The sequence below is a fragment of the Phalacrocorax carbo genome, chromosome 2, assembly GCF_963921805.1.
Source record: "Phalacrocorax carbo chromosome 2, bPhaCar2.1, whole genome shotgun sequence".
In the NCBI taxonomy this organism is placed as follows: domain Eukaryota; kingdom Metazoa; phylum Chordata; class Aves; order Suliformes; family Phalacrocoracidae; genus Phalacrocorax; species Phalacrocorax carbo.
Genome location: NC_087514.1, coordinates 151674216 through 151818394, shown reverse-complemented (window position 1 = coordinate 151818394; position 144179 = coordinate 151674216). Strand labels below are relative to the sequence as shown.

Below are 144179 nucleotides of genomic sequence, written 5' to 3'. Positions count from 1 at the left end.
TGACCCAGACGGGATGGGTATTATTCCAAGAATAGTGCAAGATATTTTTAATTATATTTACTCTATGGATGAGAATCTTGAGTTTCATATTAAGGTAAACTTTTCTTCATTGTTACTTATTTAATCTGTATTGAAACTGGAAGTAGCCTGTGGCTAAATTGATGTTCTGTATCTGTTTCAAATGCTTGTAACTTGCAAAATCTAAATGAGTTATTTCTGAAGTAAGTGACTCTTAAAGAATTACGTTAACACTTTAATCTTGTTTCCATTAAACATTGGTGGTAGCTACCCTGATAACCTATGGCAGTGCTGGTAGCGCTTGAAGCTTTTGATCAAAATAGTTTCTTCTTAAAGGTGTATTTTAGTTCAGCATTAAGGACTTGAGCTAGATGTCGTATTATGTGGGAGGTCATAATATTCGGGCTGGATCCTTCTGTTCACAAAGGAAAGCATTTTTGCTTTCTGATACTGTATCTTTATTCCCCTTCCCATTTCTAGGTGTCATATTTTGAAATATACTTGGATAAAATAAGGGACCTTTTGGATGGTAAGCCTTTTATTTATATTGAACATAGAAATAAATTGTTCTGGACAGAGATATAAAAAAAAAAACCCAAAAAACCAAAACCTTATCATGATACTAAGACAGGTATGCAGTATGCTAATAACCTATAAATGATAAGGGGTACATCAAAATAAGAAAGCATGGAGCTAATCTGTATAATAATACTAAAGCTGCAGTAGTGGTTGTTTCATATATATTAAGTCTTCTATAAAGTGTTGAGAAATAACACCTATGACTCGGGCATGTGTTGTACACAGCTCATTCATTTTGCGAAGAAATCATATACTTTAGCTCTAGAACTTTTTCTCTTCCAGTTTCAAAGACCAATCTTTCTGTTCATGAGGACAAAAATAGAGTTCCCTATGTAAAGGTGAGCATCAATCTGATATGTTTTCATCTTTCACTTCTCTAGTGTACGCCATTTACTTCTGGCTTGTTGGCGTGATGGTTTTTGCCTTTTCTTTTCTTAAAGGGTTGCACAGAGCGTTTTGTATGTAGTCCAGAAGAAGTTATGGATACTATAGATGAAGGAAAATCAAACCGACATGTAGCAGTTACAAGTAAGTATTACCTTTTGTCTCCTTTTAGTGCTTCATGAATTTGCTTCTGGTATGCCTTAAAAAGTAGGGAAGACAAAAATAGTGAGCTAAATAATTCAGGTTTTTGAACGGGTCTGGCATAAGCACTTTCAGGATGTCTTTCAGAAACACGTATTTCAGTTAATTTCTTTCTAGATGTTACTTAGGTTTGGATTGAAAGGACAGAGTAAGTGATCAGTGAGGAGCTCTAAATCATTGGGAAAAAAAGGTGTAGGTCTGTATTAGGAACTGTGCAAAATCCCAGTTTGTGGCATCTGTTTAAATTAACCTACGAATCTATAAGAGGGGCACTGTGGCTTGTCTAGCATTTGGCCATTCTGTTGCATATTCTAAGAAAAGCTGGTCAGAATATATATTCAGACATGCCGCAAATTTTAGCAGCATCCCAGTGTCCATGCCACAGGCCAAAAAGCTCAGGAACTGAGTTGCAAGGAGCCATGTCATAGGGATCCAAATTCCCACAAGAAGCAGGATTAGGAAGTGACAGGGTTTAAAAAATAGAGACAAGGAAAGATGAGGTGCATGTAAAATAATACTTCAGTTCTTAGCAACTGAAGTGACTGTCAGAAATCATTGAGAGCCAGTTCCAGGGTGTGTTTCATAATCTTTCTCTGTCTAGTTCTTTATTCAGGAAAAGAAATAATATACAGTCATTGAGAAAGTAAGAGGTTTTTCTTCTAATTTCTTTGGTTAAGGATTGAAAATTAAAATATTACGTTCCTTAAAAGGAGCAACTCAGTCCTTACTTCCACGTCATTGCTTCTAGGTAGAAAGGTTCTGAAGTGGGGACCAGACTAAGTAATGGAGAAATAGCAGAAATTTGGGTAGAAGGATATTATTCTATGTTGAGCTGCTTCTGTGGCATCAACAAGCTGGTCCTTCTAGGCCTGTGAGGGATTTAGGGTAAAAAGGAAAAAGAAATAGGCAGGCGTTCTCATTCACATTGCAGTCAGCTTTTAAATTTTGTTAATAAATTAAAATCGTTCTTTAAATAAGTCTTGTTTACTCCACATGTTTCACAGCAGAGGGAGCAGTAGGTATTTAAATGAGAAAGGGGAGAAAGGTTATAGCTACCTAGTTCAAATTTTCACAAAAGGATAAAAGGTGATACATTGTAAATCTACAGATAAAAAAGAATACGTTCTGGTATCAGACTATAAAAGTGCTTTCTGTTCTAGTGAAGTTAAATTAAATGTGTGAAATCCATAGTTGACAGGCTAGCAAATCTTATCAGTGAGCTTATGCAGTATTAATAGAAGCCCAAGGGAGACTGGATCTTTGTTACTCAATTAGATGATAGTATTGGTTTTGCTGCCTCTAGTTTTATTGCCATTGAGAGATTATTCTATACTGTTTAGTTAGCTTTAGACTTGTTGCTTCATTGTGGGAAGATAAATATTTTAAGTTTGGTGGTACAAGTATTTTTGACAGTTTGTATATTTTGGATTATAGATATGAATGAACACAGCTCCCGAAGTCATAGTATTTTTCTTATTAATGTAAAACAAGAAAATACTCAAACAGAACAGAAACTAAGTGGAAAACTTTACCTTGTGGACTTGGCAGGTAGTGAAAAGGTAATCACAGATTTTTTTTTCTGCTCTGAAAAACTCTGGTTATTCTTTGCTATCAAAAATTTTACATTAATGAAGTACTGATTGTTCAGTTGTCATCTCTGAAGTATTTTGACTTTGAAATGTAGTTTCTGAATCCTAGTCTGGGTTGGCTATTAGATACTACCTCTTCAAGCTGATAGGCATTTCTGCGGTAAGGGTCTGTAAATACAGAATGGGGTGGGAAAATAGGCTACAGTTCAGTCTCTGTATCTGTGAGAGCAAAAAAGTGTACAGGTGTGTCGGGTGGCCTGGTAGTGGAATAAAAAGAGTTTTATGCATGTGCAATATCTGAATTTTCTTACCTAGCGGTACCAAGTCTCTTAATTTGAAAATCTGATTAACATTGTTTAAAATGACAGATTGCTTTACTGTGTCAGTGGCTTAAAGCAGGGAAGGAAATATGTACCATTTTGCTTATTCTGTATCACTTGTAGACTATAATTGAGCCTTTTAAGAGCTGGATTTATGTTTTTTTCATCTTTTGCTTCTGGGGTAATCCCCATCTTTTTCAGTCCTTTCTTGTTGCTGTTGTCTTTCCTCATGCCATTGTTCTATGGCCTTATTGTTGTCTCTGATCCTGTGTTTATTCTGTAATGTGTTTCTTAGTAGTGGTCATCTTTTCTTTAATGAGAACAGTGTAGCATTAAAGTGAGAATAAAGTTAAAAGAAAAAGGCTAGGTAGCAGAGTTCCTTTCTCTGTAGTTTTGTTCCTTTCACTGTTTACTTCAAATGTTGCTTTCACGCTTCTCCCAGTCTTTTTGAAGTACTTGAGGTTTTTTGATACCTTGCCTTGGGTTGTATTAAACATAGGCAAATAGAATTGCTTAGTTGTAGTCATGATCACAGCTTGGTGAGAAGACTAGTAAAGGGAGGGTTAGAGAACTATAACTCAAATTCAGCCCTTAAGGCAGAACAGCTAAGGTAAATAGAATGGTGTCAGGGTAGAATTTTTCACATTTCTGCTGATATCTACTTAATTTCCTAGAGCACTCATGTTGGTCAGGTTCAGCCTCTAAAATCTGTTCTCACAAATTCTTGCTAATTTAGACTTTGCATTTTCTGGGGGAGTGTAGTAGGCGGAGAGTGGTAGTGTGTGGTTTGTCCTTTGGGTTTTTTTGTTGTAGAGTTTTCTTTGGTTTTGGGTTGTTTTTTCTGTTTGTTTTATTGTAAGGATGACCTGTAGAACTTTGTCTTAATAAGGTCTATATAGTTTGTCTAACTCTTGGTTGCTTGGATATTGTAAATTATTCATAATGCTTATTGCCTTTTACTTTAAGAAATTCAAGTTTTTCAGCAAACTTCAAACAACTTCAAAAGCTGTTTGTTTGATAGAAGCTTTTAACTCTACGTTTATCTTCTATGAAAAGGCATACTTAGGAGGGAAAATGTTCACTTCAGTTTAAAAAATCAGAAACATCTTCAAACACTGAGTTTTAAATTAAAAATTGGTGGTGAATCAGGAAAAGAGCCTAAGAAGGCATTTGCTTATTCTAATCCAACTTGTTTATGAGTACCTCAAAGTCAGGGAGACTGACATAAAAGCGGGAAAACTACTCAAGTTTTATATTAAATGTGGAAGGTGTTTTTCGGAGATGCATTTAGTAATTTACTGCAATATTGTATAGGTTAGTAAAACTGGAGCAGAAGGTGCTGTGCTGGATGAGGCTAAGAACATCAACAAGTCTTTGTCTGCTCTTGGAAACGTCATCTCAGCTTTGGCTGAAAGCAGTGTAAGTGTTCTTTTATTTTTATACTTCAAGGTTAAAGGCTTGCATCTCTGAACACGATATTATGCAGGAATTCTTTACTGATCTCAGTGATACGCATGGAGTCTTTTTAAACTAATTCAGTCGCATTAATGCACTGCAAATGGCCGTTGTTATTGTACTGTATTGACACCAATGATAAAGTTACATTTCATACTGAGGGGCCTAAGTATCATACTGACAGCTTTCTTGTACTCTAGAAGTTACCAAACATAGGAGGACAGTTTTATGCCATCCCATGTGTGTTCAGTCTTATATTTTATTAATTAAGAGTAAAATCTAATATCATTCTAATGAAGTTACACCTAACAAAACCATAGCTCTTATTTCAACAAATGAAATAATGTGTCTGAAAAACAGTGACCGATTCATGTAATCATTTTCTTGGTAGACTTATGTTCCATATCGTGATAGCAAAATGACAAGAATCCTTCAAGATTCACTAGGGGGTAATTGCAGAACCACTATTGTTATTTGCTGTTCTCCATCTTCATACAATGAATCTGAAACTAAATCTACTCTTCTGTTTGGCCAAAGGTGAGTAAATTATTTAATATTTTGCTGTTACTGTACTTGGAAATAAATGCAGAATGAGCAATAAATAAGTTAATCTGTTAAGATTCCTGAACCAAACTAAGCCACATGTACACTAAAGAATTACAGAGAGTAAACATTCTGATAAGTGTTGGGATCTACCTTATCAATATAAAAGTCCCTAAACTGGGCAAGATCCTGAAGACTATATTTCCAGGAAGACAGCGTATAGTTCGATTCAAAATGCAGTTTAATGTATAGTTTTGGAGGATATTTAATATTCCTTTTTTTTTTAAGTGGAAGGAGGGAGGAATGAGTTTTCCCCTATTAAGTTGAATCCTTTATGTGCTGGGAGAGCCTGTCCTCTGCCAACCTTTCTTTGACAATGTGCTGAATTAATTTTCTGGTCAGTTTCCTGTATCATTCCAGTAACGTTTGAGTTAGTACTTCTAAATTCCTGTGTAATTTGTATTTGAATTTATAAGTACCCATTTCAAATTTGGTATTTTGTTAGGCATCTCTTCTTCACTATTCTATTAATGCTTCATCATAATATTCCAGTTCCTGCCTACTAGATTTAATAACTCCAATTACTGGAGCACACTGCAAAAGCTGTCAGCATTTCACTTATTTAATCTGACCTTCCATGTCAGTGTACCTTTTTCATTTCAGTTCAACAAGATAGTTTTCTACTGGTCTTTTCAGAGAAGATTTTTATTATGGAAAGTAGACTAGATGACTTCAGAACTTCTTAAAAACCTGGCAGAATATGGGTAGTTAGTGGATGTGGAATAATGACTACATTCTGCAACACTGGAGTGTTTTTGGTCTCCTTTTAGAATCTTGGAGGTCCTTTCCTCTTAGTATTTCTTGAATGAGCTATTGGGAAGTGTCTTCCAGCCGTACCTCTGCAGTTTCACTGCCTCATGCTCTTGACTTCGTCAGGAGTTAAGAGTGTGCTTCTATCAGCTACCAATAGTTAGTCTAGTATATTAATTAAACCTTTTAGAGGTGTAAAATTTATGCTGAAACCCTCAGCTGTAGTAACTGAAGGCTAAATAAATATCATATAACTTCATGGGAAATCATGTCCCTTTTGGTAGTAATCAAGCACAATAAGATTTTGCAGAAAGATGCTTACAGGAGTCATAATATAGTGGGAAACTTTTCTAGCTACCATTAAACTTATCTTATTTTCGTCTTTGGGGTGGGGGGCAGTGGTATTTGGTTGTAGACTATACAGAAGAATTACTGAGGTAAGTGCGGTACAGCACTAAAGTAAAAATTATACATTAACTTCTTGAAGATACGTTAATGCGTGTAGTTTCATCTCCCAAGCTAATGTGTTCAGATGAGATTTGCCTGACTGAATGTTGACAGTCAATCTGAACTTCATAGCTGGTACACCTTTTTGGTTAATGGAGATTCAGCAACTGGATTTTTTGGTTGAAATGGGTTGTTTCTTAAATACATTTGTTGGCTTACACCCTCAAAGTATTTTGCTCTCCACTCGAGGAATGTTTGCTAGGTGTGGTGAATGCTACCCTTTGTTCAAAGCCGTGCACTGTCCTGACTCAAATTCTTTCAGGTGAAAGTATGCAGCTGAGTTTTTCCAACTCAGCCAGCTTGAGATTTTTTCAGCCTTGCCAAAGTTTATTGTGTTGCTCTGTCCACTAACAGTTGCATCAATCCAACTGAAAGAATAGTAAGTTGGCAGGGAGTAGAAATAAGCTTTTGGAAGAGGTGGGAATTGTTTACACTTTCACCAGTGATTTGTAGACATTTAAGAGCCTTTAATTCTTTTCTGTTGAAAAAAAAAAAGTTTCAGAGCTGTTTGCTCTTTCTATGTAGAGCAAAGACCATTAAGAACACAGTCTGCGTCAATGTGGAACTCACTGCAGAACAATGGAAGAAAAAGTATGAGAAGGAAAAAGAGAAAAATAAGACTCTGCGTAACACCATACAGTGGCTAGAAAATGAACTCAACAGATGGCGGAATGGTGAGAAGCAATTACATTTTTGTTCTGCAAACTTTAGGCAAGATGATAGATACTGAATTAGTATTCAGGATACCAAAAATAAGAGGGAACTCTATGCAAGAGCGCTATGTAGGAATATTAAAGCTAGGATAATAAGCTGACATTGAAACTTCATATTTTTTCACTGTATTGCAATTGGAATGACGTCTAATGATCACATAATGACAAAAATATCTGGGCATATATTGGTATTAGGTTCTTCAACACTTAGTTTACTACAGAACTAGAGTTATGTACATCCTAAAAACTTATTTTGGGGTAGAAAAAAATGATATTAACTGTAAATGCAGAAACTGAATGAAGTTTCATCTGGTTTGGTTTTCTAATTCAAATCAAAATCACAAGATCTTATCTTAGTTCAAAACTCAACCATGTTGATAGGCAAAAACCCCACCCAAACTCCAAAACTGCTGACAGTACAGAATGTGTGCCCATCTTTTCTCTCTGAATAACTGACTTCTGATCTATTAAGTGTCTGGCAAAATGCAAGTTAAATATGAAGCCTTAAATTCAAGAAAGGAGGAACATAGGTTGTACTTAGAGATGTAATCTGGAGTTTGGCAGCTACAGAAAACGATTTTGCAATCTTATAGATAACTGCACCACATCCTGGTGTGATTCTGAGAAAAATAGGCTCACTTAAAAGTTTAGTGGGATGTGATTTTCTGTTTCTTTTTTTTTTTTTTCCCTTAAATCTTTTGTAGAGATGGTATGAGGCTGCACCTGAAATGTTAAGTACTGTTCTTCCAGAATATTGACACAAGATACTGGAGTGTTGGAAAGAGCCCGTACCATCCAAGGACTGCATAAAATGTTTTGTAATGAGATGCTAAGGAATTTAGCTTAGTTTACCAGAGAAGTGCCTTGATTAACGCGTGTGGTGTTTTTCCTGTGCGAAGTTAGTCAAGTGTTCTCATCAGAAAAGGCTTAATGAACATAAAAGGATAAAAGTGTAACTGGACAAATATTTTAAATTAGAAGCAAAGCGATTTAAAAGCAAATATGGCTACCTAGCAAAACAGACTGCCAAGGGAAAAGAAAGGATTTTCTGTCTGTATCTAGAAGATACAGCTTGATGTGAGACTTGGAGCTCATAGCAGAGTAACTGGGTGAAATAAAATGTTCTGTGGTAAGCAGGAGATAATTGAGGTGATGTGGTAATTTTTTTACCATGTAATGATGTGAACTTGATCGCTTATTAACCATGGAGAAGTCCTGCTAGTAGGGAGTATGTAATACTTAAGAAGAATTTTCATGGCTGACTGTACTAAAACTTAGTATATTCTTTCCTTTAAGGGGAGACTGTACCAGTTGATGAACAGTTTGACAAGGAGAAGGCCAACTTAGAAGCTTTTGCAGTGGACAAGGATATTACTGTTATTAATGATAAACCAGCTACTGCAATTGGAGTAACTGGCAATTTCACTGATGCTGAGAGAAGAAAATGTGAGGAAGAAATTGCCAAACTATACAAACAACTGGATGACAAGGTATGCTATTCTTATCTAATGTAAGACCTCTTGGAAATATATCTTGAACTATATTATGTAATATTGAATTTGCTAGTCTTCATTTGTTAATACAGCTTGCTTAAATATCTGCTGGGGGTGCCTGCTCTAGTTCTAAAGCTCTGATTAAGAGAAATGAAAATTGCCTTATCTGGTGCTAGGTGAGCATCCTTTCTTAGTTGCTCTCCCTCCTTTGCCAAAACTACTAAAAAATGTCCTGAAAACCAAAGTACCAGTACCTAGAAAACAAGATAAAAATGAAAGTTAGGAGGGAAAAGTTAGAGGATCTTCAACAGTATTTCTACTTTCTGGGTATAGAACATTCCTAGTTGGTTGCTTAGAATAATAATGTAGTAGAAGAAGGAAAACAATGAGAAAGCAGGAAAATGAGTAATTTGAAGACAGCAGTTTTTTCTTTCCATGACATGCATATCTTAATTGAATGTGATTTTAAATTTAAGCAGTAGTACTACATTTGGAGAGGGGAAAAAAAAATCTTAACTGTTTGTTGGAAGTTAGAACAAGTTGGAGAAGACTTGCAAAAGCATCGGTTTTAGAATTTTGTCGTTGGAGCATGGTGTCTTACACATACATGCTAGGTTAAGAGCCCAGTGAAGTAAAAAGGATTATTCTTTTACTTTGGTTGCCCTCAGCTGTGTAATTGTTAGGCATCTAACTTTTCCATATTCTGTGACATCCACTGTCTCTTAGTTTATTTTTCCTGAGTGGTATTTGTTAGTTTATTGAGCACAGTCGTACTTCAATTGCAGGATGAAGAAATTAATCAGCAGAGCCAATTAGTAGAAAAACTGAAAACACAAATGTTGGACCAGGAAGAGGTGAGTTTTGATCTCGTGTCTTTTTTCTATTTTTATTTCTTTCCTTTAAAGAAATTTAAGACGTTCTGAACCGGTCAGGGTTTATGACCAGGGAACAGAATGGCAGCTTATTACTGTACAATAGTTCTCTTTTATTCCTTATCTAAATGCTCTGCCTGTTCATTCCCCCCACTTACACTGTGCTAAAGCCTAAACTTAAACCAGTTTCCTTGAACCTTAAGTATCCGTGAAGATCGGAGGAATTGAAATATTTTATGCAAAGACATCGGCAGTTGTTTTCTCCATGGAAAGTTAGCAGTTTGTCAAAACTGAAGATACCTTGATTTACTGTAAGAAATCTGTTTTAAGGTTCACTTTTGGTCAGTTGCTGTACAGAGGGAGAAGGGGGAGGAGGGAAACATAATGGCCCATAATGAAAAAGTATCTATCTGTTACTTCAGACTATACTTACTAGAATATTGAAATGGTTTGTATGCATGTGTTGCCTGTGATGTAACTTAACTAAATGGAGAAAATAAGTATTAATAATGAATTTGTTAACCTCATTTAGCCAAGATAGTAGAGAAGATAATTCAGTATAGCACAAAGATTAAAAAAATAATAATCTTTGTGTAGATGGCAAGCAGGAAATGGGGTGAGGACTCAGGAAGTTGGAGCTACTGTTTAATCTTATTTAAATAAATGCCTGTTTAGCAACTGTTCATGTTGTCTAGTTATTCTTCAGCAGCTAACAGTATTAAAATGCTGGAAGTTTAGTCCCTAGCCTGTTGACAATTTCAGACTCATGAGTAGTGTTGAGTGGCCTTTCTGAGAACTTGCAGTATCCCATGTGCATTTCTAGTTGCTGTTTATGCGTCTTGATTTGCAATCACTTCCATTTTGAAAATACTGTAAAAGCTAAAGAACTATGGATATAGATGATAAATTTAATTCTTCAGTATAGTCACTGTACCTGCCCTTGGCATCCTTATAGCATGATGCTAGACACTAAAAATGTAGAGATAAGCTATCATAGCTAAAAGCTGTAATAAGATTTTCTTCATGATTATTTGTTGTTGTAACTTTAAATAAATCTCTATCAATGTTTTAGCTTCTAGCATCGACCAGACGGGACCAAGACAACCTGCAAGCAGAGTTGAATCGCCTTCAGGCTGAAAACGATGCCTCTAAAGAAGAAGTGAAAGAGGTGCTACAAGCCCTTGAAGAATTAGCTGTCAATTATGATCAGAAGTCTCAGGAAGTAGAAGATAAGGCAAAGGAATACGAACTGCTTAGTGATGAACTCAACCAAAAATCGGTATGAAAGTGGGATAAGAAATTACTGACAGTCTTCAACATAACTTTTCTTGCCTTACCTGTATTTCTTGCTTGAAATCATTTAAACATTTTTCACAAGGAGAAAATAGGAGCTTAAGTCTAAAACTTTTAGCTTTAGCAAAGGATGATTTTCTAAAATAAGTAAGCTTCGTGACTATTGACCTTGGTAGCTCTCATCTTTTTAGTATCCACGGCATTTTACTATGTGAAGAGTATTCAGAGAAGTCCTAGATACATGAAGTTAACACTTTCATTACATGCTGATGATCTGACTCAGTTTTGCTTGTCTTTCTGGTGCAGTTGGGATAATTCTCACTTAAGAATCTGCTCCTTCCAATCTTGAAATTGCAGTGAGCATGCTATAGCTTGAAAGGAATGTGTGTTTGCATGCTGTATTCATGGCATGTAAAATATAACGTATCTTGATACCCTCAAAAAAAGGCAGTTGATTTTACTTTCTGAAAGGAGTAGTCCTGAACACTGAGGACATAGTCCAAAAGGTCGTCCTGGTTAAAATACAGATGCAGCATCAGTCCCACAGGATGAATGCCATGTGCTTCCTCACATACCTGTGTGGTTTCTGAATTGACTGACAGTTTTGGTAGCCAATTATTTGGCAGACTTCAATCAGTTTTAGACAGTTAAGATTCTACCCAGTATACTGAGTAGAATTCTAAAATTCTAAGTACCAGAAAGGATCAGCTTGTTTGCTGGTATTGCAGCAGAAAATACGACAGTGCAAGTCTCGTTTTTCTCTGTTCTTGAAGATGAAAACTGAGTGGGTCTGGCTCTTCTAGTGAATGTGGCTTTCAATTTTCAGTTAGTAAGATTTTACTAGATAGAACACTAGCTTTAAACTAGATGTTCACAAAAACATGAAACCTAGTCTTCTTAAACTCCAAGTATTCTGAGCTGAGTAATCTTTATCAATATTTTACATCACTTTAAGGTCAACTGAAAGTTAGCTCATGTCTAGTCTTTCTATTATGAGCAGCATTTAAAATTTGGTGGAATAGGCCAGCTGTATGTGTATGATTCTAAAGTGTTTTGGGGTGGTTTTCTTTGTTTGCTTTGTCTTTAATTAGTTTATAGTTAATCAAGTGATTCTAGATACTATAACTAATATCTACTGAGTGACATGAATAACTCAATCCATGAGAAAGCAGTAACTGCTCTGAAATGTAGTAAAATGAAGACATTTCGGTGTTGTCAAGTCTGTCACAGCTAACCTGTGCAGTAACCATCCTTTGGCATCACTGGCTGTAAAACTTCTGACATTTTTTTTAAAAACTGGAGAACAAAGAACAGACAACGTCTGAGTATGCAAGCTGCTGAGCTGTAACCATTACAACCACAGCAAGTCATACTAGCTGAAAAACTGCTCTAGAGTAAGTGTAGTGCTTGTGAAGTCTTGGAACTGGGTGCCATTTTTTGATTTGCAAATGGGAGAGAGTGAAGAGCTCTGCAGATGAAGATTAAATTATTTTCTTTACAAAAATATGGTGAAAAGTGTTTGACTTGGTGTCCATGTACCTTTTTCCTATAAATGCAATCCTCTACAATATTTAACCATGTATGACTCTGAATGCTGTTTAACAACGTTGGTGTGAATTTTATTGCAGAGTTGTAAGATTATATTTTGTGAGTTGAAGGCCTCTGTCACCAGCACTTAACACTTCTTTCAGAAGAAATACTGTCACTCTAGGACTTCTAAATCTTTACAACATGGTTTATTCACTTAGGTTGATACTAATCTGGTATTAGACATAAAAATGGCACATTTCAATAGGCAGCCACATGTTGCTGTATTTCAATACATCACATGAAACTAACACTAAAAACAAGACTACATTTTGTTTATTAAAGTTTAACTTCTTTTACTGTAGGTCACTCTGGCCAGTATAGATGCAGAGCTTCAGAAACTTAAAGAAATGACCAACCATCAGAAGAAACGAGCGACGGAGATGATGGCCTCCTTACTAAAAGATCTTGCAGAGATAGGAATTGCGGTAGGAAATAATGATGTCAAGGTAAGAATTAGTCAGGGCAATTTTAATGCCATGTATTATGCACATACGTTGTGGATAAGTAGGGTCAATTTTCTTAGTATAATAAAAATAACCATCATAGGAAGCCTCACGTATATTAATAATTTGGGCGTAAGCTTATCCATTGCTTATGCTGTGACTTATCGAGTCCCAAACAGAATTTGACTATGCAAAGACAAGGAAGAGCGGGTATGATTTTATTTTTTTGTCTGAAGTAGTGCTTTCATTTATAGTGTTAAACTGCCATATGGAATGGTCATAATCAACAGCATCATCTTGGAAATCTAATGCTGACCTACAGTGGTAGTCAAGATGTTAATCATTAAAAATGGAATGAGGAAGTGAAATAAAGAATGAATTTAGAAGATCACTGTAGGACAAGCACATAAGCAGTCGTAGAAGTCTATAGTGAACTCTGTTTCCATCTTCAAGTGACTCATTACTGTGGTGCAAACTTCTAAATAATCAATCAGAAGACTTAAAAGTTATGTTTTGGTGTGTTAATGCTCTGCTTATCAGTCAAGGTGGGGGATGTGTTCTGGGCACTAAGTTGCTCCAGCTCATCTTTAATTCAGTTTCATTATCTGAGGTTTCTAAATGTGTCATTCATTCCACACTTTTCAGCAGCCTGAGGGAACTGGCATGATAGATGAAGAATTCACAGTTGCAAGACTGTACATTAGTAAAATGAAGTCAGAAGTAAAGACAATGGTGAAACGTTGCAAACAGTTAGAAGGCACGCAAGCAGAAAGCAATAAGAAAATGGAAGAAAACGAGAAGGAGTTGGCTGCCTGCCAGCTCCGTATATCACAGGTAAATGTTTCTTTACACTATACTCCTTAAGTGTTCTTTTGAATTCATTAATCTGCTGGGGGAAAAAAGGAGCAGCAATTTCTTCTTGACACCTAACAGTGCATTGTGATTGAACAGCCACAAGACTCAGCTTTATCCTCAATACCCTCTTCAGTTTGGATGCTTCTGAGTAATTGTGTGACAGGATGTCAGAATTTCTGCAATATATTTGTAGCCTGATAATGCTTTTGTAGCATTTGTATTAAATACGGGGGTCCGTATGTGCTCCATCATAGGATCCATTACAAATACAAGTCTTAGGGAAGCAGTGGCTAGCGAGCGCTCTGCCTACTAATGCAGCAAGTTGGAAGTGGGAACGGTAGCAGTAGCACAGTAAGATTACAGTAGGATTGCATAGCTTGTTAAATTTACATCTAATGTGAGAAAGGCCATTTTTTATGTGATTGTTAGAAAAGATCGTTAATATGGCTTCTAAAAGCTCTGAAAATTGTGATCTACATAATTTTTTGATATTTTGTTTTACATACAGATCGTCATCTTTTTTTATATTGGGACATGCGTATTTCAGTGCAGTCTTCTAAATACAGTGGGACTCTCTTGCTTCTGATACTATTTAACATTCAAAACATCTCCTAGCCAAAAAACATATTTCATTCCAATCCAGAATAAAGACACTATCTTACAGGCTACATTGAAGATCTACCTGAGTAGTCATATTCTTCTTCGAGTTTAGTTGGCACCATTTTTGTTTTGACATCAGGTTTTGTTTAAAAATAAGTGTAACTGTTTATGCAGACGTAGTTCTGTGATACCTAGTTCCAAAGTAAATGAATCTTTCCATTCTACAAGCATGAAGCCAAGATCAAGTCATTGACTGAATATCTTCAGAATGTGGAACAGAAGAAAAGGCAGCTGGAAGAGTCTGTGGATTCCCTTAATGAAGAACTAGTTCAACTCCGAGCACAGGGTAGGAATTGCTTCCTACACCCCACCCACCACCTACAACATTTTAAGTGTATAGTGATAAATAAGAAATTGTTCTGTTCTATTTAGATTGAAGGGCAGAGCTATAGAATGGCTTTTTGCTACAAGTAGAATTAGTCAATGTGAAAGCATGTTTGCTGTTTGAAAGAACTCCTATGGATAGGATTAAATTACAGATGTTACGGATTTAATACATCTTTTTGGTGAAAGGGGTCTTTTTTCCAAATTTTCAGGTGTTGGGGAGGGAAGGGGGAATTAACAGTCTTCTCTGTGATCACCTAATTATCTGGCTGAAATGTGATCTTTTCCCTACTAGAAAAAGTCCATGAGATGGAGAAAGAGCACTTAAATAAGGTCCAAACTGCAAATGAAGTCAAGGTAAGTTAATTTCATTGTCTTTAAAAAGAACAAAGTGAAGTATGGCAACTTCTTAAAGCATACGATACATATTGTTTTTTCTAATAGCAAGCTGTGGAACAGCAAATTCAGAGTCATCGTGAGACGCATCAGAAACAAATCAGTAGCCTAAGAGATGAAGTTGAGGCAAAGGAGAAGCTTATCACTGAACTTCAAGAGTAAGTAATTGCCATTATTTTATTGGTGCCAAATGTCTCTGGACTGTGTGAGTACAGAAGCACTGTATGGTGGGAAGGAAGTGCCAAGAGTTTCCTCAAGTAGTGATTTTCTAACTTGTATTTCTTTACTGAATGTCATGTCTGAGAGGTTCAGGTGATGTAACATTTACTTTCTGTGTTCAGCCAAAACCAGAAGATGATGCTTGAACAGGAACGTCTTAGAGTTGAGCATGAGAAGTTGAAAGCAACCGATCAGGAAAAAAGTAGAAAACTGCATGAACTTACGTAAGTGATAATCAAGCATAAAGCAAATGCGTGTGTGGGGGACACTTATATTAGGTCACTAGTTTTTAAAATGTGATGAAGTGGCTCTCACTGTATTATATGCTTATTAAAGAGAGGGGCTCCAGAGCCTCCTTGAACTTAACTTTTTAAAAACCTTTGCACTGCCTTAATATTTAAAATTGGAATTAAATGGTGAAAGATATGAGGGCCACAACTTCTTATTTGTTAATACACTATAGGTTGCATTAATTAACTCCTCAAATTTCTCAATTTGTAGCTAAGTATTGCATCCTTTAAGACTGGAAGAGGCTTGTAAGAGTTCCCTTACCTTTTTTTGTTTTTGTTTTGTTCTTGTGTTCCCTTACTCGTTTTTTGGTTCTTGTGTGATTTGTGGTTCTAACTGGCTTACTCTTGAGATTAAACAGCTGCATAGTTCATTGAGTAACTAAATACAGTGTATAAGTGAATTAGACTGAAAAGTTAACGCAAAAATTAGAATTGAAATCTGCTTGCAGGTAAGTATCCAAGGGTCAAGCTGAAAAACAGTTCTCAGCTTCCAAAGCTGTGACCATAAGATCCTGGAAATGTTTCTAGAGTATCAGTAGCGACCTCTTTCTGACATATGTGAATTCGTCTTTACAGAAGTTAAACTACATTAGACTTAAAACTTTTTCAAAAATGCATGCTTTTTGGCTATGTTTAAAAACACGCAGTGGCTTTCAGGTTTTTATAATAGAATTTGAAATAATCAGAGGGTCCTGATTGGTCTGTACTGGTAACCAATAACCAACACTTTTTTCTTTTTAGCCTTATTGTGAAATACAGTTTTAACTGACTTTTATATTAGGTTTAACTTACTAAAATTTAAACAGTACTCTTGTCTTGTGAATCCATCTTATTCCGATTTATTTATATGCCACAATATTACAAAAATTACATTAAAATAGGTTTTCTTGTTTTGTAAGATTTTATGTATGTACTGCGTTATTGCTCCTTATTTCACTTTACAGGCTAAGCTATATATAGCATTGATCCCTTAAAGGTACCTGCTATATTAGAAACTTTCCTCTTCAGAAAACTTGCAAAGAACCATTAAAAATGAATTTGGTATTCTGTGTCCTCCCCCAGCCTTTCTGAATCCAGTTATTTTCAATTTTATCGCATAAATATGCATGGCAAATGACAGGCCAGAAACAATGAAGATAAAATTAATAAAATAAGAATTGCTTAGAGTTGTATAAGATGTCTAGAAGTAGTTTTCCAGTGAGGTCTGGAAAATGGATAGGATGCTGAGATATTCTTTAAAATATTGTATTACCTCAAATGTTTAATCATTTAGCTGTGAACTAGTAGTGGAACTGGCCAAGTGAGAAGCAATTTCAAGAGGAAAAGAAACTTTTTGGCTACTTAATAGGAACACTTCATTTTCAAGCAGTCCCTGGCTTTCCTATTCCAACCTCAAGTCATAAAAAGAAAAGTCCAAGTCCGTTTCCTGTATCATGTCGTCATAGTAGTTGCATTGCCTTATAATTCTGAGAGAAATAATATTAGCAGTGCAGTAAATGCTTTAACATTAAATAGAAAGACACAAGCTCTGTAAAGTGATAATTACTAGGTTATATTCCTGTAAACTGAAGTTGTTGTTTATGATGCTAGCTTTGACAAACGTATTGGGGGTGAGGTGGTAGAAAAAAAACAAAGAAAAAATCCTTAATCTGTCATGTGTACTTGTCACCTCAGCTAGTCAGAGCTAAGAACATTCATAGGATAAGATTTTCCCAAGTATTCATCCTGAACCTGACTGAGAGCCTTTCTTTAGGGACATGGTTTAGTGGTGGACCTAGGTTAACGGTTGGACTTGACGATCTTAAAGGTCTTTCCCATCCTAAACAATTCTATGATTCCATTCTAGAAACTTAAGATCTATGCATCTGAATGTATTTATCTGGATTCCTTCAATATTAAAAGTAGTTCCCTCTTTTCCCGCTGCAACTCCCCCACTACCACCCAACCATATATGGATTGCTGAGTGTGGTGTCACCTTTGGTTACATCCTTAACTGAGGACTTCAAGTGAGAAATATTTTTCATTTGTACCATATAGTGTTTATCACTCTAGTCTCCTAAAACAGTAACACTTCCAATTTTGCTCATATGCTTCAGGATGAGTTTGTTCTCTTTTAGGGTTATGCAGGACAGACGGGAACAAGCGAGGCAAGATTTAAAGGGTTTGGAAGAGACTGTGGTAAGATAGTCAGAATACGTTCCAAAGCAAATGTCAATACTTGCTTCCCCTCCCTTCTTCAGAGTTGGTGTTTTTTCCTAAATTTTCTTTAGTTTTTAATTCCTTGTCCTTAACTGTAGGCAAAAGAGCTTCAGACTCTTCACAATCTCCGGAAGCTGTTTGTTCAAGACCTGGCTACTAGAGTGAAAAAGGTAATGTGGTGCTATAGTGAAACTTGGTGTTTCTGAGAATGCTGCGTAAATCTCAGTTTAGAACTAAACTAGCAATTGATCTTTATGTGGTATAAATTTTCTGGCTTGGTCTTAATATGCAAGTTCAGATTTGTACTCAGCTTCCTCTTTCCCTCCTCATGCCTTTGTTACTGCAGAGTGCCGAGATTGACTCAGATGATACAGGAGGCAGTGCTGCACAAAAACAGAAGATTTCCTTCCTTGAGAATAATCTTGAACAGCTTACCAAGGTTCATAAGCAGGTACAAAGAGGCTTAATTTCAAGTTCTAATTAAAAGCAAACTACTTAAGATGCATTATTATACAAGTGACCGAATGCATATTGGTCATAAAGTAGCTGATCTATAATTAAATACTTCTACATCTTGAGTGTATCTCTTGATATAAAACAATAGACTAAAGTTTTCCTATAAACTAAATGAAGAGCTATTTTAAGTGCATGTGGGTATGTAACATCTGCATTTAAACTGAAGAACATCCAAGTTAGTGTTTAGAGCTAGTATATCAGTCTGGGGGATGCTTGCCTGTCTCTCTTTGACTGGAAAAGAATGTAGACTTTAAGTGCCTATGTTGGGTAGTATTTCTTCCACAGTAACTGATTTTCAAATGGCAATCTTACTGATGGAACTATTAGATTTAATAAAAGCTTAAGCAAAGGTAATATAGTAGCCCTACTGCTTTGCCTGTTCAGGGGCAGGGGGGTGTTTGGTTGGCTCTCCCCATGAAGAGAAATACCAAGAAAATAATCAATTCCGTTTTTGTAGCTGGTACGTGATAATGCAGATCTTCGCTGTGAACTTCCTAAACTGGAGAAGCGACTTAGAGCTACAGCTGAAAGAGTTAAAGCTTTGGAGTCTGCACTGAAGGAAGCCAAAGAGAATGCTTCTCGTGATCGCAAACGGTATCAGCAAGAAGTAGATCGTATAAAGGAAGCTGTAAGATCCAAGAATATGGCCAGGAGAGGACATTCTGCGCAAATTGGTTAGTAAAGAATTCCTTGCCCCATAAAGCTTTGTCTGTCTTCTGATTTACTTTTTTAATCTCTGTGCATGTATGCACCTTTCAACCCCAGTTGGAACTGCATGCGTGAATACGGTGTATTTTCTATCGTGAGTTATATTTTGGTTAATAGACTGTGTGAGTGGTGGTGTATGGTTGGCTGGGGTGGGTGCGCGTTACTTGTTTCTAAATGGGTCTCTTCCTCATAGCTGGATTTTTGTGCATGCCGGGAAAGGCTCACCAACCTAGAATTCTAGCCTGAATGTGTGTTCCATTTCCTAGAACAAAACAGTACACTAAGTTGTGAGCTTTAAGTCTTTGACATGATTGCATAAGAGTTTCTAAGACTAAGTAAGTATTCCAAAGTAAGGAGAGAGATTAAGCCATCACCTTAAACAGCAACAACAAAATTGTCTTGCTGTGTCTCGATCTTGTGCGAGAGGGGCAGACAGAAACCTACAACTAACATTCTAAGATCCTTTATTGCCTTTTTGGTTTTTTTGTTCCAAAACATGCAGTATTCCATAGCCTTCCCTAGGGCAAAAGGATGGAAAAACCAGAAATCACTATAGCTAGTAGTGTTCCTTACTCTGTGGTAGTAGAAACACGGTCATATTCTCTTGGTCCTCCACCTGCCATTATGCTGTAAAGTGCTGAGGGCCAAGAGGGTGTGTGACCTGACTTAACTATGCCTATTTCATTATTGTTGTAGAAGTAGCTGTGTGCTCCAGCCATTTTGTTGTCCTGTGTCAAGACTTCAGTAATCAATACACTTCTCTTAAATGCTAACGCAACTGAGTGTTTCAGTTAAACTTTGCGCATATTCTGTGGGTCTGCAGAGAGTTGTTGCAGAAGTTAAAATTTTTTTTTCTTGGTTGCGTCAAGTGGTGGCTTGAAGACAGGTGCTTTCCTGTCTTGGAGATCACTTAAGACAAGACAATAGAATTCTGTAGCAAACTTAGCACAAGTATAAAGCCCCTTGTGCTTAAATGTCTAGTTGAACTAGGCATGTCTTACGGGAGGTCAGCTTCCTATAAGGCAAAAGTTGACAAGTGCTTCTCTGCAGTTGCAATGTGTAGGTACTTTATATCCACTCTTACCTGCTGAAACTTGAAATGCTTCCATTCAATATTACAGAATTTTGTAAAGTCATACTGTTGTGCGTGTCCTGTTAAGAGCTAGTGCAAAACTGATTGAAAACATAGCTTGTTTATTAAAGCTTGTGAGTTACCTGCCAAAATTACTGGTTTTGAATTCAGAAATAGAGCAAGTTTAACTTTTATATGGTGGTAAGAAGTTGATGTAGCAGTGTTACCTGTGGAGTAATCAGTGCACAGAACCACCTGCAGAGCAGAGTAACTAGTGGCTTATCAATCAAGTAGATGTGGGAAATCCAGCAGGGTATAATGATTCCTTACAGGAACATAACCCTCATGAAAATTTGTCTAGTGATGTGTCTTTGAGTTCTTCTTGCCAAGAAATAGGACTCTTACAAGGAAATACATCAGGTGGGGCAGATAATACATGTGAAGATAATTATCAAAAGCTTTGCTAGCTTGAATTCCAATAGGGATAATAAAAACAAAACCTTACCTATTTTTCAGGGCTTGTTAGAGTTGATACTAATGTGTTATGGTCTCAGAATACCATCTCCTAAACTTGTTTTCTTATTCAAAGTGCATTCAATTTTTATTATTATATTTGGGATACTGTAAAATAAAGCATTAGTACATTTGAATAATCAAAGGTAAAATTGTGGTGTATATATTTGTAAGTCATGTTTCTTCTCATGCAGCTAAACCTATCCGTCCTGGCCAGCATCCAGCAGCTTCTCCAACTCATCCAAGTGCAATTCGTGGTGGAGGTGCGTTCACTCAAAACAGCCAACCAGTTGCACTGCGTGGAGGTGGAGGACGGCAAGACAAAGTGTAAGTTGGTCTTGCGGGATTTTTTTAAATGTGTGATTAAACCACTTCGTACTAGTTTTATTACAGTTCATTCGGTGGCATAAAATCACTTCTTTTTGTTACAGAATTTTATCATTAGAGCAACAGTATACATGTACATCTGACTAATGCTGCAGCTGCTTTTGTTATAAAACTGGTATTTGTTGTAAAATGGTAGTTCTGGAGGTGTTCTGCTGGAGAGCAAAATGTGAAGACAGTCAGTTGGAGATAGTTACCAATCACAGCCAATAGCTACTGTTTGAGAAAGGAGTGGAAACTGCCAATTCCTTTGGCTTGCTAGTACCTTTTAAAATATGGTTTTCTTCAGAAAACATTAGTGATGAAATAAAAAATTACCCTTTTCTTAGGTGTTGTTTATTTTCTGTTCTTACTACAATTGCACACTGCTTCATGTGTAAGTAATTTGGAAGTATTTAACAGAAAAAGTCATGGCTTCATCTGGTAAATTTAAAATGTTAGCCTATTTAAAATACAGTTACAGTAATTACTATGTGCACTTATTTAAAAATGTCTCTAATCTCCTAAGGAATTATACATAGTCTGGTACGTAATATGTATGTTAAGTTGCTCACAGAATCATGTCTCTTGGTAATTAATATCTGCTCTGTAGTTGGTCTGTTGGTTGCCTAACAGTAATGCTTTGCTGCCTTCTCTGTCATCATCTTCACTTTTGAGTATTCATATAAATGTCTTCTAGGTGTTCCCTTAGTTGAGGTTATCTACATATTCAGTTTGAAAGTACTCCTAAAATTACTGTGTGGTGCTTCTCTTTTGAAGGGCTCCAGAGCAGCTGACGTTGACCTTGTTTCCGTTTGTTTCTTTTTATTAGCTGACTGACTTTTCAAAGCTTTCTCTCCAATTTAGAGGAAATCAGACTGTAGTACTACTTAGGGTACCTGGTTGTGTTCAGTAGTGTCTCTTGGTAAATAAGAAGTTGAAGTGATATGTACTTTAACCTTGAATAACACTTACCTTGAATGACCAGGGAGCTGGCAATTAATGGATTCTTGATTATGTTGATATGGTGAAATTAATCTTCATATAGATTGCCTTTGTAATCCAAGCAGCTATCTCAGATGTCCAATGTAGAGACATTTCAAGGTATGATTGACCCCATTTATTTAGCAAGAGTTTGCACATGCTCTGATGTTGCCTAGAATTCAAACTGAAGAGACCCTATTTAGTCTCATACTTCTTCAAGAGTACTTATAATAGTTGATGTAATCAGCAATAACTAACTAAACTTTGAGCTTGTATTTTGCTTTGGAGCAGAGCTTTCACTGGTGGTCCCCAGGGAATTTAAATAGATGTAGCACTTTCACTTCTGGACTGTTTGTAGATAAATCATGAAGGAGTGGAAAAGAGCTAATTATTGGCTAGAACCCCTTTTTAACAAACAAACCAGAAAACTCCCATGTAAATGCTCACAGAATCCCTTAAGCGGTTGTAAGGATTTCATATAATACTTCTAATGTCAGCATGTTGTCTGTTGCTGTAGAACCAAGCAGAGTTTATCACTTAGGCAGGAGAGTGGTTGTAACTTACTCCAACTTTCCTATCTTGTTTTTGGAAGAACCTGTCCCTTATGGAGGTAAAGGAACAAAACTTTCTGGAACTTTATTTTACTATTTAATATTAATTTGTTCTGAGCTTGTGAATACTGAGGTAGCCAGTATCATTTTTCTCTGTAGTAATCTCTGTTACGTGTCTGGTATGGTAGGAACATGACGTACTGTTTTACATTTGGAGACCACCATTTAACAATTATTGTGGAAACATTAAAGAAATACAGATGGTAAATTGTTATTTCCATGTGCAAATCAAACATTGTTAGGATGATTAGTGCCAAATGATCGCTTCATTCCCGTTTCATCTTCCCAAAACAACAAAGCAAAACTTTGCATCAGCTGGTAGGTGGTATCTAGACAGTTCTCACTGGTCTAGAAAAGTAGCAACAGTCATGGGAAATGGAGCTGGGCTATAATTAGTTTGTGTTTGTAATGTTTACTCCATTAAGGCAATCAAGAGCGGATACCCATTCAGTTTATCATGCTGTAAATTTGTTCGTAACAGTCAGCATTGCTTAAATGCTTTGCATTGTGTAATTTCTTATTCTAAAGCAGATGTTTTATTAGCACTTACCTGAGTGGTCTAAGAATTGGGCTCTTAAAGGCTATGTAAATAGTGAATATGGTCGATGTAAATGTAAATAACTTGGCTTTTTTTGGTTTTGAGGTATAAGCACTTAACCCTTTTTTTTCCTCATTTGCAGCTGCTGAAAAGGAGGATTGGATATCGTGTAGAGGGAGTCATTCCATGACAATAATCTCTCCCTTTGGGGACTGTAGGATTATTTTTTGAAAAATGTATAAATTATACCTGGCCTGTACAGCTCTTCCCCCTTCTACAAATTCTGCTAACTGATTCCCAAAAAAAACTAGAGTGCAATTTTGGCGTCTTGAAAAATGACATGTTACTTAAAGTGTAGCTCAGCTCTGCTCATTACACAGTTTGTCTTTCATGTCTTAAATTTAGCCTGCACTGTGCCAAGCTGAATGTACGTTGAAAAAAAATCTTAGTTCAAATTTCCTGGCTTAATTTGTGTACATCTTATTGTCTTAGGGAATGTGCAACAGTGTTCAAGTAGACTTTCATTTTTATCACTTCACATAACACTATGTCCCACTGAATTAGAACAGCACTCTACATTGCAGTTTTCTTCTGGAATGCCACAGAGAGCATTGCAACTAAATTTATTTGTACAGTGTAAGAATACTGAAGTGTGCTTATGACAACTGCCATAAGGCACTGCGATTGCTATGCCACAGAACTCGAGTTCAATATGAACAAGGCTGTTTGTTATCTGATTAAATGCCCGTTTATCGGGTAATTTAGAATTAAATATTGTACAGTAATAAGAGTAAACCTAAGTTTACAGAAAAGACTTTGGCAATGGATTATCCCATCTGTCCTGTTCTTGATTCTACACACAGTACAGTCTGGTGGAGTGAAAACATTCTGCTTCATTCTGATGAGCCTGTCTATCCATTTGTCTGTATCTGTGACAGCTCACTTTTGCTACTTTATAATAGTGAAATGAGCACAATCTAAAATGTAACTTGATATTCCACTACATATGCAGTACTGGAATTTCTGGCTAAATGTTTAACTTTCAATTAAAAAAAAATTCAGCAACTGGCCAATGAATTCAGATACACTAATAAAGGACACACCTTTTTAAAACCAATGTAGCTGGAAATCCCAGAGACATGTTTAAAAAAAAAAAAAGTGCTACCCTGAATTGTATTTGTAATCTGTTTGTAAGTAGGTATAAGAAATGTCCAAAGTAGTAGTCTTGAATATTTTTCTTCTCTTTGCAATAAAGTCCTGTAAAGTGGCTAACAAAATGAAACGGGTTTTTTGGTTTTGTTTTTGAGCTCCAGTACTCCCACTGAGCTGAATCTGGGTTTTAAAATTTTATAGTATAACTTGCTTAACTTATAGGGTTTAGCCACTATAATTTTTAGAACAGCCACCTTCTGGATAGAAATCAGTTACCAGGTCTTTGGGAAAGAAGGACCTTATTATTACTGAAAGAATTCAGTTAGCTTGGTACCACTTTGTGTGCTGGCTTGAATTTTTTGCTGGGTATTCCTCAGTTATTGTGGAAACAGTGGAGACTCTACGACTGTTCAGACAGCAAATCACTTTCAACTTTTATATTATAAATAGGCAAAATATTTATATTAGGATGGTGTATAGTCAGATTTTAGACCTTGAACCACTTTTTTCTACATCTGCAGTAGTCTGAATTTTTAATAGTTTGATGTTTAAAGGTTGAGTGTATCAGTCAAATCTCACTATTTGGAGTTTTCAGCCTTTAAAACTGTTTTGTTCATTGAGGCTGCCAAACACTCCAAACTTGCAGTTGTTTTAGAGCACGATTAAAGGCAGCACACTGAGGAGAGAAAAATAAAACAGCGCTATTTTGAATGAACTTTCTCATAATAGAAACAGCACTGTCTGTTAACTTTCTCAGTGTTAACTACAGGTTTTCAGACCTTCATTTGTTAATATGCAATCATAAAAACAAAAAAACCCCACCCTTTCTTTAAAGTACATTCAAATGAAGCAGGATTTTTTTCTCATGCCTGTGAATGGGGGTTTCATTCCTGTAGGGAATTATCATGGGTTTTGGTGCTGAAAACTGCTATGTTTAAAAGAACATAAATTAAATGGTAACTAGCCTGTAGCTCAGTGTACGTCGCCTTTTTATATTTAAACTTTTTTTAATTTTAAACCTTTTATGAAGTTTACCAAGAGCTGCCTCTTAAAATGTAAAAAAGAAAAAAAAAAAAAAAAAACAAAACACAAACCCCAACCTTTTTGTTTTCTGGTTTGGCTGTCGTAGGTCAGCCAGACAGGACAGTTACTGTTTTTTGTAAATGAAAATACTCAGTCTATATGGGGAATGTTCAACACTGCTGTTTCAACTTGCAGTCTTTGAATGGTTCTTATTTTTATGTTCCTCTAGATCATATTTTTTAAAAGATGGTTTAGGATAGGAACTTGGTGAAATAATATTTATTTCTGGTGAACAACTAAATTATTTACATAATTTAAATGCTGACTCACTGTTGTGTGTAACTCTAAATTTGACATGAGAGGACAAGTCTACCTGTGGAATATGATTTAACTTCCGTACACTTAAGATGCATTAAAACATTTGGTTTGGGGAAGACGCCATATAGTTTTAACTTACCTGCATGCTGTAAATGTATTTGTGTTTAAATAAAGAGAAGAAAAATCTTTGAACTTTGTGCATTTATTCAGTCTCTACACCTGTTTCTTAAATTGTCTCCATATATTTTTTTCACTTGAGAGGTTTCGTGACCAGTAATCTCTGTAAATTGCAATGTCTCTAACCTCTTATTCCAGTGCTTGTTAATACAAGTAAGCTATCCCACACACAAATTAATATTTAAGTCTTAGTCTTCAAAAGACTGTTCATGATGGAAAAAAACCACACTAAAACAAAAAACTTCCAAACCAATCAAAACAACAAAAAAAAACCCCCAACAGTTGATGCACGTGGAAATGTTCAGAAATTTATGACAGCTATGATATATGAGAACTTGAGTCCCTTCAATGTGGGATTACTTTGACCTCTCCTAAAGGCATATACTCTTGTGTAGTTCATAAATATGCCAACTTAATATCCAGTTTTATGGCTTCTCTTGGTTGTGTATGTTTTGTTTGTAAACACCAACTTCTACCCTGTCTTGGATACAATAAGTGACATACTTGAAAGAATTCTCCCTTGGTGTAGGGTGTAGATGTGAGTGTTCTTTCTCTCAAAGGAGAGATTGCCTTTTTCTTTTTGCTCAGAGCAGCTGTGGTGTTTCCAGTGCACTGATCTCTGTTACAGTGTTCAGCTGCTTTTTGAAAACTGACCTGAAAAACAAACCCAACCCCCCTCTCCTTAAGCTATGCCTACATGCAGTTATTTCTTAGCTGTCATCGGGAGTTATTGCTACATCCTGTTCATCAAGGAGTTTTTTTATTATTTTTTTAAATGGTTGCATTCTAGAGTAAGTTGAAGCCAGGTTAGTGACAACTATACTTTCTTCTTTCCTTGAGCAGAAGGAAATTTAAGAACTAGAGGAAATTGCCTTAATTCAGGCCCACTGGTAATCAAGGAACCAGAGACGCACTTGCATTCCACAATTGTTCTTTAAAATGAAACTTTGAAATGAAACAGCATAGAAGCTGATCAAGGGTCTTGGCACATGATGTGCATTTGATTTAGTTCCTGAGCAACTTAAGTCTTTAAAATTAGACTTTAAGATGTCTGCATTTTATCTGTTTTGGGATGCACGAAGCAATGGGATGACTGACTGCAGCGGTTCAGCCTGCAGGTCACAGATTCTGAAAACTACCGATTCATCTGTAGCACCTGATGCCTACTGTATTTTCAGCTTGAGCTGTAACTACTTGTGCTTTATGTACTTCTGGTTAGCCAGTGAAGGAGGGAAGTGAAATGGAGATCTTCTGTTCTGCCAGTCTGACAGAACAAACGGTTGGTTCAGTCCGGACCAAGAGCTCATCAAGCTAAACCTGCCTCCAGAGGTGCCAGATTTATGGGTTGCCCAGAAAACCAGTCAAACATGATGACTCCTTTTAATAGCCTTCTCTAGATGAGAGAAGTCTCACTTCAGGGGCTTTCCTGGGTATGGTGCGAGTTGTCTGTGTGGTGATGCTCAAAGGTATCCTTGTATCTGCATGCTTGGGCAGTGTTTGGAATCCATGGAAACCTGTCTTGGTTTCAGCTGGAAATGAATTCCCATGAGCTACCACTTCCTTCATGAACCTCTCTCTCGTTGTTTGAACTTGGCTTCTGCTGATTTGGTGACCCCCTTGTTCTTGTTTCAGAGGGATTAATCCCTTTCCAACACTCTGTGCCACCTGGACTTCTGTAGACCTCTCTCTCTTTCTCAAGACTCACGTTCCTTTCCTAGTAATCTGTAACAGTTGATTCTGCTTTTTCTAAGTACTATTGAACTGATGTTTTTTATGGAGCAATCTAGTTACGAGGCTGCAATCACCTGGATAATTTTCTCAGACAAAAGATTTAGCTAAATTTATAGAGCTTTCATATATAAATATATATTTAAAAAAGCATAAAGGAGGTTTGCCGGTACAGTGATGTAAAAGATCTCAGGAGGGAGAAATTGCATTTGCAAAACTGCTCAATAATGAGCTAATCTGATACTATAAAATATTTCATAGTGTATCCTATTAATGGAAGATGGCTCAGTCACACCAGTGAAGTGCTCACATTTGAATGGATCTGTGTCTCTACTAGGGGATGACCAACTCAAACCCTTTTAATTGCAGACAAGGGATGCTCAAAAAGGAAAGCTAATCTCCTTTCACTCTGAAGTTTTTATGCACGATGGCATGACCTGAAATTACTTCTCAAATTAAGAAAAAATATTATTACATCTCTGACGAGGAAAAACAGCAGTTACCTGCACTGATAACCCACAAAATGTTAAAGAATTAGTTTGTTCTGATGACTGGCGTGGGGTGGCTTCCCTCTTGAAGGAACCACGAAGTTGTAACATCAGTTTAGTAAGTATCAAAATTCACCACTACATTTAACATGTGCTATGTGCAAAACTGTCTCGGGTCACTTAAGTACATAACATAACCTTGCTAAATGACACAGAACACACATCTGGAAGGTGATTATTGAAGACTGATGGGTACATCAGACTCTTTTCCTGTGGAGTTTTGAGCTGATGAATCTTCTTGAACTCTCTACTGGACTGTTCATCATTTTATCTTTACCCAGTGCTTGCTGAGGGGAATCACAAATGAAGCGGGACTGGGCTGGGAGAGTGATTTGAGCTGCTAACTCCTTTTAGTGTTTCATTACAAAAGTTGAAGGTGCAGAGGGCATCAGTCAGCTAGGTTATCCAGTGTAACAGGGAGGAGAGGAAGAGTCACCTGAAGAAGAAAAATGCAAAAGAAGAAAAATGCATGCAAATGAGACTATTGTAATAGACCATATTTGGCCTATTTACCTTTGAAAAGGAAAATAAGAGGCTAATGACTATAAAGGGGAAATGAAAGGGTGTCATGTAGCATGGTGCGGCATATCTGCACCCCAGATACCTTTGAGGTGTACACTCCGGTAGAATACTCACTATAGGGTCTGTTGTGCTCTATGCAGTGGAGGCATGCTGGTATTGCTGATGGTTTCATCAACTGTCTTCTACACCTAAGGAAGTGTAATGTCCCTCCAGCAAGGACGGCAGCACAACCCACATTCTCCACATTCCTAAACCCACAAAACTGGGTGTGGAAATGGCTTGGAGGTGCCCCCAGGTCTGTGTGTCGGAGAGGTCCTTCCACAGCACATGTTGTGAGCAACGAGTACGTGTGAGCCCCTGTCCTGTTCCGAAAGTCAGCTCAAATTGTCTCCTGCAACCAGAGACGAATACACTTCACAGCTGATACCACCATATAGGAGACACCTGTGAAGTCACTTGCTGTTCCAAGTGGATGCTTGATTTGGCTTCTGTCAGCAGCAGCATCAAAAGTGTCTTAAAAAGTAAATTAGCTCAGCAAGGTGTAAACGTTGTGTTAATCCTGCCTGCTTATCGCCTCCATCAACAGATCTGTTCTGATCAGCCCAGGGGGTGTGATGCTGCTACCACAGGTGTTTTTACATGATCATTCAGCATCCTATTAACAAGTAGGTATTTGCAGACTATTTTGTGCTGGTCTTTTCCTGAGTGGGTGTAAATGATTCTTTAAATTCTTTTACTGCAAGAAATACCCTTCAGCAGAAACCATGACAGATCTTAGTCTGCTGCCCAGGAAAGCTCGTTTCAGCCGCAGCTTTCTGTGAGGCCTTGCTGTTTTTCGTGTCAGCTGCATGCGGCAGCCTGGTGACCCTCTGTGGGCTATAGGTCCTGGCTGCAGTGGGGACTGCAGCAAGGTGACTCCCTTCACGCTGCTGATGGAAGAGGGAAGCTCCTCTGGGAGAGGCTATCTTCTCATATGGGCTCTCAGAGCTGTGCCTTGTCTGGTTTCCACATACTGGTGGATTGTTTTGCAGAGGCAGCGCAGCTCTCTTTGCTCATGAGAGGTTAGATAGGAGTCCTGGTCCTGCCACTGCCAGCCGCAGTGCCCACCACCTTTCGCCTTGAGACTGGAGGTGTTCCCCCTGCCTGCCTTGGGACCCTGGCATGAGTGACTTGTCCATGTGCTGGAGGATGAAAGGAGCTGACTGCTTGTCCTGGAAGGAATTTGTATTCCTGATTTTACAGGTCTCTGTTTTCTCCTCTGTGAGGCCGCGTGCCACGTAGCAGGAGAGGAGCTGAAACATAGTTCCTCAAGTGGAAGAAATGCAGGCCAGGCTGTGGAGTAATAGTTTCGAGTTTGGTGTGTGGCACTTTTTAGGTCTGAAATTCAGCTTATGGTAAAAAAACATAGAGTTCTTCCTCTGTCATTGCTGATGTCTTTCTAGCTGCTCAGGAAAGGACTGTTTTGCCAATGAGCCAAGAAGATGATGCGAAAGTACGAGCCGCGCTCGTCACGTCACTACTTGGAGTAGTAAAACTGCCCAGCTAGGGTTGCAGTTTCAGCTACGCGTAGCCAGATACTAACAACCCAACACTAACCTACCCCTTGCAAACCCCTTCTGTGCGTGCTTTATGAACTCGAGACCTCCCGGATTGTGCGAGAGAAAGGAGGGGGCTGTCCCGGGGGAGCCGGCCCTTGTGCGCTGGGCTCCGCCGGTCCAGGGATCCCGTCGCTGAAGCGGCGGATCACCACCCCCTGCTGCCCGCCTTGCCCCGGGCCGCCTTTCCGCCCTCACCCCGCCGGCCCGCCAGGCCCCGGGCCCCTCGGCACGCTGCGGCGGGGCGGGGCGCCCCGCCAGGGGGCGCCAGGGGCGCGCGGGGCCCGGCGCGCGGCGGGCCCGCCTCCGTCAGCGGCGGTTGGTTTTCACTTCATCACCGCAAAACCCCGCTCGCGTGTGAGAGCCCGGGGCTCTTGTGCGTTGCTGCTTCCCCGCCTGTGCTTCCGTGTCCTCGCCCCACAAAAAGCTGCGTTTTCCCACACGGACTTGCCAGCAGGCGGGCCGCGGCGCCGCCGACTTGTCAGCTCACCAGCTTTCTTCGAGTCGCCAGGTGTTTTTCTTCCTTTAAAGGCGTTTATATTTTGTACAGGACCTTTCCATCCCACACACCCCCTCCCCATCTCTGATTTCAGAGGGGACACTTCACCGGTAACCGAAAAACTGTCTCCGGCCCGCTCAGCGCCGAGTACGCGGCAGCGGGGGCTGCCCCGGGCTGCCGGCCCCGGCCCGCCGCACGCAGCGCCGCGGTTCGCCGTTTCCGCCTGTCGTTGGCTCACGCAGACCCTCGTGTTCCCCAGAAGCCCGACGCCCTTCGCCGCAGGGCTGCTGCTCAGCCGCTTGGCTCCCAGCCCGTCCTGAAGCAGGTTTCCCCGTGAGGGAAAACCCTAGGGGCTTTCCTGAGGTGTGGTGTCGCTGCGGACTCCCCTGATGCATCACCTTTATAAAGTCACTTAAATAAAACCTGCAGAATTTGTACTTGTGCTACGCACTCAACTAGCACAAAGAAATGCACTGGGAGCAGCTCCCGTGTGTGTCCTTCTATATCATGACATGTAAAGCAGAGACTGTAAAACTCTTCCATCCCACAGAGCTGCGTACAGTTGAATCTTGATATTAAACTATTGTGAAAAGCTGCATAATATGATTCTGAATAAGTACCAGAATATTCTCCTAGGCATTTCCCACTTTTATTTAAACAATTTTTTTTTTTTGCAGGAAGGTACTCGGAAATGTCACAAAATTTGGTATCTTTATTTGAACTGCAAAATAACAATATAAAACGCAGAAAGTCAGATGTGTGCAGTGGGTAAATCATTATCAAATCCACTCATAAGTGAAGCTTTGAGACATTTTTGTATTTTTCTCTCATTTACAGCTGACTTGTCTCCATTGATCCACAGACACGAGCAGCACGAGAGAGGCAGGAAGAGTCATTCCTGATGAGAAATTATTGTAGAGGACTGTCAGTTTCCCTTGGCAGCCTGTACAATGGGCTTGCTCTCTCATAAATGCAGATAGCATTAAATTAATGTTTCATTCCCATGGTGACATACAGTGGCATCCAGTTCCAGCACGGGATAACTCAATGACAATATGGCAGCAAACAAGCACCTCGCCTGTTATGGGCTAATCAGAGATGCAGAGTGTTCAAATTGGACTCAAAGCATCTGTGTAGCATGGAGTGAGTTTATTAACCTGGAGACACACTGGTGAAAATGAGCTGGGAACTGGGAAATTAAAGAATGTGCATAAAAAAGAGCCAAAGCACATAAAAATAAGCATTAATACCTGTCAATTTTAACAATAATCTTCCTTCTACTTTTCACCCAGCTCTAAGCAGAACCTGTGCTGGAGCTGTCAGGGGAGAAATGTATCCATGCCTGAGTGCAGGAGAGTAGGTATTCATGGAGATGAAGAAGAGGATCCTTGTTTAGTATGCTTGGCTGATGAAGCTGGTAGAAATCAGGCTGCCGGTCTGGCAGTGGTGGAGTCTGGCTTTGTCATATTCTTTGGTCAGTGTGGCAATCTAGGATAAGGCAAGACTGTAGAGAACCAGACCCAGAGGTGTCTGGAAACCACTGCATGAAGGAGCTCCAACAAACAAGAGCAGAAACCCACAACAGAGAGACTCTAAGGGCCATTGAAGCCAAGAAGGGTGACCCGAGCCCTTCAGCATGCTGCCATGCTGCTGGGAAGGGAGCTGCTGGCTCTGAGGCCTCTGGTTCTCCTCTGCTGCTTTGGTCCCCTCTGCTGGATGCATAGCTGGTGGGCCTTCATTAGGCCCGCCAGTGAATGCATCTTTCTTTTGAATTCTTACTACATATGGGTGGATGCTCTAGAGGGAACAAGATACTGAGATATTGAGACAACTTGCAATGAAGGAGAGATTTTGCAAGGACAGGGAATTCAGCCTTCATTATTACAACTTGCCCCAGGGTTTTGTTCTGCACATCAGCAGTTCTGCAGGAGGGGAAGGATCGGCAGCAGCCTCTTAGAACAGAGGGTTCCCCTTTAGCTTGTGCTCAGCTGCTCGTGCTGCATGTTTCTGAAAGGCTATTTTGCTGCATGTATTCTCAATGAGAGCAATGCTTCAGTTAGTGCTTGGGATAAAATCTTACGGGTGCTAGTTGCTTTTTTCTTTTCATGAGATTAGTTATTTAAAAGCATCTCATTCATGTTCCCTAGAATTATTCTGAAGGTTCTCATCACACTTGTTTTTTTTCACTAATGAAAGCTCTGGGAGCCACATCTGGCATGTTTTATTGATCATAATCTCATGGCTGTAAGCTCATCTCGGTAGCTATAGCAACAGAACTTTTTTTTTCCAAATGTCAACGTAACTCCACAAAAAATGGAGTAAGGGGGAGCAGATCATTTAAATAAGTGAGCAGCTATTAACTCTTTTTTCTGTAACTAATTCTGAATTTTCTAATTTGAAACAGTAAATAATGGAGAGGAACAAAATCTTTTGACAGCTACATCTGCTGTGGAAGCTCATGAAAGAGAATAACATGGATGCACATGGTGTCTCGACAGTCCTTTTTTCTGGGTGTACGTTGCTCCCGTCCTCCGCTGGGCTGCAGGCATTACAGGCAGGCTGAGGGCATGGACCCTAGAGGAGTGGCACACCGAGCATGTCTTCGCAGCCCTCCCTCCACTACCCAGCCAGGCAGGGGTCGCAACCACTGCCCACAGCCACAGGACTTGCTCCAGCTCTCAGGGGCGAGAGGTGCTCCTGAAGTGTGACTAAGGGTTAGAGGTGAAATGATATAGACTGAAATTATAACTTCCTGTAAGTGTACTCTGATGCCTAAAGATCCCCGTGAGGTTGGCACCATCGAGTTGTTCTTATCAGAGATTTTCTCAGGTATGTCACCTCTGAGCCAGGGGACCTGCCGGTAACTTGGCCTGCATTGCTGGATGGCTCTTCCCTCAGCTTCCATCTCCAATGTTTGGCTCTGAGACCATTCAGAGCAGTATTTCTTCATCCTGCCTAATAGCAGCATCCTGCTAGCACTTGAAAACGGTGATGCTGGGACAGTCAAATGAAGCACTGGGTGGATGCTGTTGACTCCCATGCTCTCCCTTAGGGCTTTCCAGCAAGGCAAGCAGAGAACCGCCCTCAGCCTCCAGCCAGAGCAGAAAGTCAGATCCAGCTGTGTCTGCCTGCCTTTTTCAGGTCTGCAAGAAACTACATACTGGTATAAATGGTATTTCTAAAAAATTTCTACAGATTCAACCCTTGACATCATCTTTTCAGCAGCTGAAAAAAATAGCCCTTTGGAAGTGCTGGGGAGCACAGCCCTGAGAAAACTACAGAGGGCGAAGGGCAGGCTCCTTCCCTGGGGACCCCACCACTCCCCAAGTAGGTGCTGGAAACTGTTCCCATCAGCTCCCCAGTTGGGGATTAGTGCAAAACACTCCAATGGCCTTGATGTGTTCCCCCAACTGGCGCTGTGTTCCCCAAGTCCCACTCCTGGTGTGGGAGGTCGTGCTGGGGTGCGCAGCCTCAGGCAGGTCTGAGGTTCTTGGCAGCACCCCACAAAGGACCTATATTTATTACTATTATTGAAATCAAGCTTGCCGCTGGAGGGCAAGTTATCCGGGGGCTCTGCCGCTCTAAGTGTCACCTATTTGACCCCCACTTCTGTGCATTCCTCCTCACCACAGCCCCGCCAGCAATGCAGCACGAGGCTCTCCCTGCAGATGCCCTTTCTACCCAACAAACCCTGTAGATCAGCCTCTTTAAATCCTGCTCAAAAAACAGAGTGGCTTGGGTTTGGGGGTTTTTTTTTCCAACATCTTTCCTGGGTTATGTTAAATATCCATCCATCCCATCAGATGGCTGCAGCCAGGCATGAGTGGCTGGGGCAAAGGCGGATGTCTATGTCCTGGCCACTTCCACCCGATCACAGCCCTTGCATTTTTTCCCCGTGCAGATGGTGCAGCCGCTCATGCGTGTTAATCCCAGCGCCAGGTCACTGAGCGGGAACAAGGCGAGAATTGTTCCTCCGGAGGCCGGGGGAAATCGGGAACGCAAGGCATGGGAGGGGAGAGGAAAGACGTGCCGCATCCCAGACAGTGGCAGGGGGTGAGTTGTGTCTCCATTTCACTCTGGGTAATACCAAGGGCTGGTTGCTGAAAGAGATGCTGGAAGAGATGCCTTGTTGCCGCTGTATAAAAGGGTGAGTTGGCACGGGTTGGCGCTGACTTGGTGAAACATGTTTCCCCTGTGCTGCACCCACAGAGCACCCTGGGGAAGGAGATAACCATCAGGAAAATATGTAGCTACAGTGCTGCCAGGGATTTGACGCAGCAAAATACTTCTGCCGTTATCGGTTTCTGCTGGTTGAAGCGCACCTCCCTGCCAGGGCAGGTCCCTTGCTGCTTTAATGCTTAGAAATTCAGTGAGGCGAGGTGGTGGGTACAACGTCAGCAGAAAGGACCAGTCTGCCTCAGGGTTAAGGATGGGCTTCACGATGCCCTGCTTCAAGTTCAGCTGGTTGAGTGCACCACTGTGAGAAGTTTGCAGTTTTGTATGGTGAGAGCAGAAATAGAAGATTAAAGTACATCCATATGAGTAGACAAAACCAATGTGGCTGGAGAGTTCAAAGAGAAAATGGCTCATGTGTTTGGGGGAAAGTTGAGGGGATTTTTTCAGGGAAGTGGGTGTTGTGTTGGGCTGGAAAGGAATAAAGGTTTATAGAGCTTTTATTTCCTCAACTTCATTTCTTCCCCTGTCCCCACATTTCCCAAATGCTATCCCAGGAAAAGCCTTTCACCTCAAGCAAATACTTTATCATATTAGCATAACCTAGGGCCTCTAACAGAGCGGCAAGAGTTTGCCTGCTGCTGTTACTAGCAATGGGCAGCATCACTGTCAGGATTATGAACAAAAACTCTAGTGTGTTCATGGGGAAGTTTTGGACTCATATAGACCTTCAATATTTTAGAAAAGATTAATGGAGACCACCTTTTATTTTAATTCCTGTTGTCTCTCAACAGCAGTGCAGATTACACATCACTGCACACATCTAAGATGAGCCTGAGACAACTTCGTAACCCAACATTTAGGTGTACTTACAGCAACCTGCCCTAATCCTGAAAGGATCTAGTTCTGTTGCCTCCTGCTTTTCCACACCCAAAGTCACCAAAGTCCCTACTCATCTGCCGCTGCAGAAGTGCATAGCTCCTCAGCCTCCCCACAGCCTGTGCCCTGATGGGTGTCGTGGTGTGGGGGCGCATCTGACAGGCTGTCTCACAGCTGGGGCAGGGGAAGGTACTGAGCCCTCTTACACACAAGTGGGGAGATCTGTGGCCGCAGCCTCCGTGGGCACTAGTGACAAGTAGGTGCCACAGGTCTTGGTGGCAGGGAACGTGCTGCAGGGAACATTTCAGCATTTGGTATTCAATAATTATAGAAGCGAGGATGGGAAAGGGCTATTCCACCTCTGCTGGTGAGTGGTGACCTCTAGACCAGACGCTCACGCTGACCTGACCCAATAAATATTTCTGGACTATGTAAAAAAAGGGAGAGCTTCAGCAGGTGGAGCTGTGAGGGCAGCCAGAGCCTTCAACTGCCCTTGGGTGGCGGAAGGGGCTGGACCAGGTTTTCCCACGTCTTTGCTGACTGTTTTAGCCACTAAACCAGTCAGTGAAAGTAGCAGCAATGAAAACCAAACCCAGCACCTAAATGAACCAAAACAGAAAGTCATGATTCATGTATGGGTCTACAGAGAGGATTCCCTACTCCCACTTCCTATATACTTCAAAGAGCTGAAAAACCTCCCCTGTCTTTTTTAAAAGATGGAATTAGAAAGAATATTTGCAAGGAAGTGTTTAAGCCCTCACGGGGAGCAGGGCTGGGCTTTACCCTCCCCAGCAGCTATTCCAGTGGCTGCCTGGGGCATGCTGTGCTCCCTGCACTGGCTTTTCATCTTGTGGGTAGGCACCTACCTCTTCTGTGTCCACTGTGTAATTGGGCTATTATGAATGCCAGCCGAAAAGTTAAACATTGCAGGGTGCTATTGCAGCCTAAATCATCCTATGCCTGTAGTCTGTGTTTGTAGCTACTTGTGTGTGATGATTGTAGCAGGATTGTTTTCTAGGCTTGGAGCCTGAAAACGCCGGAGAGAGAAGGAGAGCAGGGCAATGCATTTAGCAGAGGAGTTAGGTTTATCTACTGTATATATTACTGATAAGATAATTTGTTTTTGACTCAGTCAGTGTTCATTTAATACAGGTGCATTAACAAATACTCATTAAAGTCAGAGAGAAGCTGACTGCTGTCTAATACACCAAATACCTGAACCAATTCTCAGCACTACCCAATGTATGTGGTACTTATTCAGGTGTGTGTATATATATATGAATACATATGTATGTGCACATAAATGTGTGTGAATTTATGCATGCATATGTATGTTTGGATTTCTTATTCCTCGAGACAGTTCTGCTCTGCTGATCCTTTGACACAGAGACAGCCTTGCAGATGCTCTCTGGTTGAAATGACCTAATTCGGTTTAGGCCATGAACGTGGGGTTAGGCAGGGCCACTCTCTGCGGCACATGCAGGCTCAGCCCATGCAGCCTGAAGTCACCAGCAGCCCCCCCAGGCACTGGGGGGGCTCTGGACGGCGATCTCCCCACTCCAGGGAGCAGAGCAGCCAAGGCTGAGCATCCCTCTGGCCAGCAGGAAGGGAGCAGCTACCCTGCCCCAGCAGGGCATTAGCTGCATAAACCAGCTCGGTGAAGATTGGGCTTGGTGTCAAGTATCAGAAAAGCTCGCATTTTATTTAATACGGCCACTTCCAAGGCAGAGCCTGAGTTGGCAACGGTCCTGCATTGCGGCCCCCCCTGCTGTGAACTTGCTGCCGCTCCGGAGAGCACAGTGAGCGCTCACTAAGACGCACACGGTGCCTTGAAAATGCAGCGTGTCATCCTAACGCTGCGGCTGGTTGTACTGCCATTGCTGGTGGCAGCAAAGCACTGGCTGCTTGTGCCAGGCAGGCCGAGGGACAGCCAGCAATTCAGACACCTCGCTGTACAGCAGTGTCAGTGGCTGCCACCACTTCTGCACCGGGGCAGGGGATGGTGGTAGGAAGCTGCTTGCTGCCACCTCTCTTTCTGCACAAGCATCCTCGGAGCATCAGTGAAGTGGAAGGTGTTGTCCTGTACTCTGATTTGCTTGGAAAATGATATGTCACTAAATATTGACTCACTCTGCAATGAGACTAATACTTTCCGAACAGCTGCAGGTCTCTCCTACCCTCTAAAATATTCTTGGGGGGGAGTGACGTGGAATATGTTCTCCTCTGAAATGTTATTTTCATTTGATATGTGTGCCGAGGCGTGTCCAATACTGTCACTGAGGTTACCCCGGAGTGTCACGTGTTGACACTCTGTACACTTCATTTCTGTAATGACAATTCTTAATGCTAAACATTTCAAACTATCTTTAAAAAGGAAAAGCAGACAAATGAACATTGGGAAAGTCTTGCCTGAGACAGGGGAAAACAGGTCCTAGGGGAAAACTGTTTTTATTGCTTTTAGTTTATGAAACACTTCAGAGGTCAGACTTCTTTTCTGTGTAAAGATCACACATGGGGGTATGGAATGATTTTCTGAAAGTCTCATAATATGTTAGTAGCAGAGGTAGAATATCTGTTATTAACTAGGCATTAAATAATGTTAATAACTAAGTTGCTGATGGATGGGATGGGGTGGTAGGGCTGCGTTCAGACTAAAGCACCTAGCTCTTAATCTGCCTCTTAAACTGCTCTGAAACAGACTCAACATCTTGCCTGTGCCTGTGCGATCCAGCTGTGCTCGCTGAGCTGTGTCCTGTCCCTCCCTATCTGCCCTTGCAAGGGAGGGCAGGCCTTTGCCCACAGGAAAGGGAATTTACAAGAAAAAAAACCAAACCCCAGGAGAGGGCATTGTGCTTTGAAAGGAGCCAGCCTGCTCACTCGCTCCCCAGTGACTCACATCCCTGGTGGCTGTGAGCAGCAGCCACGGCATGAACCTGAACCGGGATGTTGACGGATGCCACGGGCAGCCGTGGGCACGTTGAGAATGAACGGGAGGTTCGGGTCTCGGGTAGCAGGGCTCTGGCACACATCGCTGTTCCTGTCGCGAAACAGGCACCCACCAGCCTCGATACGGGCACTTAGGGACACAGCGTTAGCTTTGGAGGTGCTTTTCGAGTGCTGCTGGCTGTTTGCAACAGCGTCCGGGGCGAGACCTGTGCGAGAGCCGTACCCTTCATTGCCGTACGGTTCGGTAACTGCAGAGGTGCGGGGGGAGGTTTGCGGGAGGAGGCGCTGAGCGGGGAGGAGCCCGCGGCAGCGGGTGCTACGAGGCGCGGTGACGCAGCGAAGCGTGCTGCCGCCCGAGCCGCCCTGCTGCAGGCGTGGGCCGGCGCTGGCCGCCTCGCTCCCTCCTGGAAGGAGTCTCTGCGGCTCTTCCTCTTTAAAAATGATGAAATGAGGTTGTTCGGGGGAGTATTATTTGTACTTGTATTTCACTAGATAAACCTCTGAGCTGGGTGTGATGCCAGGAAAGGTGTGAGGTTAACAAGTCAGGGTGTCAAAAATCCCTTCTTCCTACCTGACAAAAGCATGTCTCACACCATGAAATGGGTATGTACCTCAAGCTGGCCCTCAGCCCTTTGCTGGCACTACTTGCCTAAGATTCCTTGTAATTTTATACTTCTTGAATGACTGGCTTGGATAGATCAAATCTTTGATGTGTTCTTACCAACCCTGTGTGTGCAAACAGGAGGAAGTATAGAAGCACTCATCAGGACAACAGTAATTAGTTGCAACTTCTGAGCTGAAATGCACAATTAATGCTGTGTCACATGCCGAGTACCAGTCATGCAATGAGGGCGTTGTAATCACCATTAGGAATTCCAGAGTTTTAGGGCAAAAATCCTGCTCAGCTTGTACAAATTGTCCTGGGCAGTATTAATCCATTGTGCAGCATCAGGCAAGAGGGACTGATCTCCAAAGAGACAACAGTTCCTCTGTCCTGGAGCACATCTCTGGGTGATAAAGTAACCCTGAGCCCAGGTGGAGCCAGCTCTTTCCCTGCAAAAGAGAGTCAATGAATCCTGGAGGTCCTCCTGCTCACCTTTCCTTGCTTGAAGTCTCCTCCTATGCAACCTCCAATTGCTCCTTCCCTCCTTCATGAGCTTCTCCCATTCCATGGAGAGCGAGGAGCAAATGTGCAATGGGAGGCCCAAGGCTCCAGCCCGCCAACCCATTGAAGAGGAAGAGGACAGTGGTGGCAGTGCCGGAGCAGCACTTCCCTCCACCACAGTCACCACCAGGTTATGTGAGTATTGCACACACCGGCAGTGAGTGTCTCTCCTTGCCGGCACCGGGCATGAAACCTCCTCACTTGTCTTTCACACACAGAGCGTGGAGAGCCCTGCAGGCCCTGTGCTCTGCTGTGCCCGAGGGGCTTGAAGCCTGAGAGCTTCACAAAAATGATGTCTTCTTGCTCTAGGAGTCAAACACAGCCAGGTTTACAAATGCCAGCAGCCCTTACCTGCTGCTTACCTGGTTTGGGGAACAGATCTCAGACTCACCTGTGCCATTGGAGATGTGTGACCAAAACTGATCCGTGCCTGCCTCAGCGCCTGCCACTCAGCAATGCTGGCCACTGAAACCGCCGGGTTATGCAGTTTGTCCGTGGGCATCCTACCTCTATGACCATACATCCAAAATACCTGTCCCCGATCTGAGGCACCTTTGAAATGACTATGCTTGTGAGTCATCTACCAATAATATTTGCCATTGCAGATGACATCCTGAAGGACAGCACTGCCTGGCTGATGCCACTGCATTCGTCCTCTGGTCCTTTCAAAGGTTTCTGGCATCACAGGGACACTGACAGATGTGTATGGTTTGGGAACCCAAGGTGGGATTTCCTGGCGTTTGGGTTTTCTCAGTAATGGTGAATGCTGGGGTGTTTTTGTAGTCACCCCCGAATGCAGTGAAAGGCCAGATCAGCTGCATACTGAACAAGGAGGGGACAAACAAGTGGTGTCCCCACTGAAGCTGAAGTTTAAAATCACTCCGCTTTTAATATGCTAAGGCACTTAATAAAAGAGGAAGCTTGGTGCCGGTGCAGTCGGCGCTGCCGCGTGCCTGTCAGAGGGAGAAGAGGGAGGGGGACAGTGAGGTCCCCAATATCCCCATTAGCATTGCTCCTGCTCTTTCTTTTTGGTTTTCAAGAAAGCAAACTTATTTTTTCACCGAATGCTTGCCGCCTCTGTACCCCAAACTTCTCATGGCCTGTTAACTGTTTTTCCTAAGCATTTGGAACTAAATACTGCTTTCAGACCAGTCCCCACGCCTTGCTGGTACTGCTGGATCCGCTTATTGAGCCTTCTGCCCCCGATGGTCGTCTCAAAATATTTACTGCTCCCACTTTGAATAACAGGAGATTAATTTAATTCTGCATCTTATTCACATAGTAATTGTTATTAAATCTGAATCCTGATGCAGTACTATCAAGCAGCTTCTACCAGCTGCTACAGTGGTAGGGCCTGATCCAAGATTGCTGATTTCTTTCATTTTGTGGAAGTAGTGCAGGACTCAGGAAGAACCAGATATTATTTTCACTGCAGACTTTCCACAGGTCACTAAACCGATGCCTGCAAGTGCCATTATTATTCTGAACAGGGAGGCAGCCCCATCCCAGCGTTATGAACTGGTTTGAGAAAATGACTGATTTTTTTCAGTTCAGCAGCTGAACCAAAATGCTAATAAAAGAAACAGAGATCAGAGTGAGCATTATGTAAAATTTGCAGGTGTCTCTTTTAGGTTAAAAAAGCTTTCTCTGCATAAACCATCACACCTGACCCAGAGCAAAACATTTTCTTTCCTTGCATTTATAAAAACAAAAATTAGGAGAGGCTCCATACACAGATCTATTCCTACACGCCCAGGTTTGCTCCTCACACAGCAGGCGGGAAAGATGGCAAAATAAGGGAAATTTAAGCCCACATCTGCCATTTAGGGTCAGTGGAGACGTCCCTGGCGCGGGCTGGCCCAGAGGGGTTGAGGACAACAATATATTTGAAGGCCAAATGCTTTGGGAGAGGCAGTTGTTCCTCCCGCCCTTCTCCTCCCCCCCAGCAGGTTTCCAGGAAATCATGTGAATAAAAGCCTTTGTAAGGAGAAAGGAGCGAGGGTCACGGAGACAAGCTGGAGAGGACGATGCCAGCCAGCACCACCCTGAAAAGCCCTCCCTCAGAAAGCAGCTGTGCCCCCATTGTGCTGGGTGAATGACAAGGCTCTGCCAGGATGTCACACTGACCCAAAGCAGTGCCGCTGTGTCCAATTGACCAATAAATCATGTCTTGTTCGGGGGTGCTCTCCTGAACAGCTGGCCAACTGCTGCTCGTTGGCTAGGCGCTCCCTAATGGGTAAGGTTTCATCCGGAGTAGAGCTGAATCTCTGATGCCTAGGGATGAGTGCTTTCAGGGGTGCAAACGGGAAGAGCCTGCAACTGAGCGAGACCAAGACCATCCTGCATCATCCCCCCCACCCCGTAGTGGGGAGAATTGTCACCAACAATTAGTCATGTTTTTTGGGGGGATTTTTTTTCCTATAAATAACTATTTGAGTCAAATTTATGAACAGTTTTGGGATGACTGAATTACTTTTGGGGAAGAATTTGCAATTTCCTTCCAGGAAACTGCTGAGATCTACCTGTTAATTACTATTAGCAGCCCTGAGGAACCTTTGGGCAGGTGGAGACCATGTAGAAGAGACAGAAGTGAGACAAAACATTTTCCAAGCAAAGATATAATTAGGGATTAGAGAGACTGATCCTACTACATAGTATAATTAGGAGATTATGGTGTGGCATTGGCCTGGATTAGACTTGACAGAAAAATCTCTATCCTGCTATATAAAACCCTCCAGGTTTTGTAATGGAAACCTGTAACCAAAAGGTTGTCACTGTCTTAAATCCATGTCCTGCAGCAGCCTCGTGCTGCTCAGGCTTGCATGTTGAGGACTGAATGGAAACTTGTGTTGTCTCCTGGGTTAGAGGCAGGGAAACCCCTGGTGGGAGGTGACCACCAGCTCCGTCTGCTGCTTCCCCTTCCCTGCAGGGACACTGGTCCCAGCTGAGGCTCCTCTGGTGTCCCCAGCCCTCCCTGGCTAAGCCTTTCTCTGAGCCCCTCCTGGTTATCAGCAGCATGGGGCAGTGGGCTTAAGGCCCCTGCTCTGGCTTCTGGGCAGGTTCCTGCTGGCATCTCCCCTAGAATTTGGGAAAAAGCCTGAAGGGCACCTGCTACCCACCCCCAGCCCCAGGCATTGCGGGGGAGGACAGAACTGCTCCCTTACGTGGTAAGTGGGGCCAAGGAAGGCACCCTGTGGGAGAGAGGGAAAAACCCACCCATGCACAGCCCCAGTATCACAGAGCTCTGCATCAGCCAAGCCAGCCCCTAAATCAAATGAACACAAATAAAATTGTGAGAATCAGCTACACAGATTACATTCCCTTACCTCCTACCCTAAAGCATTTCTAAAATCAATAACTAAAAAACCAAAAAATTAAATCATCCCTCTAAATGGACCCCCAGTAACACAGGCTTGGTGTGCTCTTGGTACATGAGTTAATTAATTCATGCTATACATCAATAAAACACTCCAGTGAAGCACCCCACAGCTCAAGCAGTAAGAGTGACGCTGCCATTCAACTGCAGTCTTTTTTGTGGTGCCCAGAGCCATAGATTCCCCGCAGAAGCAGGGGAGTGGGGAAGCACGGTGCCCACCCCCAGCTCCGAGCACTTTGCCATGGGCTTCTTTGTCACACAATATGGTTGCAGCAGCAAGGCTGCCCAGTTCCCATGGCATCTTCTCTCCCTGTACCACTTCTTTCTTTTAGCTAGTATTAATTCTTCAGCTCAAAGCCACTTTTTTTCTGTGTTATACCTATTATTTGTTCAAGGCAGTATAGACTGTAAACGTGAACAACTCTGAGTACTTAATTTCCCTCACTATATACTCTCCACCATGCAGGTGGATAGTAACATAATGATCTGCGTCTTATGGTCAATTAGCAAGAACAAATCCATGGATGAAACATACGGGACCAAAGCCCGGTGTGAGAAGGCCCTCCAGCCTCTGCACATCCATTTCCTGTTTCTCTTTCTGATGCTCAAAAATCAATGTATAGTAAAGTTTCAACAGCCTTTGCATGTAAGTGCCAGATAATAAGAGATAACCTTGACCAAATCAAAGGCTTCTTTTACTTTTGGGAGCACTGATTTTAACAAGGTCATTTGTCTTTCTCTTGCTGTGCAATCACAGAATGAAAAATTGCAGAATTTACAGAAAACAGATAGTCATCAGCACATCATCTTGTCAGACCACAGTTTGTCTGGAGACAAATGACTGTCAGATGTCCTCAGCCTGGGAAGCTAATGTGAACACTGCCTGTGGTCTAGTGATTTTGCTAAACTTCCCAGCACTCACACCAAGACAAATATTCACGATACTAAAATGAAGATATTTAAAGATGTGATTTTAATTAAAAATTATTCCAGAGCAGGTGCTTGGAATCTCAGATCCATCCCCTTGTAAGGTATTCTTTGGAATTGTTTTGCAATTTTATCTATAATAGGAACTGAATCTTTGCGACACACCATAGGCTTGTATAATAAATGTAGTCGTCTCCCCTCTCCATTGTATTTTCCTTGGTCAGGCTTATTAACTCCTGAGTACCTTACTTAGCCTTTTGCTATCTGACAAGTCAATTAAAAAGTTATCTGGAGTTGTAAGTAAAGAAGTAAAGGAAGATTTAGAACTATAAAAAGTAATCTGTATACTTCTATAAAAGCACCTATCTGGGGGATTTTAAATGAGCACAATGTACAGTCAGGAAAAAAAAGGTAATAAAAGGTAACACAGCAAATTGGAGCTGTCATTTCATCTCCCATTAAGAGATTAATTAATTTTCCTTTGACAGCGACAGCAGTTGAGCTTCAACATAACGACAGATGATATGAAAGCATAAAAGCTTCTAAAAGAAGTGCATGTGGATAGTCACCTGCCTGGGATCCCACAAAGTACAGTAGATTTTTTTGCCTACATTTGGCCCAGCAGAACTATTAGGTGGTTCATCAGAGGCCACAGAAAGGCTCAGGTGCTCCTGAAATCAGAGCACATCCCAACTTCCAGAATGTTTTTTCGGTTTTGTAAGATGTTGAAGATCTTAGTGTTCATAAAATACCTGCTTGTTTAGGAGAACTTTAAATGTGAGTCTTCTCACTTGTGCTTGGGATTAATTAACCCTGGGAGAAAAAAGTCTTGTATATCTAACAAAATTACCTGAAAAGTCCTGTATTTAATAGAAAGCCTATCAGCTGCGTGACAGCCTAGTTGTATGTAGTAATCCTGTTGCTGCTGCACGGTGGTTGTTTTGGGGTTCACCCAGAGCCCCAGGGGCAACTTGTTTCCCCAACGTCCCCAAAGATGACACCTGCATTGCAGCGGGACCCAGCTCACTGCTCAGCCACCCACTTTAAGGGGCCTGACTTTACTTTCAGGAACAGGGATTAATTTCTCCGGCAGTCCGCCCTGGCTTTCCAGCAGATGGCAATAACCCATAATGGCTGAGCAGGAGGAGTGGGGGCCCTGCGCACCGGTGGGGCAGGAGCCGTCCCAGCAGCCCTGTCAAATCCCAGCGGTGGGGAGAGAGGGGAAAAGCAGGGAAGAGAGAGCAAGCCAATGAATAATAGATTACTAAAACCTAGCCAGCTAGAAAGTATATACACAGGAGGGAGGAAGAGTGCATAATTCATCTATAATTGCTTGGGGCGGGGGGGGGGGGCGATTTTAAATAAAGAAGGGAGACGAGTTCCACATTCCCTGTTTCTTCTTTAAGTTTTCCAGTGGTGGAAGTGCGTTCTTGCTCACCCAGCTGGGCCTTCGGGCTCAAAGGTGACCCTGCTCCATCCTGCCACCTGTCAGGTGATGTGGCTGGTCACACACAGGATGCCAAGGCGTGACTGAAACATGACCTAAAAACGACTGTTGCCTGTAATACTGCAGGCAAAAAGTGGTGAGCACAGGGGATGCACCTTTGAAAGGACAGGGATAAAATCCTGGTACTATCTTGTTGATGGCTAATTCATGGCTTCTGCAAATACCATGGAGGAATTTCTATCTTGTGATTCACAGTTAATCATCTCGCTCACTTTGCAAACCATCACGTTTATATGAGATTACCTTGTGTTTCTCCTGAATAAACAAGGGAACAGGAGAGAACGACACAGGCTGGCTAACCTGGAGTCTATACATGATGTATCCTTGGGAATCGAGCATGTTTGTGTCTAGAAGTGATGATTTTATGTGATAAAATTACACCCTGCATTTGTCAAGATTCAACACCTCAAAATTCTTATTGGTGTTACAGAAAGCAACAAAAATCCAGACCCATGCTGTCAGCTCAGAGGTCTGTTTGTGCCAATATCCCATCTCTGAAAGGCTAAAAAACCACGCTCTTCTGGGGGAATAGCAGATGAGACAACACACCCTGGTTTCCTGTTCATGGGGGGAGGTACAAAAGGCTGGTCCATGCTGTAAAATCTCAGCATTTACAACGGGTTGTTCCATGGCTACCTGTGTAAAGCGCCTTCTGTTTTCTCATCTTGCTACACTCCTGGCCTCGGTGAAAGACTTTGGCAGTAAGTATCATTTTCTGGTTCCAGTGAAAAACTTTCTCAGTTTCCACTTTGTAACATTTCTGTATCACTGAATGTTCCCTTCTTTTTTTCTTTCGGTGAAAGAGTGCAGTTAGAAACTTTTGATCTGCGTTCTTCTTACCGTGATGTTACATTTTTCTTATCATGTTTCAAAAAGTAAATTTTTTCAATCTCTTAAAAAAAGGCATTATAAAGTGAGAAGAACAGGCAATACTGACTCATGAAACATGCAGAAAAATACTAAGCTACTCTTATAAGAGAAGACAAGTCTCCCATTTTTATGCCTCCCTTGCCCTCTTCCAAGAAGCAAATTGAAAGGACTGAGGCAGATACTCATTTTGGGTGGGTATGTGAATAAGGTCTAAATAATAACAGAACTGAAAGAGCAATAGTTGAGGACCTACATCTATTAAAAAATAGTAACCTTTTATTATTTACCCACCAGTGCATCAGCAGACCTATTTTAACTGCTGCTGGCATGACAGCTTCTCAGCCTCCCCAGCAACGACCTGTTTCATCATTATTTTTGCATTATTGCATGTTCAGCACCTAATGAGACACTCTGTTTGCGGCATGCGGGGAGTATGCGGTCCATATTACCAGCTCTGCATTTATTTTACTATTCTGTTGTGACGAAGCTGATGCAGGGAGGTGAGTCCTAATGTATCATTCAGTGCCAGACGGACTGGCACAGAAAACTGCAGTTTGAGAGACCTGCTCAGAAGTAACTGTCTTGTGCTCTATTTTCTGACCTAGAGGCAAGATGCCTACAAATACCATGGGTTTTTTTTGATGACAGCGTGTGGTTATTAATGCACTAAACAATTTCCATTAAACAAGAGTAGGATTGGATGATGTATTTCCCAGTGAATAATAAAATCACAACAAGTACGGTCTCATTCATTCAAAAACTTCATGAATTTGATCTGAATTCATTTGAACGATGCAGCCTAGGGAGAGCAAAGGAAAAGCAATGTCACCGTATTCCCATCACGCAGCTGGGGGAGGGAGCTGCCTCTCTTTGAACATTCACTCTCAGCGTGAAAGATGCAGGTTCACTGTCTGGTTGCAGCGATTTAAGCCCCCTCTACCACCTCTTTCTTAGTCCTTCATCACTAACTGCCATGCCATTAAATATTCTGGGGTGCTTGCAGTCCTGTTGCTGCTGTTCCACTTAGCATTAATAATTAAATCTTCACTGGCAGAGGGACTGAGCTTCAGATATCTGCCATCCTCAAGGAGTGCTCCAGGCTGAGAAGCATTCATGTCCTTTGTTGAAATGACTGCTCATATATTTTCCACACTCCGGAATGGTGCCAGCCAGAGGGACTGAAGGTGTCCCACTTTAGAGAAACCGTCTCTCGGCTAGGATGCTAATCTGGAGGAAATTATAAACATGATTTTAAATCCAGTTTCTGCTTCATTTGAATTAAACTACAAGGTCTTTGTTTTGCCATTAAAACTCTCACATGTAAATTTGTTTTGAGCCACGTCGGGGCCTGTTTTAAATTTTGTTTTCCCTGTACTTTATTGTTGCGGCAGGAAGCCTGAGAAGTCTCCCTCCCTTTTCTTTAATTGCAAATCTAATGATAACAAAACTCTGAGCCAGTGAACACCTTTCACTTGGCTTTGGAGTTTATTCATCCCTAAGGTATAGCTGTTATTTCATAATTAGAAACACCTTCTAGGTATTCTTTTATGAGGAGTATAATAGATACTTACAGCTCTGCTATTACTTCCTTGTGAACCTGCCTTGGTGTTAACAGCTTTTATCTTGGCTCAGCTGTTTGCAAGAGCTCTGGGGCTCCTCCCTTCCAGGACATAGTTTCATCCTGACCGAAACCAGCATCCTACACAGTGTCGCTCTGTTGTTAGGGCAGACAGGTGCTGCACCATATTTCTTCCCGCTCTGCAGGAAGAGATCAGGACCTGAGTTATGTAAAACAGCAGATGGAGCTTACATATTATGTACTGCTAAAGTCATGACCCAGTATGCACAATGCTTCTAGACCTTCTAATTAGGGATTGAGCTAATTAGAACCAGCAAAAATGTTGGACATGTTTTTATTTCATAGGCTTCAAAGGAGATATAAGCTTCTCCCCCTTCAAAAAATGTTTATATTTGCCATCAACATTTTTACTAAAAGGTTTAGTGTTTATTAAATTGAAACCTGATTTTTCAAATGAAGTCTGTGATTACATGAATCAGTGGTTTTGAAAACTAAGGGAGTTTAGGGATTGCCTTAATGACAGTGATATAGGAAGAAGTTTTCACGAACGCTTTAGGGAGTGCCAGCACAGGGAACGGCTGAGGCTGGGGGAAAAGGCATTAGACAACAGCTATGGTGAAGAGGGACAATGCAGTGTCACAGCTAGCATAGTCTTTCTTTTCCTCCTTTCTTTTTGATAGAGCAATCATAAAGTCATGCTATGATCTAGCCCAAACATTTCAGGGCATCCTTCACATCAGCTTGGGGTGTAAATCTACACTGGTCCAGCCAAAATGCTACAAATTTCCATTCCTTCTAATGACACATCAATTTTACTCTTTAAAAACCACATCCAAATAATGAAGATTCAGCCAGTCCCTTCTTATGAGTTTCTCCCATAGTTTGAGAAACTTGAATGACTCATTTCTTGCTAGAAGCAGCTGAGACAACAGAACTAACGGCAGCACTGACAGCATCACCTACAGCGTTACTGCTACGCCAGCCTTACAGCAGTGAAATACCTCGTAAGGGTTTCTTTTCCTTTTTTCAATGTAAAACAATTGGGCAAACAGAAAGAACAAGGAAAACCAACAGAGAAACTTGCAGGAAAGCAAACATAAGACAAAATGAGGACTTGGATTCCTGAAGATAACTCTGTTTGAAGAAGGAGCAACAGGGTTGGAAAGGATTTGGTCCCTGAACTCCAGTGACTCCCTGGGAATGGCAATGATATGCTGAAATTACTAAGAACTCTGAGCCAGCACATAGTTTCCTTCATACCAGCCCACTCAGGGACTTGAAATAACTTTTTTGTCAGAAAAAAAACACCACATGTCATGGAAATGTCATAACCTTCTACCTGACTCCTTCTGCAGCAGCTATTGGCACAGAAGGTTTGTTTTCTCTTTTATGAAGCAGAATTAGAGGAGAGTTGGTGCAGGGGCTATAATGGAACAGAGGAACTGGAGAAGGAAGAATAAAAGGTGGCATCTGTACTAGTGAATTAAACGTGGTCACAGGCACTGGAACTTGATCATCTACTCTGTGAAATTGTTAGAACAGTCCTTCCCATGGTTTCATTCAAAGGTTAGCTTGCCGTCTCCCACGCACATCCTGCGATGAGACCTTTCCCAATAGGTAGTTTAGATGCAAACACCAGGTTTTTAAGAGTAAGAGTGTTTAACAGTATGTCTGTGGGCCCTTCTGGGGCAGTCGACCTCACCGTACGAGAGGTGCTCGGGCCTGTTTAACTCACTGGTACAGGGACAGCCATACAGAATTCAGGGACCTGCGTAGCCTTCTTCCTGTGACATAAGCAATTGGAACAGGCTTCCAGGAGAGGTGTGGGAGTCACCATCCCTGGAGGTGTTCAAAAAATGTGTAGACGTGGCACTTCAGGGCATGGTTTAGGCGGTGTGGGGGTGGTGGATTGGCAGTTGGACTTGATGATCCTAGAGGTCTTTTCCAACTTTAATGACTCTATGATTCTATGATGCTATGATTGTAACCAAGCCATGTCTTTTCTCTAAATGTATCTAACAGCACCTTGAAACAAGTTAGCTTTTTCCTGATTCTAGTGCACTCTCTGAAGCCATTCAAAATCTCCATTCCTCCAATGGCAAAGAGCTTTTAAAACAAACACCAAAGGCCTATCTGCATCCATTTTGCTTAGAGGCAAAAGCTTCTGTTGATGTTTGCCATGGCATATTTACAGAGAAGGATCAAAATCCCTCTTCATGTTTGTTATGTTCAGGTAAATGTGAAATATGGAAATGGTTAGGGACCTCGCAGAAGATGGAGTGCACTGCTCACGTATTTCAAATAGTCTCTTCCATGCTGACTGATGAAAGAAAGTATATTTTGCCCTTGCTACTACTGGCTATTGCAATTCTTATTTGTATTATGGGTAGAAAGGGCCTTCTAATTTCCAACTCACATCTGTTCTCAGCTCAAATAGGAGAGCCACCCTGCATGTACAGTAGTTTGCCCAGCCACATAGACAGGCCTCGACACTACAGCTGTGCCTGTACTAGTAAATAAAACAGGCTAAGGCTGTCCTTTGGCCCCGGTGAACTGGCAGCATCTGTCAGCTAAACTGTTTCACCCTCAAAATGAGAGTGGATACATCCAAAGCACCTGATGGGAACACTCTCTGGTCCATGCTGATTCTCAAACAGCTTGAACATGGAGAGATTCAGTTTGGCCAAAACCATGCGGCAACACCGTGCCAGGGAGTGTGCTAACAATTTAACATGGTGGGTCACCCCATTTGTTTACCAGCACAGCCACAGCCTTAGTCTGTGCTTTGCAAGAATATTTACTGAGTTGAATATCACAATTATCACAATTATCAGACAAAATATTTTTATGCATCACTGGGATCCATAGAGTGAAACCTTTTCCATCAGGATTGCTCTCTAGCTCTGTTCTCGTCAAGACCACCCCATGGTGACCAAGCAACATCTTTAAGAGAAAATATCATCCTTATAGACCAAAAGATTTCAGAGAAAAACTGAAATATAATACATGCATGTCTATTTTTCTGAGGATAGGTAGGATTAAATTCACTACAAGCAGCTGAAAATAAAAATTCTAAGTCACTCAATTTTCTCTCATGAATTTGTCTAATTCTTTTTGAACATGAAAACTTTTGGCATTCACCAATTCCAGTCGCAATGATTTCCACTCTTTAACTACATCAACAGGCTTTAGAGTGCAATTGATCTGATCACGGTGTCTACCTTAAGCTGAGATGAATTATTCTCCAGGCTCCCTTGTCAAAAATACAACTCCATTGAATATCAAGGGAGCTTAGACATCTGCCTTAGATGCAGATACATACTAGCAGACACCCAAAAAACTTGGGCAGAATGAATCTCTGCCCTGACTTTTAGCTATGCCTGTTAAGTGGAGATGAATCCCACCCAGTCTATCAATTTCTGCTCTTCCTCAGAAATAGCATTCAATATAAACTGGATGACCTCACATAACTTCACTTTGACCATCCACTGGGAACTTTGCTGGACCTTGAGAAGCCTCTGCAGTTGCATGGGATTAGCAACGCGCAGCATGAGTTTGAACTTCCAGTTTCAGGGCACCTGGAAGCGAGCACGTTGCTCGCTGAGCCATGCTGGCATGGACATTAGAGCAAAGTCTGAACTTGTGTGATTTGGGGAACCAGAAACTGCCTCCTGTATCTTCTCTAAGCCTGAATTTTGTGCAGTATATTAAAATGAACTTTGATACGAATAAAACATTTACCATACAAGGTTTTATTTCGTTCTTTGGCACAGCTATGTAATAGCTTCTTATTTCATTAGATTCTGCTTATCAGTGGTTCATAAATGCAATTCCTTCCTTTTCATTAGACAAAAATAAGCTACTCAGAAATTAAAGACACTGGTGCAGGACTCTCCTTGATTCTCCAAAGTATAAATGGACATTTACATTGTGTTTTTTGAATATCAATATCTTTCATTATAGGTTTATCCCAGGAAAGGGATCTTGTTATTTAAAGGATTAATTATGCCTGTTGTATGTTTTGCCTGTTAGCTCAAATCACGGCTAGATCAAGACACGACTAGTTGTGCAGAGCTGACTAAGATTTTGCTTAGGCAAAGGTCATAAGTCAAGGTAGCACAAAGAAATGTCCTCCTTCACACACTGCCTGCTTTAGCGATTCTGTCAGAAAATGATTCGGTACCTGTTACTTCTCTGCTGTGACTCATGCTCATCATGGAGGTGATACATTTCAGAATACTATGCTCGAGAAGAGAAAAGCGACAAACAATTTAACTTCACAGGTAAGTGGTGAGCCTGGTCTTGGCAAGAGCAGAGTTAAAGGATCTGTTTGAACCAAACAAATCTCACTTTGTTCTTTGGTAATGCTGACAATGAGGTAGTTGTAATAAATTGTTCTTTACTTGCAAACTGAGATGGCTAATACAAACAAAAGGCACATTTGAATTTTTGTCACAGCTTCCATTGGATGATGTCAGAGAGAGACACAAATACTGAACAGCACAATGACTGTGTGGCCAATGAACAGAACAAAGTAAAAAAGCACGTGTTGGCCACAGCCTGTTCTGGCTAATACGATTTACAAAATTAGTCTGCTGGCAAGATGGGAAAATCTTACAAATTCCTCCCTGATTTTTCACAGTAAAACAAATGATCTCCAAACTGCGGATAAAAGTTCCTTCTTAAGGCAGAGAACATTCCTTTGTAGTGTCATGGTGAAAGAAGTTCTTCCCTGAACTTCTGAGAAATCTGGGTTCCTTTTTCTATATACTTTATTTTCTTTGTTTCCTTTAAAATTGATTTTCCTTATAATGCACAGTTATATAAATAAATACGGCTTATCTGTTAGTTGAGTCAGGAGATGGGGAGTAAGTTGACAAGTTCATGCAAAAAGCCCACACTATCTGCACTTTGTTAGAAAGTGCTTTTGTAGTAGTGAGAAAGAACAGAAAGGAGGAATTGATTGTATGTAGATGTGTAGGTAGTAAAAATATTTTTAGATAGAGGTGAGAGGCTAGAAGCTGTCAAAAAGCAGAGAGTAGGAGCAGAGTAGAGAGGAGATGCTCCAGGTAATGTGCTTTTTGTCAGGCAAGTTGAACCATTTTATAAAAGCCGCTTGTAAGTAGTATTTGAAGTAAAATAAAAATATTTTCTGTTTATATCAGAACTGTTTGCTTAATTAGGTGCATTTCTTTGTCTAAATTCAGAATGGTTTCTCTAGGGCATATCACTACTGAGGTTGTAAGACCAAACACAGAGAAAAAGTCTCTGAAAAAAGGAGTGAAAACCCAAGGAGACAGCAAAATGAGCAAGGTAGATATTTGCAGTATCTGCCTGTAAGGTGTGAGAAAGCTTTTTGTGTTTGCCTTCTTAGTAATTTCCGAAAGAAAGAATCAACATAGTTCATAATGAGATTAGTCTGTTTGGCGAGGGGGGGGTGGCAAACAATGAATAAACAGCACGTCTCTGTTGGTTACGTAACATCAGTCCTGGCATTACGAGCAATGGGACTGCAATGTCCCATCTCAGATATGCTTTTCAAATTAATTAAAACATGACACACATCTAGAATTACTGCAACTGAGGCATAAAATAATGGACAGCTGAACTTGCAGAGGCTTGAAATAGAGGGCTTGGGGGAAAAAAATAGCAAAAAAGTAAAATGGAATTTTGCCCTTCAAAATTAATAGGCTCAGATTCTTATACATGACCCTGGTATTTCAGAACTTTGAATCTAAGGAGAGAAAGCATCCTTCCTGTGTCTAATTCAAACACTGAAAATGGTGTTCCGTTTTTCCATTTCCATGTTTCCAAGACGGGGTTTGCAGAACTATGAAATTTGTTTTCTATGTATTTGTGTTTTATGACAGATTGTGAAGTTTTGGGTCAACTTTTTCTCCAAAATTGTGACATTTATAATGTCACTTTCTTATGTGCACCTCTATACGTCTGCCTGCTTTAACAAAACTTGTGGGAGCTTAATTATACTCGAGACAACTCCCTTTTGGCAAACATAGTTATATTTGGATGAAGATTTTGAAAGACATGGCGAAACAGGACAGACAGACAGACACAGTTCAAACACTGACTTTTCATAAGGAATCGGTTTACGAAGGCGAAGATTGGTGTCTTTGTGTGTGAGTTGTGACATAAAACATTCAGAACGCAATAGATAAATGAGTTGAGTCCTGTAGTTTCTACCACAGCTCACACATGTTATATAAAGCAATAGTAGTTGGCAATTCTTTCAGTCTGAGGTTCATGATGTCACTACATGTACTGGATCTTTCCACCTAACATACACATATAGTCCCATCTGAGGTGCCAGTACGACAGCCGTCCTCCTTCTCCAGGAAAAACAAGTCATGGTGAGTAAAGGTTACGAACTCTCGCTCTTTCTACGCCAGTGAAATGATAGAGGAATCCTTCATAGGCAGAATACGCAAGAGATGCTAAAATTGGAACTTGGGCTGGACAGTTTATTTGTAATGTGGAATCTTTCATGACTTCACTTGGGCAAGGACTCAAAATTACATATCTTCTGGCACCTTCAGCTCTATTATGCACGTTGATATTATGTGGGACCACTGGTTCAACTCTGACTCAAAGGGAAGAGTGTCTCAGACTGAATCACTAATGCCGTATCCTGCAGCACTCTGGTGAAGCCTTGGCAGTAAGGAAAGATAATTACTATGTGGTTACTATGACTGATTTTTGAGATGCTTTTATGTATACCTCAGGCATGTCAGTAGGTAAAATGCAGCCAGCTTGCTCTGAAATGCCCAAATGTCCTAAGTATGTTATTTTCTGACACAAAAATGGGCATACAGATAGAATTCTACTAGGCGAAAACATCCAGCTGAACGCGATACCCTGAAATACTCTGTATCTTTTCCATATATAAATACATAATTTACAAAAGAGTAAGTATGAATAGAAACCTTTCCTTTTACATGTTTCTTTTGCCTTTTTATGATAAATAATGGACATCTATATATAGGATGTTGTTTCCCTTACAATAGAAATACTAGTATCTAGTCTGTTTTTCCACACTCTGTGAATAAGTGTCAAACGAGTAGGTGTGACAGTGGGATCAGCCTTACTCTGCCAACAGAATTTTAATAATGATGTTTTGTGGACAGACGGCCCAAAGACAAACGATCCTTGGTGTCAAGGGGACATTTTCACAAGTATTCTGGCCAAGATACACAGAAGCAAAACCTTAAGGTATTTACAGCGTTTACTACCTGTCTTGCATGTTGTCACATACCACCTGATCCGGGGCATCAAGGAAATATCGATACTGGAAATATCAATCAGTATGAAAATATGTCCACGTGTTCTGTCATACCTATTGATGCTATTTTTATCTTTCTCTCAGATACAGTCTCTGTTTCTCCTCTTTCTCTCTTTCACTCACTTGCACTCCTCAGGTCTCTCCCTGTTGCCTTTCTTTCCCTTCAGCAGACCTGTTCTCCCCACCTTTTGAGGATTTTACTGCCCCTTTCCTTCTTGTTAAAATAATGTATGCTAAAATAATCAAAGAATAAGTTAGGGCCAACACTAGCCTTGATTAGATTAATAGAAAGCAGACAGTTTACACATCTCAGCGCCGTTGTTTCAGGATGTTTGCAGATTCATTCAGATACTGCCATATCAGTTACAGTCAGTTCATGCTTTCAAGGTTATCCCTGCAACCATGAGGACTAGATACCATTTTTTTTTTTAGAGAGAAAGATAAGATTACTTAAAATTAGAAAGTGCTGTGAAGGTCACATAAATGTTCCCAAACTGGATGCTTCACAACTTTTACTAATATAATATGAGATACCGAGCAAATTAACTTGGAAGAGCTGAATAGGACCATTTTTTATGATTTCCATTCTGTCAGACTATTAAAAATTTGTGGTTCCTTCAGCTGCCAACTACTAAACACCCAGGGAGGCCCCGGTCGCAGCGAGGATGGGGTGCAGGCTTGGCTTCCCCCGGGGCAAGGTCCGAGCGCGCCGCTGCGCCGACTGGCAGGACCGGAGCGGACCGGACGGGAGCGGCCGGACCCGGCGCGCCCCGCCCCGCCCCGCCCTCCCCGCCACACCCCCGCCCCCGCCCCGCGCGCCCCGCCCCCGGCACGTGACGAGGGAGCGGTGACGCCGCCGTGCCCTGGAGCTTGGAGCTGGGCGCGGGGCGGGGAGCGGCGGCAACCGGAGCGGGGAGCGGGGCCCGGGACCGGCCGCGCCGCCGAGGCAGGTGAGGGGCCGCGCCTCCCGGCACGGCGGCGGGAGGAGGAGGGCGGGGAGGACTGCGCCGCCGGGGCAGTCGGGCACGGCAGGGTGGCCCTCGGTGGGCGGAGGGCACGGCGGCACTCGGGCCGGGGCCGGATCGCGGCGGCGGCCTCAGCCCCCCGGCGCCGCCCGCCCTGCCTGCCCGCCGGGGCGCGCCGCTCGCGCCAGGCGGCCGGCGGCGGGTCTGGGCGGCGCCGCCCCGCCGTGCCCCCGTTGGCGGAGGTTTCGTTCCCCGAGCGCCGCCGGGAACGCCGAGTTGGCGGCGGGAGGCGGCCCCGCACCTGGGCGCTGCCGGTGGGCCCGCGGTGCCGGCGGCGGCCGGGCCGGGCAGGGCCGCCCGACCCTGCCTGGTGCGGCCGCCGCTCACCTGCCGGGGCCGCGGCCGGCGGGAGACAAGGGGAGACAAAGGGAGGCGGCGGGCAGCGGCGGCCCTTCCCGGGCGCCCCCTGCCCCCGGGGCGCGGCGGTTTGGCGGCCGTGCGCGAACCCGAGCGCGGGGCGGCTGGGCCGGGCGGGGCGAGGCGGTGCGGGCCCCCCGCGCCATTTATAGCCGGGCGCTGGGGTCAGCGGCGTGACAAAAGGCGGCGGCGGGGAGCGAGCGGGCCGGTGGCGGGCTGCGGGGGTGCTGCGGCGCGGCCGGGAGGCTGCCCTGACAGCTGTTTAAAATGCATCGCTTGCTCAGTGCTCTGAGTCAGACAGCTATTAAATGGTTACTTATTATGCCTTTAATTTTTAAGGAAGTGTGAGCTCTGGGAAGCTAGTTCACTTGGGAGTTGCGCTCGGTTACCTGTGTTAGTAATCTCTGTGGAAGCAGTAAAGGATTAAGCTTGTTTTCATAAAGCTTACAAGTTTTCCGTGTTTCGTCTATATTTATTGTTTGCATTTACATCCTTGCATCTATTTTTACACAACTTTGCATACTCTAGATGCACACTTTGTAGATGGTGGTTTTTACAGGCACCGGTTGCCTGCATGACAGTATCAGCTGAGGAGTTAGTTATGCTGGACAAAGGATGGTGCCCCTCTGGAAGATAGGCATGAATAGGGTTCAGTTCTGAGAAGGGTGTTGTGTGACCCGTCTCCTGAGCAGTGGTTATGCAGCATGGCTTGAACCCCTAAGAAAACTGCCCAGGGAGAAGCAGAATCATAGAATCCAGCGAGCTGTAGCCAGGGTATCTCGTCTGGCCTGAACCGATACGAATTTATCCTAATTTAGCCTCACTAATTGAGTTTATTTCTGTATCAGCACCGCGGCAGGGTTCATTTCAGTAGTGGGTGAAGTTTGATGCTGAAAATGGAAAAAGATTACACAAGGCAACTACTGCTGCTTTGCAGGGCACCGTGAACAAGGTCACACGAGGAATTTTAAGGCAACTGGTTAATATCCTTAGTGGCATTTTTAATAACTTATCAGCTGTTTGTATTATAAAATAAGTAACAATTCCTTAGCTATGGTGAGTAAGGTTTTTTACAAAAGGAAAATATAAGAAATAGCAAAAAGTTGTGGTTTTTTTTTTTAGTGTATCTCAAGTCTTAACTACCTGGTTCTAGAAGATCAGAAGAAAATACTCTGTGTCTGGTAATTTCGAGAGAGGTGTGAAACGCCTCTTGTGTACCTCCTGATTTTTTTTTTTTTTTTGGCCTTTAGATCTTGGCCAACGCTGAAGTTCGGGGTGATAGTGTCTAATATGATATCTGATCATATTAATTAGACATTGCATATGATTGTATGTGTATACATGCGTCTCTGTGTTAGGACCATGTTTCTTTCATGACCATTTGCGTGTGCTTCAAGATCAAGTTAGTGAGCATCGTTGTGTGGTTAAGACTGAGCACCGTAGGGAGGTGACCGTGTCACTGTAGGGTTTAAGTTGCCCTAGGAAAGGCCTACCTCTGAGCCAACCTAAAGCTCTCCAAACCCAACATGCCTAAGGGTGGCTGGAGCTGTCACATTGGGGTCTAATTAGGAAGGGTCCTGATTTGAGTGGATGTAGGTGAAATCCAGCTAGAGGCAAATGTTTGCATGCAAAGCCCCTGATGCTATGTTTGCGTCCCCCCCATGGGGAGAGGGTGCAGGGGGGGCGGGGCGAAGCTGACCTCTGCAAACACCAAGGGGTGCCAGCCTTGCTCAGTCTTAGTTGAGTAAGAGGTGGGAGTGGTTCCCATTGGAAGTTGGAGCATGAGAAGATCTACGCATGGGTATCAAGTGAAAGATCCTCTCGTTGCCCGCTTCCTGAGCGTGGCAGGGCGCTGGGCTGCTTCTGGTCTCGCACCCAGGTGGTAAGCAGCCAGGGCTGTGCAGGTCATCACGAATGGCCCCTTGCTTCAGGGCAGCGTGAATGCTCTGTGAAAGGGTGGAGTGTATTTCCACCTGGAGATGTGGCCTACCTTACATTAGTTACTCTGTAGAGTTTGGGTTTTACTTTACCAGAAGAAAAAGTGACCTGAATCTGTTTTTTGGTATTCATGAATAAATTTTCTTTGGATTTTGTTGTCAGTGGGGCCATTCTTTGTCAGTAATCACTTAATCAGGTATTGAGGCATTATTAAAGTATTAAAGCTTACAGATGTCCTCTGTAGAAGTAAATAATTTTTCATGCTTATCATCCTCTAATTAGGGTTCTCCAACCTCCTTTACCAAAATGCGTGCCATCCAGCCTTACAGGTAATGAATGGTAAAGGAAAAGAAAAACTTGTGAGGTTACACGGTCTGATCTGCCGTATGGCTTCAGTTGTTGACTAGTAGCACAATGAAGTCAGTACTTCAAATGCCAATATTGTGCATTCACATCTGGATTATTCTAAGCCCCTTACAGTAGAGGTTTGGCCAAGGCTTCCACGGCTCTTTAACTGAAGTTCTATGAGACAGATACATGGACCCTTGAAAGGACGTTACAATTAGCTGTCCCCTGGGCTGCGCATGGCATACAGGCAGTCTACCCTCCGTGGCACAGCGGCTGCATTTGAAAAATTCAAACAAAATAAAACTTAATGCATTTGGAACTGTGAAATTAAGGCCATGGTAGTTGTTTGCAGACCTACAGGGTTAATGTTGATATTTGTTAGGCTTACTGAGAAAGATTTCCCGCCAATGCCATAGGTATCTCTTGCTTCTCTCTGTTGAGGTGGAGAATTAGAGCCTTGCTTGATCCTGATGATGTGAGCTGTTTATAAAACTGATGTAGTGTTCTGGCCAAAAACAGAACGCAGCCTGTCTCTTTTTGATCCTATGTTCAACATTCCAAATGTTTGCTATTGACTTGATAATTTTGCAGCTTGGATGGAAGAACAAAAAAATTGTGCTGCTTTTTTGGAAAGGCTGCAAAATGAGGCTGCAAAACTGACTTTAGAAGTGGATAGAGCTATTTTTGTAGCTACTGCATTTTATTTAACTTGTATTTCTCAAAATTCTGTTATTCTTTTAAACATAAAATGTGATTAATTGAACCTCTATGTCTTGAAAAAATGTTAAGCGTGCATTCTCAGAAAAGTTATATGGAATTGGTAAAAGAGAAATTAAAAATCCAAGCTTTTAAACACTTGGTAGCCCTGTGGGACAGCATAGCCTTATGTTCTGGTTTTGGTTTCTGTATGGGAGAAGTAAAAACAGTGTGAATGGGTCCTCATCCTACATTTCAGCTTCCAAGGTAGCAGACCTCAGAGGTAGACTGTAGCTCGGAAACACTTGCATTTTTCTGGTATATGACCTTGAAGCTGTGAAAGGGGTTGGTAGCAGCTTTGAAGAAGTGTTGGGAGGAGTAGAGTTTGGTAACAAGGGAAAATAACATTTGTATGGCAGAGGTTCCAAAAACTAGGAAGAGAGTGGGAGTGGCTGCAGTTTGTTGATGTTTACCTTCTGCTACAGTTGCTGAACATCTGCAGTGCTGCACTCAAAAATACCTATTTATGTAGAACAGCAGGTAAGCAAGTTGTTTGGTACAGAGGCTGTAAATAGACTATAATGCTGTGAATTTCAATTTATTGTTTTATGGTAGGGGGAGTAAATACCAGAATCCTAACGTTCTTTTCTACTGCTTTGTGTTCCTACTGTCAGCTTTGTTGAAGGTGGTACCATCACTCTTTCTGCCAAGTCCTCAGCAAAATCGTAACTCTGACCCTGTGATTCCATTTGGAGTGTTGTAACTGATGGTAGCTTTCAAGTTACCTGTAGGAAGTGCTTCCTGGAAGTAAAAGAAGATGGACTGTGGAAGAGAGAAAAAGATAGGCACTTCTGTCTTGGCATCATACTTGAGCTTTTTGGCTGCTTCTTTTTCTACCAAGTTATGTGGGAAATGTATTCTCCACCCCCCCACCCCGAAGGCTCAGACCAAATAGCAGAAATAGTGAAAGAAAAATTGAAGATCTGTTAGGGATTTCTGCTTCAGCTCTCCCAGAAGTCCCTTTTTGTTGTTGTTGTTTCTGTGCCTAGTTCTGCTCAGGGTAGCCGAGTTCACTCTCTGTGTGTGTGCCTGCATGGAATTGCATTAGTTCCACTCTGTGGCAGGGTAAATGCTGCAAATCTCATCACAAAGTCTTAACTTGCAGAGTGGCAACTTTCTGCATAATTTCTCTCATCATGAAACATGCATTTTTAAAAAAGATTAATTTGTTAATCGTCGTAAGAGTAAATGTGGCAGCATTTTACTTTACTTCTCATATGTTCTAGTTGAATGCTAGAGATCTTCCCCTTTACTTACATGCTTTGATTTTCAAGATTAAGGAAACATCTTTCATGTTAATTTGCTATGCTGTGTTCAATGTAAGTTGGCAAGACTGATGCTTATTCCCTGATGAATTGTGACATTGCTACGTGATTAAATAGAGCGAACTTGTAGTTTATGGGTGCGGATACAGTAGTGGTTATCTGGATTATAAGATGCTAAAAGTTCTTTTCAAAATTTTCATGTATTACCCTTCCATTTATTATCCAATTTTGGTTTTGGTTTGTAATCCTGTTTCATTATTGTTGGGGTTTTTGTTTTTAGCCCTTAAACTTTTGGTTAGATCAGTTTTTTTGTGAGGTAGATACCACAAAAAGCTTTCTTAAGAGCAAAGTAAATATGCAGAATTTAAACCACTGAAACCAAAATATCTTGGAAATGCTAAATACTTTTATTTAATACTATCATGGTTATAGATGAAATTCTATGTTGCAGTTTCACTAGCATTTTAAAGAAATAAGTGACCATACCACGTTCTATAGACAACAACTAGATGCAGAGGCAACATGGACTGCAGCCTCAGCCAGTGTGGTTGCATAGCTCCCATGTCATCTTCTCCAGTTAGGTGAAGGTTAGCAGGCTCCGCAGGGTGTGCGGTATGCGTGGGTCAAGGATTGCCAGCTTGTGCTGAACCTGGTGACTGGGCTGTAGCATTGGAGGAAGATTTAAGGGACTTTGTAAGGAATTTCGAGCACTCTGAAGGAACTATTGAACTGAAAGAGGAATCAAAGTAAGCAAATAATCTTGTCCTTTTGAAACCAGTTCCATGAAGCAATTAAGCCTGTGTGTAAGCAAGAAGTTGACTTGGATTAGTCCTCCCACCAAGCCCCTGGTAAGCAACATTATTTAGTAATAGAAAACAGGCTTAATGAGCAACTTGATAGCAGGAGGCATGTGTGAATAGGAGAGTTAAATCGGCACCTAAGTTGTTCTCCTGACTTTCTGTTTTGTCACTGAGAAAGGTATCTGAACATCTTGCATTTCTTCATCAATTCATTAGTCTGAGGTTGACATAAATGGAATAGGCAGGGTTATTTTTGAAATTATTTTCTTCTGAAGTGCTCTTAGACAATTACTTTATATGTGTTTTTTTTCCTTACAGCTCTGATTATTAACAGGAAAGTAACACTTCTGAAACAGAATGTGGCTTACCTTTTGTCTGAAAAGGTGAAATCTTCTCAAATAGAAATGGCTGATAAAGGTGGGAAGATCCTTCCAGGACAATTGTACATTGAAGTGGAGTACGACTATGAGTATGAGGCCAAGGACAAGAAAATTGTAATTAAGCAAGGGGAAAAATACATCTTAGTGAAAAAGACTAATGATGATTGGTGGCAAGTCAAAAGAGATGAAAATTCCAAACCCTTTTATGTGCCAGCACAGTATGTGAAGGAAATACCACGAAAAGCACTTATGCCACCTGTTAAGCAAGCAAGCATGCCGCCAAATAATGCTTTGAAGTTGGCACATGGATTGCAGAGATCAACTGAAAATGTGAATAAGTCACCAGAGCTTTCTAGTTTTGGAAAATGTTCTCCAGTTCAAGTGTCTTGCTTAGTTCGAGATGCCAATCAAAATCTGGGACCAAACAATAGTACCGGTCAAACTCTTGGTTTGAGCCTGGACCTTACCCAGAACAATGGAAAACTGAACAATGAGTTGCAATCCCCCAAAGTTTCAAATCAGTATAGAACCATCTCAGTGGGTCATTTCCCATGTCCAGAGTTCCTGGAAATAGAGAAGACTAGCTTTTTGCATGAACAATCTTGTGATTCAGCAGGAGAAGGCTCAGAGAAAATTCACCAAGATTCAGAGTCTGGAGATGAGCTTAGCAGTAGCTCCACAGAACAAGTGCAGGTAAGCTGAAAAAAAACCAACCACATGGTCCCTGTAGATTTCTGTGTCTGGTTTTTTTTTCACATTTTGTTTCCTTATTGCCATAATTTCTTGATAATGTTCTGAGATTTATTCCTAATAAATTCGGATTGTTTAAGTAAAAATGTCTTACCTCAGCATGAACTGGTTATTGAAGTCTAAACAGTTGATGTGTATATTTCTATTCCTTGCAGAGAGAATTAGGTTTGGGATTAATTCCATTTACGTTCTCTTGTGGTTGAATGTTACAGAAACACTTTTCTTTCTTTCTTTGTTAAGATTATTTTGAGATGACTCTGAATTTGGGTTGTATTTTCTTCGAGAGGGAAGGGAGCCTACTGGACTAACTCCTCACTTCTTGGCTTGTTGAAAAAAAGAGTGCTAGTTACTGTCAGCTTTTCCTAAGTGTGTGTATAGATAGCGTAAAGAGCTGTGAATTGTGTGTTAGTGGGTTTAATAGTTTAAAAATGGTACACTTAAAATAATCAAGCCAGAAACTAAACTCCATATAAATCTTATTTGTAGACTTTTGTAATGAGTCAGCCTAGGCAATTCTGCCTCTCACAACTTTACTCTGGATTAAAACTCAAAACATGTGAGTTTGTTAATTAGTACTGAAGAATCTCAGGAATGGTGTACTCTCACTTCAGGCTAAAACTGAGCATTGGTGGCCTTTTTCCTTAGTAAAGTGGTTTATCTCATTTTTAAATGTCTTTTTTTTTTAACATGCCTCCCCCACCCCCAACAAAAGATTAGCACTCAGATAATCAGGTCACTTCTGTTACCGGTAACCAAGTTAATTAGTCTATTGTAATGCAGGTTTGTTCTTGAACTAATGTTATATGTGTACATGCAAATAATTAAGTAGGTGTGTGTATACATAATTCCCCCACTTCCCTCCCTGCATCTTTCTGTAGGGAGATGTTAAATGATTTTAAAATTCTAATGTTAAATGTCTTGAACTCTCTTACTCTGTATTGTGAAACTGTTGTTGCTTGGGTACAAACTCATCATTATAGTGAATCCTACTTGCCAGCATGTATTCAGAGTACCAAAGGAATTCACTCAAGTATGGTATTCAAATAAAAGTTGATGCTAACTTTAGAAATAAAAATCTCATCACGGAGAGCTGTGAATCAGTACTTTGCTAGTAAGACACAAAGAAGACAAAGCTGCTTAGTTAATAAGTGAGTGTGGGAAGACCTTAAAGATATAAGATTGATTTGGTGATTTATGTAGTCTTGAACTGTATGAGCTCATATATACCTATTTATTGAAATACTCGAATCAGCAGTTTTTCAGTATCCTATTCTACTCTTGGCCTCATTCTTGAAATTCAGTGTCTCTCTAGTTATGGGACTTAATGCCTCTAATATTTGTATCTTTTATGACTATTTGATTTTAACTTCTACCCCTGCAAATAACAAAGAATAAATAGGATTACTGGATTGTATTTTTTTTTTTTTGTAATTTCTCACTTATGCAACGTGAAGATTGATCGGTTTTCTTGCACTTTCTTTACAGTAGTGTCCTACCTCACTGTAGTTGATATGAGCCACTTAGAACTTGGAAGGATAAAATAATTATTAGATATTTGAGAAGTGTGCGTAGTAGCCCATCTACTGCCATTGTAATCAGTTGCCAGAAAATTATGAAAATACTAAGGAATGTTTAGAAAGTATTTTGTATTATTTAAACTATTTAAATGGTTTACCACACTAAATGGTTTACCATGCTGAAGTTTATATTGTATGTTAAGATAGTTCCTTCTACTGTGTTGACTACAGTTTGGTGCATCTCCTTCTCTAAAGTAGATGAAATTAATGTTATATGGGTGTCTTTTGTGAACAGTAAGAAATATATGGCCTGCTGCTCAGTTTCCACCGGACTTTGTTGATGCAGGGACACTTAATCTTTTCACCTTTCTCCCCCTCCCACCTCACCAAGTATACTTGACTCAATGCTACAACCTACTTATAAGTTGGGATTTGAGTGGGGCAGCTATGCACATATTTGTAGACTCACTGGGTTATGGAAGATCTGAAGATGGGAGTTTTCAGTGCTTAAAAATTACAAATCCTAAAAATGCTGCATTTTGGCTGTGGAAAAAGCATCGCAGCTTCTCACTGATGTTACTGAGGAACTTGCCATTATCGCGGTCTCGGATGACAAGAATGCGGATGGTCACTGTGCCTTGCAGTTGTCTTATTTTAAAACTGTGACGTAACTTAATCTCATTGTGTGCAATCACAGGCTCTTAAAATACAATGAAAACGTTTGACATTTAGTAGCCATAGGGATTAAAGCAGTAGTAGCACTGATGTCACCGTTAGTTCAGTCAGATATTCAGAGTGCCAGTCTTCTCGCCGGAACAGCCTCGCATTTTTTTAGAATTCTTTCAATAATGAGCATTGTTTAGCAGAAATCAGCTGTGCAGAAATTAATGGCTCAGAAAGCTGTTTTTATTGCTCTTAGTCTGTAGTGAGAACATCAAGTTCCCAGCTTTCACGCACAAACAGGATTTCATTTCACAAGACTGACTGTGGTTCTCCCTCCCCTGCCTGCTGTGGAGTTCAGTTTTATGCAGTCTGCATTATAATAAACTCTAAGCTACAGGTGTTTTCTCTTAAATTTGTAAGATTAGAAGCTAGAATGACCTTAATAATCATACCTTTGTGTAGGTGATTTTTTTGGGAGGGATGAGGTGACAATATTCAGCCCTAGCCCAGCCTTCAGTGTGTTTTCAGTGTCCTGAGTGCAAATGTATGAGATGCAGAGGAATGCATATGTTATGAGATTCTTCTAAGAGGTGGTTACATTATTCTCTGAAGATTATCCTCCTTCTCCTTTCCAGTAATGAAGCACAGGTTCTCCAACTGTACAGTTTCGAGCTCATAGGCTTGCCAGCTGTGGAAATACTTGAAAATCTGGAGTCTCCGAAGTACTGCATAAAGGAAGAATTTTTTAGCAGCCAAAATATTAAATGAAATGAAAGATAGAGAGGTGACAGAGTGAGCAGAAGAATTTGCTAATGAGGATGTAAGCAAATGATCTGGTTATGAGAAAGATCAGGACTGGGTAATGAACATTCTTGACATCTTACGCAAAGAAATTCCAGCTATTGAGTGCAACTCTGGTGCATAAGGCATTGTAAGAATTGGATGTTAGTTTATGGGCTGGAACTGTAGGAAGGCTGCAGGTAATTAAAGGAACGGAGAGGAAACAAGCTCCAATTTAACTGGATTTAAGTCTCTGGTGGAGAAGGTAACTGCAGGTAGAACTGGAATTGAATTAAGTCATTCAGGAGTGCATAGGAGGGCTTAAGAATCACTGACACAATGGTGGTGCTTGAATTGGTGAGAATCAATGAAATTCTATAAAATTTTAGGAAATTGGTGTCAGGTGTGATGTCCTGATCCCACAGGAAAGGCAGAAAATGCTCCTCCGAGAGGCCAGGGATGGGGGAAAAAGGAAAACTTTGAAAGAGAAGAATTATGTAGCAGAAGACAGACAATACTTGAAAGAACCATATGGAAGGTCCCAGCAGTGTGCAAGACAGCCATGAGTAATTGTTCTGAAGAAAAAAAATTACATGTTTAGCCATGCCTGAACAGGAAAGAAAAGTTGAAGCAAAAGTGGAAGACATTCAAAGTGGTCTTGAAAAGGAGCTTTGAGCAGTGTTTGCAGGTAAAATCTACTAAGAAGTTTTGAGAGAGAAGGCATGCAAACAGGGAAAGAGTTGGGTAAGTTCAGAGATAATGTCAAGAATGGTTAGGTATTATCTTTATGAGGATGATACTTTGGAATAAAGTCGTTACAGACAAAAATTAAAATCTGCTTTCAGCAATGCTAATGCATAACCTATGTGAAATAACTTTGTTTCTGATAAGTGCTACCTCCTTTTCCATTGTAGGAGACAATACATTTAATAGTAAAATACATGCATTGTCTTAATGTTACTTTTTTGTGTTTATTAAAAGTTTATTTTAGTAGCAGGCAGGTTTTAATCATTATAAATATAGACAGTGACCTATTTGCAAAGATTGTTCTGTCTTTCATCCTCTTTAGTAATTGACTATTGCATAAACTGTGAAGCACTAAAGGGGATTATCACTAGGATGGCTGTTTTGCTTTGATTAATTCTGAGAAGTAAAGATCTTACAAAGAGGTCTTTCTGTCTTACCTCTGCAATTTCTGTGGGATCGTTGTAATTTTTTTTAATTGAGAAAACAAACCTTTTGGTTTCTTGTAGAAGATGTGAGAGTGTGTCTTCTGGAGATCTTGGCGTTCTTGACTTTGTCACTTAGTAGAAAGACTGGTGGCAAATCATTACTGTTAGAATGCCTTGTTGGTCAAACATTAAACCTCCAAAATAAATGGCTATTACTGGTTTTGTGGAGGCCAGAATTAATTTGCTTCTATTACAAGAGATTTCATGCTATTTTTTATTTCATTCATTTGCCCAAGGAATAAATAATTTGACAGTATGAAGGAAGCATGCTACATACAGGACTTTTTTCTCAATAAAACTGAGCATGTTTGCAGATTCATGTTGGCGTGTGTAATGTAACATTTTTAATTCGTTTTAAGTACCATCTTTTTAATCTCAACTCCTTAAAATCAGCATTTGATATTCTAATGATGTTAAATGTTGAAATATGCCCAATATAATGAGGTGAAGAATAACTTTCAGTGCCAAGGAACTAAAAACTTAAGTAATTTTGTAAAAAATTAAACTTTATTTTTTTGTAATTCCAGTAACTGCTGCTAGAACTTTGTAAACAGCTTGAAATGTTTTCTGAGTTACATCAGTAACTCTGAATGTTTTATGTCCAGAACCTTTAAAGAATAGTTTTCCTGGCTTTTTTTTTTTGTTTCCTATCCATTGACAACAGTTCTGGATAGTTTCACTTTACACTGGTGCTGTTTGTGATCAGCTCTGTCTCAGTATTTTTAATATGTAAGTCAGCTAGCAGACAATTGTCCCTCTTGCTCCGAGTGAGTAATTCTGGATTTAGGTGCCCTAGAGTGAGAAGGCATTGTGTCCCACTAACACTGCCTACAGCCCCTATGTGCCTCTGGACTTCCCTGCTGCAAATCAGATTGACCTTTAAAACAAACAAACGAACAAACCAAGCCCACGCAAATATTACTGATGTGAGGCAATTGTCAAAAAATCGTAACCTGGGAGGCAAGTTGGTTTTAGTTGACTGGCTTGTTCTGATACTGGTGTCTGAATGCTCAGCTGAGTAAGCTACTTGGTAAGTGCAGTTTTGTGTTGTGCTTTCAGAATTGAAGCAAACATCTAAAGCACTGTCAAAATTCTGCAAGTGCCAACACAGTCTTCTGACTTTTCACCCCTATTTACCTTAATTACATGCAGAAAATGATAAAGTGGAACTTCCAAGGCAACAGCTTCCATTATTAAATCGGTGCCTTTCATCCTGATAGAACTACTTATTAGCTCAAATGAAGCTCAAGCTGCAGTGCTTAAGGAATAAGTCATAATAAGGAATTTTCTTTTTTTTTCCATCTAGAAAAGTGTAATTTCTAGTGTGCAATATGAATTTTGGTGCCTGCTGTCCCACCTGCCTTTTCCTTTGAAGCGGTGCAAAACACCACCCTCAGCAGGGGTGACAGCAGAACCTTTATGGATGGTGGAGTAAATGCTTAAACAGAAAAGCAGCCCTAGGAAAAGGAATGGGTGTTTTGTCTGACTGCTGCCTAAACTGAAAGCAGCTGGAGATACCGGGGACTTGCTTGTTCTCCGTTAGCAGTGCTTCTGTCGGTTTTAAGTTGGGAACCTCCAGACATAGAATAAACTGAAATTGCTTTGTAATAAACAATAACCCCTATGAGAGTATTTGATCATATCTTGTTCTTGCACATAACTCTGAATATAAACAATTGCATTTGGTATGTCTTTACCTAGTTATTATCTAGGCAGTTGTTTAATATTGCAGTGCTTGCCTATGGAGTAATGTGCTGTTATTTTGCAGAATTCTAAAGAAAGTGTCATTTGTTTCACAGCAGTGTGACAAAACAGTAGGGAACGTATGACTCGGTAGAATAAAATGCAGAACACTTTTTTCTTTTTTTTTTTTTTTTAGGCAGCTCTCTCTGGAATAGTAGACATTTGTGCTTAAAAAAAGGAAAGTAAAATCTATGTGTATCTAGTACCCAAACAGCCGATATTTCTTTGACATGCCTTGCCAGATATGTTTGATTTAAAAACGATGGAAAGAAATTAGTTTTGCCCTTACATGAGGTCTGTTCTAATGCCAAAGGACAATACTTCTGGACAAAACAATCTTCCAGGATAGGAAGAATTGAAGACTTTCAAAAGGCTTTTGTGATGGTGAGTAATTGGTCAACATAGTGTTAGATTATATTTAGAATTTTTAAATTTATTCTATCTTAATATGGCTTCTGAGCTACTTCTGGGGGAAGACAAACTTTTCAGTAGATTGTTTCATGAAAGTGCTAGGTTAATGCAGAGAAGCAATCAAAAAAGCATAGAGAATGTCAATAGTAGGAAACAGCAAAAAAAAATGCAGAACTCTTGATTTCATGGTATTTCTGTATTTTTAAATAGCATATGGTTGTTGGCCTCTCATCTTGAAAAGGAGGTAATAGTGCTGAAAATAGCATGGAAGAAGTGAAAAGTATGAGCAGAGACATGGAATAGTTCCTGTGTGAAGGCTTTGCAAAAGCCTTACATGCTAGTGGGTGCACATATTTAGTATTGCATACAGAGGACTCCTGATTTTTAAGTTGGTATTGAAATTATTGATGCTGAAATGGCTGAGAGATTGTTGAGAAGTAAAGCAACCTTAATTTTAGCACTTTATTCCCCCTTTTCCAACAGTTTTTATCTGCTTGTCCTGTCTATTCTTTTGTAAACTGTTTTGACAGAGACTTAAAGCTTGTGTACAACGATGCTCTGCAGACTGACATGGGTGTTTGGAGTCTATATTTCAGTTCTAGTTCTCTGATAAAACAGTTTTGTAAATGAAAAGTAAAAGGAGCTGTCTGAATGAATTGAGCATATTGCTAGTGCTGGGTTTTGATGCTACATTATCTGGCTTCACCTTCTGTCTGTAATCAAATTCATGATTGGAACTTACTGGCTCCTAACTTAAATCTGAAGTTACATATTGCATTTTGAATTTAATTAACATAGTTTTAATTATTCCTTTTTTCTTTTTTAATGGTTTGCTTGGGGCTTCTGGATGATCTTTGGATCATTCAGTTAAATTAAGTAGCTTCCCAGTGTTCTGTTTAAACGCAGTGCTGAAGAGCAGAGTTTTATGTATGTTTTCTGGTGGTGTCTAGTGTATGTGGTCGCTATCTTTCCCTTGCTGCCGTGGCTTATCGTTCAGTTGAATCACTTTGCTGCTCTGGTCACCTCCTGGCTCAAAAAATATTTATTACCAGTTCAGCACTGAGATGGGGTGTTGCGATCAAGTATGATAATAGCCCATACTTGCTATTTGCAAGGATTAAACATTCCTTTATTGCAACTTGAATAGTCATAAATAGTCTAGTGCGAAGTCTGCAAATCTGACAGATTGGATACACTTGCATTTTCAGTGTCATTGATGTGATGGGACTTCTGCAACAAATGTGCTAATGTAAAGAAATACTCTAATAAAATATTATGTATGGTAAATACCAAAAGTACTGTTAACAAACTTTCTGGACTCTCAACCAGTTGTTCAACATATCTAATAGTGTTGTATACGCATTTCTTTTCTAGACAGCTTGATGGATTGCCAGGATATTGTTTAGAAATGATTCATGCTACCACAGAAACTTTATACCGTGTTGCACATAACCATTGTTTCTCTTTAAGTATTTAGAAGACGCTTTATCCTGCGGTAAAGTGTTGTAACACTAAACGTGAGGTCCTTGAGTGACCTTGATTTGACTGCTTTCCCTGTTGATATTGAATAAAGGTGCTTCCTGCGGCGTCCTGCCGATTATATGGATAGTGTGAGCTAACAGATGGCTGCCATGCATACTGCATCGTGCTTTAGACACAGGGAACTATATGTGTGTGTGTATGTATATACATATATTCTCTCTATATAATTATATATAGAAAGATATAAAAAATCAGGGACCACTTCTGTTTCTTGATAGCACTTCAGTCTTGATTTGCACCTCATAGTGCAACTACCAACTTTAAACTTCACAAAAACTTGTGAATGTACTGATGATGTACTTACTCATCAGTATTGTCCTTTTGATTTTTTTTTTTAAATCCTCCATTTGTCATCTGTCATTTGTTCATTTGTCCTGGCTGTGATTTTTGTCCTTATTCTCCCTCCCAGGTGCTACAATCTAACTTCTAATGTCATCTTCATGCTGCCCTAAGGCCTTGTACTTCTCATACCACAATGTGTGTTACTCCATAGTGCTCATGCCCACAAGCTATGCCAGAGGACTTTGTTGCTTCCTCCTGGGCGTGCTTTTTACAGCTGGGCTCTGTGGCTGCTTTGCTTTAGGTGGGGAGCTGGAGCCTGAGCTCTGGAGAGGAGAGGCTGTGTGGCCCTGCCAGTGGCTCAGCTGTTGTGCAGCATTGTCCTTCCAACCCTTTGCTCATCGCTCGCTCACTCACTGAGCTCAGCCGCTTGCGCTTGTGCCCATGGCAGGTCCCAATCGGTCACCCACCACTGCCTTTGCAGTAACAAGCTACAGCCTTCAGCTTTACTTGCTTTACTTCCCCTTGCCTTTGCCAACCTGAAGGGTTATGTTCTTCACGTGACTGCCTGAGAAGAGAGGACATTTGAGGCGAGGGAAGTAAACCTTTAGAGGTATTTTTTTCTTGTTATTCTCTCATGCTCTTCTCACAAGGAGACCTGTCTCAGTTCCTTCTCCTTCCAAGTTTGAGAAGTTCCTGTAGCACGTTGTGGGTTGAGATGCACCAAGGTGTAAATATTCCTTCAAGTTTGTTTACTTTTCAGTTAACTGTATATGTAGAAACTGTATTGCATCCACTTTTTGCTTTCTTGTAGTTCATAAATTGCTATTGTAACCATCAGTTGAGCAAAACTTGTATATGTGCTTGTGCTTAATTTTTTTTTCTTTTATGGAAAATCAGAAAAAAACCAAATCCCAAGTGCTTTACTAAAGTCTAGTTTTAAACTATTTTTTAATTATTTTCTTGCTTTGTAAAGCTCTAAAGCCTCAACAGATTTTGTCCAAACTTAGAGTGTGATGATACCCCATATGGCATTTGTGAGGGCTGTAAGGTACAGTGCTTTATAGCTGCTGCATGTCTCTGGCATGCTGTTTGTTAAAAGAAATAAAGAGAATGTTGTGGGTTAAGAGGATGTTAGCACGGACCAATTCTTTCTTGGCAATTGATTTTCTGAGGAAAGTTGTTTGTTTTTTTTTTTTAAAGTGTAGCTTGAAAGGCTGTATTTAAAACCTGTGCCCATAGGTGGTCTTGGGAATTTTATACACTTACTCTGCTCTCACTTCACCTTCTTGCAGTGCCTCCTTACTGTCTGTCCATGAAATTGCTCCTTTGCTTCACCATATATTATGTTAAACTGTGGTTTGAGCACTGAGGACCAGGCTTCTATGTTGTCCTTGGTATGGTGGACCTGGGCTTGAGTGCAGCCTCAGAATTGTTGTAAAGCAACTAAAATTCTACAAATACTAAATCTTTTTATATCTTCTTAACTGTCATCTGAAGAAAAAATGCCTGTTTAATATCTAATTTTATTGAAGTAAAGTGGGAGCTGCAGACTTAATTTATTTTAATGTCTGTTTTAATGGTAAAACACAAAAACAAGTGACAGTATACCTACTCTGGATACTGAATTGCAGAAAAATCTGTTCTTAAAAATGAAAGAAATTCTTGCTAGTGTAAGGAAAATCAAAGGGGAAGAAAGAGCACAGAAATGCATGGCTAAGTGTTTTATGCTTTCTGCCCTGAAACCGGGTGCCAACAAACTGTCTGCTAGTAGAGGGAAACAGACTGAGAAATACAGTCAAAGGACAAGTATGTCTACTTTTAGTTGGGGGGGGAAGGGAAAGATGAGCCTCGTTGAGATTCCCATGAGAATTTTATTGCTTTGCTTAGTCCTGCTGTAAGCAGTACATATAGCCTGGTGCTGAGTATTTCTGGGATTCTGAGTCTTTAACAGTACAATTGTGTACTTGCCCATTAGCATTTAAAGGAAAAAGAAAACCACAAACAAAACCTCAAAAGTGATCTCAAAGAAATCTCTTAACTTCTTGAAGTTAGGCATGGCGAGTTAGATGTCTTAAAATATTCATCGTACTATTTGGTGCACTTTTGCAAAATGGAATCACAAGGATAAAATTAGAGTGATTGTAGCCTGTTCTAGCTCAGTTGAAAGTTGAGAAAATATCTTAGAAACACAGTGGTGTAATTATTACGGGCTTTTTTGTGTGGTCTTAAACAGCTACTGGCGGAAATATTCCTACTTTGCTCAAATTTTGAAATAACTCGTATATAAATGTGCCAACTGTTTTCTTCATGCTATTATGTCTTTTAAGGCAGAATTTTAAACTGGAGTCCTGACTTAAACTGTTGTGTGTATGTCTTATCTGGCATGAGGTGGGTTTCTACTTTATCCTTCATTACCAGAAAAGAATGTTATGCATGACATAATAGTAGATGTTCTTTGCCTTAAGTCATTAAAATACATGAGTTTGAGGGGCTTCAAGCAGTCCTAACAAAACTGTAAAGTTTTGATTGTGTGCTGGTGCACATATATTGTGGAGGCAGCGTCTTCTGAATTTAGGACTCATGACATTTTGTCGTAATTCTTCATATTTCTCTCCCCTCCAATTTAAATGATGGATGCTAATATATGTGGGATTTTTATGGTTTATTTGGAAACTTTAATGTGCAAACTAAACAGCTGAGTGTGTGTACTGGAGGTGACAATACATGAACAGCCAGCTTCTGGTCCTGTTAAGAGCCCAACTTGTAATGGGAATTTAATTTTAAAATGCTTTTCTAGGGGGACTGTGAACTTCTTTTCCATAAGTACCAAAATCGGAAGTATTTTTCCTGGTCAGAAGGGTTTTAAGCACAAGCCACATCTTAAGTATTGGAGAAACAAGAAACATTCATTTTAATGACAAACATTCCCCCCCCCCCGCCCTTGCTTTTTGCCTTAAGGTTTCTTTGCTTCTGGCACTCTGGTGAATGTCCTGTTCCAAGGTACTGGGAAACAGTAAGGATGCAGAAGAAATGCAGTATCCTAAAATACCAAAGACTTAGAAAATTAAATTGCAGTCTCTGCTCTAAATTGTATAGTGACTTTGTTTATATTCAGCGTTACACAGTAAATGTGAGAGAATATTGGACCTGACTGCAGATTTAGTAAAGGATAATTCAGTACAGGGACTGGTGGGTTTTAAAGACGAGAAAATCTAATCTCTTCACTGTTGGTTGAAACCTGCCAGTTTAAAATGAGTTTTGATATTAAAATAAACCGAATTTTAGATAATATGTTTTAATAATGAGCTAAATGAATAAGTGGGAGTTTAACATCTAATTTTAATTTAATCATTTAAAAGATTACTTATTAGTTGAAATATGTTTATGTATGTGAAAAATGATGAATAGGGTGTGAAAATGGCTTTTGTATCATCTGCAAGCTTCAGTCATGCTTGAGGGAAGGTTTATGTAGAGAAAGAAGCCTATGGAAACAAACTATCAAAATGATATCAAACAGCTTCTTGTTCCAAATCCTTTTCAAGTTGGGGGATCTTTTCATATTTATTATGATAAGCATCTCAGTAAAGGCATGCTTTATGACAAGAGTGACTTTTTTTTTAATTGATACTTATAACCTATTGCTGCTGCTAGATCTGTTTTGTTATGATATGCCAGTATGGTCAAAAGCTTTGTACTACCTTGGCAAAAGGTGGCATAAAACTTCAGTTTCTGCTCGTTATAGATGATTCTGTGTGCTGAAATGTAAAGTATGCACATGTGTTCTTAGCAGAGTTCAGCAGTTTAACATTTTCCTGTACTCTTGTCTTGCGTTTCTCTGAGAGGAATGATGGCTGCAAGGCTCGTAGTACCTTGAGGCTTCCTTGGAGGTTTTGTTAGGATTGCTGCACTGTTGCCATGCCAGACTGCCCATCCTCTAATCCCCCATTTCAATGGCACTCTAAACAGCACAGCTATTAATACTTCCAGTAAGTGTTATTTAGAAGGTACAGCTAACCACCCTTTATACTCAATTGCTGTTCTTGTGAAGACAAAAGCATGTGGAATGATGTTAGCCTAAAGCCTATTCAGGTATTCAAAGTTTCCCAATAAGCTTTATATTTTTAATATAGCTGTTGTACTAGATGTAGCTGAAGAACAAAGTCATACCAGTCACCACGCAGAATAAGCTGTGTTTATTGACAGCAGTGTTGCAGAAGGCTCTCTAGGCAGCTGGCTGATCAGCTTGGAGGAACCTGGAGGTCCAGCAGTGCCTGCAGTTGCCTGTAATTTTTTTTTTCTTTAAGAGAAGCTCAGTGGAAATCTTTCTAGAAAATGGCATAGAAACCAATAGCAAAGTATTATTGTGAAAACTGGTATACAGTAACTTCAAATGCATTGAAAACCTTATTCTTCTGTCTGCTTTATTCATGACAATTACTTTTTCTAGAAATAGTAAGGTTTTCAATGTCAGTTGTTTGTGAGACTCTGCTTTAGCTAAATTGTCAAACAAATGCAGCAGACATCTAAAGAGGCATCATTTGCTGATGAATAGAAGAATAATAGTAGAAGAATAACACGCCCTTTACCCTAATATGTATTTTTCTGGGATACTCCCAGAAAGTTCAGCTTCCATTCAACCTGTGGTTTTTGCAGCTGAACAGCTGCTTTCCATCAGCTTTCAAGGACAGCTTTATGTGGTGAGCTTTGCTATATACTTCACCGTAGAGGTTTTTCATGCATACATGTCCTTAAAAGCATCTTTTTTTCAATAGCTTAGCAGGTAGTGCTGCAATACTTTATTATACTTGTAGTTTCAATGAGAATGTTCTCCAGGCTGGTGGTTCCAGCTGATCCACTGAATGCTGAGCCCGGAGTTATAATTCAGCAGCATGGGGGAGGGCCGTGTTTGCCATAGCGAGTGGCGAGGCACTGCTTACAGCATGTTGCTTAATCAGCATGAAACTATTAGCAAATTCTTGCCATCTCAGTTATAATAGGTTTGCTTTCTTGCATAGGACAGTCAAAAAAGCCTGGAATGTTTTAAGTAATTTTAAGTAGCATAACATGCCTCTTAATGAAGTTTGACAGCATTTTCTAAACTCCCTCACACTGTATGACAAGAGTACCATATATGCATTCCTGTGTACTAAGTGCTGGTAACTTATTTGTGTCTTTTCGTAATGGAAGTTTTCTTGCATGAAAGCTTTTGAGAATTTTAAATTCTAATGTATTATGTAAAATAGATTCCTGGTAACAACAGCATCTGCATAATTAGTCCATTTTAACATGCTCTCTTAATTTTGTCAAAGTTTTATATTTGTCAGAAGACTTTGTAAATATTGCTTCAGTCAAAAAAAAAAACAAAACCCAAAACCCCCAGCCCAAAACCAAACAACTTTTGTGGTTTGTTTTTTTTTTTTTTTAATTACAGTATTTTAGGATGTGCTTTGTAATCTGGGGTACACAATGCACGGGGGGTTAGCGTGGCCTCTTTCATTCAGACCGTCAGCAGTAAGTTTCAGGTAGGGTTAGTGCCAATACCTGAATCAGAATTTTCCTCTCTGCCGTTTGCTTTAGAGGCACTGTTAACTTTTTATGGCAGTTTAGTAACTTCTTCATTTTACTGATAAATCAGAATGGATCTCTGATATCTAAGGGTTTGTGCGATTTTCATTTTTAGTTGTCAGCAGTGAAAAATGGTGTTGCATGGCAGAAGGCCAATTCAATTATGTCAGTTTATTTTACTACTTATAGGAATTTGTCTTATGATCTTATGGCAGAAGTGGGAAGGGCTGCGGGTTCCCTGCATCCCACCTTGGTACCGGGCAGACTGCACGGGTGGTCTGTGTGGTGGGCAGGGAACGCAGCTTCCTGGTTTTACTGCAGGGTCTGGTTTGCTTATAGCTGCTTTCACTCAGCTCTGTCTTTTTACATCTGAGTGTCTTATCTTGCTTCTGGAGCCAGACTTCAGGAGAGGTTTTTACAGTCTTAATCCAGCGGTGCTGCTCATAGTTGGAATGGCTCGAGTGTGAATGTAGTACCATACGTGGCAAGACCAGATGCCATCTTTATGATCAGTGCATCTTTAGCGGGTGCTGTCTGTGACAGCAGGCCTTTGGAGATGGAGCTTGTGCTTGAAATATCAAAATTCCCCCCGCCTTATTTCTGGCAGGCTGTACCTCTTTGTTTCGGCTTTTCTTAAGAGGTCTTTCATCCTATTAAAACTTTGTTTGAGAAGGACCTGCAAACAAGCAGGGGGATTTCTGCTAAGCATGTAATTACGACTAGTTGTTGATACTTGTCTGAAGGAGTGAAATCAGCACAGGAAGCTGGAATAAGATTTTTTTTGTGTGTGTGTGTCCGTCCTGTTATTACACAGCTGGCTTCTCCAGCAAACCCAGTGTTTTATGTTGAACAGATAGTTCCAAACATTTAAGTGAGAAATTTCAACTTAAGACGTCAAAAGTTAGGTAGCGGGATAAATTTTTTTTTTCTTTTGAGTTATCAAAGGACTCGGTGATATCACAGTCAGGGATAATTGTAGTGACTTCATAGTCTGCTTTATACCAAAAGTTGTAGAAAAAGATACAGTGAAACAAAGAAAGTATTTCTGCTGATCACGTTAATTATCAGTCCAATCTATAAATGTTTTTACCTCAATATACCTCCCTAAAATGGGTATTTAAAAAAAACCAAAACCCGCAACCCCAAAAAACCCCCCAACTCCTGAAGTCTGTTACGAGGACCTTGTCTGGCATGCTGTGCTGTTTAGCCTTCCTGTGTTTTGGTTTTTGTACCAGTGTACAATTGGAAGTCGTAAAGTGGACCTTCCTCCTATTAAGTAGATCTGAGGAGTCAGAAAATCAAACATGTATTTTAATTTGATTACCGAAAGCTTGATGAGATGCTAATTCTCGAAGCACCTAATTTCTTATTTAAAATCGGGAGCATTTCTATGGAGTGGGCCTGTAACCTCTTGATTCTCCTGGTGCTTGACCACTAGTCCGTATGGCTGCCTATTCAACAGTAGCTATACTAGCCTGGCAGTGGAGATGCCTTCAGTGTTTTGTTTGGTTTTTTTTCCTTTGTCATAATTTTTAGTTGAATGTTAAGGTTTCATTTATTTTTATTTTTAATTTTTTAACTTGAATTGCTCAATAGTTTGTATAGGACATAAGGGACCATTGGAACCTCTTCTGTAACATGTACCGGTGAACACCATTTTCTGTGTGAAACCTACAGCTGCTATGTTTAAGGAAGGTTGTTGGAGGAGGAGAGATAGATACTCGGAATTAGTTTTGGCTTTTTTGAGGTTGGATGGCTGTGCTGAGCTTCTGGGGCTTAGTCCAGTGTTGAGGAACTTCTGTTATTAGTCTTTGAATAGTCTGGCATACACTTTTAAAAAAAAAAGTTTCTAGACCATGTGACACTGCCTTAGTCCCTTCACCAATTCTTTTGTTTGAGATATGATAGACATACTATAGGCTGTATGCATTTTGTGGTTCTCCGTTACTGTAGCATACAACCCACAGATTTTTTTATCCTAATGGCCACATTGAAATTATATTTGAACTGCAAAAATCATAACTAACTGAACAGATAAATACCAAAGTCTAGATTGCACTGCAGTTACTCAGAAGCTTAAAAAAGCCAAGCAAAAGCCCCAAAGCCCAGTTCACTTAGTTTGCAAGACCTCTGTTTTGTGTTACAAAATGCAGCTGGTTTCATCACTTGATTATTTGCAACTTCTCAGGGAAGACAAGTGACTTCAAGTTTCCTGTCAGTGTGGCAGCTGTAAAAGCAAACCAGGGAGAAAGGGCCACAGGTTTCGGTAAAACTGCTCTTCACTAAACATGTGGGTTTGCCCTTTAACTTGTAACATTTTGGGTCTTTTTTGCAAATTTTACCTGGGAATTGACTTACCAGCTCCATTTCTGAAGGCTTTGAAGTGATAATTCATGGTCAAGGAAGAATAATTGAAGCACAGGCACTTCTAGTTGTCCAGCATGCTTTAGGATATTGCTTCAGGTGACTTAAATTCTGTGCTGGGAAGCTTTTTACTATAGAGGTGATTTCACTGCCTTTGTCTCTGAATGCAGAAGTGGGTTTGTCCATTGTTGAATTTAACTGCTCTGGAAAAAAAAAAAAATCTATATATTAATCCCACAAAGTATAGTGTCATGTATGTTTTCCTGTCTGGTTTGTTCTGTATCTTATTAATTTTTTGGGTTAACCATCTCAGTGAACAATACAGGAGCCACCATGGGGTTAGTGTGACTGTGTGAATGGGACATGTCCTTATTTTCTTGAAATCTGAGAAGCTTGATTCTCCGAAACTCATCTCTCAGATTTGTGGGAATATCTGAAATTGGAAGCATGACTAGATCCAGGGTGGGTAGGCGGGCAGAAGAATCTCCCTTTCCTTACTTCTGTATGTTTCTGAATGTTTTATTAGTCTTCTGGGTTGTAACTTATTTTAAGTATCGATATAGCCTGGAGGTTTAGAGAGGAGAGGAAAATATAGCATCTTTTCTTACTTAAATTGATTAAGATATTCCCACCATACCTGACCCAGGTTTTTCTACTAAAAATTAGTAATATGGTAGGTTTTTAATTTTGCAAGAAGTGGCTATAAGCATTCTGAACAATGTACTGTTCCTACTTTTCTTAAAGAAATGTTGACAGACATAGCAGCCCAGCATAGCTAAGGCTATATATTAGTCTTCTGCCTCACTACACTTCCCGTTCCATCTCATTTGATGACAACTGTAGCAAAAGTATCCTTTTTTTCTAGTTCTCTAAGGTAATATATTAGACGCAGAGTCATAGGTATTTTTTTGTGCTTGTCCATGCAGACTGGTTGAAGATCTTCAGCATTGCCAGAATTGGTGAATGCCTCACTGGTAAGCGGGCAGTTCGCACCCCAGTCTGCGGAACAGCCAAGTTTCCGTGATGTGCTTATTTTGCAATTACCTTGGTTTACCTGTTGCCTGAGATAGTCATAGCAAGTAAAGCTTATCATCAAGTTTTATGTTGTAGGTACATCAGCCATCAGTATGATACTCTTTTTCCTGTGGTTGGAAGGGCTTGGGTGGCTCTGAGGAAAATGTTTTGGTTTATATTGCATCTATAAAGTATCGTATGTGTTATATTTTATGTTAAAATAGTTTTTCTCAAAATACTAACAGAAACGTTTTCTTCAGAGATATTTTTTTTTTTTTTCACTCCACATGGAGGACTTGAGCTAGCGAGCAAGTTGTGTTTCTCCACTCTTATCATACCACTGCTGTGCTCTGTACTCGGAGGTAACAGGAAGAGCTATCCTTATTCAGCTTAATCTTTGTCTGAGCTCCTTGGGGTACTTCTTTCTTCCTTTGATGGCATAAGGCCTCTTCTACTTCACGTATATTCTCCAATGCTCTGATGGCCAAGGTATTATGTTGCTCATTCTTTTAGGCTGTTGATTTTCCTTAAGAAAAAATAAGGACTTAAGCCTAACCTGTGCATTCTTGTACAGTAAAGCAGCTTCCTATTATACATTTTTAATGGCTTTCTCCATTTGTTTCTAACTTCAGATGTGAATGTGCTGCCTTTCAGGATGAGGGTTACAAATGTGTGAAGCTATACAAAACCTTGTGACTGTAATAAAAAGGGAGAACCCTAACGTGATTCTTTCTCACTGAATAGAGACAGAAGCCAGAATACCAAAAGTGCTATTGAAACTTGTTGACTAACCTGCGCTTCAACCTTCAAGGAAAGTTCCCAATTTTCCTGATCATGCTGTTGCAAGGTTTTGTTCCTTGTACCTTCTCTCCATACAGAAGTAACTTTTTTTTAATTTTAGCTGGGGTGGTTTTTTTCCTGTCCCTGGCAGAAATAGACAACTTTACTTTATTACTGTCTACCTGATTCTGTTTTAGATGTTTGAAGATAATTCCTTCTCCCAGCCACCTTTGGGGTTTAATGATGCAGCTAAACCTCCTTAAGAGCTAACTGGTTCTGGAAGAGAAGGTCCTGCTCTCCTGTCTCCTAAGTCAGTCAGACACTTTAAAGGCATCTCTGACCTTGCAGTGACCTGCAAACACCTAAAGCGTCAAAATATGGGGTGTTTTGTTTGTTTCTTGTTCTTAAAGTCTCAGTGGGCTTAATTTACTGCCATTCTAATTTCTTCCATCAGCTTGCTTCAGGGTCACGTCAGCAGCACGGAGCAGAGGACAAGGGAGATGGGGTTGTTCCTCTTGGCAGCGGGTGGCTCATAGACCGGCTTAGCTATATCTTAAAACTGTATCAGTAGTCTTTCATTTTCTGAAATAAATTTGTGGTTTTTCTTGTTTTCTAGACATCAAGTTGTTGGCTGAGCCCTTCAAACTGTGTGCTTTATTGATTCGGTGGAATGAACTGAATTAGAAAAAGCAGTTGCTGAGCTTTGTGTATAAGCAGGAGTGTGAGTTTGGTTTCTGCCTTTCTGCACAAAGGAAATTCTTTGCTTGTGTGTCTGGGGAGTTAGGGTAACTAACTCATTTAAAACATCAAATTACTTTTCTCTTGGCTTCCCTTTCTGCTAAGATGAGCAAACCAGTTTTTCCAAAGGGAGAAGGAGCAAAAAAGAGATTTCTTAAATAGTAGATGTTCTGATGTGTTAAAAAGGATAGTTCTTGAAAAAATTGCCTGAAGTAAGAAATATGGAAATAATCAGGACTTTGCATATACAAGCTTCAGAACAGTTACATCCTGAGATTCATATTTCCCCAACCTATGTCTGTTTTATGTTAGAGTATGAATAGATTACTTGATGAACAGGTCTTGTAATAATTTTTCTAGACTTCGTGTGTATAACTTGATTTTTAGTTTGTAGAGGTATAGAGCTAGCATGTCAGTATGTAAAATGTGGTTCTTCAAATGATATATTTTGGAATTGTATAGCCAGTCAGGATTCCTAGAACATACTTTTCAGATGTTGCTCCAGTTTATAAATTGGGTGGTATTGAAACTTGTTTCTCAAGTTTTTAATATAATGTTTATGGAAGTTAATGGAAATAGCAATATTGGCTGTTTTCTGAAGGGATTCTCTGTTTGCTCCCAAGTGGGACACACTAATCAAGGAAACTGTCCACTGGAGATTTGGGGCACATGAGTAGCGTGGTCCCTCAGGAATAGTAGTTGCAAGTAATAGGGAAAGCTCTGAGAAGCAGATTGGGAGGGTAGCAGCTGCCTGTTAAACTGTGTGAAATACAGCCGCCTGGGTGTTCAAGAAAGGACAGAGCCTACTGGCTGCACAACAGAACATGTTCTCGTTAATGTATTAGCAAGGCAAGCCAACAGAAATTATTCTAGTATTTGATTTCATACTGTACCATGGTTGTTTCCTAGACCAGTTAGCTGTGTTGTTCACTGGGGTTTGATGCTTCAATTTATTCCACTAACGTATTTCCGGCGTACCAGTAAGTATGCTTGTACATTAGCATTGCTCATGCTATTTGAATATTGGTGATGTTCTGCAGCTGCGTATGTTATTAAAAGCTTCTAAGCATTGCAGTTCATAAGCTCAAGAAGATATTTTGAAATTATTCTAACACCTAACAAAGAAACACTGGCATAACAAAGGCTTGCAGAATTTGCTGCCACAAGCAACATTTAGTGAAGCAGAGTTTCACACAAGTGAAATCTGCTTTTACAGCAGAGTAAAAGGACAACAGCTGTAAATTGTGTGGGAGTTCTGCATTTTCTTGTCAAGTGTTTGGAATTAAATGCCCTTTCTGACAGAACACAGATTTGATGACTGCTGTGTTTTAGAACTGTCTCTTGCAAATTGTTCTTTTCTCTATTTTTTTTTTTAAACTTAATATTTGGAAAGTGAGCCATTAATATACATAGTTTTCAAATTCTTAATGGCTCTAGCGTTTTCCTTATGCTTCAAATAGTAGAATATCACAATTTTTGTTCTACTGATTCATAGGGTTTTGATAACTTGCATGATGATAGTTCTCATTCTGTTTGATCAAATGGTACTCAAGCTATCTTTGAGGCTTTTGAGCTTGCCCAGTAATACAACTTCAGTAACTAACTTAAGAATCTTATCAGAGGTGATGTTTACTTTCCCATCTGCACTTTCCATGGGTGCCTGGCTTTACACTGCTTTGTGTAAGCACTGTGCCCTCAAAAGTACACTTAAATGCTATGGGATCTGTACTTTTGAGAATGTAAAGCATAGAAAAAAATTGATATTCAGTTTGAAGTGACTTAAACTAATGGAATATTTTTCTTGAAATTTAAGGTGTTCAAAACCCACCATTCTACTCTCCCAATTATGTTTCATAGGAGCTAACTTTTTAGACATGCTATGGTACTGTAATGGTGGCAACATAGAAGTGCTCCATGAAGGTGTTAATAAGCTGTCTTAGAAAATACTAAAATACTTCGACCTCTCTGAGGCAAATGAGATGTATGGCTACATATTAAATCAGTTAAAACCACCAATGGGCTAAGTGAGGCCTCTCCAGTACTCCTGCAACTTTAACCGATACTGCAGAATAAGCTCTTACTCTGCTGTAATGCTTCTAAAACAACTGAAGAACTTATGCTCTTGTGATGCTGCTCTTCTGAAAAGCAGTAGCTGCTGGCATATCACAGGACTGTTTTTCCACTGGAGAAAGCAACTTAGGTTTTTTTGATGTTTTCGTAGTGTACTATCTTAGCTTTTTGTAGAGAATAATCCTTGAGAGACTCCACAAATGATTCCCAGCAGCTTTATTCTTCACAAATCTGCATTCAGACATGGACCGTAGATTCCCCAGAGGTCAAGAATTAACAGCAGTTAAACTAAAACACAGAATAAACTTGGTGTTTCTACTAGTATTGTTGAAACATCCTTATTACAGAATCAATTTGACACCACTTCCATGAAGGTGGAGGAAAAATAAATGTGTAAATCTACTACTGCATGGCGTGTGGAGGTTGTTCAAGATACTAGCTAAATTTCTGAAGATGGTTACAGGTACTGCGTTATGTCTGTTGAAAGTATCAGTGTTTTATATGTTTAAGTTGACAGGATGAAAAAGGAGTGAAGGAAATATAGTGGCTGACTCTTCAACATTGTTAAATTTGGCCACTCTTTCCTAATTGGGATAAGCTTGCTATGTAAGCATGTATGAAGTGTTTCATATGGTATTTAAAATTGCTACTATAGGAAAAGCAGCTTTGTCTATATCCTTGGACAAAAGCTTTTTTATGGAAGGGAGAAGCTAGATTGTGCAAGTGGTGAAGTACAAGTATGGTAAACACTGTCATCTTTGTGCATGTTTTACAAAGGATCCCATTGTAAGATCTTATTTCCGCTTTTTAAAATATTTGACATCACTGTTGCAATCCTTCGATCAATTATATACTTTTTTTATTGTTATGAACTTCCTAAGTTCATATGTAATAGTTTTGTGCACCGAGATGGTCATGAGCACAATAGAAATGGGAACGGGAAATCTGTAGATTGTACAGGATGAAAAGGTTTTCCATCAATTTTCTTTGTTGGTCATTTATGATGGATGATCTGGGAGCGTTGTCTCTGGCACTCAGAGACAGCCAGCTGCTCCCCTGCAGCAGGCCATGGTGTACAGAGAGCCCTCCTGCTGCAGCCGCTGCCCACCTCTGTTCCTAAGCGCTCATGAATGGGACAGAAGAAGCCACCTCTTGGCTTTCTGTGCTGCAGGATTTTTGCAGTACAGTCTAATGTATCATTGTCTTGATGAGGATGAAAAATAATTTAAATCACTTAGTTTTAGAAGCATTTTGCTACACATCTGGATTTTTTTTTAATTGATAAGGCATTACAGTATCATCAGATAACGATTTATATTTTTGGCAACTTTGGGAATTATTTTTTGTGTTATGGAAGACCTAAAGTAGAAGGGAACTTAAATGGCTGAAATAACACAATGCATTCTGGTAGAACACAATGTCCTATGTATTAAGACTCTGTTTCATAATATAGCTTCATAAAACAAAATATTAATACATATATTAATATTAAAATAACTTGTACGTAAATATCTCCAGATATAGAAGGAAGTAATAGCTCAGCCTGTAATTCAGTGTAAGTAAAATGCAACATTGACCAAGATAGAATCAGCAAAAGTAAATCAGATGCTTAATTTTGCTGTTTTCAATCTGATGGAAAGTTATTGGCTAGCCATTTAAAAAAATTACTTTGAGTGTATCTGCTTAACATTTAAAACATCTCTTTTAAAAATTTAACTGTTGCATGGGCTTTACTAGGCAAATATAGTTGAATGATTTGTACAGGATGATTTTAGTTCTGCACTGCTTTGCAGTGTCATTTTTTCATATCACTTTATAATGGCAGATAAACTGAACATGAGAACTTCAGCGCAGTTAAATAATATTTGCAGTACCATAGCTTGTCTGAAATTTATAGTAAACTATTAACAGGCTTATAATATTTACTGTCATCTCTTTATGTGTTCCTTAGACTTGTAGAGTGAATTATCCAGTTAAGGTTGGAGGTGGTTAGTAGATAAATTGTTTGGTTCCCATTTCAATTTGGTTTGTTAAATTAATTTGCTGTCTTTACCTCTGAGGTAGTAGAGGACTTGCTGGAAAATCTCCCTCGTGGATTTTTGGGTATTACAGTAATTTTTAAATGCGCCTGCGTATGTTAGAAAGAAAGTAGGGCCAGAACATGCTTGGAAAAACATAAGCCAAGAGCAGAAGGAGGAAGGAGAAGATGAGCTAACTATTCCAGTTGAAGCTGTCATTTTGTGAAAATGAAACTGGAGTTTTTGAGGTTTCTCTTATATCCTTCCTGTTGCATAAAGCTGATATTGAAGTCCCAGGCCTTCCTAAAAGGACAGTGGTAATTCCTTGGCAAGAAGCTCGGTTGTTGAGGGAACTGGGATGCTTCGTTCCCTCCCTGTCTTGGCATGCTGTGGGATGTGCCTGCCCTTCTTTCTTTGGCTTGCTGTGGCAAAGAGCCGGCCGGTATTCCCTCACTTTCCTTCAGTGTAATGCTGTTCTTTCGCATGACTATGGACAATCTGTTGCTTGTAATTTCATAAAGAGTATTAAGATGAGACTTGATTTTTTCAATTTTTATTTTTAGCAGCTAGTTTTAGCAATCCAAATGCTGCTAGTGAATTGGAAGCTTGTAATTTCAAGTTCATAATGCTAAGACAAGCTGCAAACAGGCACGACAACTAAAGCAATTTATTTGTAAAGGAGGGAAAATCATGTGGTAGGTCATGTTTTGTAGGCTGGCACTGCAGTCCTTCTTTAAGCAGTTGTTATGTTTTAGAAGTTTTTTTAATTGGATTTAAGTGCTGTAAAAGGTAATTGCGAGTTTCAGGGAAACTTTTTCTGTCTTTTAGTTGCTGTTATCCTTCATACAGTATGTTCTCATTGCATGAAAATAAACTGAAAGCACTTTTAGGTGGCAGATAGGAAAGAGATCTGTAGTCCTTGTTTCTCCGAGAACTGTATTCTTACCCTGTTGGAGTGCACTGAACCTTTTTTTTTTAACTTTGCTTTAATTTTCAATGCTTAAACAGATACTCCCATCTGAAAAAAAGCCATTTGTATAAGGTAACATGAACATTTAAGGTATCCTCTGAGAAGCTGATATGCATTTTGGTAATGAAAAGTACCTTGCGAAGTATAGTAAATTTGCTTTTCATTTCACTGAGCTCAAGTGTTTAGTGGCCTGATAGCGTATCTGCGGCCTTTGTTGAAAATGTTGACTGTTCATTCATGAATGATTAACATGTTGTTTTATTTAAAGGCATGTATCTGCTTCCTACTGTGTCAGTATAAAAACTGTGTTCTGAAAAAGCTGTGTGTACAGTCCCTATTTGAAGAATGTTGTTTGTTTGATCCTGGAAACTGTGTTCTGCCTGCATGAAACTCTTTTCCTTATCAGATTGCAGGGATTTAGCGCTAACAGACTTTTCTGTGAGACTGAATTGAAATACAGGAGATTTCTGAGGTATTGAAATACAGAGCATTACTGAGCTCAGGGAGAGGCCCTTATATTCATAAAGTTGTCATAGTGCTTAATGGGTTGTACGATTTTGATTCAAGTTGTAGCATCATAGAAGTATTTATACTTTCTAATTTTTCTTTATCATTTTTCTAGCAAGAGTCCTTCACGGTTCTTAGCAGGAGAAAGCAACATGAAAATGTCCAAAATCCATATCAAATAGCAAATGAATGTTGAAATGTTTTGAGTATAAGGCATTTTGTGTGTGCATGCACGGGCATGTTGAAGGACACGTTCTTGTGATTTTGATAGTGAGAAGCCAAGGAATCTCTTTTGGTAGATTTAATTCCACGTTTATGAGCATTTGGAGCTTATTAGTGCAAAAGTGAAGCCCAGGGAATGAAGTTCTAGCTGGAAGACCTCATGTACATACCGAGCTGTTTAGTATGTATGTAAGTTTCCCTTGACTGTGCATGGCTGGTTTTGGGAAAACAGCCATGGAAGTGGTCAGAAACTATTTTGATCTAGGTAGTGCTTTATCTATTTGCAGTTATACATTGGTAATAAGTAATGCGTTTGGTAAAGAAAGGAATATAGTTAAATCAATGTTTATTGTCTTCAAACTGTTAAAGGCTTTTGCAGAACAGTCTTGAACTTAAAACAGTCACCTTAAAAGAAACATTGACATGGTGCAGGGCCCAGGAGCTCTCCAGGGACACCTAGTGGGATGTGCATCTCTGCAGGACTCTCCTTCCCAGGTTGTGGGGGGAGAGGATTGACCTTTCTGCCAAGACAGATGTAGAAAGTACACTGAAGTTAATTTTGGGAAACCCTGAGTTTTCTAAAAGCTCTTTTCCCATCAATAAATGAGGAATTCTTCACAAAATTAGCCTTGATAAGGTTGGGTGCTTTTGAACTGAGCATTACCGTAGACACAACAACATACCTCATTGCGTGGCTCGAGGTACGAGGAAGTAGTATTGTATGCTACGTGGTTATTTAAAATAGTTCCTGATAAGAAAATTGTATCCTCAGATGTACTTATGAGCTAAGCTGTGTGTTAGATTGATGGCTTTGCATTTTTTTATGCTTTGCTGAAAGCAGTAACTTCCAATGCCTTCCAAAAATCTTGCAATTATTCCCAAAACATCTGTTCAAAGAGAGCAACAGGGAATGAAAGTAGCTGGAGGCTTGGGTGGCAGGACAGTTAGCAGTCTTGTTTGTTGTTGAGGCCAAAAGTTCTGGCTTTCCCTTGAAAACCAGAAATCAGTATATTGAGTTTGGAAGTACTAAGCATTTAGGAGAAAACCCCTTGTTAGGCTTTTATATCATGTTACTGTTTTAAACTTAACTAGTATGCTGCCTGAGTTACGTGTCTCGGCATTTGCTGCTTCCTTGAAATAGAGGAGGAACCTGAAGGTTTGTGCGTTCCCTGGTGCAGGTGTATGTTGTTGCTTCAAATGACAATCATGGGGGTTTAATGGCAGGACAATTTATGTGGGAAATGCAGCTCTGCAGGCAATTTGGGAAACAAATTTCACTACAAGACAGACATTGAGCTGCTGGAGCGTGTGCAAAGAGCAGCAAAGAAGCTGGTGAAGGGTCCAGAGCCCAGGTCTTGTCAGGAGTGGCTGAGGGAACTGGGGTTGTTTAGTCTGGGGAAAAGGAGGCTCAGGGGAGACCTTATCGCTGTCTAAAACTACCTGAAAGGAGGGTGTAGTGAGGTGGGTGTTGGTCTCTTCTCCCAAGTAACAAGCGATTGGACGAGAGGAAACAGCCTCAGGTTGCGCAGGGGAGGTTTAGCTTGGATATTAGGAAAAATTTCTTCACTGAAAGGGTTGTCAAGGATTGGACCAGGCTGCCCACGGAGGTAGTTGAGTCACCATCCCTGAAGGTATATAAAAGGCCTTTGGATGTGGTGCTTAGGGACATGGTTTAATGTTGAACTGGCAGTGTTAGGTTAATGGTTGGACTTTTCCAACCTATATGATTCTGTGTATTCTGTGAATGCAGATGCTGCTCTTGTGAATGAGGAGACCTCAGGGTTACTCTCCAAGCATCCTGGGGAATCAAGGCTCATCCCTGAAGGCAGTGGGGTGATGCTTTGTTCACAGTAGCATTTTTCACGCTGTTAGTGTTCTCCAGAGCAACTCTACCAAAGGCCATTCAACCTCACTCAAAAAAAAGGGTGTGAGGGGGAAAGGCTTGGATAATAGAAAAATAGTCTTTTACTGTTCATCAGGTTTTGTAACAGATTTCCCCCCCCCCCCCCTTGAATTAGGTAAAGGCGGCTACTAATTGGTTTTGGCTCTCTGATTTCGCTAGTGCTGCAATCCCCCCATGGCCTGGCCTTGTGGTTTGCCTTAAACAGACTGTGCTTGCTATATCTAGTAAGCTGTGTTTTCTCTCTTAAAGGCGCACAAAACAAGTCCCTGCCTGTTTTAATCTCATTAAGTTCCTCTAGCTGTTTCCTCTTTTGGTTGTGGAAATTGCCCATATTTGGTTCTGGCTATGGTGCAATCGGTTTATATCTGATTGTGTGGTATGATACGCTGTCTTGCCTGAGCAAACCCTGATAATTTATGATTAGATGTGGCCTAGATTAGCAGCATATGATTTTAATGTTCAAAAGTACATTATAAAAGATCTTTTATGTAATGTAATAAGGTTTTTTTTTCCCTGTGAAAGATGCAACAAGAGACACAAGGACTTGCCTGCAGCAAAGCTTCTGAATTAAAACAAAGCAGGGGGAAGGGATGGTATAAATTATATCGCTCCTTCCTGTAGAGGGTCTAAATAATGTGCCCTAAAATACAGATATGGCAGTGTATCACCAGGAAACTATTCAATTTGGTTTAATAACAAGCTGCTTTCACAATCTCATAATCACAGCTCTTGTGAAAACACAACTCTTATATTCTGCATGGTGTGTTTTATATACTTGTATTACGCTTTAAAAATTGAACATCTGAAAGTGTATTTCTCACCTAAAAGCTCTAGTGGCTTCAATGAGTGCCATGGACTTTTAACCATGATTTCTGCTGGTCTTCATGTTAGCAAACTGTTTATTAATGAGAAATTGCCATTAGTGTTTTGTTTTCCTGTACATATTTGTTGTTCTACTTGTGTGCATGTATATGAATAAAATTACGTGGATAAGAATATCCACTTAATTTCTGTAAGAAGAGAGTGGTGATCTAAGGCTTGGTGATGTTGCCCAAAATATTTTTAAATAAGCACCTGTTTGGAAAGGCATACAGGTAAACAGTCCAGGTGTTTTCCAGAGTTTCTTAGTCACAACACTGTGCTTGTCTTTCCAGCTGAACTGTTTAGATCTTGCTGGGAAGATAAAAGTGCTGCTTTACATTCACCATCATCTGTAATAGTGATGAAGGGGAAAGGTTGGGGAACCACCTTTGCCTAACAAGTGGCATCTCAGAAATGCTACGTTTTGCTTTGAACAAGATCATATTACTTACAGCTCCTGAGCAATGCTTGAACTGTAAAGCTGAAGTTTTTCAACAAGGCAAGCATATAATTATTTTGATGATGATTCCAGTGTATCTCAAATCTACTGTAAGACATAATTATCAGCTGTCATCTGGAGAAATGCTGAAAAATTGTTTCAGTATTAAATAAATACAGCTTGTGATATCTACCTTATAGTTAACAATCTGATGTTTTCACGACCCAGCATCTTGTGGCTGTCCTTTGTGCTTTTATACTTTACAACAAAAAAAGGGAGTTGTTGGTTTGTTTTACTACTGTGATATATTCTGATTTGTGAGGGAGCATTCTAAAATTCATTTGCTCTTTAACAATACATTTCTTCTCTCAATAGCCAACTACTCCACCAAGCCAAGGGAGGCCTGATTCACCAGTTTATGCTAATTTACAAGAACTGAAAATATCTCAGTCTGCACTTCCACCACTACCTACAAGCGCTCCAGTCCAAATAAATGGGGAATGGGAAACCCATAAAGATACGACAGGACGCTGTTATTACTACAACAGAGGATCACAGGAACGAACCTGGAAACCTCCACGGTGGGCCCGAGATGCAAGCATTAATAAAGGGGATTCCCAGAGCCATGCAGATCATGAGGTAGTTCTTCTGAGATCACAAGCAATGAGCTTCACTGCATATGAATGCTGTTTTGCTATGGAACTTGGTATCGCTGAGTTTCGAGGTGTTAAGGATTGCCTTAATTTGTCTTTTTGTTTGTGTTTAGTATGAAGTAGCGAACAACTTAGCTCTTCAGTTGCTTTTGTGCGCAAGACTGCGTGCGTGAACTGTACAAGAGTAGTAAGACATAAAAATGCCTTACAGTCCCATAGCAGGTATTGCAGCTTTTCTTTTAAAGGTAAATGAAAACTAAGATATTTTGAAACTATAGGGCTATAAATGACAATAGAATAAGACAACTGCCATAAGTTCTCTGACATGGAGCACGTTCTCTTTCCCAGTGTATTTGGCACGTTTTGGGGGCAGAAGGCAGGGAAAGCAGGGGTACTGTGACAGTGCTTCAAGAAGCAGGATTTATGGGGATGCATTGAAAAAGGCAAGGGGAATTGTTTATTTTCTCAATATCAGTTAAATACACAGCAAAACAAAGGCAGGGGATATACAGGTGTTTGCTACTGCTTGGTTAATGCTGTAGCAGTAAATGTAAATGAGTTGTTTTTCTTATAGAGGAAAATACTTTCACAGAGAGGTATTAAGATGGATTTAGGGATTAAAATGGGTGTAGAGAGCTCCAGAGTACTGGAGTCAAAACCAGACTTAATGGAGTTCTGCAGCACTTTCCACCCACATCAAAAATACTGTCATAATTGAAGCTTCTATGAAATTGAAATATATAGATTTTTATTTTCCTACTTAGATTTATACATTCTATTAATAATTCTATATAATCTATGATGCTTTAAAAATGTTTATTTTTTTTAAAAAGGCATATGTGACTGTTCAAACTCAAATTTTATTTAATCCATGAATTCCTAGAGAGGTGGAATAATCATAGTGAATATAAAAAGCAAGTATAGCTGGGTAATTTATTGCACTATTTTATATAGCCATTTGCTTAGGAGATTTGAATTTATGTACTTGTCAATGGTTTCTGCCTTGAATAGCCGTAGAATGAACTAGGAGAAAGGACAGTTAAAGGAGCAATAGTTTGTTATCAAATTGTGTTAACTTTAAGAAAATACTTTTCTGTGAATGATATCTTAGAGAACAGAAGACAAGAACATTAAAATTACCATGCTAGGAGCTCTGTCTAGCCAATATTCTAGGTCCAAGGGTAACAAATGCTGACGGGGGAGAAATTCCACCCCTGCTGTTGGCAGTTAGCTGTAGGAGCTTTTGACTAGATTACATTCAGGCCATAAATGTATTCTTTAGATATATCAATGGGTGGTTTTTTTTCATTATGCAAACCTTTTGCTTTTGCAAAACCTTTTAGCAAAGCTTTGTCGCAGACCTTGCTTAAGAGAGTTGAAGTTTGCCATGAGGTTATTTATGTTGAAAGATGATTTGGGCTAATGTTTGAGGTGCAGGTATAGTCTGTGCAGCCAGTCACTAGGGAGAGCCAGGCTGTGGTGTGTGTTTGAACTGCAGTGGTTCAGATAAAGCAAAGGAATAGTTGGGAGATAGATATTACTGTTTAGATATGCTTAAAATAATGCTTTTGTGTTCAAACAGTACTTAGGTTCATCAGTTTCCTGATTGGAAGAAAAAAGCAAACATTTATCAAGAAATCTTCTACATACTTCACTTCATATACCCTCTTCAAATATGTTTAGTTTAGGCGAATTTGCTCCTAAGCCTATTACAACATTTGGTTTTAAAATTTAATTGTGGACTGCTCAAAAACTTTAGAGTGCTGGAAGCCCTGTCATAGAAGTCTACCTCTGGGATGGTAGAGCCAGAAACAGGAGAGAAAGGAAAAAGGGACCTTTTCATTGCCTTTGGCAGCTGTTGCATCTGCAGGCATTTAAACAGCCAATTTTTCTTGCCCCAGGCTAGTGGCAGCAATAGGTGAGCTGGTGAAGTGTTTCTGACTGTCACTTTGGTATCTCTGACAATGGTCTATTAATTTCTCGCTGGCTGTCCTTTTGCTGAAAAATACTGTTTTTAGTCTGGATAGGTGGTCGCTTTTTTGCGTAGTAACTCTCGTTGTAGCAAGTGTAACTGGTTTTCTGTTATCATCATTCTTCCTTCTTTTTATGGAAGGACTTCCAATAATTCTTTCTCCCTCCCATGTACAAATGATCCTTCTGACTCATACTCATCCTGCTGAACCACAACTTCACCACATGGTTGCATGTTCAGAAAGCTTGATTAAAAAAAAAAAAAAAAGAGTCTTTTTATTGCCCATAACTTAGTTCAGCTCAGTTCTTGTCTCTATTTGTGATGCTTGAGGTGTCACAGATTTGCCTTCAGATATTTATACCTATCAAGTTTTCAGTCTTTAAGACCAACAGATGATGCACATTTTGGTTGATTTTTAATTAGACACAAGCTTATATTTCCAGTAACACAAGTTCCTTAAGTAATTTGTTTCCTCTCTGGCTGGGTTATCAAAGTTTGATAGATCTCTAGGGAGATTTTCGTTGCAAGGTCATGTCAATCCACTTCGAGAGTCGTGTTGATTTTGAAGCATCTCCCCCACCCCCTTTTCTGTTCTGTGTTTGGGTGTGTACGTCACTGTGTGTTCACCTTTTCATTTATGACCTCTAAGTACTTAAACCAAAATACTTAAGAGTAAGGGTTGAGATCTGAGCCTAAACTACAGTAAAGTATAGGACATCCCAAATTTTGTCTGATTATGAAGACTTAGAGCAAATAGGTCTTAATAATTAGTAAAAACAGATTTAATTTATTATAATGAAGTTAAGTTGGCTTTTACACGCTTGTCTGAGTTATGCTCATTCCCTTCATATTTGGTGGTAAAAGAGCATATGCAGGAAAGTTAAATGCTAGTTGTATCTCTATTGATATGTCCTCAAAGGGGCTTGTATTGTATTAGGTAGAAAAATGGCAAGGTGACGTGAAGAGGAGACTGTGAATGATCATAAATTCAAATATATGTATAATATATTAGAACATGAAATAGCTTATAGTTGGTCTTAGAACTTAGTGATTAGGAAATTGACTTTTATTGGATAATTAAGAAGGGGCAAAATTGTACCTAATTTATCAAACAAGTTGGTAACAGATATGGCAGTTCTTTGGATGGTGTGGGGGGAAGCAGTGAAGTCCTGTCAACAGGGCCTCTAGGAAAGCGTATAAGATTTTGGAATTATGGATAGTATTTATCAGAGGTAGTGACTTAGTGTATTTGAGGAAGGAGTGCTTAACAGTGACTGGGAGAAATTTGTCAGATAGTGGAGTGATTTAATTAAGGTGGACTGTAAGAGGAATGAAATGTCGTCACATCAGAGAAAGGCAAACCTCTGATACTTAGCTAGGAGACCGTAATGTGAAGTAGAGACAAACAAATTAAGCAGCAAGCTGTAGAAAAGCAACAGGATTTCATTTAAATTGAAAACTACATTTAAAATGTGTGGCCAATATGCAATTTTATTCCCTGTTTTTGTTTCAAAATAAACAAAGGGTAATAAAGGGATGCTAACTTCTTTAATTAGTCAGTATTCTTTCTTATTATTTTGATTTTTAGAAGTAGTAGTAACTTTCAAAACTAGACTGGTTAAGTGATAGAAGAGAGACCATAACTGTTCCTTTTTTTATTAAATGCAGTGTGATGAACTGGTGTCTGCCATCAAGAATTTTCCATGTAAATGTTAAAAAGCCAAGAAAGGCAGTAGACGTCAGTACGTGGGAGAAGTTTTCTGTAATTCTCTTCAGTGTCAGCGCAAAGTTCTTACAAGGTGTAAGGTTGGGCAGCTGTCTGCTTAAGATGGCTTTATTTAAATGTGGTATGGTATAATTGGGAATGAGACTCAGAAAAAGCATGGACAATACCTAAAAAGCATATAGGCAGGTAATACTGAACGTGTTGAAGGTTAAACTGGAAGCTGCTGAACATGGTTTGGCCAGTGTTCTCTAACCCCTGTTGATGCGCTTTAGCAGTTGTTCATACTAGCTGAAGGACAGTGAGTGCCTTGGCTTGTTAAACTTTGTAACACCTCAAGAAGTTTAAGCTTAGGTCTGCAAAGGCTAAATTTCTACACTGTGTATGTGGGATTAGTTAAGCCTTGAAACATCGAGATTATTATATGGGTGCCTTACAGAGAGACACATTAATAGTTGTTCTTACTGAATGGTGCTTTTTCTAGGAGAATTTTCATTTCAAGTCTTCTGTTTAGTTTTACATTTATACAGCGCTTCCTCAGTGTCAGAAGTTTCTTGGAAGAGGCAAATACAAATGCATTATGTTATTAGGTCATAATTCCTGTTAATAACAACAATGTCCAAAGTCTACTACTTTGAACAAATGTCAATGCACTTAATATTTAACCTTTAAAACATAATGTAAATGTAAATATATCTATACGATATAGCTATCTTATAAAACAGTAGTTCAAATAGGGCCAATAGCATTCCTGTCAACTCTTCAGTCTTAATTGTTCAAGTGTGAAAAAGGGACTGAAGATTTTTTTTGCTTTTGCCTAAGTGGTTAGGAATTGGAACTTGAGAATTTCATGTTACCGCATGTGTAAGAGAGGTGGCATTGTTTGATCCATAGTTCAGATGCTTGTATTCTGTAGGCTGTAGAGGACACTTGTATTTTTCATGTTATTTTATTAATGACCCGAAAATTTCCCATGGGTTTTGCTGTGCTTTGTAAGCTGGTTTGTGTCAGGGTAGAGTTTGGGTCACAGAAGTGGTAAGGTACTCAGAAAGATAAGGTAATAGTCATTTGGAAATGTCACTGAACACATTGTCTCTAAAATCACTGACTTTTAAAAATTGGTGACTCTCTGATACCTGAAGAAATATTTGTTATGATTTAAGCTTTTCAGGAGAGGTCTTTTTTTCTAGTTTAACATTGAAAGTCTGCCTTTTTCCTGCTTTATAGTTTTCTTCAAAACCCTTTGATGTGGTTAAACCCCAGTAGGCAGCTAAGCACCACCCAGCAGCTTGCTCACTCCCTGGTGGGAGGGGGGAGAGGATCAGAAGGGTAAAAGTGAGAAAACTCCTGGGTTGAGATAAGGACAGTTTAGTAATTGAGAGATAATAAAATTTTAATGAAAAAGAAAACAACAAAAGAGAGAGAGGAACAAAAGTCAGGATAAGCAAGTGGTGCAACTACTTACCACCTGTTGACTGACGCCCAGCCCATCCCCCAGCAGCAGCCACTGCCCCCAGCCTATATGCTGAGCATGACATCGTATGGTATGGAATATCCCTTTGGCTAGTTTGGGTCAGCTGTCCTGGATATGCTCCCTCCCAGCTTCTTGTGCACCTCCTACCTGGCAGAGTATGGGAAGCAGAAAAGTCCTTGACTTAGTATAAACACTGCTTAGCAATATCAGTGTGTTATCACGTTATTCTCATGCGAAATCCAAACCACAGCACTATACCAGCTACTAGGAAGAAAATTAACCCTCTCCCAGCCGAAACCAGGACACCTTTATACTTGTGTTATTGAACCTTAGTCAGTATTTAACTACCATCATTTCTGAATAGCAGGATGTGTTCCCTCTTAAGTGTTATGCCTCCTACTAGCCGAGGATCCAAAATACTGTGAAATGAAATCAGCACTGAATTCCTCAGGAGGCTCTGGCATCAAGATATTGCTGTGGGAGATTTCTTTTTATTTTTTTATGCATGGAGTGGATGCTTTGAATAATAAGTACAGTATGTTAGCAAGGAGATGACCAAAGTGTATGAGGGAACAGAAATTGTTCCACGTGTGTGTGCAAAATCTTTTTTTCTACTTTACATGTCAAGCTTATTCCTTACATTATAATTCACTTCTACCTTAAGAAGATAATCTTACATCTCAGCTAGCTGTGCCTGGTAGAAAGCTTTGCTTTTGCATTGCTCACTCACACACATCAGAGTTGGGAGGAGGAGAGTGGAAATTCCTAATATTGTAGGATACATTGCACAAGTACTGTAAAGTGTGGGGACCTACTGAGGTGCAACTGGAGATGCAAATTGTCCTTAACAATTATTGTCTTTTCAGATACTATTTGGGAAGGCAAGAAAAGGATTTAATTATGAAAGCTGAGATATTTCCAGAAAACCAGGTCTGACATGTTTCTGGGAGCAATGCAGATTACTAAAACTAACTATCATCATTATTCAGGAATGTAAATATGTGGGAATAAAATTTTGATCGGCACAAAAATTGGAGTTTAAATTTGAGTAGCTAAATCTGGTATGGTAGAATTAAAAAAAATTATCAGTACAAACCAGTTATTCTGAAAATATTTTAAATTGCCTAGGAATTATCAAATATTTCTGTACTGTAAAAATACATCTCTTATTCTCTGATGTAAGATATAAAAATGTGAACTCCCTGCAATTTATTACTGTTCTCCTTCTAGTCAAATAATCTTTGATCTTTCAGATTTTAAAGCGCTTTCATTTTCTCAAAACTGCCTTGTATGTTTCTGACTACTTGTAGCATCTTTCATCAGAAGAAAACGACCACAGTTCTTGTTACAGCCAGTCAGATAGTCAGTATGGTTCTCCTCCAAAGGGTTGGTCAGAAGAGTTGGATGAACATGGTCAAACCTTATATACCAATGACTATACTAATGAAAAGGTACTTTTTCCTTCTTCTCGTCACGTGTTCTAAATTTTTTCCACTAATTCACTGTTAGAAATGCAGATTTCTTTTCTAAAAGTGAAATGCATACCTCAGCAGGATCTCCTTTTGTATTTTTTTTTTAAAAAAGAAGAGTTTTGTGCATATTTATGTTCTTTACTATCCAGAAAAAGTTTTCTTGTTTCTGGTTGGGTATCAGTTTATACTAAATGAACATATGTGTAATTTTAACACCTGCCCTCCCCCATCCTCTTGGTTACACTTCAGGAATGAACTTCATACCAATTACTGTCTTTTAATAGCTGTTCTTGTCTGTATAGGCTTTCCGGTTAGGATGGTTTTGAACTGAAAATAATGCTGCTTTATCAGCCTCATCCTTTACTTTACTAGAGATTTTCAGTACTGCTTTCAGATGTAGACAAACTTCTTAATTAAACTAGAGCTGTATCAGCGGATTTATGTTCTAATATCTAACTGCTACTGAAAACTTACTATGATTCTGGACACATCATAAAAATTTCTCCCACGTAGCATAAATGACAATATTGGTTTATATTTGTAAAGCAATCTGTTTGTCTAATGGTTTACTGAAGCTGTGTTTAATTTTTTTAACTTCAAAAAATGGTCATTGTAACAGTAGCTTGTTTACCATATTATAGCACCACCTCTTCTCCTGTTGATGTATGCAAGGTTTTTTTTTAAATAAGTTTTTAAATAATTGAGTTTATGTCAGTTTTGGAATGTTATCCTGCTTAATCTATTTCTGCTAAACATCTGCAGAGCACATACCTATGTTTTGGCAAATACGCAAATTTTTTTTTAAATCGCACTGGGATTGATAGAAGTGTGTTTTATATCACAGTTTATTGGAAGGCAATCTTGTGAAACCTGCTTGACCCAAGAGTCTGGCTGTGGGTGTTTCTGTGCATATTTTTTGTGCAATCTTGTAGACTTTTGCTCATGACAATTCTTTCCTTTCTGCATAACGAGTCACAGTTGTCATAGTTTTGCCTCTTTGATTGTGTGAGTTGCAGAAATTATATTAACTTTGTGATTTATTTAGGAACTGCATCTCATGTTCCTGTTGATGTTTTAAAAATGGATCTGTTCAACAAGTGTGATTATGTCTTAAATTATTAGCAGTTGCTGGTTAAGCTTCTTGTAATTCTGTAATTTTATGTATAAAATACTTATGCAGATCTGATGTAAAGATTGTGCTTCCTTAAACTGACACCGTAATGTTGATAAGAGTGAGGTATGCCATCTTCAAAAATATCTCTTTATCACAATCTCTTGTGTGTTATTGCAGGACTATTTTCTGAGGAGTTACAGAAGGAAAAGATTTAGTGAACCCAATTCAGGAAGTTGAAAACTTGCTTTTGTTGCTAACTAACCTTGGTTAGTTAATGGAGGTTGTGCATAGACACTGCTGAAGTGGATGGCACTTCATTGAAAATCAACTTTAAATCCCAAGTATCAGAGATTTGTTGTGTTTTGGCTGTCACTCTGATTACATTTCCTATTATCACATTTCTTTCTACAGTGGATAAAACATGCAGATGAACAAGGTAGACCATACTACTACAGTGCTGATGGTTCCCGATCAGAATGGGAGTTACCTAAGGTGAGTGACCTAAAAAAGAAACTTTGACTTGGGGCTTTCCCCCATCCTCAGTAAAAGTTCTATGGGGCCTTTAATGGGAGTTATTCACAAGAGGACTTACATATTGCACTTGTTATTTCTTGCATTTTTGTGGAATTTCTGGTTGTGAAGGGGTCAAAATATATTCAAGGACATGAAAAAAGGATGTATGTAACCATTCAGATGTCAAAGAAGATCTTGTATCTTTGCTGAACTGAGCCTTTCATGTAAGGCTGCAGAATAATATTTGTGATATTGCTGTGATAAAGAAAACTTCTATGAGAAAAAAGAAAATTTTAACTACAAAATATTCCTGAGAAACTGTGGTCTAATTTTAGTACCCTCAAAAATGCATTACTTTTCTGTCACGAATTTCTAAATTTGGTGATTTAGGTGTTTTTTCAACAGCTGCCTGTATAAGACAGGTGTTGAAAAACAAAAGTTTCATCAGAGTGTTGTGGTATCTTTGAGGATGACAGTTTCACCAGAAGTGTGTCCTGGTATTTATTTATTTGGTAATGAAAATAGGAATTTGTAGGTAAGTGACAGAGCTAGGGACACTTGGTAGTCTGAGGGTGTACCTAATACTATTTAATTCTCATTTTCACTTTGGAAAACTATAGGACATTTCTCATAGTGATGTAGTTTTACATCTTACCTGCTATTAGGATGTTTGTTCAATCCTACGTAGTAAGGTGACCATAAAAAAAGAAAGTTTCACATGGAACTGTGTGCCTAAGTATATGAAAGAGCATGTTTCTCAATTATTGTTTCATCAGTCCACAAATCAGTGTCCTAAATCACTTCCGCTTAGAAAGGACCAACCTTAATAGGTAGTTCTCTTATATTTGTGAGAAAATATTTACATTGAAATTTATGAATGAAACTGTATACTAGACTCTTTCATTACATCAGTAAAAGTATGTGAGTCACCGAAGAGCTGAATTAGCTTTGTGAATTCTCCAGTGTTGGTCTGGTGTGTTAGATGACTTGAATTTTGTAACATACATAAGCCTAACAATATGATCTGTAACTATTGGTTTTAAAAGCTACTTAGCTATTGATTAGCCATTTGATTAAAGTCTGAAAATCTGCTAGACCAAGTTTTACTGGAAGCAATTGTTGGTTCAGTAAGTATAGTTGAAGTTAACTTTGGAGAATGTCTTGTGTACTTCATTCTGTGACTCCTGTGATGCAGAAGGTTTTGACTTTAAAGTTCTTTCCGACTTAAAAGAGGTTGGGTTTGGATTTGAATTAAAGCCAACTTAATTTGCTATTTAATCCAACTACAATAAGTCACAAAGATAATCCAGAACTGTTACCTGAGTCATATTAGGACAAAGGGATGAGGTCTAGTATTTGTGTTTAGTGCATGGTATTCTAGTGGTTCTAAAAAAATATCTGAGCTCCATTGCATCAATAGCCACCTACAAAATGAAATATAGTCTCTGTTTTGGTGTTTGTGATCTGATATGCTTTAGTTCTTCTTTTTTTTTAATATGAAAATCACCACATTGCTGTTACAGACCTTCCTTGAAAATTATTTCTTCTGAGCCATTCAGGCAGAATGTAATCTAATTCCTTCTTGAAACTAGTAAATCTTGGGTGGCAGCAAATATCAGGTTAACAGATGTAAATGACCACTTGACTCTTGGATTTACGGTCCAAGAGCCTATGTATTTCCATAAATCCTTAGATTTTATCTTTAAATGCTGTGGAATAGATTAAATATTTCAGCAAAAGATTTAGCTAGTTTATGTAACTATATATCTGAAGAACATACAGCAGAGATGTTACACTTGTATTGAAGATCAGTCTCTCAAATCGTACTGAAGCTGGTTCCAAAAGTACTCAGGAACAAATGAATTGGAAAGACAATGTAGGCTGTAGAACTGCGTTGAAGAAAAATAATCTAGATTGAAAACTCTCATGAGTGGTGAGAGGAAACTGTAGAAAGGCTTCATTGTAAATCTTGCTTAAAAATATTTAAGTTACTGGGAAAAAAACCCTACTTTTGGTCAGTCTTTTTTTCCCTGGGGTATTTAGTTCAAATACTGCCTTCCAAAATGTCTTGTGAAACAAAGTGTTGGAGTAGCATGGCCGTGTAATGCTGTGAAACCAGGAGGAGAATCATTTTGTTAGATGGCTGTTAATAATCTGGACTTCATTAGATATAAAAATAATCTGGAGGTTTCTGGAAATAGCACTTTAGCTGAACCAATACGATAACATAAAAAAATCTTCACTGTTATAGCATTAACTGTAAATGTGAACATGCTGGGGAATAACACTTCCACTATTCTTGTATGTGTGTTGAAAATTGTGAGGGTATACGCTGGGGGTTCTGTTACAAAACAAATTACTTTAGACAGTCTCATAGAAAGCCCTCCAGTCATGTATGTTTAAATAACATCTAGGCATAGCTGAATGCCTCTGGCTAAAAACTGTATCTCAGATAGAGTGGTGTTGACAACTGCTGAAAAGTCTATTAGGACTCATGATGAGTGTAACCCGGCTTTTTGCAGCGGAACAGAATAACATACTGAATTATTCTTTGAAATGGATAATAAAGCATCTGGGACAAACTTACTGTTTTGATGTTAATATTTACAGACTGATACCGCAATTGCACTTTTTCTTCCCAGAAGTTCCGGCACCATTAGCTCCCCTCACTGCATCCAGAGAGGAGTCATTAGGTAGAGGAACTGCATTTTTGGCTGTCTTATGAGACTAGCAGTCTGTTAATTCACTCTGTGCACTGTCAACATCCAGTTAGAGCTCAGGGGGGAGCATCAATTCTGATACTCAGGAGAATGATTTTCCTGCCGGAGACCTGAGTGCTGTCAACACAGGATGCTGCATGAAAAATTGCAATAAAAGATGATGCTGGTAGTATCAGGAAGATATCATGCAATCAAATGGTGAAAGAAAATAAAGATGAGAATGTGTAAATAGTGTTGTGTTGTCTTATGGTTAATGCCAACTGGTTTTGTTCTGAGCAGTGCTGTTTGAGGTAATGCGTAATCTGTGTTGGCACTCATATCTACTGTAAGTCAATGCACTAAACAGTATCATTAGCAATAGTGAATAATCTTCACATTCTTGTCATAAGATTTGGGATTGCTCAGAGAAAGTTGAGACAGCCTCAGCTGATGTGAGGATCTAGAGGGTGTTTTTTTTTTAAGGACAAAGGTGCAGATATTATGACAAACCTGCGATACATTTGAGAAGGTAGTCAGATTTCTTTCTTTCTCTTTAATGTGTATATTTGTGTCCAAGAGGTGTGGTCTGGTCTTCCTCATTCGTCCTGGTGTTTGGTGATTCCCACCACTCTCCCCTCCTCCCAAATAAGAAGAGAGCAGGGGAAAAGTGCCCCTGGCTTCTGCTTGGGTGGGCAGCAGGGCCTGTGGCAATCAGTGCTGACCTGGAGCTCTTCTTCAAAGATCAGCAGTCTTGGCGATCCTGAGGGTTAGGAGGTGGAGCAGTAGATGTCCAGGGCAGCAAAGTGAACGAAGTGGGTTTTACAGAGGTGTCTTTCAGTCACTTCTACATCTGAGGTCCAGCTGCTTGGCCTGGTGGTTTCCTTGCTCTCCATAGGTTCTGTTCTTTCAGTGTGCCTGATGCCTCCAACTGCTGCCATCCAGATGTCCTACGGCAGAGAATGACTTGTCTTCTTTCTCTAAAGAAAGAAAGGGAAGGGGTAGGGATGAAATTGTTAAAAAAGGCAAAAGTTCTTTTTCTTTATGTATGTTAAGAAAAGTGTGTCAGAAAAGCAAAACCTGTAACAGGTGTTAAGTCAATCACACCACCAAAAAATGTATTCAAAGACAATGGCAGCAATAGCACTGAAGGGTGGTTTTGTTCTGAGGCAACACATATATATACACAAACACACCCACATTATTTTTTAAATCTTTGATTTTAGACAGTCTGTTGGAACAACTGCAAATAATATGGTAGAGTATATGAAGGTGCTTGGAGTTCAGAATATTTTTAAGTGAAGTTGTCTTAATCTCTGCAGCAAGGTAGAGTAAAATGCTTAATTTCTAGTCTTCAAGTTTCACTCTTTTCTCTCTTCACCCACTGAGTTCCTTTCATCTGGCAGAGGATGATGTTTTTAACGCAAATGAAGAAAAATCTTTCTTCTGTTTCTTAAAGCTGACAGATCTGTGTCATCTCTCTAAGAATGGGGACAACTGCTACAAATAACTCGGAGGTGTTATATTTATTTCAGTCACAATGGGGCTAGGACAGAGCCTTAAGCCATGCCATGTATCAGGTTAAAATTAAATATAAATCACTTGGCCAGTTGAGAGGGTTAGAAATTTTTTATACTAAGGCAAAGGAGGCTTTAAGTAGCTGGTGAAGGCATTGAGCGAATTCAGCAGTGAAAATAGCCCCGTATGACCTAAATTTACACCACTGGTGTCCTTACACTACTCCAAGAGCTGTTACAACAAGAAGTCTGTGTTACTTAGTGCATGCAATCAGGGTATGAACAACTTGCTCATGTCTTCCTTTCCTAATGGGAGATGCTTCCAATGAAATGAGGAGGAAGCTGGGGTGATGTGCCGGAGGGGTTAATGTAATGGGACAAGTTAGACTGTGTGGAGGATTTTCAAGGAGCACTGGTGTGCACATTTGGAGTTCTGTGCTACATTATTAAAAGGTCTAGAATCCAGAAAACAATTGCATCTCCTTTGGGTGCAGTGCTAAGGCATATGGTGTCACAGAGGTTGTCCTACCAGGCATTGTGTACTCTGGAATGGGTCAGTTTTACTGGACTGTATGGCTCTTGCCTGATGTCTGTCTTGAAGATTACAGCAAGGTTTAGGCATGAAAAGCCTGATTAGTGTCTGTAAAAATATGATTTTGTGTGAGGGAAGGAAAGCCCAACCTGCTTGCTTATTGTTGCTGATAAACAGTGGGAAGTATCATGGCAAATACCTGAAGGAGAGACAACAGCTCTGCAGATGGGAGACCTTCAGAGTGCCAGTAAATTAATCTGACCTGAAACTGTTCTGCAAGGCTTTTTTGAACTAGGAGGATTGGAGGGGAGAGGTGGTGCTGGTGGAGCAGATGAAAGAGTAGCAGGGGGACAGGCATCTGACCTGGTCACTGAAAGCTCTGGCTACTTCTCTCTAGCCAGTGGACTCTATCCAATCTAGAGGATGGCTACTTCAGTTGGAAAATGCAGAGTCTGAAACAGTATCTGTATCTCACTGTAATTCTCTTTGGTCATCACAGATCAATCAATTTATTTTAAAAATAGAGGCTTCTCTTGAGAAGCTTTCTCTTTTTCCCCCTTAGCAGTATGTTCTACTATTTGTAATGGAGAAAAACACCCTCCACCCACCCACCCCCTCCATAAATGCTTGGGCAAAAAATGTTTACTTGACATCTCTATTGTGAGAAAATGGGACAAAAATATCAAATGTCCCTTTAAAGACTTGTTAGTTAACTAACACCCTTTGTATCACCAATGCAAATTATTTAAGCTGCTGAGGTGCATGACTCAGTGTTCTGAGTTGTTAGCAGTGCTTCATTAATGTGCTCCACATACTGTTGCTTTGCTTTCTTGTTAAATGTTTTGTATAACTAGTCTTTCATATTACTTTATAGGTCTTTTCTCCTTCAAGATGGGGTTGTCTGTTAGCTAAGTTGACTCCTGGTGGCTTGTGATGATGGTATCAAAGGCACCTTTTAAATATAGATCAGCTGTAATTGCACTTATGCCTATATCCCAACTCTTAATACTGGTTTAAATTCAAGGGAAGTGACTTTTTAAACAGTCAAAGACTTATTTTACTTAAATTCTCTGAGTTACTCAAATGGAAAGTGCATGGAGGATTTCCATAAATAATATTCACCAGTGTCACGGAAGTGTGTGTGTATATATGTATATATATTTCTGAAATACATTGTTCTGTTTCATAGCAAGAAATGTATTTGAATTGCTCACTTAAATGCTTTAGAAGTGCTGCAGGGAATGTGGTTTGGTTTGTGGCAACCTTCTGTGATTTAGACATAGATTCATTGAAAATTGTTTAGATTTTAATTGAATACAGGCAATTTTGCTGCATATTGCTTAGCTTGCTGACACAGGTTGATCTGTAGGAGCATCTGCCAAGTGGATACTTCCATAACAAGAAAGTAAGCTGGTATCAGATGCCTTGCAGAATGAATGATGCTTCAGGTTTCATTTAACAAGGGAACAAACTGAGAGTTGCTTAAACCTCACCACTGTAAGGAAGCCGTTGTCATGTTAGTGTAAATGTGCTGAACCCAATACAAAGTCAGTGCAGTCTCAAAAGTATATAGTGACAACCAAGTAATTTCTGTCTGTGGATGAGCTACCAAATTTTATTCTTGGTACAGCAAGATCCATTTATTTGGGAGTATTTTCCTACTGTTGTGCATATTGAAATAATTTAACAGAAACACTGAAGTTGCTTACCTTTTAAGCATCTATTGACTCGGAGCATGAACTCTATGCTTAGTAAAATACAAAGCTAACACAAGCATAGTGTCTACCATTGCAGTAGTAATCCCAATTCTTTATTTGGGCAATAAGTGTAACTGCGTTATGCAGTTTAGCATAAATTTAGCATTTATGTGATTTAGGTTAAACCTTGCCATGTTTCACTGGTATGTGTAGGTATAGGTTATTCTGTCTTTGAAGACCTGAGGCTCTGAGCTTATGGTAGGAATCAGTAGCAAAACCATGGAATTCAGTGTGTTTGCAAAGAATATTGCTTTAGCCTTTGTAAATTAAAAGGGCGCTTTCCTTTGTTACTTCTTACTCAGTGGATCGTAGTCCTTTATATGACTCTGCAAATGCTGCCTTATATTTGTTTCTAAGTGCAGATTTTAGACTTCAGATGCTGAATAGAAAGAATTAGATTTTTAATGACTTTAAAAAAACCAAACCATACATTGATGTTTTAATTTCTTGTTTGTATTTCCAGTATTAAACGTTGTTTGAAATAACTTTATGAAGAATTATAAAAATACCTCAGTGTTGGTGGCGATGATTTAAAATGGCAATGCTACTTATATGTGTTCTGAATGCTGAGATCTAATTAAATGCTGAGTCTTCTTCATGGTCTTCACATTTTCTCAGCCTGTGCATCTTTGGATGCTCTTGAGTTATTAGAAAACCTGTGTTATGATAAATCCATTCTCTGGCTATTACAGCTCTGCTAAGTCTTAAAATTATTCCCTGCTAAAAACTTATTTTCTGTGCTTATCTACATTCCACATCAGCAAATCCTTTTGTAAGTACTTTGATGTGATTATTCTGAAACAGCAAGTTCTTACCCCCTGTTTTCTCTCCTAGGCATCCCAAACCTTTGAGTTAGAGGTGGTATAGTACTGTCAGTGCAATATGAAGAGTGAATGTTTAAATCTTGTATTTATTCTAATTTCTTGGTAGTTCCCAATACGCTGGTTGGTTGCAAAACCAGCAGTAATCTGTTGCACAAGAAATCAGACATCTGTTTGTCAAGGGGAAGCATTTCCCCAACAGGACAGTCTTAGTTACTGCCTCGGAGAGGACTGCAGCAGAAAGGGCAGTTCTGAAGAGTAAATGCAAAATGAAACCAAAGCTATTTTCACACCCTTGAGTGTCCTCAGGAATCTGAAAGTCTGCACTGTTAAGGTGTATGAATGGTATGTCCAGGTCTTGTTTGCATGAATTATATTCTACTTATAGTTTGATTTTTCTCTTCTTTAGTATAATGCTTCACCACAGCAGCAGAGAGATATAATAAAGAGTAGGAGTCTGGACAGGAGGCTACAGGAACCAATAGTTTTAACAAAATGGAGGCACAGCACAATTGTGTTGGACACCAACGATAAGGTAGGAGCAAGTTAAACAGCGTGCTGGAATATCAGCTCTTTCTGATGTGTATAGTTTTTAACAGAAATGAGTATGCATGAATTTCTGAAAGCTCATTTTTCTCATATTCTGTTGTATCATTGTGTATAACATTCAGCGAAACCAAGGGCTGTTTGATAACTTTACTACGGTTACTTTGTGAGTAGTAGCTCTCTGGATATCTTTGAAGTGCTTTCACTAGTGTTCATGGTTTGGCATACACAGCCATTTTACTTATAGTTGGGCATTTCCTCATTCAGTTTAAGCTATGGAGTATAATTAGGGTTTGAATTCAAGAATTGGGGATATAGGTGAGGTTCTCATGTAAGGTATAGTGATATTTCATGCCTGAATGTTTTAATTGTGGGAAACACCAAGTAGGAATACACTTGAAAGATTGCAGATGATTAATTGAAATATTCATAGAACTGAAATGAAAGTTGCACTTAAGTAAAAATTATACTTTAAAAATAGTAGTATTATATAGTGGATTTATCCCTTTAATGACTGTTCCATTGATCTCACAGAATGGTAGGGGTGGAAGGGACCCCTGGAGATCATCTTGTCCAACCCCCTTGCTTGAGCAGGCACACCCAGAGCAGGGGGCACAGGAACGTGTCCAGGTGGGTTTTGAATGTCTCCAGGGAAGGAGACACTACAACCCCTCTGGGCAGCCTGTGCCACTGCTCTGGCACCCTCACAGGAAAGAAGTTTTTTCTTATTTGCACTGTAATATCTCAAGTAAAGAGGAAAAGTTGTGCGTGGTCACAGCAGGGTTGTAATATTGTTACTGGAGGACAGAGGGCAGTACAGAAAGTGCTGAAATGCTGGGCTTTGATCCTCCTGGGCTGAGTTGGGAGTTTAGTCTGAAAAACGCTGTGGGTCAGTAACAGCAAAAGCTGTTTACTGCCTGTTCTTAGTGCATGTTCTTGGTAGCCTGTTTTGGGCTGTTCAGTAACAGATGCTGTTTAGGCCAACAAGGAGACAGAGCCTCTTCCTTGCTCTCCCTCTGCCCGTCTGTCTGTGGTTTGATTGTTTTTTGTTTGTTTGTTTTTTTTTTTCTTGTTTGATTTTGTTTTGTTCCAGCCACCCCTGCTTGTTTTGGGACATTCTGCCTGTGGGTGAGGAGAGGTTGATGTGGGCTGAGTGGGGAGGAACTGAAATGGGTATTGTAGGGTGCTGACTCGCTGGTTTTTTGTAACTTCACAGCAGTCTGTCCCAAGAGGAAAGCCTGTAAGTGGACCTGCGTAATGGCAGATGTCAAAGACAAACTTAAATGGTCAAAACACGGTAGTTGTAATGAAAATGGATCTGCTGCCCAGAATGTTACTTGCTTGACCTGTCGTTCCATTACGCTTTAATGGCTTTCCTCATTATTATGGAGTATAGGAGAGTAGGTTGTCATGAGTTGACTTAGTTCTTCAGAACAGGATTTATTTGATTTGATCTTAAGCTTTTGAGCTGTCAGTTTAGAATATATAATACGTGGTGCTGAGGAGGCAGTGGACTTTGCTTGGCTGGAGACTTTGCACCTGTACACATTAGTTTAGCTCAAGCGATTCTGAGGTCCCTCTACCGCTCCTTTCCTCTCCTGACTCCTTTTTATACATCCTTCTGTACTGAGTATGTTGTGGCACTGCATGAGATGGCCTAGACAGAGTCCTGATAAATCAAAGCTGAGTGGATACTTCTAGCCTCACGTGCAGTTTACACTTCACAGATATGAACAGTTCTGTTGGAGGTCGCTTAAAGTTTTGGCCTCACTTTTAAAGGAAGACACATCTCTTTATTTTTTGGTGTAAGATTTACTTCTGTGTTGGAATGACCTTGATGTAGTGCTGCACTGAACGAAGAAGCTTTTGTAAAACATTGAATAAGGGAAACTGTTTACTTGTCTTCAAGACTCAGGGTCCAAATACCAAGACCTTAAACCTAGTGAAGGAAGCATGCAAATGTACATACGTCTAGTGTAGTAACCACTGTTAACTACAGTTAGCATGGCATATATGAGCCATACTTGTAAAGTCTAAGTCAGTGGCTTAAAGTTCTTTTGACAGCTTCAAAACACACAGGCAGCATGTTAATGCTGAGGAGACTGTATAGTTCATATAAAGCACAATGTTAACGCTTTGAGAAAATTAAAAATGTGTAGTGGAGCAATAAATTAGTGTTTTGTGGAAAAAACAAATCTTGTTTAGTGCATTGATGCACCCATTTTATTACCACTGGCATGCACACTGTTACATATACTGCCTTAAATTAGTATGTGAAAGGGAATAGATCGTGACCACAAATACTAGATTTCTTGTTCCAGAGCTGCTTAGCATATGAAAGCTGTCTCAAATTCAGAATGAAATAGAATTAGAAAGAACTGATATTTAGCTGGATAGGCACATCAACCCCAAATTAGCTTTTTAGCTGACTCCTAGGGAAGCTATTTTCTTTTTATTTTCCTTATTTGTTTTTCCTGGAAAAACAACACAACTCAATTCTATGAAAACAGGCCAGTCAAAAGAGCGCCTGAAATGTGTCAGAGTGAAAGTATGGGTTGCCATGGCTGACAAGAATTTGATAGTATCAAATGTACTTGTTAACTGTTTATTGGCTGTGGCACAGATCTGTGTGTAGCCATCAGCTAAAAAATTTGGTAAGCAGAGGGGGGAAAAAAACCTTCCAGGGAGGGACAACATTGATTTCCTTAATGTGATCATCCTGGGCACCCCACCCCCCCGGATATCTGAAAACATGGAACATCTAGGCTATTAAGACTGTTAATGCTAATATTCTCTGTTATTATGCTCCTAAAAGAACTAGTGGACCACTTCTGTGGGTAGATTTGCAAGTGGATCTTACAGCACGTGTGTGCAGAGTGTTATGTAATGCTGGAAAAGCAAACTGAATTTGGGAGAGCTGACAAGGGAATTAAAGAGAGGGAGGGGAAGTAATGTGGTAACAGTAACAGAGAACAAGTGATGTTTTTCTAATGTTTGGAATTCTTTACCAGATTTTTAAGCGGTGTATTTGTGCAAAGCAATCATTACTTCAGAGGAAATGCACATGCCTTTTTTGTTCTAGATGGGCAATTTTTCTAGTTTTCAGAGATCTAGTACTTTCTTCTTTAGATCCATAGTTAACGTCTAGCTTAAAACAAAAATCTGAATCTCTATAAATTTTCAGTGCTTGATTATAAGGAAACTAATGAACCTGACTCACAAATGGATAGAGCTGGTATATGCTTTTCCACATGTATAACAATTTATTTTACTAATCTTATATTTACTAACCCCACAGAGACATAATCTATTCTTTAAAATCTTGGTATTTATTATATGATGCCCTGTAATAAGTTAGTATTATACATGTGCTTCATAATTCATAATTCAATAGAAATGTCGTACAAAAAATCTGCCCCTTAATAAGGATGAAAGCGTTGCTTTACGCTGATACAGTATGTATTGATATTTTTTTCAAATGGATGCGTGCTATTAACCCAATTTGTGTTGTCTGTAAATCTTGTCAGAACACTGTTTAAGCTGGTTTGTAATATAACTGAGAACATCATGAATGCTTAAAGTACTTTTTTTGTAATGTTCAAGTGTGTATAAATAAAGTGGCTTTAGGGTTAAAAAAAATAAAAGAATTGTAAGGAAGGTAATAACTTACGTTGCGTATTTGAATTTTATAGGAATCATCAACTGCTTCTAAGGCCAGTTTTCCTGAAAATGAGTCCTCTCCTTCTTCACCAAAGCATCAAGCCACAGTCAGTATGCAAAGTGTTTAAATAGATAAGTAGATGTTGTAGCAACTGGGCTATTCATGATTAGAGAATTGAGGGTAAGCCTGCTTGTATTGAGAAAAATAATGGGATAAAAGTATTTGAAGGCTTTACATTTTAAAAAGGATGCATTGCATCCAGCTGTGTTTTCAGAAAAAATGTAAATGTCTTTGGTTAAATACTATTTGGCGATAGGAGATTAAGTTAAAAATTCACTGTGCAATAAAGTTATGATAAATTATGTAGAACTCGGTTTACTTCCTCCAACAGTCATGTCTTCTCACCTAGCAACTTGGAAGGTAAATGCAGAACCAAAATCCCCCTCTCCACAGAACCTCTCGCTGTCAGTAATCAGTAATAGTCTGTCGTATTCGATATCATTATTTTTTACTTGTCTTTGAGTCTCCTTGAAAAGACATAGAGGACCTGGCATAAATAAACTGTCTTTTTGATTTAGTAGAATAACTGCTGGGAAGAAAACTTGTTAAACTCGTTATGAATGTTTAACAGATTTTTTCTTTTTTCCTTCAGATTATATTTTAAATGTGATCATTGTTTTTAAATAGTAGGAAATAAGTTTTTAAAAATGAAGATTTTATCTTTTTAATTTTGGAACTGTACTACAATAACATTGAAATATGTGCTGTGATCAATTTTAGCAGCCCTTTTGTAGGTAGCTCAGGGCATTAAAGGCACAACTTCTCCTGTTTCATTCTTACTCTGCATACAGAGGAGTAATTCTCTGGGTTATGCATGTAGATTAATTCTTAGAACTCTTCAAACAGTTTTCCACAATAAAATAAACAGTGTTTATTAAGCAAGCATAGCTGATAGCCTTAGACATAAGCAATTATTGCTGCGTGTATTCTAATTTCTTGAAATGTGGTTCAGATCTTGAATCATTAAAATTCTACTTTGTAGAACAACTTACTGCTGCTTTATCTAATAGAAAAAAATCTTTATTTTCTTTAGCTGTCCCGTGGGATTTAAATATTACAAAGAAAGCTGGTGAATTTTTCTGTATTTCGATCCTTAACTTGCTTTCCACTTCCTTTTCCCTGATTACAGCAATTTTCCCATTAGTACCCCCTAGTGTTGCTGCTAAGTAGGGCATTGTGATATTTCTGAATAATTCTTTGGAATGTTCCCACTGGTTCCACCATGAGTAATTTATTAAGATTTATTTGAGCAAGGGGGCATGGATTGCTCAGTCACTATGAAAGATGGTGACAGGCAGTTCCACCAACTAAAGCCAAAGGTTTGTTAAAAGGGTGTAATGAATGGGACTGTTAGGTGGTCTGCATGGATCACAAAAAGTGATCTAAAGAACGTGCTGATTTCTTTGGGAGGGAGCTGTGGGCATGGGGGAGGGAAGTGCCTCATTTCTTTATTGAAAATATAAATTTTAGAAATTTTAGAAAATAATGTATATATCACTGGCTTGGGAAAGCATTCCAGCCAATGGAGATATTGGAGTAAGAGTAGCAGTTACCATTGGACTGAAATAACATCTGAACCACCAGCTAAACACCATTATCCTTGAAAACATGTCTTTTGTATTTTATGTCCTCTGCTTGACGCATGCAGGTAAAATTTTGAATGTTCATGAAAACCAGATCTGTGTCTTTGCTAAGAGTATTGTCACAGTATTCTAGCAAAAAAAATTTCTCTTTGATACTGTGTTTTACAGTTATGGTCCACTTAAATTTGAGATTTAGAGGAGAATGCTGGAGAGGATATATCTTCTGTTTTCACTGGATCTAGAATTGAGGACATTTTTGTTATGATAAAACTAATTTGGATTCTTTCCCTAGTTGATTATTTCAACTAATAGCTTCATTCTTAAATTAAGAACTGTTACAAGCTGTTACAGAAAAAGGAATTGATTAAAAAAATAATTTAACACTCCTTTAGCACCATTCACTGGTAGGACAAGGCTGGGGTGACAGGAGAGAATGATAGAATTTGTTACCTCATCTTCAGAGTCACAAATGATATAGATTAATGATTTTCCTTTCTATCCCAGAATATTTTTTCAAACATTCCTTTATATTTTAGTATTTTTGCATAGAAACTAGAAATATTCATTCCAAATATTTGAAACTTGCAAATACTCTTCTTATTCAGTGGTATTTTTTTCCACTGGTCACTGACTGATCTCCAAATTTGTACAGAGGCATACCAATATAAATGATTTTCATCAGCAAGACATAACTAAGTAGTTTAAAATTCTAATATTTTGCTTGGGGATAAGAAGAAATAGGACATCAAAGAAATGTTTCACTCATCTGTTTTTGAAATGAATATATTAATACTTTTATGCATTTCAACCATGTTTTATTTAAAATACGCAATTATGTTAAAATAACTTGGAGGAATTTTGTCAGAATTTAGGCTGTTTGTCAGCCATTTCCTTTTTAGGTAAAGGACACAAACACAAATGTACTATTACACAAATCATAAATTTATGTTTAAAATTTCCACTGTCTGGTACCACAAATGATTTAGTTCGGCTTGTCCAAAGAACTGGGCCTTGAAGGAGGAAAGGTTTTTACCCTCTGACTGGCAATGAGTACTTTCCCAGAGGGATTTTGATTTTGCTGATTTCTGCATATTTAATTATACTTATGATAGTTTCTTGAAGTTATAACATGGGCAAAGATGGCTCATAGCCAGAAATTGATTATTTGGGGGATTGAATTCAGTGCTGTGATGGCAATAGGAGCGGATTTTCTTACATATTTGTTATGTCTTACTCTATCTTACAGGGTCAAGAGAAGTATGGGTCGTTAAATGTGACAAAAATTACAGAAAATGGGAAGAAAGTTCGGTAAGTCTTGGACGTGTAGAAGTACATATGTGTAAGGGTTTGCATAAGGTATCTGACTTCTCTGTTAGGATACCATACTGTGTTTTACAATTTCTTACTTTTTGTCTGGATTTGCCTTAGAGGTTTTCCTGTAGGACACAGTGTTTCCTTATCCCAAAGTATGTGTTTCTGCCAGTAAGCCTAAAGATAATGGACTTCAGAGAGCCAGACACTCATGTATGCCAGGGCTCCACACAGGGCAGTGATTTCATGAAGTTGTACTGACGAGAGACAGCTTTTTAAAATGGGATTGATTGATTTATTTAGGAGAAAATCTGTATAGGTTGTTGCCTGTCTTGTGCCTTGAACAGAATCGGTATAAGAGGGGCTTTCAGACATTCACTTTGTCTCCTTTAATTTCCAAAGAGTGTGTGTGTTGTGCTCCCTAATTCTTCCTTCACTCTACTTGTGAAGGGTTTGAAGCAGAAAGTATCACCCAGCATCGGTCTCCCTGTAGGTGATTAATATCCTCATTTCTAACTTCCTTCCTCTGCCTCACAGGCATGCATTAACATTATAAATCATAATGTATAGTCAAGTAATGCTGTCTAACTTATATTTCTGTTTTTTTGCAAAGAGTCAGTGTTAAATACTGCATGAGCGTGGCACATCCTCAGATTTAATTTAGGTTTACTTTACTTTCTTAACTTTTTTTTTTTCCCCATTTAATCTTTTAGGTCTAATACTGTGTTATATCTAGTTCGGTGTTTTCCAGACTTTTGATACCTAAAGCATGCTTTTCCTGAGGATTAAATAGTCAGCACCCAGCTGATACTCCAGAGCCACCCTGACCTAGTCCAGTGCAGCTGAGCAGCACATATGACTCCCAGTTTGGTTCCTCAGAGCTGCTCCTGAGAGCTTGGTAGGAAAGGGTGGACAGTGGCTCATGTAAGGTGCTTCTGGGAGAGTATACTCTCACCATTTATGTTGCATCTGTTGGAATCATTGATCTGGATTGCTGGGCTGCTGCACAGAAAGATGCAACATGGCCATCCTGTCACTTTGAGTGCTGTTGAATAATAATTCACGTTTAGGCAATGGGAATAGATTGCCAGGACTTGTCAAGACTTTTATTTTTTTTAACCTCAGGAGGACAGGTACTCAGGCTTAAAAAAATTTGTCAGGCAGCTGGAACAACCCATTTGTTCTTTCTCTACATTTTTCAGACATGTAGCAAATATTTTATTGCCAGTGTAAGTGAGTTTGTTACATAAATGTGGGACACTTGCATCCCAGTTCATGTGATCAACCAGTTTTAGAAATATGCAGTAATTTGGCATGATGCCAATCTCCTAAGTACACAGTAGGCTGAGTGTTCTAGATTAGCCCCTTTGAAATTATAATTGTATGGTGTTTCTTCTGGTGAACTGCTTCCACTCCTAATTAGCTTTGTTTGATTTAGATTTTGATGGTCAGGCTGGGACTGTTAACATACGTTCCCTTCTACAAATTTGATAGCAGTTAAGACTTACTGATGGCACTAATGACCGTATGTATGGTTAAGTATATTAACATGCAGGTCAGCTGGGCAACAATGATTGACAGTTTAAATATCTGCTTTCAAAGTTAATTTATTTTACATTTGTTTACAAATACTTACAGAAAGAATTGGATGTCGTCATGGACAGTGTTACAAGGTTCATCACTGCTGTTCACTAAAACCCAAGGAAGTGGAACTGGCTGGGTAAGCTCAGGAACAATCCCTGCCCTCATTTAAGTGTTAATCACATAAAACACAGTAAAGCAAAGCCCTCTTACTTGTAGGGCTTAAATACTGATATGCATGCATAATTTAGAGAAAAATGAGTGTGTGTAAGTTAGTGGGGAAAACAGTGTAATGTAACAGTTATGATGTAGAATGAGAAGAAAACCAGTTGTATTTTCTTATATTTCAGAAACATTTTTTAAATTTGATAAGTAAGAAGCTGATAGAGAGGTATTCAAGTGCCCTGTAAGCTTGGTGTTTTTGCTCCAGGCCAAATATTTTTTGTGTTCCTTACCATTGTGTTTGTCTAAAGAGTTTGTTTTATTATTCTTGGATATTTTTTTCATAAATTCCTGGTAATTTTGAATGTGATACATAAAATAGTCTGAAACTTTGTTGTGTTGGACTATTTGAATAATGTAGTATTGTTGCCCTATCATTTAGTCTTCGCCTTGCTTGACTCCATGTTTTGTTTATCTGCATAGTACATGACAAGTATTTGTATCTGTTTTGATGTCTGGAGACCTAAAGAGAAGCATCACACTGACTATTATGATTATTCAATTTTTATATAATCTCTAGTTTAATAGCACTATAATGAAATTGGCTATATTTATCCAACTGCATTCCAATATTAGGTATAGAAATGATTCTTTATGGCTTGCTTACCTACTTTTGCAGGTCTGACTTTAAACTGTGTGGATCTCCTGTAATAACTAAAGAGAGGTCAGATTCAGTATTTGTTATTCCAGTGTATTATCATGCAAATTCCAGCAAAATTGCATCTTACAGATCTGTGCTATCTTGCTGTGCTTTGCTGATCTTTCCACTTGGCTCACTTTCTCCTGCTGCGCTTCTTTTTGGATAGTGAATTGGTATCGACAATTCTTCTCTAAAGCATTGAGTTCATCTCAGAGCTGTAAACATAATTTTTTTGCCTTTCTATTGCTGTAGAAGGGGTGGTTGGAAAAAAATGGGTGAGGACAGATAAATAACAACCTTTGGTGTAGAAGAGAGTGGAGAGATTCAAGTTGGGCAAGATGGTCAAGCAGAAGGAAGAGGGAACTGAAGGGAAAACAATAAAGATTAAAGGCATGAGATAAGGTAAATTACAGTGTCTGGTAGGAAGTAGACCTGGTGACCTAAGGAGGTCTGCCCACATCGTATGTGGGGAGGGGAGGAGAATGTGATGCGCATCAGAGACAAAGCACAGAAAAAAGAATAGAAACACGTATATATCAGAAAGTTATTGATTTTTCCACCTGGAGACATTGGGACACTAGATAAATATAATTACGATTACTCATCAGTGAGAAAAATATTTCCAATAAGAAAATGAACAGAACTTGTGAATTTTTTTAATAGAACTTTTATAACAAAGTACGTTGAAGAAATATTGAAGAAGCTTAAAAGGTGAGATTTGAAGCAGGAAGTACTGGGATTTGGAAGGTTTTAAAACTCATTCCCTTACCTTCCGTCATGCCCTTCAGTCGTTGTGTGTTGTTTAGTCAAATTTGATTTCATCACCCTACTTCATAAAATGGGAAATACCTAGCCATTCTGAGGTGAGGTTTGATATTTAGTCTCAGTACACAAAGAATACTATTATTTTTACAGCACACTAATATTAATGATGGAAACTGGTAACTTTTACAATTTCCTTTTATAGCTGAGAACCAAAACGTACTTTAATTTTATAGGTATAAATATACATGTTTGTAAAGTAAAACATTTTGCCTGAGTAAGTGATCAAGTTCCAAAAACTTGATTACAGCTACAAATATTCTTAAACCAAATGTAGCTGTAGATCAAAAAAACATTATTTTAACTATAAGTTGATATCATTAAAACACACGGTGCTAAACTAAGATACTGTTTATGAACGTGTGATATGGTTATGAGTGAATGTGCACCCAAATGAATTATCCATAAAAGACAATCATGCAACTCCGCTTAGGGATACTAGTGTAAGTTATGTTACACCTTCCAAATACAGTCACTTGGGGGGGAAAGGCGTAAATCGTTTTGATAATTTAAGTGGAGCAAAGGTACCATAGTCAAATATATTTCTGTGGGAGACTGTCAGGTATGTGTACTGTGAAGTATTGAAGTAGGGTCAGCAAAATAAATATCAACAGTAGGAACAGAATAAAGTGAAGCTCGAAATATTAAGGGAGAACGGCCTTCAAGGACTTTGTGTTGTATACCTGCATACTTGCAGTTGGCTTTGTAAATATGTAATTAAATATTCAGCACACTTTCTCTTTGCTCTCTGTAGGAAATTTTTTAAATGGGTGTTAAAAATTCCACCTCACCTCTCAAACTTCGACCCGTATCGGTATTTTAATACGGTGAAGTCAGGTCTAACAGTTTGACATATAAGAATTAAATTTCGTCATCTTATCAGAAGAATATTTGTTTAGCATTTATCTAGTGATTGATATAACCATATCCTTTTTTGTGCATTGTTTTGTGACTTCATCACTTTTCTTCCTTTTTCTCATCAAGTCATTTTGCCAAGGGGGCTCAATTCCTGAGCTCTTGCTCTCGCTGCTTTCTTCTTGGAAAAATGCTCTCAGTCGTCGACCTGCTGTCACCTATGTAAACTCTGACCAAGTTTCAACTATCACTGTATGTGTTCTTGTTGCATGCCTCTTGTCACTGTAAGGCTATTTGCCACTAATCTTGAAAGTAAATTTGAATTTTTCCAAGGTTTAAGTTTTGTCACTTCATGTAACATCTTATGTATCCTGTTTGCTGTTTTCTGAAAGTCATCCAAGGAGCTAACACAAGTGTATTGCAATAATCCTGTAATTGCTCTAACGGAACAAAGTAGAAAGAGTGTCTGGTTCATCAGTGCCAGAATTATAATCCTGGATTTGCCTACTACTGGAACCACTAGTGTCTTGACTAATAAGCAGCATGATATGGTCATTTTTTTAACAGACATTTTATGTCTAATTCTTTCTAACACAGCTAATTCAGTATGTTTGTAAGGTACCTATGATGCTATTGATGCAATGATATACATGTTGTTAGTTAATTCTATCTGTAATTGGAATACTCAAAATGTAAATATTACACATAAAAAGCTGAAAGGAAAAGAGCTAAGGATGTTCTGGTTTAATGCCACATACAGAAAGCTGATGTAGATTTGTAGGACTCCTTATATGTATTTTAAGCATCTATAGTTAGTCATGTTTCAAAGTGTAGATGCCGAGCATAGAAGCGCTGCTTATCAGAAACTGATAAAATGTTGGTAGCTAATATGGTAGTTTGTTGCTCAAGATGGATGAGGAAGAATTCAGATATGATACTAGTGTTAGACAAAACAAACAGGCTTGACTGGTTGTATAATTGTTTTTTAATATCACTTTCTCAGCTCTCTTACCAGAATCAAACTAAAGCTTTCGTAGAAAAAAAAATATGCTGAAGGCATTAAAAGCAATGTTTCAATAATTTGACTTCCTGAGGATTTTAAAGTGTTGGTGATGTTTAAAACTATTTGGTATCTTGGCTTCTGTTTCCTGAAGAGTGGAGAGTGAGCTATATGTTTTGAGTTTGGTTAAGACTCCTGTGACTTCTAGAATGGCTGTTTTGATGACCAGTACCTTCCTCCCCGTATGCAGGAGTGACTGTAGCCGTATTCAATTAACCTTGTGCTAAAAACGATGTAACTGCCTTTTCTGTATCAGTCAAATTCATTGCTATGTACATGGAAGCTTGAAACAGATAATTCGTGCATGGTTTGGTATCCTTTTAAAATGGAAATTTAGATTTTCAGGTGTTAAAGGGAGGTGTTTCTCAAGTTTTGGTGTGAATGAGTTGTAATAGCTATTGCCAGATTTTAACAATGGGGCTTCATAAAACACAGCAAACGGTAACTACTGTTAACCTTCTGTAGCAGGCACATGTCCTCAATGTTAAGTATAGTGGTGGTAAACTAAAAGTGGATAAACTTCTCAAACATTAAGGAAATAAATGCTCTTCAAGGTTCATCTGGGCAAACTCTTGTGTACTGTGTTGTACCACTGTATTTATAACCAATGGTGTTATATGTACACATTACTACAGTTCATCAGTATTGCACAGCTTACTATACAGGAGCTCGGATAGTTTTCATTATAATTATTTGGAATGTGAATACTCTTATCAGAGTCTGGCTTCAAAACCTTCCATCACTTTGCTATGACAATAAAGAATATCTTTATATTTTTCCTTTTTTGTTAAAACTCTTAAGTTCTGAAGCTCCCTTACCAGCCACAAAGGAGCGTCTGTCCCCTCAGCTCTTTTTCTGCAGTCCACGTGCGGGTGAGGAGGACTTGGGATTAGAACATTCTACCCAACTCTAATTTAAACAGAATTATGAGAACAGGAGGTGTCATTTCTACATCCAAAGTCTTCCCACAAATAGCATCTAGTTCTGTTTCAAAAAAATACTGCAACATATCACAATACAAACTGTGGTGCTTGTCCTGTGGAGGCTTCCAGGACTTGGAGGAAAGTCCTGAAAAGGCCTTCTATTTATTGATGCCGGCACACGTCTTGAAGGCAGTCCTTAAGCTAAATGGCATCTACTATGTCTGAACTAAACACCCCCACCCATTCTTTAGAAAAAGTAGAGGTTACCTCTGCCATAGAAATATCACAAGCACATCCCATGACTATACTTTTTTCCTAGAAAAAGCTGTCAGAAGTGACTGTAGGACAGCTTCATATCTAGGACGGCTGGCAGTGCCATGTATAGATCTCTCCCTCTTTCTGTCTCACAATGCTGTCCTTTCTAAACTTCCTAGGCAGCTCAAAAGAGACATCCAGTAAGGCTAAGGTGTCTGCTCAGTAAGAATTGAATTTATCCTGACTAGTGCTGGCTTGGCAGTGCACTCTGTTTTGAGAAAGCAGACTTTGTGTCTAGGTGGCAGCAGATGCTAAAGGAAAAGGTTTTCTTTTTACTGCTCCCAACAAAACCTACATGCTTTCAGTATGGTTCAGTTGCCTTTAGCTAACCTTTCCATGCAGAGCATCTGAGCACCCCTGTGCAGGACTTGCTCCTGGAAGCTTTCAAGGAGGGAAATAGCTGCTGGCATCTTGATTTCATACACCCAGGAGCAGAAAAGAACCTTGACAGGAAAGCTCATAGGAGAGACTGAATGCTTAAACTTAATGTCAATGTTCAAGGAAATTCTAAGTTTATGATAAGTATGTAATACATTGGTATATCAGAGGAGCTTTGCAGAGAGGCTGGTTTTTCTGCATGGGTTTCCCCATCCTTGGATCTCACACAGCGGTTTGGGCACTGCTTGTGTGAAGGCGCTGGGGAAGATGACATTTTTCCCCTCTGAGAAATTTAGCTTCTGGTTTTTGGTTTGTTCTGTGCTTCTCTGAAATGCTGAAGGGAGTCAGGCCAAAAATATGGGTAGGGTGCAAAGGTGTTTGAGGTAGTACTGTGATATATCAGGTGGGGGGGTCCAGCAAGATAATGTATTGCCTGGCTCTCCTTTTCGTCAGAGTAGCAGTGACTGTTAACATTTTTGGTTGTTTTTGTTTGATTTTGTCTGTAGCAGGTCATCTCCTGTGCTTCTTGGTATCATATGGGTGGTGTTTTTAATGAATCCCCTCTGATCCTGCAGAGGACGTTGGCACTAGTCTGTCCCCTCCAGTGCCAAACTATAAATTGATCTTCCCACCCTGCCCCCAACACACAGCAAGATTGTTCTAGGCTGCCAGTTAGTGTGTGGCTGGGACACTTTGGTTGTATGTGCAGCAGTTATGTGAATCTCTTAGCTGCTGCTTCGTAGCTGCCCACAGCTGCAGGAGGCATAATGGCTCGGAGATCGTTCTGGTGCCTGTGGACGCCACTGATGAGCTGGGCCTCTCTCAAAAGCTCTACTATAGATAATAAGAAATGTTCTTGGATGAGGTATCTGAAAATTAAGTTAGAAAGTGAAAGGTTTTTTTTCCTTCTGTTTTTTTTCTTTTTTTTTTTAAGTGCTAGTTGGTATTGGGTAAATTAGAATATTCCCCTATTCTGATATTTCACAGATAAAATAAAGAAGTTAAGATTCTACTTTCTATTCAGCACTTAATTGCCCTTAGGACTCAAGGCGGGGAGGTTTTCCAGTGGTAAACAGCCCTTCTGAAACACAATTAGCATTAATTAACATCCGTGCTGGGAATTTAATCAGAAGCAGCAGATTAGTTCTGTTTTCTGAACCATTTTTTTTTCTCCCCTTGGATATGGCTGTTCCTGTACAGGCTGGAAACTTGTGTTCACAGCAAGGAGCTTGTCCTGGGATTTATGTCCCCCAGAGCTGTCGCACAAACAGCGTTTGCACATCAAAGACTTATTAAAGAAATGGAAAAAGAACCTTTATGATGGATCAGATGCTACAAGCTTCCACTAGAACTACAGCACTAAATTTCTGTGCTACAACCAAGTGACTTACAGCTTTCCCTGTTCTGTTTTACTTATTATACTCAGTTTTTTTGTTTGTATGGGCCACTGAATTGGTTTCCTTGAGAAATGGTATTTCAAAGCTATGTGATATAGGTTGAAACCCTAGTAAAAGTACTTTATTTTTAAAAAATTGTGATACGTCGTATAAATGAAAACGTAGTAGGTAAAAATAGCTCCCTGACGTTTTCCTCCAAATTGTTTGAAGGGTTACTTGTGGGTTAAATGTTGTGGGTTTTTTTTAATCACTTCAGTTATTTGCTGCTTGTTTAGTAGCTAGGCAGTGAAATTGAGTCCTGTTTCCTTGCTAAGATGTGTTCCAGTATTGCAATAAAAGTGCTACAGAAAAATACAGAATAATGTGAAAAGTGCTGTTGGAAATATATAACAAAATATAAAAATTGAAATTGCTCTTTCAGTGCAGGAGGGATGTGATTCCTATCTAGTAAGGCTGCTATTTCTGGTTTAATTTTTGCTTTTATATACAACCAGTCATTAACTGACAGAATGGGGGTTTTGTTCAGTTACTTTTTAGCCAGTTTTGTTTAAAGCTGGGGACTATCTTGACTAAAATCAAATACAATCAAAAGCTGCATGGACTTCTACCATTTGCGATAGGAAAAAACCTGCTGGAATCTGATTGGCATCTAAAGTTATGGAATTTTAAGGGCTTTAAGCTGAGCAGCTTTTAATAGGTGTGTTTAAAGGATGTTTTCTGCGTGGGTTTTGTTTTCCTAGTATTGTGCCTGGTGATTTGTGGCAAAGGTCTGTTTTTGGGCTAAGTTGTATAGACTGTAAATAGTGTATGTTATATTTGGAGGATTGCAAGACTGTGTAGCTGTTAGGAGTTTCTTTGTTTGTTTTTAAGTTAGTCATCATTGTTCCTTTTTTCCAGAAGTTTGGTGTCAATCAGTCTAAGCCAGAATTTACAGTGGACCTCAAAGGGGCATTGATTGACTGGGCCTCAAAGGACAAATCCAGCAAAAAGAATGTTATCGAGGTGAATTATTTTACTGAAATGCAGAATTATATGTACATCAGGGAAAAATTTTTAAGTCATTAAACTTAAAATAAAAAACTTTGAGTTTTCTACATTTTTTCCTGCTCAGATGTAGATGTATCTTAGTACCTGCAAGAAATGTCCAGTTTTAATATGTCTGTATGGGGTATGCTTTTAAATTTTAAGCAGACGGTTATTTACTGTTTTCACTGGTAAGTGTTCTTCAGTGGCTGTATGTTATCTAAAAGTTACGGCAGAGCAAAGTTTAATTTGATTCAGGTAATTTTCACTTTTGAATTCCAGTGTGTTTACCGATTCTGATGACATCTGTTTTTATTTCTTTAAAGCTAAAAACCCGCCAAGGAACTGAGCTCTTAATTCAATCTGATAATGACACCCTTATTAATGAATGGTATAAAGTTCTTAACTGTACCATCAACAATCAGGTATGTGTTTGAATCATGAAGGCTCTATTTTCAAGGTAATGTTTAGTAAAGTAATTGGTGTGATGACTCCTAGTGCTTCACATACATCTTTGTTTCCTGATCTTCTTGAGCATGGCCAGGAGGTTGAGGATACGGCAGTTCCTAGTGGTGACAAGTGAAATAAAATTAATAGTGGCAAAGGAAAAAGAATGGTCCACTGGATTAAGAACAAGAGATGTGGGCTGACCACCAGCTCAGAAATGAGCTTCCTTCTGGGGCCAAATATTTGTTCTGTCTCAGTGACCTGCAAGGTTCTGGTAGAGAGGGAGTAAAGTGGGAAGGATATCCAAGGGAGTACTTCATGACGTACCCTAATCAGCATTTGATATTGCTAATCACTTACTAAAGCTGCACTACAATGCAAATTAAAAGCCCTGGCAGACAGCATAATGCCAACTATTTACTCAACAGAAAAGCAATCAACCATTTGTTCTTGATATTGCCAAACAAGATTTATCGTCTTTGAATTCAGAAAGTTGTTGGAGATCTTGGGGAAAATCTTCCTTTCATATCAAATTGGCTTTATGTGTATCCTTAATTTTTATAATTAGGGCCTGGCTGCTGCCCATAAGTTGAATTTATGTCACCTTCAATGTCAGTGGCTTTCATTTCTCTTAGCTCTGGTAGTGTTTTCCACATATGGGTGTTTTCTACCCAAACACAGCAGGCTAGTGTGAATGGTTTAGTTTCTTTCTGAGTGCTCATGGTTTAGGCTCCTAATCTTCTGATCTCTCCTGGTATGAAAATGCCATGACCCTTAATAACCAGGCAGGGTATCGCTGAGTGACTGCCTTTCTCCTGTCTGCCCTGTGTAACACAGCTGAGGCCACTTATTCCTGGCTTAAATATAAATGAAGATGGGAAGGCTGAGATAGAGCTGATGAGAGTGATGTACTGCATGTTAGATTGAGGAAGTGAGTGGTGGAATAGAGAGTTCGTCACCACTCCAGAGCAAATGGTGATGGGAGCCAAGAGACCTGAGATCACAAGGGAAAAGTTCAAAATATACATTTTTATACTACCTGATAATTTGGAGCACTGAAGCTTTGGCTACAAAAATCCATGAGATCTGAAGCAAACTTCTAATTTTGAGAACTTTATGGTAATAGTAGCTGTGAGTCTCTTTCCCAGGACGGCATGGCTAATTCTAGTTTGATGAGATCTTCCTTAAAAGAAGGTACACTGGTCTCTTTGCTCCTTCAGGCTGCTGTTGTGGCAGTATGCTGTACAAGAGGAATAGGTATCTGTGAAGGATGTTGCTGCTCTTTTTTACATACAGAAATTTCCAAGTTATTAGTTAGACTTGTTCCATAATACAAACTGGATCCCAGGTGATTTTTCCAAAGCAATTAATATGTTTTAAATTTAACAGTCCTAAAAAGCTTTGAGGCCTCTTGAAGAGAGCACTGTCCAAATGGTCTCAGTGGTAGAGGGATCATTAGCAGGGACATTAACCGGGCAGTTGAATATATTGATCTTTGATATGTAAAAAGGCTATCCAAAGCTTCTTAAAAGCAACAAGAAATGGGGATTTTTTAAAAGATGATGGTAGCCCGTCAAGTTAAAGTGCACCTTTGTTGATGACACCATGCTTCTGCTTACTCTGGGTTATGCAGCCTTGCCTTATTTTTTAAAATGTCCTTCCTTGTAAACAAAAGACACTGTACCGTCAGATTTTTTTTGTAACAAAGTTCACCTAAGCAGTGAAGTAAGTAAGTGAAGTCAGAAATACACAGTTTTGGAAGGGAGTATGCTGCACTGAGAACAGGGGAAGTTTCTTTCCTACTTACTGTTATGTCTGAAGTCATGTGTGTAGCATAGGTATGAGGCTGCAGGTGGGCAGTTTCACAAATTCTGCCTCTGCACTACATGACCTACATTTTCTCTTGATTCTGTTGAATGAGAATATGCTGAGAGAGCAATAACACAGGGCAAGAATTTTAGGCCCTGGTGTATTTAACTTTCTCAGAATGAATTCAGTGTATGTTTTGACAGTGATGAGATTTACCAACTGGCAATTCTGTTTTCTGTCACAGAAAATTATAAAAATTAGGAACAGGGTAAATGCTCTAGAAGTGTTTTGTAGACCCTGTTAAGCAGGTGCTTCTGTAGCAGATGATGTAAATGAAATAGCTGATGTTTGTCTACTGGATTTGAAAAAAATTAATATTATTTATTGGTTGATGTCATGAAGTTTTATCATGAAAGGCTTCTCATACTTTCTTTAGTGTCCAGCAAGCCTTTCTTTACTGGGTCTTATGATCAGTGTTTCTCAAAGTTACTCACTCTGCCAATGAGAAAGGTATTATCTTCAAAGATATTTTTAGCATCTAGAGCTCAGGAAAGAACTGAGTATCATTATAGGGGAAAAAAATGTGTGTTGTAGAACTGTCTACAGGACATGTTTGTTAATGCTATATTCTATAAATTGATAAACTGACCATGGTATCTTCTTAAATCTAACAGGTGGTAGAGTCTGATGAAGCATTAGAAGATGAGGTACCAGATTCCCCTGGGGTGGAAAAACAAGACAAAGAGAAAGAGAACAAAGACTCTAAGAAACTTCGCTGTGAGTTGAAAATTTTCCATTAATTAATTGTAGCAATACCAATTTTTATTTTTTGCATCTTCAATATTATGTGTAAATAGAGAAGAGTTCAAAAGGGCAGTTAAAAGTTAAACTACTCAAGTTTGGAAACAGCCTTTGATATAGTTCATTCTACATCTTGGTCCCAGTTAGCAAGTTTTCTTCCATGTTTTATTAATCATACTTTAAAAAAAAAAAAAAAGCACCAAATATCTTTAGCTCCTGCTGTGTGAGACATGAAAAAATAGAAGAAAACAGGCAGTAGTAAAATGGATTATTTTCAAAGTATTGTCAAATGTACAGAAGTAAATTAGATAGGTTTTTTTCTCTGACTTTTATAAATGGTTTTGTATAAGGATCCTTTTGTGTTTAAAACTGATGAGAATTTTTTAACTTGGTTTTTGTCTTTGATACAGCATCTGTAAACATTTGCACTATTAACTGAAACTGCAACTTTGCTAAGTTGCTAATGAGGTTATATTGGCTCACTTGGAGGAACTAGGCATTTTTAATTACACCTTCAGAATTTTAGAGGTAAATTTCTTTTAGCCACAGAAGTTTCTTCCTATGCACAGAAATATATTAATCAGGCAGACTATTTTCTGTAATGTGTATGTAATTTGCAAGAAAGAATTTATTTATTTTAAAGTAGTTAAATTATTGAAAGGCAGGACTGGTTTTGAAACATAGCTATATTTTTTTAATTCCACATCAATTACATATGCAAGCTACCATTTAGTTAGTTTCACAGGCAAACTTGATTTTACAGGTTTTCTTGTGACAGGGTTATTTCTTGGTAGTTTGAAAAATGCATGCAGTTTACGAGGAGTTCCAAAAAGTTAAGGGAAAAAAAATTGATGTCATGCAAATCTGAATAGGTTTTTAATGTGGTTTTGAGTTTGAATTCTTTTTTTGTTGGTTCCTTGGCAGATAAATGCAGTGGTGGTTCTCTGGATATTCATGCTAAATGCATTTCTCCTTTCAGCACTGAAAGCACCTAGCAATATAGATTCTACAGATCAGAAGAAGACCAAAACAAAGCTCAAGAAATTTCTTACACGGCGCCCTACCTTACAAGCAGTCCGTGAAAAAGGCTACATTAAGGGTAAATGAACCTTTTTAATACGGAAATAATTTGAACAGCTGAATTTAGTAGTTCATGTGTAGAATGGGGTTAAAATGGTCTAGTTTTAGAGTAAAACACATGTATATAGCTGCTTGAACAAAAGTCTTGGATGTATAGTGGAGCTAGTGATTGTAATTCTTCTGAGCACTGCTAATAGGCACTAAACTTCACAGAGGATCTCCTCTCCTTCAGCTCACTACTGGCGCAAAAATGCAGTGAAAATTGTTCTGCTGTTCTGAGCTGGAAACTTCAGATAGCTGATAATTTCTGCGTGCAAGGGAAAGAGAAGTCCTTTGGGTACAAAGCTGAATGCACGTGCTCATCTGTTTTACACAGATGTTTTATTCTGAGTAGAATCAGACAATCATGTGCCAACTTATAAAAAATGAAATATTTAGGCAAACCAGGATGAGGCTGAAGGAATCTTAGCTTAAACATCTTTTTTCCCTAACCTCCTTTGAATGTATACATTTTTTAATCGTTTCACAAACAATGGGTCTTAGATATTCTTGAATCAAACTTATGAAACAATTGATTTCCATTTGTCATGCTTGTAGAAACTTGGAGAGAACAGTATTTGCACAGGTTTAAATTGATGTGTTTGCGTAAATTATTGACTTGGTCCTCACTGTAAATATTTATTTATTTTTTTGGTATACTTTAGCAGGACTTGTAGGTGGTGCCCTACTAGGGTCAAAATAGCATATGGGTAGGCAAATACCAGACCAAATCCTACAGTGATTTGCCTAACTACATACTTTAACAGATGTGCTCTGTTGCATGTGGCATTTGATATATTTGTGTATCTGCAAATATAACTCGACTGTAAATGATGATGATTTTTTTTATTTTCTTTTTTGTTTTGTTTGTTTGGGATAAAGAGGCATTATTCCCAGACTTTGATGTTTTGCTCTGCATTACAGCTTAGTATTCATGTCATGGCTCGGTGACTCAACTTCTCACATTAGCAACAGTGAACACTAAGCCAAGTTTAATTTGTACACATGCGTGCTGATGATTGGATTTTTAATAAAGACATTGAGGAATGGAGAATTTGTTTTTATTTAAAAGCATGGTATAAAGTTTAAAAGTTGGACCAGCGCTGTACAGTTCTACATTTACTGTATGAATGAAAAATACAGAAGCCTTTATTTAAAAGGCCAGCGTGGCTGCTACAGAACAAGCTTAGTAAACGGAAAACTTGGCAAACCCAGTATGAGCAGAAAAAAGAATGAAAGGTTCTAGAAAAAAACACGACTGGAAACAGCATGCACTAAGAGAAGTACCTGTGCTAAAGTTTTGTTACGTGGACAAACAGAATTACAGAAATTACTTTAAGAAGAGAGGAAAAAATATGACTTCTGTATATGCGGAAGTTATTAGAGGCAATTGTAGCAAATCAGTTTGTTACGTGGTTTTGTAAATATATATTTTGAACATACAGGTTAACACATACATGTATTAACATGCATTATACATTATGTATTAACATACATACATGTAGAAAACACTGCATAACATCGTTATGTGTATATATATATTGAATGTACAGGTATTTTCTTGTGCTACCTAATCTGCATTGCTTTACCTGCTACAGCTGCATGCTAACCTGGCTTTCTACTGCGTGGGCTTTTTCAATCCCTATTGATTCTGCTTATACAGCTGACTCTGCGAGTAGCAGCAGCAGGACTGAGGTGTTTTGGGGCACTGGCCTTGTACGCATACAGCTAATAATACCATTATGTGCGGGTTTTCATACTGTATGATTGGTTTGGTGTGCTGTTTGGACTTCCCATAGCAGTAGTCAGGTGCAAGTGTTGTTAATGAATCTGCTTAAATAGCTAAACGTGAAAAATGGGGTAGATGCTATGCATGATGCAAATGCAAGAACAATTTCTCTCTTGCGTAAGCTCTGAAGTAAGTTCTTCTAGATACTGTGAAGATGGCCATGTACATACCTTATTTAACAAACTTTCCTTCAAGAGTATGAGCTTTGCCTCTCTATCTCAAGACCCTGTATCAGCCTCATGCGTCTGAATGGGGAAGTCATCTATTATTTGAGCACATTTGAAAATGGTGGAAATGGGTCTGACAAAGATTTTGGTGATAACATAACATGAACAAGAGGAGTTAACATGTTGCTGAAATGCACAAAGACGTTACAAGAATAATCTGTTCTCTGCCCAAGCTGATTTTCATTTTTGCTTCAGTTTATGATAGAAAACACTCCCCCTGGATTGTGTAGTTCTGAAAACAAAACCTCAAAGTAACCTTTGCCCATAAATACCTGTATTTAGATTCCAACCTTGCAGCCTGGTTGCCTATGTATAGTCATACTTGCATCCCTTCAGAGGTCTGTGATATAAAGGTCTATATTTACAAATGCTTGACAAAAATGTCAGAAGTTAAAGACTCTACATTAAAGTAAATTAGTACGTAATACTGCGTTAAACAGTAGGTGCAATGAAGGAGGAAATTTTACAGGGTTTTTCTCCAAGCACTGCCAGTGGGTTTCACTTTGGTTAAAGTTTATTATCTCTGTTCAGATTTTTAATGAAGATTGCATTAAATATATTTTGAACTCAGAAAAGGAATGGAGTGTAACAGGATATTTGAACCCATTAAATTTCTCATGACAGTAATGACTATATGACTCTTACAAGTATCTCCTGATGGATTAAAATAATTTCAGTAGCACAAGTTCCTTGCTCAGAGACTCACATTTGGGTAACTGCTGACACTCTTTCTCACTGAGGGCTTTTTCGTGCGGGGAGCTGCTGAAAACTCTTTTCAAAACTTTCCTGTTTTCACTCTAACACTGTGACAACTGCATCCAGTATTCTTCACCCTTTGTAGAGGTTTGTTTTAACCTGAACTAGTTCTGTCATTTGAGTCCTTTTCCACTGTAAATCAGTCTCTTTACTTGGTTCCAGATCAAGTGTTTGGTTCCAATCTCACCAGCTTGTGTCAAAGAGAGAACGGCACGGTGCCAAAGTTCGTGAAGCTGTGCATTGAGCATGTTGAGGAACATGGTATGGTGAAAGTTTTTTGTTTCCAAATCTCTCTTGCTTGCCATGCTATCTAATTTTAAATGTTTTAATCCTTAAAATGCTGCAGACTTCTTTGGGGAAAATTATATGGAACCTGTATCTGTAGATAGCAATGAGTTTTCAAGAGTGGGGAGGTAGGTGGGATCCAAAATGGGGAGAGGGGAGGAATCTTATATCTGAGAAACTGATCTGCTCCAGTATCTTTCAAGCTGAGGAGAAGGCAGGACAGCCTTCTCGCACCAAGGCTCTAAAGGAAGTAGAGATTACAAGTGATATAAGAGCTCAGCTCATCAACATTTTTTTCAGATGAAAAGAGACTTTCAAAATGCGGCTCTTCATTTTTGGAAGGTTTAAGTATGCTAACAAAATCATTTATATTGAAACTTCCTTGAAACAAACTGCTAGGGAAAAGTTGCGTTCCTGCTCTGTATATGCTTTGACTGCCAGAAGACCCTTCAGCCAGTTACACAGGTTGCTATGTGAAGTTCTGTGCAATTCTGGAGATCCAGTCAACGTGTAGACACTGATAACTTTTGTTTGCTTTAATTGAAAATAAGTCTCTCCTACCTAATAACTGAGCAAATTACATATTTGAAAGCTACATGAGACATGCTGGGTTGTCTGTTACAAAGGACGCCTTCACATTTTTGTTGAAAAATATGTTGGTTGCGACTCCTGGCTTGGGTGTAGCCTGCTGGTTTTCTTGCTGTTGTCATTGCCCTGTGTCTTGGGAAAGACGACTGAGAGGGGGTTATGGAATCTCCATAATCATCATTCAAATATATACCAGTCTGTTAATCTGAGAATGATGTCTTGAGAATAAGGATAAGTGTTAGAGGGGAATGCTATGTGTAAATTTTAAGACATCTTCCATGGGAACTTCATTTAGGATTTTCTTGAAGTTTTGGTCCTTTCTCAGTGCTGCTATCTTATGGTCTGGGAAGGGAAAAATAACTGTTGCCATTGCCTTACTCCAGTTCGACAAACTACCACCCTTCTTGTTAACAGCAGGCTTTATTTGTTTGTGATCCGCAGTTTGTGAGAAAGGGGTTATTTTGCTTTGTTCTTTTTTTTAATTTCTTTTTATTTTAAAGACAGGACTGCAGTGAAGATAGTGGTGAAGTTTTCCTTTTTTAAATACCTGAGGGGGGAAGCTAGCAGAAATGAACAGCCTTTTTTCCCTGCTTCTCCAACTCTTCTTCCTACTGCCAATATACTTCAAATCAGTTCTTTCTGTAAAGGAAAGACTAGTGGATTATGGGGAAAAGGGATATGTCAGATGGTGCTGGTAACTGTTCTGTGTTGCATCAGCCATCTCCTTGAGGAGCTACAGGGACTGCAGGTATTCTGGCAACACTCACCTTCTCGGTGGCACTGACTCACATGCTGCATTCAAGTGGCGTTTCAATTAAATTCTTTACCTCCTAATCACTTCTGAGTAACTGCAATAGCAACCATAGAGACACAGTTTTCTGGTTGAGTGTGCAATACTGCAAAGGCAAGGGCTACCCATTTGAACTTTGTAGGCTCTTGAGTAGTGATGAATGTGCATGTACATCATTCCTGCTCCATGCAAACCTCGTCACTTGACATCTTTGAGATGCTATCTATGCATGACTTGATTTTTCTTAACCATACATTAAAAAATTGAACATCCACAGAATACTTGGCTCTTGCATGTTGGACTCCCATACACCTGGCCACCCACCAAGAGCATCTTAAACAAGGCACCTAGTTTCAGTGGGGAAACTTGGAGGTGTTGCCTCACTACTACCATAGTAGTAGAGATTACTTTGAGCTTGATGCTACCAAACGTGTTAGCAAACTAAACCTCCTCTGATATGCTCTGCCCTTCAAAAAAGCTAGTTTAACTTCTTTCTTGTTGTTGAACCCAGGGTTCTTTGTTACAAGGTGGGTTTATTTTGGTTTTAATTTTGTGGAGTAGACCTATAAAGAAGCAGCCTAACGATTGCAGAATTCATCCATGTGTAGGGTACTAAAATGGATTTATCCCTTTGTTTTAGGATTAGATGTTGACGGCCTATACAGAGTTAGTGGCAATCTTGCAGTGATACAGAAGCTAAGATTTGCAGTCAATCATGGTAAGCTTCATTCAACTATATTACAATTGTTTATATTTTCAGATTGTTGAAGTTCACAGAAGGCTCCGGAAAAAAAGTTTTCTTAATGTATAACTAGTCTTTCATGATAAATGATTGCCATCTTCAAAGTAAAATTACTTCAGAATTGCAGAATTTAGTGTGTAATATATATCGCTTGAAAACACTAGCATCCTGGAGGTTTGGTCTTATGAGGGGCATAGAGGCATTGCTAGAATTCTAAAGACAGGTGGTAACAGAATTTGAGGGGGAAAATTCCTTCAAACAAAACAACTTCATACCTTATGGAAAAACAGTAAGCATATTAAGCTTCCACTAGCATTAAAACTCTAAGTTAATGCTTTTTAGTGAGATTTGCTACTGCCTTTTAGCATGGGGGTGCTTAGCTCCTCTTCGCCATACTTCGTATATAAAGCCCTTTCATGTGGCTATATCTTAGTGTTGTCCTCAGAGGGAATCGATAAGCAGCTTGCAGCTAGGAAGAGGATGGCAGCCCATCTGCAATCTGACCTCTCATTTCCTGATAGGCAGGGTCTAACAGTAAATTTTGTGTTATGTCAGCAGCTCCTATTCCCCTCTGGAAAGTGCCCTTGGTACAGGGGAGCTGCATGTAGTGCAGTAGAGTTTGGCCATCTCCACCTGTAGTGGAGATTTTTGTATCCCCTTTTACACTGCTGCAGCTCTGCATCCCAGCAGAGAATGGGCTGAAGTGGAGCGAGTGTCTTCACTGCTTTAAAAGCCATAAGTACAGAAGAGTAGTCAAGTTTATTCTTTCAAAAAACTTTTACAATTAATTATTAACATTAATTATTCATTTTTCTCTCTCAGATGAGAAACTAGACTTGAATGACAGTAAATGGGAAGATATACATGTCATCACAGGAGCTCTAAAGATGTTTTTCAGAGAACTGCCAGAGCCGCTGTTCACTTATAATCGCTTCAATGACTTTGTCAATGCAATTAGTAAGTCTGAAAAACATGTCTGTGCTTTTTGTATAATTTCTGCTTAATATGTGCAATTAATTTCGTTGTTTTGGACAGTAAAAAGAATGTTTTGGTTACAAATGTCTCTAAGGCTTACCTAGGACTGCCTGTCAGCAATGCGCAGTCCGGTCAGGAGGTGGCAGTATTCTATTTACTATAAGCACTGCAGAACAGTCGCTTTTATTCCCAGTCTGTTAAAATTTATGCTAAAGTTTTAAACAAAAATACTGAATTCTCGTTTCTACATATCATCCTTTTGCAGAACAAGAGCAGAGGCAGCGTGTCCATGCTGTTAAAGATTTAATCAAACAGTTGCCAAAACCAAATCAGGACACTATGCAGGTACTCTTTAGACACCTCAAGAGGTAAGTAGCAGATAGAAGGAAGGCTTTGTATTGCTGATCCTCCCTTAAACCTAAGTAGTCCAATTAAAAAAAAACCTACTAGTTGACTGTTCCCACTGCAATTTACTTGCCTATATTGGACTTGATGAAAACAATATATCAGTCTGTATTTATACAAGCTTGCAGAGCACCAAACGGACTTTAGACAGTAAGTGTCATAGCTGTGATGTTTACTGCCAAGCCCTTACATTAGAGGGATTGCAAGATTAGGAATAGCATTTCAAAACAAAACTTTTCCATAGAGAGGGCAGTCGGAGCAGCTGTATGTCCTAATAACAACACTACTCACTAAATAAATATTGTGAGTAGTCACTTGCTTTGGACTGTGGTTTTTTTCCTGTCATCCCATTGCTCTAACACTGCTAAGTCTCTTCTGTGTATTTTTTTCTTCTTTCAGAGTTGTAGAAAATGGAGAAAAGAACCGAATGACCTATCAAAGTGTAGCAATAGTTTTTGGTCCAACCTTATTAAAACCAGAGAAAGAGACTGGTAACATAGCAGTCCACACAGTATACCAGAATCAGATTGTAGAATTGATTCTACTGGAATTGAATTCTGTCTTTGGACGCTGAAGCTTTTCTTGAAGTAGAAACTGGAAGGGATGGGTTGGCAGCCGTACTCCGTCAGAAGGAAAATCTCTTGCTGTACATGATGTATGATGTTTGTGGACCAAGCAGCAACTTGTTTTTTTGCACTTTTGGCAGGGGGGGGAGAGACAGGAATGTTTGACCACTTTAATGCGAATTAAAGACAACACTTCAGATTACTTGGAAAAGTTCAATGTAAAAAGTGAATCAAAAACCTTTTTTAAAGTAGCATTGGAAAAATGTAATATAGGTTCATACACTGGATTTATTGGAGAGTGAAGCTATTAATCTCAAACTGGATAATCTGGAATTTAATCTTAATTTTTTTCCACTTGTTAACAAAAAGTCCTACCAACTGGGATGGAAAAAATCAGTGAAGTTACATCTTAAGCTTGTGTATTACAACCTACTCAGATCTGTATGATGCTTTTCCAGGGGGTTTCTGCATGCAGTGACTGTCTTAACTGTGCTAACAGTTTGGTTTCGTTTTTCAAATCTGATTTCTCACTTGATGTCTGTTGTCCTTCCCCCCACCCCCTTTTTTCCTTTCTATTTTTTTCCTTTTTCCCCCACCAACTTTTCTGGAACTTCTTAGTTGCTTTATAGAGCAGCACACAATTTCAAACACTGAACTTGTAAGAATGTCCGGCCAGGGATATTTGTCTTTTGGCGTAATAGAAGTCATATTTAAGAAACATGTTCATTTTTTTTTCCGGGGTATTTCCTGATCTAAGTTTCATGTTATACTGATTTAAAGCTAAAATCCTAAGTAAATACCAACTGTAACATTGTACTGAGTTCTTGGTATAATGCTGTGGTAGTGGAAGTGTAATGTAAATACAGACTGTCCTCTTGATTCTTGTATATAATTCAGTTCCTGTATAGTTTAAGAACACTTTAGTCACACATTTCTAATCATAGATAGATTAGCTACAGTAGCATAATGTTTCCAGTTGATGTCTGGGTTTCAGCAGGGAAACGGGTTATGGGGAGGGAGTGGGGACCTAACTGTGTGCACTTTTAGATGTTAATTACATTTGCGGGCAAATAACTGTAATGCAAATGGTACTGGAGGAATACTGAGTGTGCTTGCTAAATTGTTAATGCACTACAAGAGGAGCCTTTTAGGTTATTTAATATGTACAGGATGCATTAGAAAAATGTATTATGAATTCTAACATCTACAAATAGTGAAACTCATGTTTTGATAGATAGATGTTTGATGGAATCCATGATGCTAAATTTAAGAGTTTCTTTTTACATTAATGTAGAATAATTTGTAAAATTGGTTTTGAAAGATTTTGTTACAGGGAGTATGGTCTGCTGAAGATTTTTTTAAATGTATTTTTCTAGACTAACTGCTGTATTTGTTGTGTCTAACCTGAATGAAGACAACCGTTAGTTCTTTTGGAGTTTGCATTCCCGCTTCAGACAACATGAAACCCCTTTAAACAATAAGACCGGTGTATCTTACTGCTTAGCATGGATACTACTTGTGGCAAAGCGTTGTCATGCTGGATTAAAAGACAGATGCTTACTTTATAACCTGACAATTTTAGGAATTTCCCAGTCCCTTTCTTTAACAATTTATTTTCTAACATAAGGTTCAGAGAGGGCAGAAGCAATTTATGGATATAAATTTGCGGTCTTTAAAAACATATCCCAACTTACTTGGAACCTAGTGTACAGAAAGCAGATACATTGGGGAAGTAGTCGTATTTTGCCTTTGATCTGTTGTATACCTTTCACAACACAGTTCTGGCTTACAGCGAAGGGGATGTGTGGTGAAGTACTGAGGTGTAATCAGATGAATCGTACGAGAATTTCACGAGCATAGGCCTTGCATGAAAAGTCTTCGGAGATGAAAGAGAAGATGAGTTACCTTGTGGCTTTCTCACTGTCTTCTTGTGGTAGTGGTGAAGTCTTGTGGTTTGTTGCAAAGCGACCTGGGTGAGAATTGTGATAGCTCCATCTTGGTGTTTTGTTGTGAGCCTCCTGGTAGGCTGTCAAACCGGAGCAGTGCTGCGTGGCACACGTGCCCCAAGCTACTAGAAAGTTATCAACAAAGTCAAAATCTGTTGCTGTAGATCATTCAAATCCCAGCTTCAGCTGTAAAATAAAAAACAATTCCCACTGCTGAATGGGAGCGCTTATCCACAGGTCACCTTTTCTGTATGAGTGTTATGTTTTTCAAAGAAAGAATGCCTTTTTAAAACAATTTGATAAAGAGGATGTCATACTTTTCTTTGTATTCCCCAGAAATAAAGCATTTTGTTATGACAATATATGTCTGGTTTTGTGCAGTAAAGTTGTCATATGCTCTGATGTTGTAATTTTTAGTTTGGGGAGAGGAGAGTATTCTATTTAATTGAAAGAGGTGTAGCTAAACACTCAAAAAATTCAGGACGAGGAGGCTGTCCAAGCTGATGGTGTGCTTGTCGTGACCAGCTTGAAACTCTCTATGTCAGCACATTGGGTTTCTTCCCTACTTGAAATACTTTGTCTTGTCCCTGAGGTTCGCTTTCTTTTAAAAAATTCAAAACCGGATTTTTGCACAAACACAGCAGGGGAAAGCTAATTGTATCGGATGAAACATAATTAAATGTATATATTCCTCAGTTTGGGCTTTAAATCAGATTTGGTTCTGGTTTAAAAACAATTAAAAGACTGAACATAAACTTTTGCAGCCATAGTCACTCAAAGATACTGGAGGTGCAGCATTATGTATCGGTGCCAGTGGAAATGTCGTCCAGCACTAGAGCTGTGCTCAGCTCTATAGTTCAGCTACACACCATTAGTATCAAGCAACTCTGACAGGCTTGATCTATACCAGTTAAGGGTTTCTTCACTTTAAAGCTGGAGAGAGAAGCAGACGCAAAAAAGACAAGGCAAATATACACAGTCATTTTATGTAAACTGATTTTTTTGAGTTGCATATAAAGAAAGCTTCCTGTGTGCAAGCGGATAGGTCACACTTACTGCCCAGGCCCAGACTTTCCTCCCCATCTTTAGAAAGCCATAATAAATTCCCTTTGTGCTGAACCCATTGTATCCTGGCAAGTGAATCCTCGACTCGCAGCACGAGAGAGAAGGGAGTTTGTAGGTAATACAGTATCAGTTTATTCCTAGGTGGAGCCCTGACTTCTTCCCCTTAAAGGGAACAGCTTTATTTAGCTCCAAAGTAAGGACATTTCAGAATCAATTGGTTAATTCATAAGCTAAAACATACACCAAGCACAGTGGGGCATTCTGCTGGGTGAAGGGGGAGGTACAGCATGTCTAATGAGGTCTTCTGCAATTGCCGGGGAGAGGAGAGCTCCTCCGAAGAATCTTAATTAGTCTCCACAATTGCAAAGTTTTGTGGGCAAGCAGCTGGTAGGACTGGATCAGACCTTTACAAAAGTAGCCCTATGTGATTGTGGGAATTAAATGAACATTTTTTCCTCCCCCCATAGCATTTTTGTAAACGGAGCACTTGTAGAACAAGATCACACTGTGTAACAAACCAACATGAAAGACATTCAGAGGCGACTTGGCCTCTTGGTCCTTTCTATTGCAATGAGAATTAAGTGGCAGCTCTAATATTAGAGTTCCCTACAACTTCCCCAAATGCATTTGAGTTTGTTAAGGTACTGAGCTACTACTTTCTTTCAAAAGAAGAAATCTGTGTTGTGTTCAGTAAACTCAGAACTGCAAAGTGGAACAAGCAGGGATAGCATCAGGTTTATTTCATGTAGATCTTCATCTTGCGGCTTATTGCACTAAAATGTGGTTGGCTAGGGAAGGGGAGAGCAGATCCTCAGTGTGGGAATAAGTAAATGCAAAACTCTGAAGACAGCCAGACAAAGCAGGTATGATGGACAGGCAAAATAGCAAAGAAACAGTTACTTAGAAAATCTGCAGGATTCCAGGCCAGCAACCTGGGAGAAGGCCAGGCTGCCAAGAGCGTGGGGTTTGGGTTGTTCTGTTTTTTTTTTCCCCCTTCGTCTTTTTCCACTTTGTACAATATGGATGAAGGCCTGGTTACGTGTTCTAAGTGTCAGCTGCTCTGTTTAAGGTGGAATTCAGGTGATAGTGCAAAATGGCAGTGCTCACTTTTCTCTGGACTTTTCCAAAGTGGCTTCTATGTGTCAGCTCTTCAGTGACGAGCTTGCGTCCACGTTCACTTGACGCAAACACCTGAGTGCTCATGGGAGTCAAGAGCTATGTTCCTTCAATGTAATTGTGATTGCACAACCAGCATCTGTGCGATACAAAAATAAACTTGTTCCCAGTTTGGCAGCATTATCCTGGTGGCACTGAGTGCCCCACCTGAGACCCGAACCTTGTGGCACCGGGTCCTGAAGAGCAGAGATACCCCTGTCTGTTAAAATCTCAGCGTGCCAGAAGAAAGAAATGTATGAAGCTGAAACGTGGGAATACACAGAAAAAAATACCCAAGCTAAACTATCTTCACAACCAGTTCAGATTTGTATGTATAGTGCAAATCTGCTCAGAATAGTGTGTTAATTCATACTGTGGGAGAAACTGCTGTCCTCTAAAATAAAAAATACCATAATTAAAAGCTGTCTTTTTTTTTTTTATATCAGGCATTGGAAGATAAATGTTAAACATTGATCAGCTTGTCTAGTTCATCATGTGCTGCAGCCAAATGGCTGGAATCAAACTGCTGGTGGTGTGTTACCTGACCACCGACGTCCCAGTGCCCTCTGCCTTTTCTTTACCAAGTGGTGCTGAGCTGGTGGTGGCTTGCTGGCTTTCTGCTTGTGGGTGTCCTGCCTAGCTACTTTTTCCATTAAAAGGAGGTACCTAACCTTGAAACTGAACTGAAAACCACCTTTTTGAAGAAAATCTTTCCTATCAACCTGGGCTGGGCAGTGCTTTGTCTGCAGGCGCTTCTGCGGCACAGTGCTGCCACCAAGCTCACTTGCTGCAGGGATGCTCTGCCCCGGGGCTGAGCGAGCGCATCCTCTGTGCGTGCTGGCCTTGGCAAGGCCTCTGCCAACACACATGTGTGACCTGCTCAACCTCACAGCTTTCTTCTGTGAAGAAAAACAGAGACATGATTGTGCAAGAGGTAGAGCCTCTCCTCTGGCACTGCCTTAAAGCATTATGTACAATGAAGAATACCACCATATTTCCTGCTATGAAATAACTGTTGCATATCTGAAGTGCTGTTCTTGCCAATATACTAGTCCTGCTCTAAGTTTTCTTTCTGAAGTTTTAAAGATAAGGCTTCTTTTCCTATTAATCTCTTCTTTTCCTGCATCCACCCACCTGCTATTCCTGCTGCACTGAAAGTCAATCCAGCTTGACAATTTGCTTCCTTATTTGTACAACAGCCTGGAGCCCGGGGGCTGGAATGTGCTGTGCTCTGCCCAGAGCGCTGCTTCGCCTGCGGAGGCTGAGGCATGGGCCACTCACCCATAGACACTTCATTAAAAAGCAGTCATCAGCGTTAAAGCTAAATGATAATGTAAATGAAGAAAAAAAAGGACCAAAAAAAGCACAGACTAGAGGAATTAAAAAAATGGTCCTTTCCAGGTAAAAGTTAAAGCAGGCTCTGTGCTGCTCCCTTGTTTCCCAGAGTGCCCGTTCCCCTGTATTGCAGAAATGTACATAAGCTAAGCAATTAGGTATTATATCTGGGGCGAGACTGAGGGAAAGCAATGTAATTCATGCAATCCCTGAACCACCATCTGTATCGCTTGTGCAGGCTGAGCTGTGGGCCAGCTGTCAGGAGGACTGCACAATCTTCAGGTTTGCATTAAAACACTGTGGCTATAGGCCAGGATCATACTTGTGCCCTTTGTCTGAGCTTCCCAGCCTGCCCCATTCAAATGCATGAAAATAGAAAAACTTTCCACCTTTCCTATTTGTGGAGTACAGCAGCTCTGCGCAGCAAGCCAAGTGCTCAGGGTGTCCATGCGTACAGCTTCTTCCCCTGTATGTACACAATTTAGTTAAGAGGGGGAGAAGACAGTTTATTATAAACATTGAACAATGGGCGGCATCATTAGCTCTTAAAAATCATAACTAACTCCCCAGGTGATTGTCCTAATGCGTTCTGGGCTTTCTTTGCATCCCTGAGACAAAAAAAAAAAAACCTGAGCACATGAGGGCGGGAGGCAGCGCAACGAAACATTGAGTGTTGCTGTTGCTGGCAAGGCAAACTCCATTTTGCCAGCGTCAGTCTTGGACGGCAGAAGCAATGCCCGTGTTGAGTGGGCCAGCGGTGGGGACTAGCACCTTTCCTTCCTTCCTGCTGCCTTTCTAGTTTGCTAGGTCATGAGCTAAGGCTTGTGGCATGTTGCAGGCCAGACAGCACAATTATAATGGTCCTCTCTGGTTTTAAAGAACCTATGAATGACGTTGGCACGAAGCCTTCTATTTAGCCATTGGCTTCCTTCTTCTACTTGGACATTCATGCCCTATAGCAAATGAAAGCACTTCTCCTGGCCAGTTTCACTCCCATTTCTCTCTTAAAGTAACACTGCTCAGCTGAGCAAACCTGTCTCATCACCTATGGCAGCACTCACCACCCCACTGTTCTGGAGCATTTCTGGGGACTGGGATGGCCGTGGCAGTGCCAGGTGCTGTCACTGTCCCCACCAGTGACTACAGGTTCAGTAAAGCCCTGTTAAAGCTACACATTCTTTACTGCAGCCTGAAAGGTAAGAGTTGGGTTCTTGCAGCCACAAAGGCTTCCCACTTTAAAAAGCTTCACACCAGATGCAGGGAAATCCTCAAAGCCATGAGCCACTGCCAGGTGATGTAAATGCTGGGTTACTGCCTCTCTGCCATGGTGCATCCAAGCCAGGCACAAATGGGCCCTGGCAATCGTCCCCGGCACGGTCCTGCCATGGGACATGGCACCCAGCACCGCAGCCTTTCTGCCAGCCCAGCAAAGGAAACCCCTCTGGCAAAAAACAGGGAAAACGGCTAGCAGGCAGCCTGCCAGAGCACCCATCCCTGCCTGGACACATCCAGCACGCAGAACTCTCTGGCCACGGGCAGGGGCACAAAAGGCAACTGCAGTGACAGAAGACAGGGCTGGGAGTCACAGAGCTGTGTTTCTCCCACGTGCAGCAGCAGTTTGGGCTTCTCTTAAATCCTGCCACTGATAGAGATGGTAGAGTCTCCCAGACAGTCTTATCTAGCATGTAACTCTCTTCCCACTTAGAAAGTTTTAATTTCTGCACATCTAAGTAGCCCTTGCTACAGTTTACTTTCATCTTTTTCCTTACTCTGTCCTTACGCATTGCTTTTATCCTATTCTGCAATGTGTATGGAGAGCTATTTTCTCCTTGCCTCTCTACACATGCAATAGCAGTCCATGAAACTATAAGAAGTTATTGTGTCTCATTTTTCCCTTCCCTAGACTAAGCAGACTCAATCCTCTTAATCTTTCCTTGAACATCACACAGCTGGCTGGTTTGAGCATGGAACAGGGAAGCATGAGCCCACATCGCCCTCAAGGAGCTGCCTTCAGCACTCACCTGTTAAATAAAAATAAGTTGCCTAATAGTCTTTACTTCCCCTTCACCCTTTGAAGCACCCCCCGCTCCAGGTCATCCCCATCCTGTGTTTTTAGGGCTTGTCCACCCCCCTGGTGTGTCCTGGAAACTCCCACTGGTGGGTGCCCCAGAAGGCCTGGTCTGGGTGTCCCTGAGTCCATCCATGAATCCCTAATTTCCTGCCACTTCTGGGACTAGGGACCTTACAACCAGAGCTACGTGACAATCAAGGCACATTTTGCTTTCCAAAGAAATTAGCCAGCACTTAGTTGCCTATGCCCTGTTTTAGATATAGCAGAGTGGGTTAAGGTCAAGTGCTGTAGCTACCATGCCCAAACACCTGGCGCACACTGGATGTCTTTGCCTACCCTGGTATGGTTTTGAAGGAGAAAAGTGTGCAAACCAGTCTGCTTGACATCTGTAGGGACACATCCTTGGAAGAAGCAAAAGCTCAGATTAAGAGCTGATATATCAAAGTGCGTGCTCCAAAATTTACACACCTACTCAGAAGTGCTGGCAAGAAAAGCTGGCATTAATTTACAGGGAGGAAGGTGAAAACCATCAAGTGCAGCCGCACTAGGACTATGTGGCTGAAGTGTTCACTCTTATCCTTTCCCAGCTCAACATGTTTGGGTGATGTCAAAATCCCCGGTAATGGCAGCTCTCACTGTCAGGGCAAACAAAAGCTCTGCTGAAGCACCAGGGACCAGAGCACAGTAGAAAGTGCTGCTCCAAGGGCTGGGCTTTGGCAAGGGCGCTGTAGGCTGAAGCAGTGCTAGCAAGCTGCCTTCCCAGCTGCCACCAGGGCACTGCAAAGGGACTCACCGAGCCCGCAGATACGGACTTTGGAGAGGGGAGAGGAAGAATCGGCAGCTGTCACCAAAAGCTGCAGCCCTGGCACAACCTGCTGCTATCTCCCTAGAGTGCGTTGTGAAGCCTCACAAACATCCCGGATAGGGTTGGTACAACAAATTGGGGCAGACCCTGGGATTCCCCTCTCCTGCTTGTTGCCCATATCCATCCTTCTGTGGCTCCTGCATCCCTGAGTGGCTGCTGCAGAGACTCCATGGTACCCACGGTGTCCTGCCCTAACCTGTAGCCTCCGTGAATCAGGCTGTCTGGGGGACAGCTGCCCTGCCAGCTGCGCACCAGGGAGACAAGGGAAAGCTAGAATTACGTTTCTGCTCACAGCATGAAAGCCAACCCTTGAAGGACAATTCTGTTAGCTATGTTGTGGCAGCTACAAGAGGTTTTTGGAGACAGAAACACTGAAGATATTTAGCTTGATTATAATTTTCAAGACAAAGCTTGTTGTGACAATGAATTATTTAACTTGGAGAGGTTCTCAGCATCTTATAATTATGCACAAAAACCCAAGGCTCTGAACATAAAGACCCAAGATTAAAGAAAAAAATAAGGGACTAGCAGATTTGTCCTAGTCTGGCAGATTTCTCTGACAAATTAAAAGCAAGTACCTCTGTATTACTCTTTCACACCGAGCTGGTGATCAGCACTACCCCTGCATAACCAGGAAGACTGTGGCAAAACCTGAATGTCCTTTCATTTTCAGGCACCCATGAAAAGGCTGCATGCTACCAAAATCTCCGATTTGAACCCTGAAAAGAAAATATTGCGAAGATATGCAGTGGTAGTTTGGGGGCTAGTGATGACTTCCCCTCAGTACACTGCTGTGTGGAAGATGTGCCCAAGTCCCCTTCCTGACAGACAGCTCAAGGTCTGCAAAGCTGAACCTCTGATTCCCTTTTTATTCACACCAAGTGTTCCCCAATCAAGCCACAAAACTCTGGGTGAACTTGGAAAAGCTGCAAATTACATCCCAGGGCAGAGCAGATGGCAGATGCACAGCGATTGAGTTACTGCTCCTTTGATACCACCATCTGGGCCCCCTCCCACCTGTCCTGCAAACAAACCCTGGCAAAAGTTTTTGCCCTCCCTCAAAGCTCTGTCCCCTACCAAGCTGGCTGACAGCATCTTGCACCACTGCACAGTGTCACTTCTTATGTTTAAAATGCTGAAAAGAGAGGGAACATGTAATTAGGAAGACTCTAGTCTTCTTTTTGCAACCTTAACCCTGCTCCTGTTCAGCCCAGCAGAACAGTGCTGTTACCTTCGCCCAGTT

At 39.8% G+C, this 144179-nt stretch overlaps 2 protein-coding genes across 6 annotated transcripts in view; both read left to right on the top strand.

The window, feature by feature from the left end:
- The window catches only part of KIF5B (kinesin family member 5B), a 36589-nt gene extending 10846 nt beyond the window's left edge, over positions 1-25743 (top strand). The window contains exons 4-26 of one of the 2 annotated variants that reach the window (XM_064444923.1): positions 1-94; positions 499-547; positions 880-935; positions 1038-1125; positions 2617-2741; positions 4406-4510; positions 4938-5083; positions 6932-7080; positions 8416-8609; positions 9398-9466; positions 10557-10763; positions 12670-12813; positions 13456-13644; positions 14494-14611; positions 14945-15006; positions 15094-15203; positions 15387-15488; positions 17672-17732; positions 17852-17923; positions 18100-18204; positions 18727-18943; positions 20757-20889; positions 23201-25743. The exon at positions 1-94 is cut by the window's left edge and continues 11 nt beyond it. In XM_064444923.1, coding sequence (XP_064300993.1) covers positions 1-94; positions 499-547; positions 880-935; positions 1038-1125; positions 2617-2741; positions 4406-4510; positions 4938-5083; positions 6932-7080; positions 8416-8609; positions 9398-9466; positions 10557-10763; positions 12670-12813; positions 13456-13644; positions 14494-14611; positions 14945-15006; positions 15094-15203; positions 15387-15488; positions 17672-17732; positions 17852-17923; positions 18100-18204; positions 18727-18943; positions 20757-20889; positions 23201-23207 — 2602 coding nt within the window. In that variant the 3' untranslated portion in view covers positions 23208-25743. The other variant, XM_064444922.1, reaches the window with a different exon arrangement.
- A 30428-nt stretch (positions 25744-56171) lies between these two features.
- Positions 56172-136807, top strand: ARHGAP12 (Rho GTPase activating protein 12). 4 transcript variants are annotated; one of them, XM_064444919.1, is made up of 19 exons: positions 56172-56289; positions 62147-62901; positions 90955-91218; positions 97712-97852; positions 99399-99479; positions 107233-107358; positions 111062-111136; positions 113920-113981; positions 115623-115704; positions 118234-118356; positions 123075-123179; positions 123527-123625; positions 126131-126233; positions 127237-127356; positions 130311-130409; positions 132452-132529; positions 133376-133510; positions 133794-133896; positions 134333-136807. In XM_064444919.1, exons 2-19 carry the CDS (start codon positions 62233-62235, stop codon positions 134505-134507), a joined length of 2640 nt encoding a protein of 879 aa, XP_064300989.1. In that variant the 5' UTR covers positions 56172-56289; positions 62147-62232; the 3' UTR covers positions 134508-136807. The 4 variants fall into 4 exon arrangements, with proteins under 4 accessions (XP_064300989.1, XP_064300991.1, XP_064300990.1 ...); XM_064444920.1 differs by having other exon boundaries at positions 56192-56285; XM_064444921.1 differs by lacking the exon at positions 118234-118356 and having other exon boundaries at positions 123078-123179.
- The last annotated feature ends 7372 nt before the right edge of the window (positions 136808-144179 follow it).

Bases quoted from the DNA above. Each gene is read 5' to 3' on its own strand.
- ARHGAP12 (XM_064444919.1), top strand. From the start codon at position 62,233: ATGGCTGATAAAGGTGGGAAGATCCTTCCAGGACAATTGTACATTGAA. The intron at 91,219-97,711 runs GTAGTTCTTCTG...GACTACTTGTAG, and splicing joins AGAGCCATGCAGATCATGAG to CATCTTTCATCAGAAGAAAA. The intron at 123,180-123,526 runs GTGAATTATTTT...ATTTCTTTAAAG, and splicing joins GCAAAAAGAATGTTATCGAG to CTAAAAACCCGCCAAGGAAC.